This window comes from Podarcis liolepis (genome assembly GCF_965112155.1).
Source record: "Podarcis liolepis genome assembly, chromosome: 17".
Taxonomy (NCBI): Eukaryota; Metazoa; Chordata; class Lepidosauria; order Squamata; family Lacertidae; genus Podarcis; species Podarcis liolepis.
Window position 1 is genome coordinate 36,019,962 of NC_139571.1, and position 143,368 is coordinate 36,163,329.

Sequence of the window (143,368 nt, forward strand, 5' to 3'; positions counted from 1 at the left end):
TTAACAGACATTACTTCCCTCAAAGGATCCTGGGAACTGTAGTTTGTTAGGGTGCTGAGAGTTTTTAGGCAACCCCATTGCAGAGCTACAGTTCTCAGCCTCCTCAACAAACAACAGCTTCCAGAATTCTTTGAAGGAACCTATGATTGTGCTTTTAATGGATTGTGACCAAAGGAAAATATTCTACCTATTTAATAATGCTAATTAGTCAGGTGGCGAGACACCCAGTAAAATGAATGGGCAGTAGGTTGAGCCAATAGGAAGTTCTTTAAACAGGGGATTACCAACTTAGAGAATTAAATGTGGTGACAGACACAAGCTCAGGTGGCTTTTTAAAGAGGATTAGATATGGAAGATAGGTCTTCAATAGCCACTACAGTCAAATGGAGCCTCTGTTTTCAGAAGCAGCTATGCCTCTGAGTATCATACTCTGAGGTAAATGTGAGCAGGCTGCTTCACTTGTGACTGCTGTCTGAAGAAAACCGCTGGGCTTTTTTAACAGAGCAGGTCCACACCATAGATTTAATTTAAAGCACACTCAATGCACATTTAAAGGACAGGCTCCCCTCCAACCCCCCTAAAAAGAATCCTGGCAGCAGGAGTTTGTTGAAGGCGCTGAGAATTAAAGCTTTGTGGTGGGGGAGCTACAGTTCCCAGGGTTCTTTAGGGGATGTCATGTGCCTTAAATGTGCATTGGATGTGCTTTAAATGCTTCTGAGCCAGCAAAGCTCAAGCTTCTGTAGATGACCTGGGTTCCCACCTCTGTCTCATCTCATGATTCATAATATCAAGTCCGTGTCCTGCAGGCAACCTCTTCACAGGCTTCCTGTTTCCCTGCCTCGAAAGATTGGCTGTGCGTTGTGGCAGTGGAGATTGTTGAGGAATTTGTACCTTGCACTTCCTGTTTATGCATCTGTTGTTGTCCCTGGGAACAGGCATACATCAAGTGCAGGGATTCATAGGGAATTCTTTTTGTCACAGTGCAGTGGTGGCAGATTTCTGGCATTAGCACTAAAATCATTTGATCTGAAGCAAGTGGTGGGGGACCTCAAGTTGTGGTCTGAAGCAAGTTGTGTGTAATCTTAGTGTAATAATAATAATAATAATAATAATAATAATAATAATAATAATAATAATAATACAGTCATACCTCATGTTACCTGGCTTGAGAGCAGTACATGTGAAAAGGATCTAGGAGTCTTGGTTGACCACAGACTTGACATGAGCCAACAGTGTGACGCGGCAGCTAAAAAAGCCAATGCAATTCTGGGATGCATCAATAGGAGTATAGCATCTAGATCAAGGGAAGTAATAGTGCCACTGTATTCTGCTCTGGTCAGACCTCACCTGGAGTACTGTGTCCAGTTCTGGGCACCACAATTCAAGAAGGACACTGACAAACTGGAACGTGTCCAGAGGAGGGCAACCAAAATGGTCAAAGGCCTGGAAACGATGCCTTATGAGGAACGGCTAAGGGAGCTGGGCATGTTTAGCCTGGAGAAGAGGAGGTTAAGGGGTGATATGATAGCCATGTTCAAATATATAAAAGGATGTCATATAGAGGAGGGAGAAAGGTTGTTTTCTGCTGCTCCAGAGAAGCGGACACGGAGCAATGGATCCAAACTACAAGAAAGAAGATTCCACCTAAACATTAGGAAGAACTTCCTGACAGTAAGAGCTGTTTGACAGTGGAATTTGCTGCCAAGGAGTGTGGTGGAGTCTCCTCCTTTGGAGGTCTTTAAGCAGAGGCTTGACAACCATATGTCAGGAGTGCTCTGATGGTGTTTCCTGCTTGGCAGGGGGTTGGACTCAATGGCCCTTGTGGTCTCTTCCAACTCTATGATTCTATGATTCTACGTTTGCTTCATGTTACATTCTTTCAGGTTACGTCCTGTGGCGACCCGGAAGTACCGGAAAGGATTACTTCCGGGTTTCACCACTTGCGCATGCACAGAAGCGCAAAATGACGCCACGCGCATGTGCAGAAGCGGTGAATCGCAACCCATGTGTGCACAGACACACCACTGCGGGTTGCGCTCCTTTCATGTTGCGAATGGGCCTCTGGAATAGATCCTGATCGCAACCAGAGGTACCACTGTAATAATAATAATAATAATTTATTATTTATACCTCGCCCATCTGGCTGGGTTTTCCCAGCCACTCTGGGCGGCTCCCAAAAGAATATTAATAATAATGAAGTGATAAAACATCAAACATTAAAAGCTTCCCTAAACAGGGCTGCCTTCAGATATCTTCAAAAAGTCAGATAGTTGTTTATTTCCTTGACATCTGATGGGAGGGCGTTCCACAGGGCAGGTGCCACTACCAAGAAGGCCCTCTGCCTGATTCCCTGTAACTTCACTTCTCACAGTGAGGGAACCGCCAGAAGGCCCTCGGAGCTGGACCTCAGTGTCCAGGCTGAATGATGGGGGTGGAGATGCTCCTTCTGGTATACTGGGCAGAGGCCACTTAGGGCTTTAAAGGTCAGCACCAACACTTTGAACTGTGCTCGGAAACGTACTTTTAATTTAGGATTGTGATCAGCAAATATTTTTACGAGAGAGCCTCTCTAAAGCAGTGGGGCAGGAGGTCTCTATACCCACCCACTGCCTCCTCGCAAAAATAGGATAGTGGCTTGGTGGCCACATTTGGAGAATTCACACTAACTGGGTTCTTTCTTTACCAGCTGATTCATTTGAATTAGCTGTATCTCAACTCTCTTTGAAATGGCCTCCCTGCCTCGTTTCCTATGGTGGGCCCATGAGAGCTTCCTCTAGCTACACTTGCCCTTTGGGGAAGAAAATCCTCAGGAGAGGAGATCTGATCACACACCACCACATCTAGCCGTGCCCTTAATAGGAGAGTAAACAAATATAACTTTCAGGAAGTGGTTATGGATAATCTTCAGCAATGTTTGATAGCAGGAATACCCTCCTGACAGATGTCAAGGAAATAAACAACTACAGTGGTACCTCTGGTTATGAACTTACTGTATTTTACGCTCTATAAGATGCACCTGACCATAAGACGCACCTAGTTTTAGAGGAGGAGAACAAGGGGAAAAAAATTCTCTCCCTCCCTGCGCAGTGCCTCTCCAGCAAAGCGGAAGGAGAAACGGAGCCCCTTCCATTTCTCCTCCCACTTTGCTGAAGGGGCGCTGTGCAGAGAGGGAAAGCTGCGCAGCGCCTCTCCAGCGAAGCAAAGTCAGAACAGCAAGAGGGATCGCTGCGCAGTGAAAGCAGCGATCCCTCTTGCTGTTTTGGCTTCTGGAATAGCCATGCCAAGCCTCTTCAGGGCAGGGGGGAGCATTCCTTCTGTTGCCCTCAAGAGGCTTTGCGTTGCTTTCGCTGAAGCCAGGAGAGCAAGAGGGATCGGTGCGCACCGATCCCTCTTGCTCTCCTGGCTTCAGCGATAGCTGCGCAGCCTGCATTCACTCCATAAGACTCACACACATTTCCCCTTACTTTTTAGGAGGGGGGGAGTGCGTCTTACAGAGCGAAAAATACGGTAATTTGTTCTGGAGGTCCGTTCTTAACCTGAAACTGTTCTTAACCTGAGGTACCACTTTAACTAATGGGGCCTCCCGCTGCCGCTGTGCAATTTCTGTTCTCATCCTGAGGTAAAGTTCTTAACCTGAGGTACTACTTCTGGGTTAGCGGAGTCTGTAACCCGAAGTGTTTGTAACCCGAGGTGTTTGTAACCCGAGGTACCACTGTATCTGACTTTAGAAGACACCTGAAGGCAGCCATGTGTAGGGAAGTTTTTAATGTTTGATGTTTTGCTGTGGTTTTATAATTTGTTGGAAGCTGTCCAGAGCCACCCAGTGAGATGGGCTGGCAACATATTATTATCATCATCATCATCATCATCATCATCATCATCATAGCATGGGAGATGACCACAGGCAGCAATCCTTGAGGTGAGAACAGAGGTGTGTCGGTTTCCCTCTGTGAAACATTGGAAGCTGTGGTTTTTTTCTTCCCGCCATTCCACCAAAGATATGGGGAATTGTTTCCTTGATAAGAAGAGAAATATTCCATCATTGCACATGGAATGCTAAATGCAGCTTTTCTGAGTAGAGCACAGAGTCTACAGGTTCAAAAGTATGTCTAATAAAGGGGGGCGGGGGAATCACGCCCCACAACAGCATTTCTGCAGCATTCGTGCTTTATGGATTTATGGAAATGCATGCTGAGAACTGTGCTGCTCCAAAATACACAGAGGAATTCCTGCTATTTATAATCCTAAAATAAAAAGGAAGTTATTGGGACGGGAGGACGGGAGGTAACAAAACACTGGCATCCAGTTAGGAATGTGAAAGCTTGGGTTTCAGCAATTGTAGGAAGACAAGTTTCATTCATTTTGCCTGACAAGCTGGAAACTGGCCACTTGCTGTGGATCAGGAGCTCATTGATGTCTCTGTGATGCCGAGTCAAAATCACTAGCTCAGAAGCTGAGATGCCCACTTAAACTCGAGAGCCCTGGGATTTAGGTTCCTAGGCAGACACAGACTGAAAACCTAATCCCAGCTGCCCTGAGTGGCTGGAGCAACCCAATCAGATCAGTGGGGTATAAATAATAATAACAAAAAATTATTATTATTAAATAGTAAAGGGACCCCTGACCACTAGGTCTAGTCGCGGCCGACTCTGGGGTTGTGGCGCTCATCTCGCTTTATTGGCCGAGGGAGCCGGCATACAGCTTCTGGGTCATGTGGCCAGCATGACTAAGCCGCTTCTGGCGAACCAGAGCAGCACACGGAAATGCCGTTTACCTTCCCGCCAGCGCGGTACCTATTTATCTACTTGCACTTTGAGGTGCTTTCGAACTGCTAGGTTGGCAGGAGCAGGGACCGAGCAACAGGAGCTCACCCTGTCGTGGGGATTCGAACTGCTGACCTTCTGATTGGCAAGTCCTAGGCTCTGTGGTTTAGCCCACAGCGCCACCCGCGTCCCTGAATTATTAAATAGGACGTCACTATTTTCATTGGATAAATGTTGACAGGTTTGTTACTGTGTCACTTACCAGTTGTCCATTGAGAACCCTAGGTTCTTCTGTGACCTTTGTTTTGAAATCCACCAACCTACACTCAAGTCTCTCCCTTTGTCAAAAAGAATATTTACTTGGTTTCTTTTCTTTTCTTTTTTAAAAATGGTACTACTTTTCAAGGCTCTCTCAAAGCAGTTCACAAAAGAACACCAGTAGACATTTTGCAGACAGGGCACCATGTTATGCCACAGGTTCACATTTGGTAGGGTAGACTGTGGCCCTACGTGTTATAGGGAATCTGGAATTGGAAAGTGTCTCAAACTATAGCCTGGCCTTATAGTGTCATGGTCCAAAAATTAAGAGTAGGAAAATAAGAAACTGAGAGGCAACAACATTGACCAATTTGCCCATTCCTATCATTAGCCACAAAATTAAAAGACACCTGCTTCTTGGGAGAAAAGCAATGACAAACCTAGACAGCATCTTAAAAAGCAGAGACATCACCTTGCCAACAAAGGCCGGTATAGTTAAAGCCATGGTTTTCCCACTAGTGATGTATGGAAGTGAGAGCTGGACCATAAAGAAAGCTGGTTGCCGAAGAATTGATGCTTTTGAATTATGGTGCTGGAGAAGACTTGAGAGTCCCATGGTCTGCAAGAAGATCAAACCTATCCATTCTTAAGGAAATCAGCCCTGAGTGCTCACTGGAAGGACAGATCCTGAAGCTGAGGCTCCAATACTTTGGCCACCTCATGAGAAGAGAAGACTCCCTGGAAAAGACCCTGATGTTGGGAAAGATGGAGGGCACAAGGAGAAGGAGACGACAGAGGATGAGATGGTTGGGCAGTGTTCTCGAAGCTACCAGCATGAGTTTGACCAAACTGCGGGAGGCAGTGGAAGACAGGAGTGCCTGGCGTGCTCTGGTCCATGGGGTCACAAAGAGTCGGACACGACTAAACAACTAAACAACAACAAAGCATTGTGTGACAATGGCACACTCTTCTCACTGCCAGAACTTTTGGAAATGCGACATGAGACCACCATCTCAGTGACAGTTCAGCAACCAACTCTGTACTAAAACTGTCCACACATTAATGGAGCTGTCTGAAAATCAACTCACCTGCCGCTTGAAGTGAATGACCATAGTCTCATATCAACTGAATGAAAAGAAATCAAATGCCGGTTTTTCTAATAGTAGACACATACATGCTGCTTCCTTCCAGGGGTCAATTTTCCAGCATGTCAAGTAAATACCTTATTTTAAAATTATATCCTGCAGGCGGTAATGCGATGCCTAACTATGTTATCCTAATTAAATGGCTCGCAGCACTCCCTGTAAACTTCAAACCAGGGCTGTGCTTCTGTTCTGAAATGAATACCACCACCCGTCGGATTCTTCTGTTCAGACGCCTGTTGCAGATGGCGCAGGCATAATAAAACACTTGTCTCAGCAGTTATGCAAAGTCTACAAAAAGTTTCCCAGACAGAAGTCGCTTTGCAACATGATGTCAAACTCAGAGCTGGCCCTACCATTAGACAGAATGAGGCAACTGCTTCAGACGGCAGATTGCTGGGGGGCAGTGGGGAGGTGCTGGATGGCAGAGCTGCCTTAAGCTATGTGGGCTGCCTTAAGATAACCTGCTCTCTTCAGGTGCAGTGTGAGGTGATGGGCCTTATTTACAGTGTTGAAGTAAGATCTTTGTACGTGGAATGGGGAAAGGTAGCATCTTATAATTCACCTCAGGCAGCAAAATATTATGGGCCGGTCTTGTTCCCACTGCAGGTGCTTGATGCAAGAGTTAGCGTGACACAGTACCCCTGCTCTGCCATCTAGGCCAAACCTTCTGGTCCATTTAAAGGTAAAGGGACCCCTGATCATTAGGTCCAGTCGTGGCCGACTCTGGGGTTGCGGCTCTCATCTTGCTTTATCGGCCAAGGGAGCTGGCGTACAGTTTCTGGGTCATGTGGCCAGCATGACTAAGCCGCTTCTGGCGAACCAGAACAGCGCATGGAAACGCCGTGCTTTCGAATTGCTAGGTTGGCAGGAACAGGGACCGAGCAAAAGGAGCTCACCCCGTTGCGGGGATTCAAATCACCGACCTTCTGATCGGCAAGTCCTAGGCTCTGTGGTTTAACCCACAGCGCCATCCGCGTCCCTTCTGGTCCATTTAGATAGCAGTAATCAGAATGGGCTTCAGCAACGAACCCATCTGTCTCATGGATACTTGGCGCACTCTTGCAAAACATACCGCTTGGTAGCACACTGAGCGGAAGTGTGCAGAGCAAGATTCTTCAGCCCTGCCGCCACATGAAATCTAGTAGCTTAAAGAGGTCCAGAAATTCCTGGTAGGAGATTACCTATTTGCAAAATTAGCTAAGACAGCTATACAATGGCAGAGGATGCACACAGGTGCATTGCTTCATAGAATAATTGCAAAGTTGGAAGCTACCCAGAAGGGTCATCTAGTCATCTAGTTTTAAAAATCTAGCTCAATTAAAAAAAAAATATTTTATTAATATGAACCAACAGAGCAAGAGGCAGCCTTTGCAAGGGCTCCTTCCCACCGAAGACCACTCAGGTATCATTTTATCATTTATCATTTAGCTGATGTTTGAACTGACCCCAATGAAAAGCACTACACCTGAGTTAAATGAGACACTATAGGCCATGGGTAGGCAAACTAAGGCCTGGGGGCCGGATCCGGCCCAATCGCCTTCTAAATGTTTTTACATGAGTAGAATGTGTGCTTTTATTTAAAATGCATCTCTGGGTTATTTGTGGGGCATAGAAATTTGTTCATCTCCCCCCCCCCCATATAGTCCGGCCCCCCACAAGGTCGGAGGGACAGTGGACTGGCCCTCTGCTGAAAAAGTTTGCTGACCCCTGCTATAGGCACTCTACCTGTGACAGCTCATTCACATGTAAATGCCACCACCTGGTACTTTGACTGATAAAGGCACACTAACCTAGTTAGGTAGACACATAGAGGCTGCATTGCAGTATCTAAGTGATAAACATACATCTGTGAAACACTTCATAGCTTAATTAAACAGTTTTTGTCTCAGTGCTCCAATTAGGTTGCACAATGAGCACTGACACAGCCTGCGTTGTTGTTTTTCCTCCTGAGCAGGAGCCCTAATCCATCTCTAGTTGTGTTTTTAAGCATTTCTGTGCTGCAACTAGAATGTAGGTGGAGAGAGATGTTTCGATATGCATTTCAATGCACAGCCTAATGAAAGCAAGATAATGCGGAGAAATGGTATTCACATTCAGAAGCAAGTTCTGAAGTGTGTTCCGCTGTGCCTCTGACTTCTGTTATATTATTTATTACAACATGTATACCCCACGCTTCCTCCTAGGAGGACTGGGATGAGGAGCTTAAAGAGACGCTTCAGAAGTTGTTTGCTGTAATCATTAGCCTAATGAATCCACCCTTAGCATCCAATCTCCCATGTTGACGTAGCCGTTGAGAAAGATGATAAACGAACCTGAGCTTTCCAGTGGCGTGACATGTAAACAGAAGCCATCAGGTCTAGTTAATGCCCTTTCCTAAATGCTATCTTTTGCATGAAATAAGTAATTGAGCCATGAGCAATGCAAGTAGAGGTATCTGGAATGACTTTTTTTTTCCAGAAGACGACACAGAACACCAAGATACTTGGTGAAAGTTCCACCTCTTAACTATCAGGGACTGCTTGGATACAGAAGAGGAATGGTGGGAGGAACCTGCTGGTAAAATATTGGCTGAGACAGCTACTGGTACTAATGTCCCTGGTGAAAAGGGACAGCTGGAGCATATGGAGCACATTTTAGTTGTCACCTTGTCCTCTATTGCTTCTTGCTTTCCTTTGCTTTCCTCTAAGACCCAGGCCTCCTGAAAAATAACAAACAGGAAACCAACCGCATTGTTGGACTATATCGCCTTGCCTGTCTGTTGCCTTCACACGCAAACTTCCTTCCGTTACATAGTGTTCCTTTTGTACATGGTTTTGAATGGGGCGCATTAAGACCCCAAACAAGTGTTATTTATTAGCTGCTTGCCTGGCAGTTCTTCTCACAGAACAGACAGATAAAGCGCCCCCAAGCTGGCTTCCTATAGATAATAAGGTTGCGCTCTGGTATACAGCCAACTCCCTGAGGCTGTTGAATTAAAAGCCAGTCTGGGAATTTAAAAGGCAGGGTCCCTTAATAAAAATAAAAATCACATTTACGGTTTATTCTCCTACTTGCATGCACAATGTCTCTTAACAGCCCCTGAAAGAGTTTTATGTCGTACTACTGTCCTTGATTCCTGAGAAGAGGCAGGGCCAGCTAGAAAGGGCAGAGGGGTCTGTGTCAAACTCCCTCAGTAAAGATGGGAGCAAGGTAATGTGACAGGGTTTGGGGTGCCTTAAAATTTGGACACTCCCTGGACTCAGCTACATTGATAAAGAAACAATGATTTGAATGCACTATAAACATGCAACACCAGAAGGCGCAAGAGAGCAGGAAATTTTAAAAATGTGATTTTCATAGGGATTTTTTTCTTTTGTTACAACGATCTAACTTCTGACCTATTTATTGTGTGTGTGTGTGTGTGTGTGTGTCCCTGCCAGTGTTTAGATCCATCCCCTGTGAGTAGCACTTGAGAAGACTGAGATTCTCCGTATGTGGAAGCATTTATTAATACCCAGCAGCAAGGACTCTTAATAATGTAAGGAAAACCTGTGACCACAGAGAGGAATCAGGCTGTTGAGGAAGCCGGGCTGTCTTCCTTTCCTGTGGCGACCAGCTTCCCTCCTCCTGGTCTCACAGAACCCGAAGAGGTATGAAGAGGGAGGAGCAAAGACAGTCAAGATGAAGGAGCCTCAGATTGATTGAGAAGGAACCATGGGAGGAAGAGCTGGGGGAAGGCGGGGGACCTTCAGTCCTCACAACTGCCTCATAGGGGCAACAGCTACCGGGACTAGCTGTTGTGCCACTTGTGCTGTTTCCGTCTCTGGAGTCACCAGGCTCCACCTCTGAGTTAGATACTCTGCCTGTCATGCCAGCTTCGACTCCAGAGTTGCTGGAGACGGTGCCCAGCTCAGTTCCACAATTGGAGGCTGCTGCTATGTCCATCCCATCGTCTCCAGAGGAGTCGCCAATGCCTCCTCCATCATCCAGGTGGTAGAGACACCAGTGCAGGCCACCCAGTCTCCCATGAGGACAGCCTGTTTGCTTTCCCAGTCTAGGGAACAGTCCTGTTTGCTGTGCTAAGTTGTGTCTGCCTCATTGCCTTATATACAGTCGTTCCTTGGATCCCAAACGCCTTGCGAGTCGAACGTTTTGGCTCCCAAACGCCGCAAACCCGGAAGTGAGTGTTCCAGTTTGTGGACGTTCTTTGGAACCTGAACGTTCGACTCGGCTTCCGATTGGTTGCAGGAGCTTTCTGCAGCCAATCAGAAACTGCCCCTTGGTTTCCAAACGTTTTTGAAGTTGAGCAGACTTCCGGAACAGATTCCATTCGACTTCCGAGGTACCACTGTCATGGCATCCCAGGGTCAAGTCGCTTGTTGGAACAATGAATCCTACTTTGCTTACCAATCTGAGCAGAAAGGAGTTCAAGTTCTTCCAGTGGGAACCAGGACAACTTCTATTAAAAGGCACAACAGCCTTGCCTGCTTTTTCGCCTCGAGTTCAGACTCAGAATAGATAATATTGGGCTGGTGTAACTCAGTATAGGAGCCTTATATAGCCACACTGCCTTTATTTAATGAGGAAGCCGCGGGTTATATTTCTGACTGCTGAATTTTTGAGCTCCAAAAATAAAACGGGTTATACCGATACTAAAAAGGCAGTTGGCATATTTGTCGAGCACATAGAGGCGGGGCATGTAGCAAGTTTGCTGGGGGATTTCTGTCGAAGCTTGCCGCTTCCGATTTGCTGTTCACCGTGCAAAACCACTCATTATTTTGCACCTATCTTGCCACCAGTCCTGCAGGTGCACCTTGCGAAACCTGCTAGTCAGCAGCCACTCAACCAATTCCATTATTTTTATCCCAACAGAGCACTCTGAGTGACTCCACAGCATATAAATAAAGGTGAAATGAGATCCCATATCAATAGCAAAAGATACATTAAAGAGGACAGCTATAAACTAAAAGCAGCCATTTAGGATGTAATTCAGTTCTAAGGTGGCAGTAAAACCTGATATTCAAAGTCTCTTAAAGCAAATTAAGTTTTCACATTTAATAAACCAAAGAGATTGCTTGATGTCCTCTCCTAACTTTCCCCACTTCCTCTCCAATGCTTGTTTATTCATTTATCTGTTGTTACTTTTTGAATTTTTCTAAAGGAGAAAAAAGGCTTAAAACCACTTAAATGTATTAACATACCCTCCAGCGTTTTTTCTATGAAAATAGGGACGTCCTAAGGAAAAGTGGGACATTCTGGGATCAAATCAGAAACCAGGATGGATTCTGTAAATCTGGGATTGACCCTGGAAAATAGTGACACTTGGAGGGTTTGGAATAATAAGGGGAGGGGAGGAAGGATGAGAGGGCCTGATAGATCTGTACCTGGAGAGTATTCCACGGTGGCGGCACCACCACTGAGAAGGCACTGCTTCTGGTTCCTAATGACCCAGGCCAATGAGAGAGATCAAGCCTCGGTCCAGTATGCCTGAAGGAGCGTCTCCCCTTCCATCGTTCTGCCCAGACACTGAGGTCCAGAGCCGAGGGCCTTCTGGTGGTTCCCTTGCTGCGAGAAGCCAAGTTACAGGGAACCAGGCAGAGGGCCTTCTCGGTAGTGGCGCCCGCCCTGTGGAACGCCCTCCCACCAGATGTCAAAGAGAACAACAACTACCAGACTTTTAGAAGACATCTGAAGGCAGCCCTGTTTAGGGAAGCTTTTAATGTTTAATAGGTTATTGTATTTTAGTGTTCTGTTGGAAGCCGCCCAGAGTGGCAGGGGAAACCCAGCCAGATGGGCGGGGTATAAATAATAAATTATTATTATTATTATTATTATTATTATTATTATTATTATTATTATTATTAATTATTATTATTATTATTATTATTATTATTATTATTATTATTATTATTATAGGCCTCCAAGGCTAAGCCTTAAATCTAGGCAGGCCTATATGGGAGTAGATCAGCCTTTGCCATCCTGGTGCTTTCCAGAGGCTCTGGACTACCATTCCCATAGGCTAGGCTAAACGGAGCTGATGGGAGTTGTAGTCCAAAGCAACTGGTGGGCAACAGGTTGGCGAAAACTGGAGTGGATGGTGCTTAAGAAAACCAAAGCTGTGAAAAGAAAATGTTGGTGCCTTCTGCTTTGTCATGTGTGAGCTGTGGTGCAGTCAAGCAGTAAGGTGCAGTCAGTTACAGCATGGGACGTGGGTGGCGCTGTGGTCTAAACCACTGAGCCTCTTGGGCTTGCTGATCAGAAGGTCAGCGGTTCGAATCCCCGTGACTGAACTCCCATTTCTCTGTCCCAGCTCCTGCCAACCTAGCAGTTCGAAAGCACGCCAGTGCAAGTAGATAAATAGGTGCCACTGTGGCGGGAAGGTAAACGGCGTTTCTGTGCACTCCCTAGGCCTGAAAGCAAGATGAGGGCCACAACCCCATAGTCGCCTTTGACTGGACTTAACTATCCAGGGGTCCTTTACCTTTTACCTTTTTACTGTAGGGCTGCCATACGCTCCCAAAATGGTGTCCAGGTGGATTTTTGCAGAATCGGCAAAATGTCCATGAAAAACCAGATGTGTGGCAAGCAGCTCAACAACTCTGTCTGGATTTTCACTTTGGGGAATATGGCAACCCTAGCATACTGGCCAAGGGTTTAGGGATAGTTGGGAAGTCCCAACAGAAGATTTCCCCTGTTGCTCCAGGAAGGTGTGGCAGTAATGTCTCTTTGAGATGCCGGACTCTGAAAGTGCGGATCTCTCGCTGTGGTCCAAGCTGTGGCACTTCCCTGCTTAGAACATCTTACCCCTGTTTGTGAATAGCCTTGCTCTTTGCCAGAGAAAAACCGTTGGGAGGAAATGGCCGAGGAATGTCAAAAGGACAGGATCATAATATATTTGGGGAGTGGGGAGCACTTCAGAGAACATTTGTAGATCTCGTGCCAATTGTTCCGCCTTTTCCTTAGCTACCATTTCTTGTAGTGCTCTCTCATTAAATTTGCCTTCATTTGGATCAGCGGATTATTAGCAGTACATTACTCTGGCATCCCAGTCATGAAGGAGAATGAACCTAAGACCCTCGAAAGCAGCATGATCAAATCACGGGGCAGATTACATGGCCACACCTGATCCAGATCTTAAGCAAATATCACACTGTTCACAGCATGCCTACAGGAATGCGCAGGCCTAGCTCGTTTAGAATGGTAATATAATCGGCAGGCGTCTTTAGCGAGAGAGAATCATCCCCTGTGGCTCAATTAATCCTGCCAGACCCTTAAGATTATATACCATTTCTAGAGTTTGTTCCGATTAATCACGCAGCGCGATCAATGCGCTTGGTGTCTTGCAGGGAAACGGAAGCAGCAAAGGAGGATCTCTGCCCCAAAGCATTTCCAATCTAAGCATCCGACAGCGGGGGGAGACAACATACAGCGTCACGCTGCATTTAATCCAATATTTAATCCAATATTTAATCCAATATTCTGTTTCTCATGGGGGGGGGCCATCTAGAGTCAGGGCATGAAGGCTGAATGTGTACAGTGGAAAAGAGGGAGCGCCCCCAAATCCCTCTTCCCTCAGCCTCTACACATGCTCACTTTGGGGTCTGAATGGAACTTGACAGGTGTACAAACCACATGCAGAATTAACTCTCCAGGACCTGTTCCAGGAAAGGCAGGGTCTCCTGTCGCAGATACAAACAGGGCTCTTTCTCAGGGTTGTGGGTTGGAGCCCCACATTGGGCAAAGGATTCCTGCATTGCCGGGGGGTTGTACTAGATGACTGCTTTGGCCCCTTCCAACTTTGCAATTCTATGAGTCTATGATTGTTTGGCCAGTTGTGATGTATGGAACTGAGAGCTGGACGATAAAGAAGGCTGATCGCTGAAGAATTGATGCTTTTGAATTATGGTGCTGGAGGAGACTCTTGAGAGTCCCATGGACTGCAAGAAGATCAAACCTCTCCATTCTGAAGGAAATCAGCCCTGAGTGCTCACTGGAAGGACAGATCCTGAAGCTGAGGTTCCAAGACTTTGGCCACCTCATGAGAAGAGAAGACTCCCTGGAAAAGACCCTGATGTTGGGAAAGATGGAGGGCACAAGGAGAAGGAGACGACAGAGGACGAGATGGTTGGACAGTGCTCTCGTAGCTATCAACATGAGTTTGACCGAACTGTGGGAGGCAGTGGAAGACAGGAGTGCCTGGCGTGCTCTGGTCCAGGGGGCCACAAAGAGTCAGACATGACTAAACAACTAAACAACAACAACAACATGATTTTTTGGACCATGGGGTGGGGAACTTCCAGCCTGCAGGCCTAATCAGGCCCACTAAGGGCCCTAATTTGGCCCACAAACCCTTGTTCTCAGTTGGAACTCAACTGCCCCACACCAGACACCAAATGATGATAGGTGGGGGGGGCAGGTACTTTGTGACTGCAACGGTGGGTTTTGGGGTGGCCCAGATTGTTCCTCTACAAGCGGAGATTGTGTCCAGTGGCTTTTAAATTTGGCACCACATGCAAGGCAAGCCGGGATTGGTTTGATCCTGAGTGAAGCAACCCTCTGACACAAGTACAGTGGTACCTCTGGTTACGAACCTAATTCGTTCTTGAGGTCCGTTCTTAACCTGAAACTGTTCTTAACCTGAGGTGTGCTTTCGCTAATGGGGCCTCTTGCTGCTGCTGCGCCACCAGCACACAATTTCCATTTCCATCCTGGGACCAAGTTCTCAATTCAAGGTAACTCTTCCAAGTTAGCAGAGTTTGTAACCTGAAGCGTTTGTAACCTGAGGCGTTTGTAACTCGAGGTACAGTCATGCCTCATGTTACGTCCGCTTCATGTTACGTTCTTTCAGGTTACGTCCCGCAGCGACCCGGAAGTACCGGAAAGGGTTACTTCCGGGGTTCGCCGCTCGCTCATGTGCAGAAGCGCAAAATGACATCACGCGCATGCGCAGAAGTGGCAAATTGCAATCCGCGCATGCACAGACGAGCTGCTGCGGGTTGCGCTCTTTTCATGTTGCGAACGGGCCTCCGGAACAGATCCCGTTCGCAACCAGAGATACCACTGTACGACCGTACTTGAATCCCAATTAATTCTGGGCTTTTAACACCGGTATTAACTGGACCCAGAAACGCCTCTCATGTTTCTTTTATATTCCTGGACAGTTTTTCAATGTGAAGGGGACCCAAATACAGTGGTACCTCTGGTTACGTACTTAATTCGTTCCAGAGGTCCGTTCTTAACCTGAAACTGTTCTTAACATGAAGCACCACTTTAGCTAATGGGGCCTCCCGCTGCTGCTGCACCACCGCAGCACGATTTCTGTTCTCATCCTGAAGCAAAGTTCTTAACCCGTGGTACTATTTCTGGGTTAGCGGAGTCTGTAACCTGAAGCGTCTGTAACCTGAAGCGTATGTAACCTGAAGCATATGTAACCCGAGGTACCACTGTATAGAAAGAGCTGCAGTATGAACTAGTTCAGATTCCTACATTTCAAGGGGTTAGACTAGATGACTCTTGGAGTCCCTTCCAGCTGTACAGTTCTATAATTCTAGGGGGAATTTCAGGGGGGGGGGACACAAACAAGCCCTGGCCTTTGTTCTCAGGACTTTCTCTGAGCTATAGGGATGCCAACCGAATTTTCCAGGCTTCGTCCTCTGTATGTGAATTGGTCCCTCTGTAAATGCAATATGTTCCGTGGGCTCAGCAGCACTACACTTGGCTTGCAGGGCAGCTGGGAGCACCGCAAAGTTAAAACAAAGGAGGTTTAGAAAACGGAAGGGGCGGGAGACCCAGGGCCCAGTGCAAAAGGCTTGGGTCTCCAGGGCCATCCCACCGCAACACCCTTGCTGAACACGCCAGGAATGTTCTGGCTGCTGCTTTGATCAGTGGGCTGAAGCTTTCGGTATCTGAAGAAACTGGCTCCTGCCTTATTTAAAGACAAAAGCACAAAAGAGGAAATGCTACTACTGGAGGCTGTAGCCATGGCAGGGGGAGGAATGCAACTGGGTCAGCCGCCCAAGCAGTGACTGTGAACTGGTAATTCAATCACTTTCCGACATCTGATCATTCCTGAGCTAAGTCTGAGAAATGTTTAAGAATGAATATATATATATATATATAGGCAAGAAACAGAGGAGAAATAAAGGGAGCAATGGGGTGAGAGGAGGGAGGAGCGATTTACCTTTCACAGAGGGAGGGAAGCATCTTGTTTTGCGCATGAGGCCATTGGCAAGATCCTTCTGTGCAAGTCCGCAGCCGCACGGTGCAGCCGAGTGACTCTCAGCGCAATCCTATACATGCCTGCTCCATAGGAAGCGACGCCGGGTTCCGCAGGGCTCATTCTCCGCCGGCGGGGGCCAAACTAGATGTGCGCTTAATGCGCGTCTAGCGGCTATGCACCTTCATTTTCCTTAACTAATTGCAGGCGCAGGGGGGAAGCCCAATTCCCGAAGCAAAAGCAGAGCATGAGGAGTGGAGGTTTGTTTCTGCCTTTCCTTACCACCCCACCGCATGTGGCTTGCTGGTGCCAAGATGTCTGTGCTATCATCATCAGCTGTGACGATGGCAGAGATATCAAAAGTGATGCAAAAGGAGCAGGGTGGTGATGTCACCGCATGAAGATTGACAGCTCCCTAACCCAGTATATTTAAACTAAGCAGTGCAATTTGGGGCTGAAGTTGATAATTTTTTCAACAACAACAACAACATACTACCAAAGGTTTCCTGACTTTAAAAAAAAAAATTTTTTTCCAGTTTTAATTTACTTACAAACATACAGATCCAATACTTTCCCAATACACATATATTTTGACTCCCTCCACACCTTTTGCAGTTTCTTATATTTTTAATTCTTAATATTGCATTTCCCCTGTTGTTCCAATTATTAATTACTCCCTTCTTTTTCTTTAATATTACATTTGACTGCTTGGGTTAGGTTAATCCTGCTAATGAATTTATATGTGTACAGAAACTTTTCAGATATTCCACAAATTTCCCCCATCCTTTAATGAAGTGCATTTCTCCTTAGTTTCTTGTGGTTCCAGTAACTTTTGCCATTTCGGCGTAGTCCATCAATTTGATCTGCTACTCCTCCTTGGTTGGGACACAATCTTCTTTCTGCCTCTGAGGGATGAAAGATGGAGGGAGCAGGTGAGAGTTGCAGGAGGAGGGAAAAGGAAGGGAAGGGAAGGAGGAAGGCGGCAGAAGGGAAAGTAGCAAGTGGAAAGAGGCAGGTAGACCTATGAAGGAGGAGGAAGAGGGGAGGCAGAGCAGAGCAGACCTGACCTCAATGGCAGTGGCAGAGTGCAAAGAGGGAACTCTTTTTGAGCTTCTGGTCTGTTATGTATTCAGTGGTCTGTGTTTGCCTGAGCTTGAGTCTGGACTAAGGAGTCTGAGCCCTGTGTTCTGATTCGATGCATGATATCCAATCACAGAACATTTCAGTATTTGGGCCTCTGCCATTGGCCCTTAAACTCTGAGCTATGATTCGCAGATTGGAAGTTTAGACAACCAATCATGTTGGAAGTGGGAGTGGCCCAGTCCTTCAGAAGTGTATATAAGCAGTTGCTTTGCCCCTGTTGTTCAGTTCTGTTAGTTCAATAAAGGTTTTTGCTGTTATCTCTGTCTTGCCTTGTGGAAACCCACCTACACTTCATGGTCCATGGTCTCTTCCGGTTTTGGAGCCGTGGATACAGCTCCTTGCCAAGGGCACAAGGGAGCCTAGCTATGCTTCTGTCTTAGAACTGTAGAGTCGGAAGGGATCGTGAAGTTCATCTAGTAGTCCAACCCCCTGCAATGCAGGGATATCCATACAGTGGTACCTCGGGTTAAGTACTTAATTCATTCCAGAGGTCCGTTCTTAACCTGAAACTGTTCTTTACCTGAAGCACCACTTTAGCTAATGGGGCCTCCTGCTGCTGCCGTGCCGCCGGAGCATGATTTCTGTTCTTAACCTGAAGCAAAGTTCTTAACCTGAAGCACTATTTCTGGGTTAGCGGAGTATGTAACCTAAAGCGTATGTAACCTGAGGTACCACTGTACCTTGGCATTATTTGCAAGGTACTCTTCAGCTCCTCACATGCTATGTCCCCAGGTCACAATTTAGGAGGGACTTCTTTGGAGAAAGTGGCTCGTAATGTTCGGGTGCTTCAGAACTTTGACTTTTCAATTATGCTGCTTTGTAACTCTTGTGACCTCAGTCATTCGAAAGAAACTGCTTAAAAACCATCCCGGTACCAGCAGCAAGCGACCCATAGAGATGTGTGTTACCGTTTTTACAAATAGGCATTTTAAAGGATAAACCACCACTAATCCTCAGACGGGAAAAGTGATATTTCAAAAACTGGTTTGGCAGTAATTGTGAAACCCACACTCTGTTCTGATCATTTCCTAATCCCAATGTTATTGCTGGCATAGGACCTTAAAATGCAGAGACTGCATGACTCAAATCAGCAGAGGAGTGACACTTTGCAATCATTAGCCCTTTCTGTGAGCCCTTTCCCTACACTAGACCCACACATGGCCAGTTCTCCCAGCCTAAACTGAGGCCTGGCAGAAATGGTCATAGTACACCAGGCTCTAGCTTTTCAAACAAGAATGGCATTGGAGTGTTAACCTTGGAAACAGTCTCTAAACCTCTAACCCAAACTTCCTCAACTTGTGTGGTGCCCAAAAACAACCCTTCCCTTCAAAAATAATGTAATAATTTGGGTGATTTCACCTTCTGGGACTTTACACTACAGATTGTGGGGGGGAGGTGGTCTTTTTATTATTATTAACTTTTCCTTTAGTCAATCCCTTCCTACTGGAAAATGAAACCTATCCAAATCCCCTTTTGTATAGTTGAAAAATGAAAGTATCCCTCCGGAATGGCCAGATGACCCTTTGACCTGTGATTCAGACACCAGTTCGGTTTTGAAATAGTTGAAATAGTGACTTGAGAAAAAACAGAAGGGTTATGAATGTGCCCGTTAGAGATGGAACAGAATGATTTATGGAGCTTTTATCAGTCCATTGTACGAGCCAGAATTGCAGTGCTTCGGGGCTGAGAAGTCCCGCTCCTTTCCAGCTACAGCACAAGGTCGCTGCAGTTCCATCCCCTGATATGACCATTGCCCTCTTCCTCTCATAGGCAGACATACTGTGAATGCCTTTTCTCCCACGCTTGTAGGAGAATGCTGGTAGCATTCTCTCTGATTCTAATATTAGAAAGACCACTGGTCCATCTAGCTCAATACTGAGCACCTCCAAGAAGTGTTTTGTTTTGTTTTTCTATAAAAAAAATGTTTAGGGGTACTCTCATTTTGACTCAAGAAAATCACCATTTTATAGTTCAAACCGGGAACAGTAAATGGACAAGAGTACAAAGAACATGCATTACCTCATATTATCACACATCCACATTCCACACTGCTTCACACATTAAACGCTCACTTCTGTCTGAGACTCAGGAAACACCGGGAAAGGAAAGGAAGCCACCATGGGAGGTGGTAACAACAAAACTGACCAATCACCGTGCTCGAGACCAACTCCTACTTCACACATTAAACGCTCGCTTCTGTTTGAGACTCAGGAAACACCGTGACAAGAATTGAGGCCGCCATCGGGGGTAGCAACAGAACTGACGATTCACCATGCTAGAGAATAAACTATTTATTTTAATTTAAAAAAATTAGTTTCTTCTCCAGTTAGATTCACAAAATGTTTAGGAGTATGTGTCCCCCTGCGTCCGTCCCCCCCAGAAAAAAGTACTGCCTCCAGGCATCCTTTTTATTGTGCATCCATGATGTTTGTGTTCATGATAGTATCAGGACAGCTGTACGCAATCCCACTTTCAATACCGTTTGCACCAGCAGGCGTTTCAGGGAGGGCATAATATTTCTTTTCTAATCCGTGTGTGTCACATTGCCTCCTGCTGAAATCTTGTACCACAAATGTTCCAGGGTTGTTGTCGTTTTGGTCCCTCTTTTGTTGCGCTGTCGTGCAAGAGTGCTCCTCCGCAGCAAAAGAACGTGTGGATGCGCCAGGATCCTTCCACCATGGATCCACTAACGTTGGGCCAAGGACATGTTGCTAAATGCAGCTTCAAAAAAACCACAGTCTGGAAGGGCTGGCAGGTACAGCTCTCCAAGGGTTTTGGGGGCGATGTGGGGCTTGAACTCGGGACCTCCTGCATCCAAAATATACACTCTTCCCCTGTAAAAGGTAAAGGGACCCCGGACCATTAGGTCCAGTCGTGGCCAACTCTGGGGTTGCGGCGCTCATCTCGCTTTATTGGCCGAGGGAGCCGGCATACAGCTTCCGGGTCATGTGACCAGCATGAATAAGCCGCTTCTGGCGAACCAGAGCAGTGCACAGAAACACCGTTTACCTTCCCGCCAGAGCGGTACCTATTTATCTACTTGCACTTTGACGTGCTTTCAAACTGCTAGGTTGGCAGGAGCTGGGACCGAGCAACAGGAGCTCACCCCATCGCTGGGATTCGAACCGCCGACCTTCTGATCGGCAAGTCCTAGGCTCTGTGGTTTAACCCACAGTGCCACCCGCGTCCCTATTCTTCCCCTGAGCTACAGCCTATTCCCTAACTCTGAGCAGCTGCAGCAATGGCGGTGGGGCTTAAACCACAAACCCCACAGCCCTTTTGTACTTGATTTCCCTCTCTGTGCAAGCAAAGACTGAAAGGGGCTATTGTGCGGCAGCAGGTCCCCACAATAATAGCCAGTTCTCAACATTTCATCTCTCTATCACACTAAAGCATTGTGATTCATGTAGCCGGAAAGAAGCAACTCGCAGGGACACAGGAGCCATGGTAAAATTCTTTTTTTACTGAACTGAGAGTCAAACAAGAAACCTGAAGCCCAGTTGCAAAGTAGGCTAAGATTAAAGTCTTGCTTTTCCTCATCAGGGACGCGGGTGGCGCTGTGGGTAAAACCACAGTGCCTAGGGATTGCCGATCGCATGGTCAGCAGTTCAAATCCCCGCGGCGGGGTGAGCTCCCGTCTTTCGGTCCCAACTCCTGCCCACCTAGCAGTTCGAAAGCACCCCTAAGTGCAAGTAGATAAATAGGTACCGCTTTATAGCGGGAAGGTAAATGGCGTTTACGTGTGCTGCACTGGTGCTGGCTCGCCAGAGCAGCTTCCTCACGCTGGCCACATGACCCGGAAGTGTCTCCGGACAGCGCTGGCCCCCGGCCTCTTAAGTGAGATGGGCGCACAACCCTAGAGTCGGACACGACTGGCCCGTACAGGCAGGGGTACCTTTACCTTTTACCTTCCTCATCAAGAAACTGAGATCATCTGGCACAGGGAGTTCACGTGATTTTATTTCCACTCTCCAATATAAGTTAAAGTGAATGCTTCTGATGGAATGACATACCATATGTGTCAGGAGTACAGCCTACACTCGAGTAGGACCTTGGCAGGGACACATGCCCAACTGGCATGTTCTCCCCCTTCTGGTCAATCGTTCGGGAGCTTCAAAAGCTTTCTTCAGTCCGAACATCACAGCGACCAATGTCAACCGACACACTTAGGGATCTGCAGAGTTTGCGCATCATGCGCATGACAGACCTCAGCAACTCAGCATTTTGGCTAATCTACTTTATTTACATATAAACACACATGGATCACTGCAAGATGGCTTCCTCTCTCTCTAGCATCAGACAGCAAAGAGAAAAAGAATAAAGGACAATAGTCCCGCTTCACGGAACACAGTAACACAAACATCCTGTCTTTGTCACTTCCCACTCCGTGGAGTCAAAACATATGCCGTCATGTGATAGACAATAACACCATGACTGCAATCATAGAGTAGGAATTCTAACAGTATGTATGTGCACACACTTCAAACCCTCTAAGTGTCCCTGTTTTGCAGGGACAGTCTCAGAATTACGAAAACCATCCTAGCTTCTGGCTTGATCCTGGAATGTCCCTATTTCCCCCACTGGTGCTGCCACTGCTGAGCTCGGGGAGGAAGATGAGCCAGCCCTTTTCTCGAGCAAAAACAGTGGCAGCTGTGAAAGAGCATCCCGTAGCCTCTTCATGGCCGCTGCTGCCAGCCTCCTCCCTTGGGCAGTTTGTAGCGGCTGCTGCAGCCCGAGTGAGGAGGAAAGAGGCTGCCTCTGCCAAGGCCCTGCCCATGTGACGCGCCAGATTTGAGGTGCAGGCAGGGCCACTGCCCTGGGTGAGAAGGAAGGGGGAGTGGAGCAGAACGCGAGGAGTCTTGATTTTTTTGATTTTTTAAAAAGGAAAACACTTTGCGCGTCTGCATCTAATCTTGCCCCTTTCTAAAATCTATTTATTGCTGTGTGTTTCTCTTTTTGTAAATTTACCAAAGAATGAAATGAAATGAAATCGGGATCAAGGGGTTTTCTCAGACGGTGGAGGGAATAATAATAATAATAATAATTATAATTTATTTATACCCCGTCCATCCGGCTGGGCTTCCCCAGCCACTCTAGGCGGCTTCCAACAAAATATTAAAATACAGTAATGCATCAAACATTAAAAGCTTCCCTAAAGAGTGCTGCCTTCAGGTGTCTTCTAAAAGTCTGGCAGTTGTTGTTCTCTTTGACATCTGGTGGGAGGGTGTTCCACAGGGTGGGTGCCACTACTGAGAAGGCCCTCTGCCTGGTTCCCTGTAACTTGGCTTCTCGCAGTGAGGGAACCGCCAGAAGGATCTCTGCGCCGGACCTTCAGTGTCCGAGTAGAACAATGGGGGTTATGTGTGCTTTGTCCCATTGGTGAACTGGTGCTGGCACTCACTGCTCTTCTGAAATGCTCTGCAGCTGGGGGGGGCACAAAAAATGGGGTGTCGAGGAAGGCCAGTTTGGGGGGAGGAGTGACAGAAACGTCCTTATTTTCATCTGAGGAATGTTGGAGGGTATGACATGTGATGTCTATATATACACAGAGCTTGGCTGCTCCCACGAAAGGTTTTAACCATATCCTGGCCCTGTTTCTGCCCCCAACCACTATAATGACAATTTTGTTAGTAACGTCTCTAAACTACTGCAATGTAAGGCTGGCACCCATGAAATAGAGTCGTTTCTGAAAATCCAGCAGATAAAAAAGACATTGATTGTTTCCAAATGAGTGGTCACCCTGATTGATTTTTGCAAAATTGGTGTGGTTTATATGATGTTGGACTTGCCGATCAGAAGGTCAGCAGTTTGAATCCCTGCGATGGGATGAGCTCCCGTTGCTCAGTCCTGGCTCCTGCCAACCTAGCAGTTCGAAAGCACATCAAAGTGCAAGTAGATAAATAGGTACCACTCCGGCGGGAAGGTAAACGGCATTTCCGTGCGCTGCTCTGGTTTGCCAGAAGTGGCTTAGTCCTGCTGGCCACATGACCCGGAAGCTGTATGCCGGCTCCCTCGGCCAATAAAGCGAGATGAGCGCCGCAACCCCAGAGTCGGCCACGACTGGACCTAATGGTCAGGGGTCCCTTTACCTTTATATGATGTTGTTAAGTGGTGGTTCTCTTGCACTTTCCCCTGTAGTTTTCCATTATTTTTTTAGAAGCTGATGTATTGTGCAAGAGTACTACTTAGCTGTTTATCCTAATGTACCCACTTTCTTTGCAGTGGTTCACGAGGGTGCACTCTTATTGCGCAAAGGGCGCATACCAGGCTCTACCTTAATGTGCGAGAGACCTGCGCAGAAGGGCAGCAGTCTGGAAGTGCCAACTGACATCACCTCCATCAAATGTAGGTCAGGCTGTTCAAATACATTCCTTTGTGCTCAGGTTTTTAATGGTGTTCTTTACTGAAAGCACAGCTTTACCTCTTATGACTATGTGTTCTGGCTTCTTGCCTAGTATATATAGTGTCTTTCATACACCCATTTTGGGCTCCACCTTCTACTGATATGTCGCCAGAAGAAGAATTAGCCTGCAGGCCATACAAACAAGAAAGGTTACCTGTCTCCATCGTGCAGAGTCCTTGCTGTTCTTAAAGAAATCCTTTTAAAAACTTTACATTCTAATCCAGTTACATGGTATTATAGATTTGTGGGGAACTCCCCCCCCCAAAAAAAAACACCACACCCTAGAATTTAATAAATGGTAGGATTTTGATTAATTGGGATATGGATGAAAGTACAATCTGCAGTACAGTTCCTGGGTTGGCTACCAGCCTGGCTGGCCTAGCAAAGAGCAAATCTGTTAACACAACAAAAAAGGTTGATGGGCCATCTAGTCCTTTGGCCTGGGGAGACAGATGTTGCCAAGGTGATGGGTGTGTGTGTTTGAGATGACAGGAAAAAGGAGTTGTGATGGCCTGGGATTCCGATTCGGAGGATGAAACAGAGGAATCCCAGCCTGCACAAGAGTCCCCGCCTCCAGGGCCGGCTGAACTGGGGCAAGGCCTAGATGCTGAAGAACCTGCACCTGTGGCAGTGCATCAGGAGCTGGCCCCAGGTGAAACCCTTCTGGCCCCAGAGAGGCTTGACGACTCAGTGGCCACAGGTGAGCCTCCTCCAGGGCCCAGTAACCCTTCGGCCTCTCCTGATCTGCAGAGGCTTAGGGCAGAGAGGCGAAGGGAACTGGTTGCCCCCAGGAGGAGTGCTCGCCTTAAGGCCAGAGGAGGCGGGGCTCCTGGGGGCCGGGACCGCCCCTGGCCTTAGAAGAGGATAAAAGCCCAGTCAGCCCGGCCCCAGGTTGCGGGAGCAACGTCGTTGTTGGCTTCGGACCTTCCTGTGTTCCTGATCCCTGCTCGGCCTCCTGTTCCTGACTATCCGGTACTCCTGTTCCCTGCTCGGCTTCCTGTTCCTGACTATCCGGTACTCCTGTTCCCTGCTCGGCCTCCTGTTCCCGACCATCCGGTGTTCCTGTTCCCTGCACAGCCTCCTGTTCCAGCGTACCTGTTCCCCGCCCGGCTCTCTGCCTCGGACCTTGCCCCTCTTCGTGTGGACTCTGCTACACCCAAGGTACCTTACCCCCGGGACCAGCACAGTTTGCTCCCGCCACACCCGCACTCCCCCTTCGTAGGGGTGCGTTCGGGAAGAGCCAGAGGCCATGGCTGAACAGGCGGCTGCACTGGTGGCTTTGGCCCAGGAGAACCAGGCCTTGACTCACACCGTGCAGCAGCTCAGCGACGCGGTTGTGGCACTTCAGCAACGCTTGGAAGCCCTACCGGCTCCTGGGGCCGACGCCCCGGCTCCGGGCAAGTACCCAGTGGCTTTGCCTGAGAAATTTGATGGAGCCCCGGCCAGCTTTCCCATGTTCCTGGCCCAGGCCAAGCTGTATATTCAGGGGCGAGCCGGGAACTTTCCTGACGACCGCACCAAGGTGCACTTTTTGATTAGTTTGTTAAAGGACCAGGCGGCCAAGTGGGCGTTGCCGCTACTCAGGCAAGACTCCCCCTTGCTGGCAGACTATACGGGGTTTTGCAATCGTTTGGAGGCCGCGTTCGGCAACCCCCAGAAAGAGAGTCAAGCCAACCGGGCGATTCGGCGTTTGAAACAGGGCAAGTCCACGGTGGCCACATATACCACGGAGTTTCGGCTGTTGGCACAGGACTTGACCTGGAATGACTCGGCACTGCGGGACCAGTATCTCGAAGGGCTTTCGGACGAGGTACTGGACCAGTTGGCCACAATGGAACGCCCCACCACGCTGGACACTCTCATTCAACGGAGTCTACAAATAGACGACCGGTTGGAGGATCGTCGTCAGGCCCGGGGTCGCCGACACTCCCAGTTCACGGCACCAGCTTTTTCCGGCAGCCCCACGGTCACAACTGATTCAACGGAGGAGCCTATGCAGCTCGGGGCAGTGCGGCCACGCCTTTCCCCCGCAGAGAAGGCACGGCGTCGGGAGGGAAATCTCTGTCTTTACTGTGGTGGAAGTGGACACTTCGCTCGGTCCTGCCCTGAGAAATGCCAGCCGCAGGGAAACCGCCAACCCCAGTAGCTGATGGCCCTAGCTACCGGGGGTCCCAAACCGTACAGAATGGGCCCACACCAATGGACTTGCAACATCTTATGGTTTCGGTACGTTTATACCCTCCAGGGGGGCCCTGGATCCTCACCCATGCTTTGGTAGATTCAGGGGCAACCCGCTCCTATATGGACGCTGCTTTTGCCACCCATCATCAGGTGCCACTTCGGAACAAGCCAGTACCGATCCAGGTGGAAGCGATTGACGGACGACTTCTGCGTTCAGGTGCTGTTACTCAGGAGACCCAGCCCCTGGTCCTGTGTCTCCAGCAGCACCGGGAGTTGCGAACTTTGGACATTGCTTCTATACCCCGCTTCCCCCTGGTGCTCGGGATGGACTGGCTGGAAGCCCACAACGTTCAGATTGACTGGGTCAAACGGACCGTGCACTTCCCCGACCCATGTTCCCATGCTCAATCCGGAACGCTGGCGGCCGCGCCCTCTGAGGAGGCAGCACCCACGCTCCCAGCCGTGTACCAGGACTACCAGGACGTGTTCGAGGAACGGGGGGCAGACCAGCTGCCGCCGCATCGGCCTTTTGACTGCGGCATAGACCTCCAACCCGGAGCGCCTTTACCAGTGAGTCGCTTATATTCCCTAACAGAGCCAGAGCGCGAGGCTTTGCAGGACTTCTTGCGCAAGAACCTGGAGCGTGGGTTCATTAGGCCTTCCACCTCGCCTACCGCGGCACCAGTGCTTTTCGTTAAGAAGAAATGTGGGGAACTCCGCCCTTGCCATGATTACCGAGCCCTGAACAAAATTACCGTCCCAGACCGGTACCCCTTACCCCTTATCTCGGAGCTGCTGGAGCGGGTGCAAGGGGCACAGGTGTTCACCAAGCTGGACCTCCGAGGGGCCTACAACTTGATTCGGATCCGAGCCGGGGATGAGTGGAAGACAGCGTTTGGGACCCGGTACGGGCAGTTCGAATATTTGGTTATGCCTTTCGGTTTGTGCAACGCGCCTGCTGTGTTCCAACGCTACATCAACCACGTGTTTCAGGACTTGTTAGACAAGTACGTGGTGGTGTATTTGGATGACATACTGATTTACTCCCGTGACCCGGCTCACCATGAGGGACATGTCCGGACCGTGCTGCAGCGCTTGCGTGAGCACCGTTTGTACGCAAAGCTCAGCAAGTGCGAGTTCCATCAGCGGACTGTAGACTTCCTTGGTCACCGGCTCTCTCCAGATGGGGTGCAAATGGACCCGGGGAAGGTGACAGCGGTTCGAGAATGGGCGGCACCCCGGAACCGCAAGGACCTACAGCGTTTCCTGGGGTTCGCCAATTACTACCGGACCTTCATCGCTGATTATGCTCATCGCACCACCCCGTTGACCCGGCTACTGCGCCCAAAGACGCCGTTTTCCTGGGACAAGGAGGCAGAGGAGGCGTTTCAGGGGTTGAAGGCCTGTTTCCAGAGGGCACCAATCTTACAACATCCTGACCCCTCTCGACCTTTTGTGGTGGAGACCGATGCCTCCAGTACGGCTCTCGGTGCCGTCTTGTCTCAACAGATTGGGCCTGAAGCGCCACTCTTACCCTGTGCCTTCTATTCCCGCCAGCTCCTACCAGCGGAGCGTAACTATACTGTGTGGGAGCGGGAACTACTGGCCATCAAGGTAGCCTTTGAGGTCTGGCGCCACCATCTTGAGGGGGCACGACATCCGGTGGAGGTGAGAACCGACCACCGGAACCTGGAGTACCTCCAGACCACCCGCAAGCTGAACCAAAGACAGATCCGGTGGGCGTTGTTCTTTTCCCGGTTCCAGTTCCGGATCCGCTACATCCCTAGCTCTCAGAATCAGAAGGCGGATGCCCTGTCCCGGAAACCTGAAGACAACGCAGACACGGTACAGCAAGCAGAACCCACCACGATCCTACCTCCGGCTGCATTCCTGGCCACCCAGGAGGCGCAGCCACTGCAGGTTCGGGTGCGGGAACAGCAGCGGGTCGACGCTTGGGCCCAGGATCGGCTCCGGGAGCTGGCTGAAGGGTCCAGCCCACAGTATCCGGGACTGGTCCTGCATCAGGGCCTTCTGCTGCATCACGGTCGTCTGTACATCCCGCCAGGGCCACTACGGCTGGAGGTTCTCCGGATGGCCCATGATGCCCCAGCAGCGGGGCACTTTGGACGGTATCGGACCACCCATCTGGTCAGTCGAGAGTTTTGGTGGCCCCGCCTGAAGGCTGACGTGGCTCGCTACGTTGCTGGTTGTGATGTCTGCCGGCGCGCCAAGGGACCTACCGGGCGACCCCCCGGCCTACTTCAGCCATTGCCAGTTCCACCGCGTCCTTGGCACACGGTTTCATTGGACTTTATAGTGGACTTACCCTCGTCTCGTGGCTGTACCTGCCTTCTGGTTTTCTCCGACCATTTCACCAAGATGGTGCACTGCGCTCCCTGTCCATCTGTACCCACAGCCAAGGAAACTGCTCAGCTGTACCTTCAGCATGTCTTCCGCTTGCATGGCCTACCTGAGCGTGTGGTGTCCGACCGGGGCGTTCAGTTCACATCCCGGTTCTGGCGAGCATTACACCAGACCCTCGGGACAGAGGTCTGCCTCTCGTCAGCCTACCACCCACAGACCGATGGCCAGACGGAACGGGCGAACGCGGTGCTGGAGCAGTACCTCCGGTGTTACTGCAGCTACCAGCAGGATGACTGGGTCGACCACCTGGCATTGGCAGAGTTCGCCTATAACAACGCGGTGAATGCGTCCACCCAGCAGACCCCGTTCCAGGCCAGTTATGGTTATCATCCACGGCTGTTTCCAGAGGTGCTGCCGGCGTCCGCGGTCCCGGCGGTGACGGAGTGGCTTCAAGAGCTCCAGTCCCAGCAACAGCTTTTGGTGGAGCAACTGCACCAGGCCAAGGAAGCGTACAAAGCCCAGGCCGACCGCCACCGCCAGGTGGGGCCGGAACTTCGCGTCGGTGACCTGGTTTGGCTCTCCACTCGCCACCTCCACCCCTCTCGACCTTCGCGGAAGTTGGACGCCCGCTTCACCGGCCCGTTCCCTATCGTAGACCAAGTCTCTCCTGTGGCATTTCGTCTCCGGTTACCCGCAACCCTGAAGGTTCACCCGGTCTTCCACAGGTCCCTTTTGAGTCCGGTGGCCCCACCCGATGAGTTCCACCCGAACCGTCCCCGACCGCAGCCAGTGTTGGTTCGGGGAGAGCCTGAGTACGAGGTGGAACGCATCCTGGACTCCCGATACCGCAGGGGAAAGCTGCAGTATCTCATTGACTGGAAGGGGTACGGACCGGAGGACCGTTCCTGGGAACCAGCGGCCAACGTCCACGCACCTGCCTGCCTCCGAGAGTTCCATGCGACGTACCCCGGCAAGCCGGGTCCGGACCCTCGGTTGAGGGGGGGGCCTGGGAGGGGGGATGGTGTGATGGCCTGGGATTCCGATTCGGAGGATGAAACAGAGGAATCCCAGCCTGCACAAGAGTCCCCGCCTCCAGGGCCGGCTGAACTGGGGCAAGGCCTAGATGCTGAAGAACCTGCACCTGTGGCAGTGCATCAGGAGCTGGCCCCAGGTGAAACCCTTCTGGCCCCAGAGAGGCTTGACGACTCAGTGGCCACAGGTGAGCCTCCTCCAGGGCCCAGTAACCCTTCGGCCTCTCCTGATCTGCAGAGGCTTAGGGCAGAGAGGCGAAGGGAACTGGTTGCCCCCAGGAGGAGTGCTCGCCTTAAGGCCAGAGGAGGCGGGGCTCCTGGGGGCCGGGACCGCCCCTGGCCTTAGAAGAGGATAAAAGCCCAGTCAGCCCGGCCCCAGGTTGCGGGAGCAACGTCGTTGTTGGCTTCGGACCTTCCTGTGTTCCTGATCCCTGCTCGGCCTCCTGTTCCTGACTATCCGGTACTCCTGTTCCCTGCTCGGCTTCCTGTTCCTGACTATCCGGTACTCCTGTTCCCTGCTCGGCCTCCTGTTCCCGACCATCCGGTGTTCCTGTTCCCTGCACAGCCTCCTGTTCCAGCGTACCTGTTCCCCGCCCGGCTCTCTGCCTCGGACCTTGCCCCTCTTCGTGTGGACTCTGCTACACCCAAGGTACCTTACCCCCGGGACCAGCACAGGAGTCTTGAGCAAGGATTGCTGGGAAGAAGGTAGAAGAAGGCTAGGATCCATCTTGGGCAGGCTGGCTGAAGGCTGGCTGCACTGCCTTGGGGGAGAAGCCCCTCTTGAAATGACCATGCTAGACTCCCTCCATACAGACTGAAGGTGTAAATAGGTGAACAAACCTTACTTCTTAAAGCTACGACAGTCTCCAATGTGTCTCAATAATCCAAAGGACCACAGACCCTGGGTGAGTGCTTGGAACCCCATAGACTCTTGAGGTGAGGGGAACTTTTGTAACAATATGTTTGGCCAGAATCAAATGCCTCCTTGATAATACAGGGAATACAGGGCAACAGACTTTGCAGAAGGAACTATACAAAAAGAAGGTCACTCAATACATTACAGATGTCTGCCAATCCTTACAGACACATAGTTGAAATGGATGTGAATATTTCCACAGATTCCATGCACAGGCGTGAATGTGAATGTACCCAAGGCATGATCCAGCCAAGTTCTGGGTATGCTAAATCCTGCCCCAATGTATCCCATATTCTGGTACAACAGGGATGGTCAATGTGTGGACCTCCAGTGGTTGTTTTACTCCAGTTCCCATCAACCCCAGACAGCACAGCCAATGGTTATGGAGGATGGGAGTTGTAGTTGTAGAGCCATCACTTTGCTACAGGAAAAGCTACATTCTGCAGCTTGTACCAATTATGAACATTTTATGTGTTATCTTATTTTGCACAATTCATTTGTATACTGTACATAATTCAGTAGGGCTTACAGTAGTACCTTGGGTTAAGAACTTAATTCGTTCTGGAGGTCTGTTCTTAACCTGAAACTGTTCTTAACCTGAAGCAACACTTTAGCTAATGGGGCCTCCCACCGCCGCCGCTGCACCGCCACTGCACAATTTCTGTTCTCATTCTGAAGCAATGTTCTTAACCCAAGGTACTATTTCTGGGTTAGCAGAGTCTGTAACCTGAAGCGTCTGTAACCTGAGGTACCACTGTATTCTCAACTATTACACTTATTTAGTTATTAATTACACTGCCTTTCCTCCAAAGAAGAAGAAGAAGAAGAAGAGGAGGAGGAGGAGGAGGAGGAGGAGGAGTTCGGATTTGATATCCCGCTTTATCACTACCCTAAGGAGTCTCAAAGCGGCTAACATTCTCCTTTCCCTTCCTCCCCCACAACAAACACTCTGTGAGGTGAGTGAGGCTGAGAGACTTCAGAGAAGTGTGACTGGCCCAAGGTCACCCAGCAGCTGCATGTGGAGGAGCGGAGACGCGAACCCGGTTCCCCAGATTACGAGACTACCGCTCTTAACCACTACACCACACTGGCACAAATAACTCAAGGTGGCATATGTAATTCTTCCACCATGCAATTTTTCCTCACAACAAGCCTGTGAGGAAAATTATATTGAGAGATTGGACCAAGATCACTTAGTGGGCTTCATAGCCGAGTGGGATTTGAACCTAGATCTCGTTGCTTCGAGTCCAACGCTTTAACCACAACACCATGATGTGCTGTGCTGAAATTTCATTGGGCAGCAATCTTATAATTGTTTAATGCCGGCTGGATCTTGCCCATTGTGAGAGAGTGGCGTCTGAGGCATGTTAATATCACTGATACTAAGCTGGTCAGGACTTGCCGGTTTACCTCAGTGGCATTACAAGAAAGTCCCACCAAGCTGCAACATGCAGTCAACAAAATTAGCAGCTGAGGCAAATTCTGAAAGAACCATGCCGTTTGATGAAACGAGGAGCAAAGCACATACTTGTAGCAGACTGCCCTGGAGAATTAGATAAGAAAGGCTAGAACAAAACAAGACCTCTGCTAGACAAATCCAGCTTTGAAAAATATTTTATCGTTACCCTCGGTGATTTACAAAGCGATTAGTTGGTATTCAGTTTTGCAAGCATAGCTGTCACCAGCTGGGATTCGAAAAGGTATGCTTCACTTCAGGCAGGAATTAGTCACGATGGCATCGTCTGGTTCACAAGATGTCCTCGAGGGAGTCAGGGAGAGGATCAGGCTCGTACAATTGCAATTTTCTGGTTGCTAGCTTCGTCAGTTCATGCAGGGTGGACTTGGGTCTTTCAGATTTCAGCGGCGCCCCCTGCAAGGCCAAAATCCAGTGTTTCTCACACCTCTTGTCTTGTGTTCAGTATGTGCTCTATGTCATAGTTGCGCTGCCCTAAATTCGCCTCTGATTCGTGCACCAAGGGAATAACTAGAGAAGAAGCTACAGAGGTGGCAAAGGGATAAATTCTTCTGCTAATTCAGGAGGCTGCTGCTTTCATCTACAATGACAAAAGCCCAATTCCACAAATTAATTGGGAGCAGAATCTATGTAACTCCATGCCCCTAGCATCCTATCTCTCTTAAGACCTTAGGACCAAATCCACAGACTCCCTGCACTTTTCTGGAGGACATAGAAGTGAATCCGTGGGACCACCCGAAAATGTTTGCAGGTGCGAACGGTATTGAATGTGGGATCCAGTTGACTTCCCCAATAGCATCAGCAGCACAAATGATCAGGAAGGTGCAAGAAGTCCTTGTTTGGCTTTGCCTGTTTGGGGCTCTAGCGCCACCTACTGTTGGTCTCCAAGTCTTCTGTCCTACAAGTCCTAATAGGCAGAGGCGCTGCTCTGGCACCCAGACTGGCGCATATGTTGTGCACCCAGGGGCAGGGCTAGCCACCTGCACGGCGGGGCTAGCATCCCAGGGGGGTGGTGCTGCACCCGCCATACACCCCTTCCTCCGCCAGTGCTAATAGGCAGCAGGAATCACTGCAATTACAGAAGAAGAAAAAGAGGCAACAGGAAGCAAGTGAGTCACAATATTTCACAGATTCTCTCCTTCCATTCAGGATGCATGTCTATAGTGACTCATGGAGAAATATAACAGATGGGCTCCACTCAGAGAATGACATGGAGTAAACCTTTTGAGTGTAAAAGCTAAGTGTGCTTCCAATTTTATTTCAGAAAAATGTGCTTCTGCTATCCAAAGTATGATGAAAAAATACTACTAGAATACTAAAAAAATGCTAAAGTAGTATGACAAATACTATTTTAATTATTTTGTAGGAGACATTTCAGCTGGTGTGGGGTTTTTTTTTACCCCTGTATATCTAGTCAGATGCGCCTATTGGAAAGTATTAAAAGCTGCATTTATCCTCCTCTGCACCTTACAAATAGCACCACTGACACTTCTACACAACCAGCAATAGGAATGTAACCCTGCAAAGTTCAAGTCAAATACCCTGAGCTGAAGACTGCCTGGCTGAGTCAAGCTTCAGACATTGTTCTGTGATTTATTAAGGTAATTTGGGTTAATGTTTCACAGCAGTGCGTTTATATTAATCTAAATGTTGGGTGTGGGGGAGTGACAGGTTGCAAAAGATCGCTTATCAGCCTTCCAGCTCTAGAGTCTATGAGGATTCTTGTATTTCCAGATGCCTCCTCTTGTCATTTTCAGGGTTCTTCGGCTCCCCTTTGCAAAACGGTCTGCAGAGTCAGAGGGGAGTGGTCAGAGGGAGAAGACCGGCAGGAGGAGGAGTCAGAAGCTGGAGAGGTAACAGGGCTTAGTGAGCGGGGAGACTCTGTGGCAGAGAGCATCCCAGAATCAGGAACTGAAGCAGGAGAAGAATCATAGAAACATAGAGTTGGAAGGAAGCCGAGAGGCAAAGATGGGTCAGGCTTATGAAGAGGCATGAGGGTCTCCCCACCATTCCAGACGTCCGGCCTGAGGATTTACCAATGACTGGTGCCTAGCCTAGCATTGCTTCCCTGAGTTCGGGTTCTGCCATGACAGGCTGCAACCACCGCACACCCAGAGACTGGGTAAGTGGCCATTAGCAGCCAGAGGCATGAAGTGAGAACATTCATAAGATAAATTTTCTGTGTCGCTGGGTGCACATTCCAACAACAGCAATGGAGGGGGCAGGAGAAGCCAATCTGAGGTGCCGTTTTTATCACCTCTCTGTGATATGCGCATTATAAAATACGCAGGCGCATGTACATCCAGCTCGGGGGTGTCTCTTGGCTTTAGGCGTTTTCATACTACCTGTGTGTTGGCTGTGGCTGATGGGAGTTGCAATGCTGGCTGAGGCTGATGGGAGTTGTAGTCCAAAACACCTGAAGGACATCTGGTTAACCAAGGCTGCTGTACACGTTTCCAGGCTTATGTGGGAATGACAGAGGTGATGGCAGCAGCCGTCATGCTTGGTGAGGAAATTCATGAAAGGAATCCCAAGTCTTCCCACTGCATCAACACAGCAAATATAGAATTCCTGCCATGTGGTATTCAGGGTAAAGGTAAAGGTAAAGGGACCCCTGACCATTAGGTCCAGTCGTGACCAACTCTGGGGTTGCGGCGCTCATCTCGCTTTATTGGCCGAGGGAGCCGGCATGACTAAGCCACTTCTGGCGAACCAGAGCAGCACACAGAAACGCCATTTACCTATTTATCTACTTGCACTTTGACGTGCTTTCGAACTGCTAGGTTGGCAGGAGCAGGGACCGAGCAACGGGAGCTCACCCCATCATGGGGATTTGAACCGCCGACCTTCTGATAGGCAAGTCCTAGGCTCTGTGGTTTAACCCACAGCTCCACCCACGTCCCGGTATTGAGGGTATCACCCCTTTAAAGGAGCAATAAGAATTATAAACAATAATTATTAACAGCACACCTGGAGATTATGGTGACATTTTTACACACACAGACCCCAACACTAATTTGAGCAACCAAACAACGGGGATATTTGTTTCTTCTCTATATTGCCTCCAGTGAATAATAACACAGAGAGAATTTCCCCTCATGAGGTCTCACATTATCGTTATTCCCCCCCCCCTTTGTTAGGAAACACGTAGGCTGGAAGTGTTTGCTTTTCCTCTGGCCTTATCGTATTTAATTAAAGCTCTTAAGAATGTTTCTGATAAAGTAGTGAGTAGACTATTCTGTGCCTTACGCAAACAACCATTCTCCCACAGTCGATGCCTTAAGAAAAGCCTTGGTTAGGGGCGAATGCTGCAGTTTGAAAGGGATTAATGGGCAGAATGTGACCTGTCACTTTCTAGCCATTATTATCAATATCCACGAAGGCTATTTCCATCAAGGCTGGCTCCCAGTTAAATTTTTCTCATTCTTGAAGTTCCTGCCCTCATCCCTTTAATCTGCTCTTGCCGGCTTGTAGCAGCTTCAGCCTGTGGTATGTTTGTGTGTGGTAGTCAGACAATGTTTGCAGCCCAATCCTAGGTGTGTTTTCATGCTGAAGGAAGTCCCACCATCTTCACTGGAGCCTACTCCCAAGAAAGGGACTGTTGAAGACTGCAGCCTCTGTTTTGAAATACGAGCCGCCACTTAGGGGTGCTTTCAAACTGCTAGGTGGGCAGGAGCTGGGACTGAACAACGGGAGCTCACCCCGCTGCGGGGATTCGAACCGCTGACCTTATGATCGGCAAGTCCTAGGCACTGAGGTTTTACCCACAGCGCCACCCGCATCCCCACTTTTTCTTAGGACATCCCTATTTCCATCAGGAAGACAGGAGTGCCTGGCGTGCTCTGGTCCATGGGGTCACGAAGAGTCGGACACGACTAAACAACAAAATTTCCATCACAGAAATGTTGGAGGGTATGGAATAGGATGTCCCTGTTTTCATTGGAGAAATGTTGGAGGGTATGCAAAAGGGCTTCCACTTGGGCAGCTGGACTTTCCACCCTCGCCTCCCCCTGTGCACTGACCGAGCCAGCAGTAAATCACACTTAGCAAGCTGCAGTTAACTCTTTACAGTCATACCTTGGGTTAGATGTGCTTCAGGTTGAGCGTTTTCAAGTTATGCTCTGCGGCGACTCGGAAGCAACAGAGCGCGTTACTTCCGGGTTTCGCCGCTCGCACATGCGCAGACACTCAAAAGGACGTCACGCGCATGCGCGGAAGCGACAAAACGCGACCCACACAAGCGCAGATGCGCAGTCGCGTCTTACGTTTTACTCAGGATGCGAACGGGGCTCTGGAACGGATCCCATTCGCATCCAGAGGTACCACTGTATTAGCAAAACTGGATCTTCACAGGAGTGTCAGGCCTTGCCCCCACGAAACAGTTGCTGAGATTAAGATTCCTGCCTGCCCACGGCCGGCTATGTCTCCTCCTGCGGCATTCTTGCCCAAAAGTCTGCTGGGCCCACTGGGTTAGAAGAACCAGAGAGGCAATCTTCTGGGAACAAATGGGATCATTAGTAACAGGAAGAACACGCCTCGTTAAAGTGTGCCTGTTAACGTTCCTAGGGTGTTTGGGTGTGTGGGTGTTGTATTATCAGATATGCTTCTCTCCAGGCCCCACCATTTGCCACTGAAGCCACAGAACCCTGAGGGTCAGCATTCATAAAGTTTACGACACTAACCCTTTATCTGTTTTGGCAATCAGCTGGCTCCTATTCTTTGTTTGCTGTGAAAACAGAAATCTTTTTTCCCCCCAAGCCAGCTTGTAAGCAAATGAAAGAGCCACGATTGTACTCAGGTGTGGTGCTTTCTTCTCAATGTGCTACAGGAAAAGAATGGAGGCAATGCTCCCAGTACGTTTCCGAGCACAATTCAAGTACAAGTCTTATAGAGCAAAAAATACGGTAAGTTAGGCTTCGAGAAGCCCAAGGTTGCATAGTGGGCTTTGTGGAATTTGAACCCGCTGTGTCTTGATCTAAGCTCAACACTCCAGGCACTATATAATTTCCATGCTAGTGTTGCAGGAGGATCCAGTCTTCTCTCTCTTTCTCTCTCAGGTCAGAGCTCTTTCTCCACCTTTGGAGAGGTAGATCTAATGTATCTTTTGGCACCTTTTTCCATTCTGCCTGATGGTGTGTAGTGTGCCACACACACACACACACCACTGCCAGGACTGCCTACGCCTGCTTCCATCCGTTTTCAAATGGACACACTGCAGAATCAACCTCCTCCCACGAGCTTTTATTTCTTGAATGAAATCAGTTTCTCAAGAAGTACTTTTCAGGGCCAAAAATATATATGCGATAGATCTAGATTGTGCAGTGGTACCTCGGGTTACAGACGCTTCAGGTTACAGGTGCTTCAGGTTACAGACTCCGCTAACCCAGAAATAGTACCTTGGGTTAAGAACTTTGCTTCAGGATGAGAACGGAAATTGCGCGGCCGCGGTGGGAGGCCCCATTAGTTAAAGTGGTACCTCAGGTTAAGAACAGTTTCAGGTTAAGAACGGACCTCCAGAACGAATTAAGTTCTTAACCCGAGGAACCACTGTATATGGACTGTGTGGGAAAATACTCGGTCTCCATTGATTCTAAAATAAAATGCTGTGTTTGTAGGCAGCTGAAATCCATGGAGGGCAGTGCAGATTGCTTTAATGTGGAATGCATTTCCAAATTGGACAACTGTGCTGCCCTAAATCACAACACTTCAGCCATCAGATATCTCCCTGCACAGCCTTCAGCCCACAACACTCACAGCAATCAGTGTATTTTGATGTGAGCAGAGGGAACCATCTTATTTCAAACCTAGACAGGCTATGCCAACATTTTTCTCTGGGGGAAGTTGTTATCTGCAATCTTTTACAAAGGAAAAGGGAAGCTAACATTTATTGTGTAGTCTCTGGAGTCTTGGTAAGGACTGTCTCAGTTATATTCTTTATGTCCTGGAACACAGAGATGAGAGAGAGTGTGTATTTTATTTTATTTTATTTATTGCATTGCATTGCATTGCATTGCATTTTATTATGGGTACATAATGCTTCGTACAAGGCTAACCCCCAGTTTGAGAGTGCCATCCATGGGTAGGCAAACTAAGGCCCAGGGGCCAGATCCAGCCCAATCGCCTTCTAAATCCAGCCCCGGGACGGGAATCAGCGTGTTTTTACATCAGTAGAATGTGTGCTTTTATTTAAAATGCATCTCTGGGTTATTTGTGGGGCATAGGAATTCGTTCGTTTCCCCCTCTCAAAATATAGTCTGCCCCCCCCCCAAGTCTGAGGGACAGTGGACCGGCCCCCTGCTGAAAAAGTTTGCTGACCCCTGGATCTGTTCCCCAAACATATTTATCTGGCCCTCCAAGACCCTAATCACTTTGGTAGTGGGGTCAAGAAAGAAAGAAAAATGACACAGTGCTGATACAGTGGTACCTTGGGTTACAGGCGCTTCAGGTTACAGACTCCGCTAACCCAGACATAGTACCTCGGGTTAAGAACTTTGCTTCAGGGTGAGAACAGAAATCGCACGGCAGCAGCGGGAGGCCCCATTAGCTAAAGTGGTACCTCAGGTTAAAAACAGTTTCTGGTTAAGAAAGGACCTCCAGAACAAATTAAGTTCTTAACCCGAGGTACAGTACCACGGTATAGGCAGAGGACAGCACCCTGATGGAGAGAGGCAGATGACTCCTTCATCAGATTGATCACTTAATGAGCAGAGATTGAGAGCGATAACTTCCTTGACTGATTTGCACAGATCAACTAAGGCTGAGGGAGGTTGCCTGCCTCTGCGTGTGTGTGTGTGTGTGTGTGTGTTTGTCTGTCCGTCTGCCTGTGTGTTCTATGTGTGTGTGCATGGGAGTGTATGGAGTGGCCATTTGCTCTCCTACTTTTAAGGCTCGCCAGGTTCTGGGAAATGGGTCTGGAATGCTTTCTAGTGACAACGTGGCAGCCAGCTGCTGCTCCAGCTCTGCCTGCTCCTCCTCTCCCATTATTTCCCAACTTTTCCTCTCATCTGCCTATGAGCTATGACCTCCCACAAACCACTGTTGTAAATCTATACTGTCTTCCTCTTCTTCCTCCCTGGAAGGGTCAGGGTGGGGAGGTGGTCTCCACCACTCCTCCTTGGCTATGCACAAGGTGGCCATGAAGGAGTCACGAGCACCTGATTGGCTAGTACCTGTGACATCTTGAGTTTCCTACAATGCCCTTGTGGAACTTTGTACTGTGAAAAGCTAAAATGACAGCCCCCCAGTGGGGTCTGGGAAATTAAAATAACAGCTCACTCATCAGAGCACTGCTGCAGCCCACCACAGCTACCAAATAAGGCCAGCATGGACTTTGAAGACACTAGAACGCAGGACGAAAACGAGAAACGTGCTAAGAGGAAGGCACGTTTGGCAAGCCATCACCATGATCAACTCCCACCTGGAAACCCATGTCCCCACTGTGGAAGGACGTGTGGATCCAGAATTGACTTCCACAGTCACTTACGGACTCACTGTTAAGACCGTGTTCATGGAAGACAATCTTACTTGGCTACGAGTGATCGCCAAAGAAGAAAACTATCTCAATTATATAAGAACAAACATACTTCTAGGTTCATTTTTTATTCTATTTTTAAAGGAAAAGTCAGTAATGGATACACACATACAGGGTCCTACCCACTCCTACCAGCTTCAAGATATTCCTTAGATATAGGTGAGGTTATTTCAGAAGGCCTGTTCGCTATATGAAAAGCTTGTTTGCTTCTCTCTTTCAAACCAGCTTAGGGTCATGATGTGAATGGTGTGACTAAGAATTTTGATGAAAACAACTGCTTTTGTCCTTCCTGTCAGCTGCCACAATCAGAGAGAGAGAGAATTTGTGTGTGTGTGTTTCTTGCATTTGACTGCCCCACAGCGAAGAGAATCAAGAGGAAATATTCTCTTTGAAGTCTTTGTGCTGTGTGCTTTAAAAAAAAAGTCTTAAGGCAGCAGCGATGTGTTCTTCAAAGAAGACAAGCCAACTGGATATAAAAAGCACCCATGTTCTCCTATACCCACCTGTGCAGCAGACCACATGAATTTTTTACCAGCAAAGTCTAATCAAAAAGCGCTTCTAAGGAGCATCACATGGAATGGAATGTGTGTTGGGGAGGGAAGGAAATGTCTCTTGAACAGAAATTCCAGTGTATAGAAATGCCGGCTGGGTAATCTTGAAGCCGCGTCCTGAATAGCATCTCTGTGCTAATTCCTCTGTCCTCAGAAAGACAAAACAGAGGACTGTAGTCCAAGATCTGGTTAGCTATTTGAAATCAATATGTGAACTTCAGCCTACTACTGCTCCTGGCCATGTGCCACGCTCCTTCCTGCCCGTTCTGCTTCCTCCCTAGCTCTCTTCAGATGCCTATTCCCACCACCACTCCCATCATGGAGAGCCATGTAGAGAGGAACATCTTGGCTCCTTTTCTTGGTGCTTCTTTTGCTCTTAAAGTTGTTAGGAGATCCCCCATTCCCCTCACAGGGCTACAATTCTCAGAGTTCCCCATGCAAAGGGATTGGTGTTAAACTTATCTGGAAATTGAAGCGCTGTAGGGGGAATAGGGGGCCTCCAAACTATACGCAGCACCCTTAAAAAAATACATCTCCCAGAATTCATTGCTGTTTACAGTTGTATCACAGTGCTTTCAATGCATGGTGTGAAAGTGTTCCTTCCCTACCACAAAATTCCATTACAATGTAGTTAGTGGAGAGGAGTAATAATTTTGAATCACTGGTACTTTCTTGGGGATCTGATCAAAAAGAGCTGCTCTGTACACTTTTGAATTTTTTAGCTTTTTCTTTTGCATGTATCACACACTTCTTTGAGCGCATTTATGTGGAAAAGTGGGAGCCAGAATGAAGTAATCCATAACAATTCACTTTGTATCTCTCTTGTAAATGCAGGTTGAGGGTGAAATGATAGATCATGAATAACTTGGATTACCTCAGGTCTGCTCACAGGGGCAAACCTTGGATTGTTGTTGTTTAGTCATTTAGTCGTGTCCAACTCTTCGTGACCCCATGGACCAGAGCACGCCAGGCACTCCTGTCTTCCACTGCCTCCCACAGTTTGGTCAAACTCATACTGGTAGCTTCGAGAACACTATCAAACCATCTTGTCCCCTGTTGTCCCCTTCTCCTTGTGCCCTCCATCTTTCCCAACACCAGGGTCTTTTCCAGGGAGTCTTCTCTTCTCATGAGGTGGCCAAGGTATTGGAGCCTCAGCTTCAGGATCTGTCCTTCCAGTGAGCACTCAGGGCTGATTTCCTTCAGAATGGAGAGGTTTGATCTTCTTGCAGTCCATGGGACTCTCAAGAGTCTCCTCCAGCACCAGAATTCAAAAGCATCAATTCTTTGGCAATCAGCCTTCCTTATGGTCCAGCTCTCACTTCCATACATCACTACTGGGAAAACCATAGCTTTAATTATACAGACCTTAAATCTTGGTTACAGCTCCTTATTTTGGAGCCAGCTGAAGCACGAGCCTGGATCTGGATGACACACTAAACCAAACCATGGTTTCTCACAGCACTGGCGGAGGAACAGGAGTGCAGAGGGAGTGGACCACCCCCGGCACCACTATTCCAGTAGGGTGCCACACCCACAGTCAGTGCACCACGCCCCCAGAACACGTGCCACGCCCTCGGGTGGCGGGCCACGCCCCCAGGTGTGTGTCACGCCCCCGGGGGCGCACACCATGCCCACTGGGGGCACCAGCCACGCCCCCGTCTGCTCTCCGCCCCCGGTAGCGGAGCATGCAGCTTCGCCACTGCAGGTGAGCAAAATGGTCAGAGAGGAGAACAAAGTCGTGACCATCACCACTGAGAGCCAGTGTGGTGTAGTGGTTAAGAGCGGTAGTCACGTAATCTGGGGAACCGGGTTCGTGTCTCCGCTCCTCCACATGCAGCTGCTGGGTGACCTTGGGCCAGTCACACTTCTGTGAAGTCTCTCAGCCCCACTCACCTCACAGAGTGTTTGTTGTGGGGGAGGAAGGGAAAGGAGAATGTTAGCCGCTTTGAGACTCCTTAAAGGGAGTGAAAGGCGGGATATCAAATCCAAACTCTTCTTCTTCTTCTTCTTCTTCTTCTGGAAACCCACATGCTTGTGTGCTCATGATGTGAACCATAGGTGCTAAATAAAATTGTACATGCTCTTTCATGACAGATTGGCCACTGTGGGTGAAGCATACATAATCGTGCCACGGTTACCTCAGACAGTACTCAAATGGTTACTTATTTTTCAGTGGTTACCCCAGTGTTATACCTATGAATTAAGACTTCTCTCACACAACAGGGAAGGGGGTTGCTTTGCTTGTTTATACAAGGGAAAGCCTCTTTGTTGTTGTTACAGCTGAGAGCTACCACCACCTTGTGTTTACGTCTTTGTTTAGCCATTTACAAATCTCTCCTTTTGCTCAAGTAGCTAATGAGCAGCCCTGCTGTGCCGAGTTGCTGAGGTTGTTAGCATATCTTCAGAAGGAATAGTGGTTACATAGCGCTAGCTGCCATTCCTACTGAATGTCAAGCTGGTCCCAGCCTGTGGAATTTCCTAAATACATTTTCTCACCAGGAGGATCCTGTCTGATCATTCCAACCCACTCATTACATTTCCTTCATCCTTTGGTGTTGAGATGATACAGAGGCCACAGGAAGTGAGGAATCTGTATTTTGGATGTGCATATAAAGCAAAAAAAAGGGGGGGAATGGAGGCAGTGAGAGATTTTACTTTCTTGGGCTCCATGATCACTGCAGATGGTGACAGCAGCCACGAAATTAAAAGACGCCTGCTTCTTGGGAGAAAACAATGACAAACCTAGACAGCATCTTAAAAAGTAGAGACATCACCTTGCCAACAAAGGTCCGTATAGTAAAAGCTATGGTTTTCCCAGTAGTGATGTATGGAAGTGAGAGCTGGACCATAAAGAAGGCTGATCGCCGAAGAATGGATGCTTTTGAATTATGGTGCTGGAGGAGACTCTTGAGAGTCCCATGGACTGCAAGAAGATCAAACCTCTCCATTCTTAAGGAAATCAGCCCTGAGTGTTCACTGGAAGGACAGATCCTGAAGCTGAGGCTCCAATACTTTGGCCACCTCATGAGAAGAGAAGACTCCCTGGAAAAGACCCTGATGTTGGGAAAGATGGAGGGCACAAGGAGAAGGGGACGACAGAGGATGAGATGGTCGGACAGTGTTCTCGAAGCTACCAGCATGAGTTTGACCAAAGTGCGGGAGGCAGTGGAAGACAGGAGTGCCTGGCATGCTCTGGTCCATGGGGTCACGAAGAGACGGACACGACTAAATATAACAGTCTCACAAACCTCCCAATACAAAATAGTCATTTTAGAGTTCTCCGAGGCCTAAGTGTAAAATTTAAAACATTGTACTGTGCACTGACATTGTGTGTAGTTGAGGTCTGTACCTTTTGAGTGAAGTTACAGGTCTCCAAAGGACCATCTTCTCTCCAGGATTTGTGTGTGTGTGTGCGTGTGTGTTTTCAAGGTCACGATTCCCAGCTCAGCATATTTCTACCCACTGCAAGTTTCAAATTGCCAGTTGCTTGAGTGATAAATACTGTTTATATAATTGGATTAACAGCTCCTGTTTGTCATTCGCTCATCTTGCAAATGTTCCTTTTGGCAAGTAGTGCTTTACTACCTGGGACTTGATGTAACACGGGGGCGGGGGGGGGCAGAGTATACAAAAATACTTTGATGTGGCCTGTAGCTTCATTTGAAGCAATCAAAACGGATTCAGTTCTTCAAGAGACTGAACAAGTCCTTACCCATTCATTTTCACTTGGGAGAATTAAGATTCTGCCTGTGAATCTCCTTCATCTGTGCAGCTACTTTTCTTTCTCACGCAAGTAAGAAAGAGGTTACATTCCTCGTCTCGTCCGCACCAGTTTTCTTCCCTTCTTTGATGATGTACATTTAAAAATAAATGCAAGAATGCTGAAAATTTCAGCTGCGCAAAAATAGGCGTTAGTGCACAGTGAGGCTCCGCAACTTTCTTGGGAGCAAGTCTCTTTGAACTTAATAAAGCTTGCTTCTGAGGATTGGGCTGTCAGGCCACAAACGTCAAAGGGTGGCAGTAGTTTCAGAGATAACTCACACAGGGCTGGCCCAAAACATTTTGGCACCTGAGGTGAATCTCAAAATGGCACCCCGCTCCCCCAGCAGGGAAGAAGAATAGAGGGGATCTTCTTGATATAACTACATCTCCTATTCTCTACCTTCCTTATGATTCAGGTCAGCATTTGCTGACATAATAATGTCAGTTCCTACGTACTTCTTAAAATACAGAGAATGACAGGTTTAATGGTACAAGTGACTTTCTAGACCTCATGGTAAAAGTGCTAAATCTGAACATGTGTTCAGATCCAATGTGGTTTTCAGTATGGCATGAGAGCAATCATCTGAATTGGACTCTGTCTCAGGCTTCTAGAAGGGTCAATAAAACAAAATAAATATATATACGTATATCAGGAACAAGGGGGGTGGGAATGACTGCAGATATTGAGCGATCAGGCCCTTCTTTGGGTCCCACCACCCACTGAGTTTTTCTTGGTGGAGGTGGTCCCCATGACATGAATAGGATATACTAGAGCTACAAAACCGATTCATTTATATTAGCTGGAAAAACATTTTGTTTATTTTCCCAGGCTACTAGAACAATGCTCTTGCATACAGCCCTTCTGCTTCGCCACGTCTGTTTCTGATTTTGATTGATGCTGATTGCATTACTGTATAGTATTATGTTGTGAGCCACCCACAGGACTCTTTTGTGGAAAGGCAGGATGCAAATCTAAACATAAATGTAAATAAACAGAGCGGTGCCCTTGCGCGAAAGGTCCCAGATGACACAGAAGAAGGATGGAGCAGAGAAAAATAATAGGTTTCCCTTTGAAAAGCTGTGCCTCTGTTTTCAAGGCTCCAGCATCCCTTAATTTATATACTGAGAGATGTGCCTCCTATTTCCAAAGCTCTAATACAGAAGGAAGAAGCCAAGAGCAGTTGATGTCTCCTTAAATTAGGAGCAGCGTGGCATGAGATGACTCAATATTGACATAGTTCCTGCTTCCATACAGCTGCTGCCACAGTATTTTTACCAGCAGTGAGGTCTGTTCATAGTCTCGACATCATCCATATATTAATATTGTTACAAAAGGTGCCTCCCCCTCTCTCTGCTGAGCGGTAACAAGAGCCCATGGGGTTCCAGGCACTCACCCAAGGTCTGTGTTCCTTTGGAGAACTGAGACACAGCGGAGACTGTTGTAGCTTTAAGAAATGTGGTTTATTTACCCATTTACACCTTCAGTCTGCATGGAGGGAGTCCAGATCTTACAGCATGGTAATTTCAAGAGGGGCTTTCTCCCCCACAGCAGTGCAGCCATGGACTCTCCCAGCCTGCCTTCAGCCAGCCTGACCAAGATGGCTCCCAGTCTTTCTTCTTCCTCCCAGAACACCTTGCTCAAAAACTCTCTTTTCCTGTCCACACCCAATTACCCTGGGCAACCTTCCAATTCCCCTGTCTCTGTTCACACCTTGGGGCATGGGGGAAGAATAGTTCTCTTGCATTGCCAATGGCTCACCTTGTCTTGTTTCTTAATGGTCCTAGCTTGGCCAGGTCATTTTACATAGGCTAGTCCAGGAATTCCTCTGCAGCCTGTATTTCTCCCTTCACACCCCAAACAATCAAAATCCTACCATTTATTAATTTGTAGGGTTTAGGAGAGTTTCTCCCCCCCCCAAAAAAAATCAATAACAATATACAAGTAACATACGGCTTTGCCCTGGAAACAGATATACAGTTCTACCTCAGCAACAGTGGTCCTTAAAATGAGTTTGGGGAATCCTGAGGTTCCTTCAAAGCTTAACAGGGAGTTCCCCAAAAAGAAGGAACAGTAAGATAAGCTTACTGGAAAGACAGCTTTCAGTACAAAATCTTCCACTGCGACGTAGAGCCACAGTGGGTATTATCCGGGCTAGGATCTGATCACACAGAGTTCCAACAGGCCTTTTCAGTGCCCTGCATGTTCGCCCCCTAAGGACAAGTCCAGCCACACATGGATGCGATGGCAGATGTGAGGAGGAGATACCACCCTATTTTGTGGAAATATTTACAACATCTAATTAGGAGGCTGCACCGTACGCATTGGTTCATGCAATTCGTAATGAACTTCTGGAATTCATTAGTAAGTTGGTGACGGCTTCTAGTTTAGACGCCGTTTTAAAGGGATTAGACAAATTAATGGGGGATAAATGTATCTGCAGTTATAAGCCTTGAGAGCTGAAGGGAACATCTGTGTTCAGAATACAGATGGAGGAGAATTTTCTTAGGTCCACATTTTAAAGAGACGCAACCTGATATAGCACCTTCCAGATTTATACATGGGCTGGAATGCAATTAGGCTTAGAATTTTGCTCTTCTGCAAATTTTGCAATACAGTTCTCAGCTGAAAGATGTACCAAAATGCACTAAAATGTGCGTTTTAGGATAAAACAGATTTAGAAATGCATACACGGAAACATAAAATAGTATTTAAGTACATATTTTGTGATAAAATACATATTTAAGCATGTAGTTAAATACAATTTTCCATATGGTCCATTAATCTGCCATTTGTTCTTAATGCAAAAATATCACCAAATGGACTTATGTGGCACAGACTGAAAACAGACTGATCTGTACATCCTAAGTTCAAAAGCCCTGTACTTCTAAAAATCACATGGGGCAAGCAGAGGATAACCTTTGCCTTCATATCCTTGTTACAAACTGCCCAAGATATCTGTCAGAGCACGGCTGGAAACTGAAAATGATGGACTAGATGGATTCTTGGTATGATCTTACAAGGATTATCTTGAATTATTATACAGTATTAGTTTTAGATATTGTATGTCCTGGTAGTTTAAAATGTTCTGTTCTGCTTCGCCTTTGGAAACAGTGTGTATTCATCTGACCTTAGGAGGACCAGAGAAATCTGCTACTCTTACAGCATTCTCTTTTGCAGATTTTCACAGAGTTAAGCACCCAGCTATGATCAACAATCTCATCCACTGCTACCGCCCCACAATTTAGGAGTCTTAAATTCTGCTTTTTGAGAGGTCCACAAAATTCTCATGTTGAATATCCGATTTTACATGTAAGTAAGTATTTTTCTAAATGTTCACTGAAAATCCTAAGTTGGCTAGGTGACGGGTAAAGGGACCCCTGACCATTAGGTCTAATCATGGCCAACTCTGGGGTTGCAGCGCTCATCTCGCTTTATTGGCCGAGGGAGCCAGCGTACATCTTCTGGGTCATGTGGCCAGCATGACTAAACTGCTTCTGGCGAAACCAGAGCAGCGCACGGAAACACTGTTTACCTTCCCGCCAGAGCGGTACCTATTTATCTACTTGCACTTTGACGTGCTTTTGAACTGCTAGGTTGGCAGGAGCAGGAACCGAGCAACGGGAGCTCACCCCGTCGCGGGAATTTGAACCGCCAACCTTCTGATCGGCAAGTCCTAGGCTCTGTGGTTTAACCCACAGCGTCACCCACGTCCCTTCTACCGGAGAGTAAATTGTTGTCTAGTACTTTGCCTTTGCAGTGGAAGTAATTAGGATCCAGAATGTGGCACCAATGTCACAAAGAGGCACAGAAGTGCTTATCTGACAAGCCAAACCTCTGTTGCTGACAGGTTATAGTAATCTCGCTCGGATAAAGAGATCTTTGTTGAAATAATCAGCACCACCCAGGTAGGTACACATACTTGTCCCTTGGTCTTGGTGTTGATGGCCAAGAACAAAAAAACCCAAAAAATATTTCTGGTGCATCTGTGGTCATGTGTCCTCAACAAAAGTGCTTGATGGTTCTTTGTTCTGGATAAATGGAAGAATGCTTAATCCGCAAAAGTAAATAAAACCAGCCAATGATGCCAGAATTGGATCCTGTAACTTCAGTTACCTTCATGTACTGACAAAAATATTGTCTGAACTCATACAGCTGCCTATACACTATGCCTTTTGCACGTATTCAAAGCACACCATTTTCCTCAAAGAATTCTGGGCACTATAGTTTGTTAAGGGTTGCCTGGAATTGTAATTCTGTGCGGGGGAAATTGCAGTGGCCAGAATTCTTTGAGGGGGGAAATGTGTTTCTAATGTGCTTTAAAAGTAAACTGTGCACACATCCTAAGTAACCATTTATTCAACAGGCCTACTGTGTAATGATTACTAGTCGAGAAGGTAGGATTCCTCTCTTTGCGAAGCCAGAACACAGGAGGAAATCCAGCAGCCTCTGTAGTAACTTGAATACAGCCCAAGGCCAGCCTTTCCCAACCTAGCTGTGATGGCCTGGGATTCAGACTCAGAGGCTGAACCTGAGGAATCCCAGCCTGCACAGGAGTCCCCACCTCCAGAACCAGCTAAGCCGGGGCTGGGGCCTGAGCCTGAAGGGTCCTCACCTGTGCTGGATCCTCAGGTGCAGGCACCACCTGAAGCTTCTCTGGTCTCTAACGTGATGGAGGACCCATTGCCTGCAGGTGCTCAACTCTCAGCCCCGTCAGAGGAAGCTGAGGTTGCCTCTGGGTCCGGTAACCCTCCAGCCTCTCCTGAGCTGCAGAGGCTCAGGGCAGAGAGGCGGAGGGAACTAAGTTCCCGCAGGAGGAGTGCTCGCCTCCAGGCCAGGAGAGGTGAGTCACCTGTGGACCGGGGCTCCCCTATGCCTCGGGGCAGATAAAAGCCAGCCAGCCCAGTCCCAGGTTGCGGGAGCAATGTTGTTGGTAGCCTGTTCCTGCCTGCACCCTGACCTGCTCTCCTGCCAGAGTTCCTGACATCACCCGACTCCCTGCCTTGGACCCCGCTTCAGCTTTGATGGACAGCCTCCATACCGCACCCTTGACCTCAGACTGGACTCGGACCTCACCACATGGTAAGCCCCCGGGACCAGCACACTAGTGATCTCCAGATATTTTAGACTAAAACTCCTATCGGCCCCACTAAGCACAGCCATGCTACTTGGGGCTGATGAGACGTGTTGTCCAAAACATCTGGTGGCAGAAACTCCAGCTCCTGGGGGCCAAGCCCAATATTTTTGGGGTGGGGGTTGGGTCCCCAATGCCCCAAAAGCTCAGAGGCAAAGCACATAGCCGAACATGGCTCCAGTGGCCAGCTCCTTCTGCTCCTCCTCCAGAGGGAAGGAGGGTCAAAGCAGCCTCCCTCTTGTGGTGAAGCCAGGAGGAGATGGAAGAAGAGCTGCCGGCCATTGAAGCCACGTGGCCTCCATGTTCGGCTCCGTCCCCAGCTCCTCCCAACATCCTGACATCATGCGCGTGATGTCACACACACCCATCGCCCTTGCAAGCTGGCACCTCTGTCTGGTGGGCACCAGGTTGAGTGTGATGGCCTGGGACTTGAGCTCAGACTTGGAACCAGAGGAGTCTCAGTCTGCACTGGATCCTCTGCCTCAGGCAGCATCTGAACCAAGTCTGGGGCCTGATTCTGAAGAGTCCCAGTCTGCACAGGTTCCCCTGCAACATGCACCAGCTGGGCCGAGTCAGGGGCCTGAGCCTGCCCTGGCTCCAGATGCGGGGATTACCTCGTTGCCTTCGGCTGGGCAATCACTTACAGCTGCTCCACTACCAGTTGGGTCAGGAGAAGCTGAGGCGGCCTCTGGGTCTAGTAACCCACTGACGTCTCCTGAGCTGCAGAGGCTAAGGTCTGAGAGAAGGAGAGACCTGAGTACTCGCAGGAGGAGTGCTCGCCTTTGGGTAAGACAGGGAGGTGAGTCACCAGGGGATCAGGACCGGCCATTACCCCGACAGAGATAAAAGGCTGTTGGACCCTGCCCCAGGTTGCGGGAGCCTGCCTGTGACCCTGTGCCTGACCTAGCCTGGTTTCCTGCCTTGTGACCTGCCTTGGCTCTGTCGGATTGACACCTCGCGGAATCCTTGGATTTGGGACCGGACCTGGACCGCGTTGCTCGTGTTTACCCCGAGGCCCAGCACATTGAGGAAAGTTAATCTAGATTGTGAAGCCATGGGGTGCCCCAGACAAGACACTGTAATAAGACAATCTGATGTTTACCTGGAAGGAAGTCCTATTGAACTCAGTGCAGCTTCTTGCCTCCCCTGCAAGAAAAGGTCACAGGACCACAACATTAATTTCTTTAATATGATTAAATATTAAATGGTACATAATGAAATGTTATGCTAAATTCTGTTAGAGGACTCTGGAATCTTGGTTTCTAAACCACGACGATTAAAAAATAGTATCAAACTTGTCCATTGCTCCAAGTCACTAGCAACAAATTTAAAACACACATGTAAGTAAAAACACATTACAACCTAAGCACATTTACACAGAGCATCACACACACCCAATAACGGCAGCAGAAAGCAGCCGGTTGCCATTGTCGCTGAGCACTAGACAAAAGAAGCATTGTCCCCTCATTTTTGAAGATGTATTTTATCCTAGGCACCAGTCCCGTGCCATTCTGTTTGTGGGCTTTTTGCCAGCTGCGATCAGGAATGCTGTCTGAAGCAAATGACAATAATTGGGATTTGCAAAATGGCCAGTTCTTTTCAAAAAGGGAAAACGCGGCACAAAAAGGCTCATCTGTTTATGATTCAGCCCTCCAGCCCTTCCAAGTTAACACATGAAGACAAGAGTTTTTTATATGACACAGCTCTATTTGGGGGAGACTCAGTGACTTAATGGGGGGGGAAACTTTCCCTTTTTACGCTCCTTTGCTCCATCCTTTGGAGACCAGCCTTCTAACAAAGCCCTCCTATTGTGAGAGGCATGATGGCGCAGCTGCAGGTGTCCTGGTAGCGACACAGGACAAAGCCCATTTGTTAATCGGCCGTGTCACAAGGCCCGTGGTCCCCTTCTCCAGGCATCGCCACAGCCTTCAAAAGCAAAATCTACACATTCAGTCAAAAGACCTATTCTCCAAGGATTTCTTAGCAAGTACTGTCCCTGGGGTATGTGTATGTAAAAGCAAGGGTCTGTCTTTGCCCCAGTGCCCAGATCTGGCTCCTGGTCAGCTTGGCGATTCTTTGAAAGAATCTGTGTGGAGACTGTTGAGGCATTGAGAAGAAGGGGGACGGCTTCCTTTTAGCCCCTTTCAAGATAAAGAAACTGAAAACTCTTTGGAAAGTAAAATTGTTGACATTATTCATTCAGTAATACTCAGCAATATTATATATTCAGTAATAGTAACATTATTAAAAGTGTCGTTTTTGTGCATGTCCGCACACACTTAATTGTAGGTTGCTTCAAGACTTTTGGGTAACGTTCAGCTAGCAAGTCAAATACAGTGGTACCTCGGGTTAAGAACTTAATTCATTCCGGAGGTCCGTTCTTAACCTGAAATTGTTCTTAACCTGAGGTACCACTTTAGCTAATGGGGCCTCCCGCTGCCGCCGCGCTGCCAGAGCACGATTTCTGTTCTCATCCTGAAGCAAAGTTCTTAACCCGAGGTACTATTTCTGAGTTAGTGGAGTCTATTTCTGAGTTAGCGAGGTACTATTTCTGAGTTAACCTGAAGCGTCTGTAACCCGAGGTACCACTGTAAATAAAAACAGCGAACAATACCTTGCATTTTCTCTAACAAAATCAATGTGGCATACATGCCCCACTTTTATCTTCAGAATAAAATAGTCTTAGCGCCCACTTGAGAGGTGCCAGAACAGAGTTCCGGCTGGAAAAAAAATCCCTGGTCTTGTGTAATCTCAGGTTTGTTGATTATCTTATTGATATTTGTATTATTGTCGGCACTGGTTAGTCACTTGTCACTGTAACCATTTTGATTTTAGGTATCTATAGCTGTCTGCTCATTTTTTACATTATCTTTCCCTCCGACCTCAATCTTCTCCATTCCCTCAACCACTTGGGTACACACTCCTGACAGTTTAGGACTTCACATCATGTGCCTGATGAAGTGGTCTTTGGTCCATGGAATCTTACATGCCTGTCAGGGAAATGCCATCGCAGTCAGGAGTGGTGGAAGGGCTCCCGAGCGATGCCGGAGAAGGTCCCAGCAGGAAAAGAGAGGACTCAGTGACCGGGGAAGGAAATCAGCATTACACCAGGGAGAATGGCGGGCAGAGGCGGGCTTCGGAGGGATGGCGCCAGGACTCTTCGCCAGAGACCAACGGGGAGAGCATTGGTCCTCCACTGCCCACACCCACCCTGCGCAGAAGACTTCCGCGCAGGGAGACTAGGCGGAGACTATCCGTCAAGGAACTTTTATGTTGGAAGAAGTTCAGGAAACGCCCACTGACGGATTCTGCCAGTGACTGAGACAGACGCAGAATCAGGACTGTCCAGCCAGGGAAAGGTTTATCCAGGCAACCTCACCGAGAGTGGTGGCAACTTACGCACGCGCAACCCCCAATTCCCATTACAATGCCATATTGACATTGTTCGTCATTAAGGTGCCACAATTGTTGTTCTTGAAAAGTAGGCTAGGCTGAGAGACAGAGTTGTTGTGGGTGGATTTGAACCCAGGTTTCCCCCGTCTAAATCTGACACTATAACCACTGCACCACACTAGACAGAAAGCATTTTACTTAAGGTGGTTTACAGCAAAAATCATGAGAACATTGTCATAACAATGCAGTTGAATCATTTAAAACCCAACACAGCAGAGTCAGCAGAAAAGTGGCTTTGAGTCAGTGATTTTAACAGTGCCATGGATTTGGCAAAATAAGAAGGCTTTAACTTCCTCCCTCAACCTAAACCTTAGATAGAGAGAGTTCCATGGCCAGCCCTCCACTGTGGCCAGCCACTTCCCAAATAAATAGCAAATAATCAATGTTGGGGTGAGGATGGAGAAAGAGGTCTGCTTGACCACAGCTGCCTAGATCCATGATCTCAGGAAATGGAAGTGTCTCTAGAAAAGCTCCCCAAAATCCACACTTGGGTAATACCTTTATTAAAGGTAAAGGGACCCCTGACCATTAGGTCCAGTCGTGGCCGACTCTGGGGTTGCAGCACTCATCTCGCTTTATTGGCCGAGGGAGCAGGCATACAGCTTCCGGGTCATGTGGCCAGCATGACTAAGCCGCTTCTGTCGAACCAGAGCAGTGCACGGAAACGCCATTTACCTTCCCGCCAGAGCGGTACCTATTTATCTACTTGCACTTTGACGTGCTTTCAAACTGCTAGGTTGGCAGGAGCAGGGACCGAGCAACGGGAGCTCACCCTGTTGCAGGGATTCAAACCGTCAACCTTCTGATCGGCAAATCCTAGGCTCTGTGGTTTAACCCACAGTGCTACCCACATCCCTTGAATACCTTTATTAGGACCAAGCAAAAAGACTCGATTTGGCAAGCTTCTGAGTTCTCCACAACTTTTCCGTAATGACCTTACACACATTCTGCATAATCCAGGCAGAAGCCACAGTTGCCTTCATATAATCAGGCAGGGGACACCCATAGGCTGAGGCCCGAGGCTGCATGTGGGCTGTAATAACAGGCTATGCTGCTGAGGTGCTTTCAGTCTCTGAAAGTATGGTACAAGATGCATTTTCAGTTATATTACTTTCTGAACGTTTTGAAGGACCCGTTCTTCTGTTGAGAAGCTCAAAACAGCAGCACACAAGGGTGCTTCCAGACAGCAGTTTGGTGTGGAATCAGTGCTGTTCATGTTCTAAAGTGTTTTGAATTGTCTACCTGATATTGCTGCCATCAAGGAAGAAAAGGAAAGGTTGTCCTTTTTCTTCATGTAATCTGGATTTACCCGTTCCATGGAAAGTCGATGAACAAAAGTAACCTGTTAAGCATCCGCAATAATTGCTGGTGTGGAAGTGTGTTAGCACATCCTTTTGGAAGCTTCCTGATACCCAGTCAGATTATTGGTCTATCTACCTAACTCGGTGCCTTTTACATTGATTGACAGCCGCTCTTCAGAGTTTCAGGCAGGAACTCTTTCCTGTGTGGAGAACCTGGGACCTTCGGTTGTTTTTTTCTAAATGGTTTTTTATTAAGTTTTACAATTTTATGATCCTTACAATGGCATTATCTCAAAGAAAAAGGAAAAATACAATTCCCATACTCTCCCCCCATGATTTCCCTCAACTTCCTCTTCTGGTCCTTTACCTATTAACTTCTCCTGCTTATTTTATTAGGGACGCGGGTGGTGCTGTGGGTTAAACCACAGAGCCTAGGACTTGCCGATCAGAAGGTCGGTGGTTCAAATCCCCGCAACGAGGTGAGCTCCCATTGCTCGGTCCCTGCTCCTGCCAACCTAGCAGTTTGAAAGCACATCAAAGTGCAAGTAGATAAATAGGTACCGCTCTGGCAGGAAGGTAAACGGCGTTTCCGTGCGCTCCTCTGGTTCGCCAGAAGCGGCTTAGTCATGCTGGCCACATGACCCGGAAGCTGTACGCTGCCTCCCTCGGCCAATAAAGCGAGATGAGCGCCGCAATCCCAGAGTCGGCCACGACTGGACCTAATGGTCAGGGGTCCCTTTACCTTTATTACATTCTTTAGATTAAATATTGTTCTATTATTCTTTTTATACCATAATTGTTTTCAAATTGCCTCTTATACTTTATTATTTCCCAATGTTTACATCTTAATCTCTATGTTCGTTTTGTTAATTGTGTGTACTCAAACCCTCCTAGTGATTTCACGTCTTTACAATGTTTCTGTAAGTACAACATAAATGGTTCCCAGTTTTTTTTAATTCTCTATTGTCTTTGTCTCTAAGTTTCCTCAGTTAGCTTCACCATTTCCACATAGTCCATCAGTTTTTCTTGCCATTCTTCTTTAGTTGGTATCTTGTCGTCTTTCCATTTTTGGGCTGGTAATATCCTGGGACCTTCTGCATGCAACTCAAATGCTCTGTCACTGAGCTGTGACCTTTCCTCAGTTTTGGCAAGTGGTATGTCATGTACATAGTAGTGTATTATCTTATTCCTCACCACTCAAAGACATCCTAGCTATTTGCTTTCTGCCAGTCCAAACAATACACGTGTGCCCATTTCCAATGACTGTCCCATGCTGAAAGGTGAAGGTAAAGGACCCCTGACAGTTAAGTCCAGTTGCAGACGACTCTGGGGTTGCGGCGCTCATCTTGCTTTACAGGCCGAGGGAGCCGGCGTTTGTCCGCAATTTTTCCGGGTCATGTGGCCAGCATGACTAAGCTACTTCTGCTGCAACGGAACACCGAAACCAGAGCAGCACACGGAAACACTGTTTACCTTCCCACCAGAGCAGTACCTATTTATCTACTTGCACTTTGGGGCGTGCTTTCGAACTGCTAGGTTGGCAGGAGCTGGGACTGAGCAATGGGAGCTCACCCCGTTGTGGGGATTCAAACTGCCGACCCGCGTCCCTGTCTCATGCTGAAGGCCTGCCCAAATTCCAGCAACCCAGAATTCCAACAATCCCTTTTATTGTCACAATAATCCTGTGAGGTACCTGTGAGGCTGACCAAGATCACCTAGTGAACTCCAATGACTGAGTAGCGGCTTGGACTCAAAAACAAGTTCAACACGCTTATTAAACCCCACCGCTTCTGATTGATGGCTTAGTGAACTGAGGGTTAGGCGGAGGACAAGGGATGTTTGTGAAGCTCAGATTTTCCTCAGAATTTGCAATTGTTTAGCAAGCTTTTGGTTCCTATTTATATATAAAAAAATATCTGCAGGTCACTTTGAGACACTTGTTAAAAGCAATGAGTAATATCTTAACAACAACGTACACCTAGAAGGACATAAAATTCATTGGTTATTCATATTAATTGTATAAGTCACGAAAGTACTTCAGCAACAACAACGCTGGGATTCAATCCATACAATTTATTTTGCCCTGACTTGATAAAGGGTTCCATGGAGATGAGCTATTTAATATTCATAAAGCTTTCTGCACACAGATGTTAAAGAAAGGCTCGAGTGATTAATTGATTGGCCACTGTTGAGCTAGCGTGTAACTGGAGAATTACCTTTGTTGGAGTAGAATCAGAAGCCATTGGAAGGTTTTGTCGGGAATCTAGTAAATAAAAGATTCCCATGTCTTAATGACACAGTAGTGTTATTGTACCCAGTGGTTCAACAATTTCTCTGGAGAACTAAAGAAAGGCAAAAATGCAAGATGTGATATTTCTGTTTCAGCATCCTTTTAGGGAGAGAGTTGGGGAAGATTTGCCGTCGTTGTTACACCATCATAGTGGCAGCCACAAAAGCCAAATAATAAAGGGTGGTGTGGGGAGGTGGGCATTAAAGAGACTTCAAATATTGATTCTTGAAGTTAGTGGGGCTTAATTGTCATGGCTTCACCCAGAGTGCCAGGGGAATGGTAGCTTTGTTAAGAGGCAGAGAACTCTGCCAAACGTCCCAGCTCCTACACAACAAATAAACAGGTTGGAACCACTTGACACTCTTGGCTCACTCCCAAAAAATTTCCGGTAATTGTAATTGTGTCATGATGATACATATCCCTAAAACACTGTTTCCCAAAGTTTCGAGAGCTGAGTCACATTCTTTTTCTTTTCCTTGAGTGAAATTGAAGGCACACTTCGTTCCTACCCCCCCCCCAAGGCTTTACATTTTTAGAGTGTGCAAAATAATAACAATAACAATAATTTTATTTGTATCCCGCTCTCCCCGGCCAAAGCTGGGCTCAGAGTGGCTAACAACAAGTGAAAATAGCACAGCATACATAAAATCACACAGTCAATTAATTAAAATACATTCTAAAATCAATTCAGAATCAAATTAATGGCAACCATTGGGTTAGAGTTCTGTGAGGATTGCAGAAGGGGGGGGGGGTCAGACTGTGCCTTGGCCAAAGGCCTGGTGGAACAACTCCATCTTGCAGGCCCTGTGGAAAGGTGTCAAGTCTAGGAGGCCCTAGTCTCTTGTGACAGTGCGTTCCACCAGATTGGGGCCATGGCCAAAAAAGCCCTGGCTCTGGTTGAGGCCAGCCTAACCTCCCTGTGGCCCGGGATCTCCAAGATGTTTTTATTTGAAGACCGTAAGGTCCTCCGTGGGACATACCAGGAAAGGCGGTCCCATAGGTACGAGCGTCCTAGGCCATATAGGGCTTTAAAGGTTAAAACCAGCACCTTAAACCTGATCCTGTACTCCACCGGGAGCCAGTGCAGCTTGTATAGCACTGGGTGAATGTGATCCCGCGGCAAGGACCCCGTAAGGAGTCTCGCCGCGGCATTCTGCACCTGCTGGAGTTTCTGGGTCAGTCTCAAGGGCAGTCCCACGTAGAGTGAGTTACAATAATCAAGCTTGGAGGTGACCATCGCGTGGATCACAGTGGCTAGGTCAGGGCGAGAGACGTAAGGAGCCAACTGCTTAGCTTGGCGGAGATGAAAAAATGCCCCCTTTGTTATAGCTGCAACCTGCACCTCCATAGAAAGGGAGGTGTCAAAGTACACCCAAACTCTTAACGGATGGCGCTGGCACTAATTGCGTCCCCGCGAGATGGGAGTTGGCCCCTCAATCCCATATTGTCCCAACCCAGCCAAAGGACCTCTGTCTTCGAAAGATTTAACTTCAACCGGCTCCCATGTAACCATCCAGCCACAGCTTCCAAAAGTGAGAATTACTCTAGGGCAAGCCCCTGTTTTGTGCAATTCCCCCTAATTAGAAGGAAGGAAGCTCACAGAACTGATTCATGCATCATCTCAAAGGGAAACACCTTGGAGGGCAGGTAATTCTGCTACACCTCTGTATCAGGAATGAGGCAAGCTCAGATCAGTGCATGGAAAGAAACAGGGGGCTGCCTTCTCTAAGGGCAGGTACTGTGAGCTCACAGAGCTTTTAATTACTTCATTAAATTATTTTATTTGTAATGATGCACTAGCAGTTCCTAGAAGTAGGCATGGATGAATCGGTTCATTTTCGGTTTCTCAATTTCCCCGTCTTAAATTCAGTTCTCCATTTTTCTGCAGCACTTTAAAAAAAAAAGTCATGAAAATTCATCAGCAATTTATTGTATGTATTGTATTGTTGTTTGCAGTTTGGGCTCCCATGCAGATTTGTGCAAGCTCTTCTCCCTAATATATTTTTTTCATGTTATTTTAACTAATGCATGCGTTTTAATGCACAATTCCCGCTAAGACATATTTCCCCTGTGTACACATTGGTTGAAGAAGTGCATTGCAACATTCAGAGAAGCGTGAATTTCATAGGAAGTTGTGTTCCGTTCGCGTATTGATTTGATGAGTACAAAATAGGTAGTCTTTAAAATACAAACAAAATCAAAACCCTCCCCCACCTCCACCCAGGAGTACTTGGTTTGTAGCAAAGCCTGTTGAACTGACTCAAAACGGGTTTAAATCTGTAGTCTGAAGAGGCAGCTGGCAGCTACATTCCCATTTACTCCCCCCCCCCTTGTTCTTTCATCTTACTCATTTGCAATTGCTTCCAAAATTTGCCCTTCCAGATAACGAAGTACAAAAACAAGGTATTCTGTTCTCTGATCCCATGGGGTTGTTGCGTCTCCCTGAAAAACGGCATATGAATCAGAAAATTTTATTTTTAGGTTTTGCTAAAACAAGCAAACTCTCTCCTCTTGCTGCTGACGTGCCCCTTTCCTTCCTGCTAAATTTCTAGGGAAATACTGGGTGAGTACATACATACAATGACATAGATTTCTAACTGTGGAAACTACAGTACTGCCTGTTTTTAAGGATAACTAATGAAGGATACTGCTTCAAAGGGAGAAGGTATGGGTTTATACCTAGACAGCATCTTAAAAAGCAGAGACATCACCTTGCCAACAAAGGTCCATATAGTTCAAGCTATGGTTTTCCCAGTAGTGATGTATGGAAGTGAGAGCTGGACCATAAAGAAGGCTGATCACCAAAGAATCGATGCTTTTGAATTATGGTGCTGGAGGAGACTCTTGAGAGTCCCATGGACTGCAAGAAGATCAAACCTCTCCATTCTGAAGGAAATCAGCCCTGAGTGCTCACTGGAAGGACAGATCCTGAAGCTGAGACTCCCAATACTTTGGACACCTCATGAGAAGAGAAGACTCCCTGGAATAGACCCTGATGTTGGGAAAGATGGAGGGCACAAGGAGAAGGGGACGGCAGAGGACGAGATGGTTGGACAGTGTTCTCGAAGCTACCAGCATGAGTTTGACCAAACTGCGGGAGGCAGTGGAAGACAGGAGTGCCTGGCATGCTCTGGTCCATGGCGTCATGAAGAGTCGGACACGACTAAACGACACAACAACAACAACAACATCCTTGAATCAGTGGTGTAAAAAAAAGTGGGGGGGGGACTCTTGAAAGAAATGCTAGGTCCCTCCAGCTGTTGTAGAACTACAACTCCCATCATCCTTAGCTAGCAGGACCAGTGGTCAGGGATGATAGGAGTTGTAGTACAACATCTGGAGACCCAAGTTTGAGAAACACTGTGTGCTATTGCATTGGTGGAGGTGGACAAAGAAGGAGAGTTGACAAAGGGATGCTGAAAAAAAACAACATGCTAGGTTGTCATTCATAACTTGGGATACAAATGGTGTTTGGGTCGGCTGTTTGTGTACTTTTGTATTTTATGATTTGATTTCCCATGGAGAATGGGCTTTGTGTCATATCTTGGATATGCCCGCAGGAACAGTGGGTGTCAAGTGTGAGAGAAGAACAGCATCCATTGTGTGTGGATACTGCCCTGCAGTTCTGCAGTCTTTGCCCCTGAGCAAGACATTTCCAGAGCATTGAATTTTAATGGGGGTGAAATACCTGTTGCTATGGGCTGCCTACAAAGCCAGTGCTCCAGAAATGGCAATGAGAAATTGGCCAGGAGGGCAGAGACAGATTTCATATTACCATCTGCAGGGCAGCCATCCGATGAAGAATGACAGGGCCTGCTGAGGTTAGGAGTCACCAGCTGACGCCTCAGCCCCAGCCTTAGCACTAGGCCTTGCTGGCTCCAGTGGCAGTAGCAGCAGATGGGCAGAGTTGGACCCCTGGGCATGCCTCTGCCCTACAACGCGTACAGTAGAGAGGCAGAACAGAAAATGGCTAAGTGGTCCAATTCTGCTTCTTTGCCAAAGCTGTCTCACCCACCTGCCCTCTGCTCCTGCCCTGTGAGGAATGTTTTTCCTGAGTCGTCACTTTTTCAGGAAGGAACAGGTGTGCTGCTCCCCCCCCCTTTGCCAATTCCCCACTTCCTCCTCCTCATTTCCTGGGATACAAATATGAATAACTATTTTTAAAAAAACAAAGGGCATGTTAAAGATTCCACCCCCGCCTGGAGAAAACCGCTCCCTGTGAGATGACTGGTTTCCAAAAGCCCCTTCAGTCAGAGGGAGAAAGCCAGAAAACCGTAAAGGAGAAATGACAGAAGGAAGCCCTTAGATTTGTGTATCAAGTTAAAGGGACCCCTGACCATTAGGTCCAGTCGTGACCGATTCTGGGGTTGCGGCGCTCATCTCCCTTTATTGGCCGAGGGAGCCGGCGTACAGCTTCCGGGTCATGTGGCCAGCAGGACTAAGCCGCTTCTGGAGAACCAGAGCAGCACACGGAAACGCCATTTACCTTCCTGCCGGAGTGGTACCTATTTATCTACTTGCACTTTGATGTGCTTTCAAACTGCTAGGTGGGCAGGATCAGGGACCGAGCAACGGGAGCGCATCCCGTTGCGGGGATTCAAACCGCCGACCTGATCAGCAAGTCCTAGGCTCTGTGGTTTAACCCACAGTGCCACCCGCGTCCCTCAGATTTGTGTATATAAGTCTGTAAATTGGTATGTGCAGATTTGCACCTTATGAGCCTTTTTACTGGATTTGTAAGTACTTAGCAGTACCAGTGAAGGCAGGTATCTTCCCCATTTCTGCACTGGGAGACAGGATTCAGAAAGGGAAAACCACCTAGCATAGGAGCCAATTCAATGCCCCAATCTGGATTAAGGATGCTACAATTTTCTTGAAATTACAAGAAAGGAGATCCCGACATCAGGAAGAACTGTTGACAACAGTGGAACGGTTTCTCTCAGGTGGTTGTGGCCTCTCCTTTCTTGTCTGTCTGCTTTTGCATTACAGGGGGTTGGACTGGATGACCCTCAGGGTCCCTTTCAACTCTACCCTGTACTGTTTTTAACACTTGATTGGGAGCCGCCCAGAGTGTCTGGGGAGACTCAGCCAGATGGGTGGGGTGTAAATAATAAATTATTATTATTATTACATTTCTATGGTTCTATTATTTTAAAGAAAAGGAGAGGTCTCCTTTCGTCCTGAGACCTCCTCACTGTGCTATTTAAGAGTTGTTGGGAGAATGAAACCCTTGTGTTCTGTTGCTTGCAAACTGAGCAAGGAGGAAAGGGGGGGGGAGCGCTCAAGAGGGGAAAATGGGGAAGGAGGGTGCAGAGGAGGATGAGTTATGGGGTTACAGGGTGCGCTGGGGAAAGGGATCTAAAAAGGGGGTGCAGAGAGAAAAGGGGGCAAGGCAAACGAGGGGCTGCAGAAAGTGTTTGTGGTGGGGGGAATAAATGATAGTAGGGTGTGTTCTACCTTGCTGTGGCGCACCTGCGGGGTGAAACTAAGAAAAAGCGAATTGGGTGTGAAGAGAGGTCGGGAAGCACCTGTGGCGAGGGCGAGGAGGGGATTAACCGAGACCCTGACAGGGGAAAAAAGGAAACGCTCAGATGGCAACAGAAACGCAGCGAGGCGCCTCCGTCCGAGTTCCTGAAATGCAAAGGCGGCCCTCGGCTTGTATATCATTGCATGTAAAAATCTCTCCCTGCTCCGGGCAGCGGGGTGTTTGGGGAGGGGGGAGGGAGGCGGGCTGCGAGAGGAGGGGCGATTTTGCGGCAGGAAGAGGAGCTGCCGCTGCTCCCTGCAGCCGGGAAATCCTCCTTCGCTTGCACAAAATACACACACCCCCGGCTTTGCCCGGGCGGCGATCCTTGCTCAGCCGGTGGAGAAGGGAGGTCCCCCTTTGGCACGCTAGGAAGGCTTGGTTTGATGGCGCTGCAGCCGGGAGTCTGGGAGGTAAGAGTTTCCTTCCTCGCCGCCGCCGCCGCCATCCTCCTCCTCCTCGCCTCTTCCATTCATTGCTGGTTTGCAGCCCCAGCAGTTGCGGGGTCCGGGCTGCCGCGCCGCAAAAGGGGGACACGGAGTTTCCTCCTCGCCGCTGCTCCCCAAAGTGACATTTGCCCATTGATTCGCAAGCAGGTAGGCGCGCGCGCTTCCTTTTGCGCCTTTTGCGCTGCGGGAGAGCTTGCAGCGCGAAGCGCAGGGCAAAACTTTCCCCTGCAGCCTGGTTTGTGTGTTGTGTGTGTGTGTGTGTGATCGGCCTCGGGGGGGCTCCCATCCGAGGCCGAGAGAGCTCATGGGAAGCGGGGACTCGCTTCGCCCAGCAGAAAAGGCCATGCGCCCCTCGTTTCCTTGCGCCTAGACGCGCCGCTTTCCTGGAAGAGTCTCGCAGGACTTCGAGGTTTCCTCTCCGTGCATTTTGCGTGGGTGCTTTGCTCCGCGACGCTTATACACACGTGTTGCGTGTTCCCCACCCCCGCAGCTGTTTCACTCTCTTCCGAGGTTCACGTGTCGAGCGCCGAACAACAGTAAGCAAGGTAGCCTTTTGTTAAAGGCTTCCAGGGGGTTGCATTGAACTGAATGCAGTGCGCTGCGTTTCGTGAAACGTGCCCGGCAGAGCAGATGGTTGGCCGATGGAAGTCGCCGGGCATTTCTTGCCAGTAAGTTCCCTGCAACGTTAGAAGGCTGGCGTGGTTCGGCTGTTCCAGGGGCGAGGTTTTCCTTGGGTGAGCGGGGCAAACGTATTTCCTCCGAAGCACATGGCTTGCTAAAAAGCAAAGGGGGAAAAAGCTCTAGTAGCGCTGCCCAGACGTCTGACTGGACCTTGATCTTTCCAATATCCTGTGCTTTAAAAACCAGATTCCTCATAAGCTGTATAAAAGACGAGAGAGGGTTTTACGGAAAAGCTGTGAAAGCCCAGAATGTAATTAGATACGGTGCAATAACCATATTCCACCTTTCTTTCAACTTGGCAGTTGTTCCTGATCCTTTCCCATCTGCTTGTTGCAGGATTGCAGAATATACAAGTGTTAGTTGGTTTCTTTCCCTTGGTGTTTTTAGACTGCAACCCGACTCGCAGTGCCCTGGAAGGAAGTCCCATTGAACTCAGTGGGTTTTATATCTGGGTGTACATGTTACTGGATCACAGTTCCCTTTTAAAAGTTACCAATTTCCTTGACTCTTCACAAATAGTGCTGCTTGTCAGCCTAAAATTTTACAACTGTGAGTACAAACATTGTTAGGGTTTATTAATTACCAAAGAACCATATTATTGTTTTGTCAGGCCTTTACTAAGTGTGTGCCCCAGAAAGGCAAATAGAGCCCACCATGCGTGGATTTCCTGTAGGGGCATGATACACCTGTTATTGCTACCTGTCTGAGACTGCAATAAGGGGGAGGAGGGTCAAATACTTGACAGGCCTCAGGGCATGCCTAGCGGGCTGCATTTAGGCTGGGGAATCACAAGCCTAATCTGGTGTTACTGATCTTATACAGAGGACTCAGCTATACAGCTGCAAATGAAACGTTTTAAGTGTGTTGTAAAGTGTGTTATACAAATGTGACCCTAGATGGCGCTGGTGAGCTATGAGAAATTCAATCTATTTTTTTTCCAAATCTTTTTTTTAAAAAAAGCATTTTCACAACTTTTTTTATATGTGTGTAGATTCCACCAGAGTGTTTTGAAGTCAGTGCAGTGATCCCAGGGAATATCTCCTCCCCCCCAGCCCGTGATGGTGATCAGTGGGCACGATCCAACTGAGGCTTAAGTACTCTTGGATTCCATTGATTCCGTATCATAGAATCATAGGGTTGGAAGGAACCCTAAGGATCGTCTCGTCCAACCCCCTGCAATGCAGGGAAATGCAGCTGTCCCATATGGGAGTTGAACCGGCAATCTTGGCGTTATCAGCACCATGCTCTTACCAACTGAGCTAAAGATGCCGGAAGATACGGAGAGTTCAGCAGGTTCTTAAATCCCCCATGGATATTTTCTTAAGATGGATTTTACCCCAATGTATTAGGATTCAGATGATACCTGGATAATGGACTGCAGCTTGCTTCTGGACTTCCTCACTGAACACAGGGGGACTTATTTCTGGATAAACCGTACAGAGAACTGTGCTGCTAATTTCCTACATTGTGGAACTGGCCCAAATAAAGTTGGCCCTGCTCCAGCCTCTTTGAAATCGGTGGGTCTTAGTTGATTTCAGTGGGGCATAATTGCAGTTATTACTTGCAGTGATAAATAATAATTTAAATGTTTCTGCAGGCAGAGGGCCTTCTCAGTAGTGGCACCCGCCCTGTGGAACGCCCTCCCACCAGATGTCAAAGAGAAAAACAACTACCAGACTTTTAGAAGACATCTGAAGGCAGCCCTGTTTGGGGAAGCTTTTAATGTTTAATAGACTACTGTATTTTAATATTTTGTTGGAAGCCGCCCAGAGTGGCTGGGGAAACCCAGCCAGATGGGCAGGGTATAAATAAATAAATTAATAATAATAATAATAATTGCTGAAAATATAAAACATGGGATCACTAATTGTAAATTATTTACAGTGACAAAAATGCATCCAACTTGAGTGACATTCCTTGAAGGTGTATTCTGGTAACATACCTGGAAATATAATGTGTTGGCTTGATAATCAGAGGCAGAACTCTTAGGATTTATGTACCGTATTTTTCACCCCATAGGGCGCACCGGCCCATAGGACGCACCTAGTTTTTTTTTGGGGGGGGGGATAAAGAAAAAAATTTATTTCCCCCCCAGGCGCAGGGCTGGCGCGGGGGAAGCCCGAGCTTCCCCTGACCCCAGCCCCCAGAACAGGCAGCTCTCCACAAGCCGTGGGAGACCGGCGCGACTTCCTGCCGGGCTCCCACGGCTTGCGGATATCTGCCTGAAGCCCAAACCAGGTCGGGGAACAGCGGGATGGCGGCGCTCCGCCTCCCCGCTGTCCCCCGAGTTTGTGGGGCTGGCGGCGGGGAGAAGCGTGCTTCTCCCTGCCGCAAGCCCTCAAACCAGGTCTGGGGCAATGCGCCCCAGGCTTCGAGATGCAGGTTGCTATCCGGAAGCCTAGGGAGCCCGACGGGGGCTCCCAAGGCTTGCGGAGAGCTTCCTGAAGCCTGGAGAGCGAGAGGGGTCAGTGCGCACCGACCCCCCTCGCTCTCCAGGCTTCAGCGAAAGCCTGCAATCGCCCCATAAGACTCACACACATTTCCCCTTCTTTTTTGGAGGGGAAAAAGTGCGTCCTATAGGGCGAAAAGTACGGTAGCTGTTGTTGCTTCATACAATGTCTTCCATTGTATGCAGTGGTAGAACCGTGTGACTTTTCTCACCATGGGCGATAAATCTTGAGGAGCATCCTTTAGGAAGTTTTCCTGTACTGGTCCCATTGAAATCTATGGAGTTGCACAAGAGTAACCACGAACATCTGTGCAGCTCTCATTGATTTCAATGGGTCTTGTTCAAAAAAACTTCTGGGGGAATTGTGCTCACACTAATATAGTGCCAAACCTGTGGTATTGACCGATCATTTACTTTGCAAAACTTCATTTGTTTTCATGCCAACTTTTCAAAATTTGAATGATAGCTATTAGTAAATATATGTTTTGTAGGTGGCTTAGAATAGATTCTCAGTTTGGAGGATTTCTGCTGGAGGAAAGCTTTAATGAAACTGAAGAAACAAAAATGTAACTTGCATCTCCCTTGCATATTGCCCATTGTATGAGCCATATTTTAAAGCTCAGCATAAATTTACATTTAAAGCATGGATTTGATTATATCCCCAGCTCCAAAATAGCCTGATTATGCAGATTTGGCACAAAGATGATACCAGTTAAAATGTAAGTCGGCCAGGAAAAGTTACATTAACACTGATAGGGGCAGGGAGCAATCAGTATCTGAGCTGTCAGTATAGAAAATCAGTGTATACTGTATATTTTTACTGGGCCTGCAAGAGTGATTCATCGCTGATGGGATTAGGAATGATACGAAAAGTGAAAATTGTAATGAAATGGCACTTTGAACAGGGTGGCTGCTCCAGAAATGATACAATAGTGAATGTTGCATAGAAGGCTGAAGTGCTGAGTAATTATTTGCCGCCATAGTTAATTGGAACCACCCATGTTAAACCACAGAGCCTAGGACTTGCCGATCAGAAGGTCAGCAGTTCGAATCCCCGCGATGGGGTGAGCTCCCGTTGCTCGGTCCCTGCTCCTGCCAACCTAGCAGTTTGAAAGAACATCAAAGTGCAAGTAGATAAATAGGTACCGCTCCGGCGGGAAGGTAAACAGCGTTTCCATGCGCTGCTCTGGTTCGCCAGAAGCGGCTTGGTCATGCTAGCCACATGACCTGGAAGCTGTATGCCGGCTCCCTCGGCCAGTAAAGCGAGATGAGCGCCGCAACCCAGAGTCGGCCACAACTGGACCTAATGGTCAGGGGTCCCTTTACCTTTATGTAGAAAGGCGCTGTATATCTGAGCTTTATAATTTGAGGATGTTTAGAAGATTCCCTGCTTATGAGTTCCTGGAGCTGGGTTGGATAGCCAGTGGGCAGTGTTAGAAACTCAGATATATAAGCTGGACACCAAATGGCTCCTTAAATATGAATGGTCCATGTCACCATTAAGAAAAAGAGGTAGGTACAGTATAGACCAATATATACGTAGGCTTTCCCTGGATAAACCTTGGGCTTTCCCAAGGTTACAGTCACCAAAATGAAATGTATAGTTGTCATTTTTCGGCAAGACAGCTCCAATGCCTTATTTTTCAAATAATGGACTGGCTGATTGCTTATCCATTAAACATCTGACTTGTTCAGACGACAACCTTGAGCTAGGTTACGAACTTGGAGAACTTAAAGAAGAAAAGTCACTTTATCCAGGGAAAGCCCACATCTATATTGGCCTATACTGTATCTACTTCTTTTTCTTAATGGTGGCATGGACCATTCGTATCATAGGAATATTCTTCACAGCTGTGAGCAGTGCAGTGGGGTGGGGTAAGTGAAGACAAGCTACAACAGTTAACTATAATGTTGTTCACTGCTCCTCCTCAGGCTGCACAGAAAAGGCATTTTGGTTCCTGAAATTCATTGTGATTGTGCAAATAATAATAATAATAATTTATTTATTTATTTATTTATACCCCGCCCTCCCCAGCCAAGACCGGGCTCAGGGCGGCTAACAACCAATAATAAAAACAAGTTGATTAAAATACAATTTAAAAAAGATTAAAATACAACATTAAAACATTAGGATGCAGCCTCTTCACAGGAGGAGAAAGGAAAAAGAAAGAGGGGGAGGGAATCAAACTGATTCTAAGCCAAAGGCCTATATATATATATATATATATATATATATATATATATATATATATCAGAATTCTACAGAAAGGCCTATATATATATATATATATATATATATATATATATATATATATATATCAGAATTCTACAGGAAGGAGTATTCGTGTGTGAAAACGGTCAAGATCCAGTGATTCCCCAAGCATGCACCTCCAGATGTCAGGCGCCATCCTAGTGCCCAGGCATTTTTAACTTGCTCACGAGTTGCCGATAGTCGGGGGCAAAATGCGCCTGGCTCATTTCAAACACTGCCTGTGGCCCTCCAGATGTTGATGGACTACAACTTCCACCATCCCTGACCATTGGTTATGGCCGATGGGTGTTGGAGTCCAACAACATCTGGAGGCCCATGTTTTAGCCACTCCAGCTTAGAAGCATCTGGCTGAGTACTGCTAGAAACCAGATTTCGTATGTTGGGGAGCTCCACAGGTTGGCGTCAAAGTTATTTGTGCTTTAATCCCATGGAAATCGATGAGTCTAGTTGAGGTGTGAGGGATCTGCGTTCTGACTTCAGGTAGCCCTTGGAATAATCTGCATCCTAAATTGGTAATCTGCGGCCTAACTTCATGTAGCCCTTGGACTAATTTCAAGCCGAGGAGCCAGCAGGCTAGTATTACAGTTTGCAGAAGCAGGTTGAAGCATAGCTGTCAACTTACAGATTTGAAAATAAGGGACCAGCAGCCTCGCAAATAAGGGATCAGCAGCCAAAATAAGGGATTTTCCTTAGCTTATCAGTTCCATCGGCCCTTCCCCACCCGAGAGGGAGGGAGAGAGACTCTCACCCACGCCACCCATGAGCCCAGCATGAGGTCGTCGCGGCACCACTGCGGCCACTGAAGTGCCGCCCTTCTGCGTCCCTCCCCATCCCCTCCTCTTCCTCCTCCCTCAGGCCACCGCTGCCGCCTCCGGCTTCCCCTGGCTGCGCAGCGGAAGTCTCGCAAGAGAGGGGCTGCCTGCCTGCCCGTCGCCACCCGTCTTTCACAACGCGCCCCTGAGGGGGGAAAGGGAGAGAAGGAGACGCGGCAGCTCGTGCGTGCACTCTCTCTCACTCTCTTGCAGAGGAGGACCCCGAGCCGCTGCTTCCCTTCCGAGCTGGGCGAGCATGAAACCCGGGGAAATTTAAGGGACATCATCAATCCAGGACAGCAGGGGGACACGGCGCTGTGATAAGGGAGTTTCCCGCCAAATACGGGACAGTTGACAGCTATGGGTTGAAGGCGAGAGTACAGGCCTTTCTTGAGGCTATTCACTTTGTTAATGTCTCAACTTAGTCTCTCGCTTCACTTAGGTGCCACCTTGCTCATTAACTCACTGCTTGGCTTTAGGCAAAGCCACCGTCGTGTATTCCTGTCGCGCAGAGTATAACAGTACGGGCAAGATCCTACAAAGTGGTTATCAATACCAGGGTAATGTATGCAGAGCACGTTGCAAACTTAGCAAAAGCTGCTTCTTAACGCTGTTCTTATTGATTACATTTCTATCTCACTTTTCCTCAAAGGAGTTCACGGTACCCAACCACCTGCTTCATCCTCAACAATGACCCTGTGAGGGATATCGGGCTGAGAGAGTGGCTAATCAAAGAGGTGGCGTTCAGTGTAAGTTTTACTCAGAACACACCTGTTGAAACAAATGAACCCAACTGAGTGACGTTCATTAATTTCAGTGGGTGTGCTCTGAGTAAAACTTAGTTGCCTGCCAGCCAAAGTTTCCCAGTGACCTTCAGTGAGGGTGTGGAGATTCAAACCCACGTTTCCAAAGTCTTAATCCAGTGGTTAAAATAAGAATAATAGAATCATAGAATTGTGGAGATAGAAAGGACCCTGAGGATCATCTCGTCCAACCCCCTGTAATAATAATAATAACAATAATAATAATAATAATAATTATTATTATTATGATTATTATTATCCCGCCCTCCCCAGCCAAAGCCTGGCTCAGAGTGGCTAACAACAACAAAAGTAACACAGTTTACATAAAATCACAATCAATTAATTGAAATATGCAGGAATATGAAGCTGTGCCCTATGGGTATCGAACCTGCAACCTTGGTGTTATCAGCACCACACTCTAACCAACTGAGCTATCCAGGTACTGAAAGTTTTTTCCTCTAGCCCACACTTTCAAAATAAAAAATTTTGCTCTCAGCACACCGGGTTTTTTTTTATTGATAAGAAATACATTCGAAAACAAAAAGAAACAACTTCTGACAAATTGAATACATTTGACTGGCTATACAGCACGCATGGTCCGAGTAGCAATAAATCTGGCTTAGTAACTTGCTATTCAGCTGGTCACCTGTGGTGAGTAACAATTGCCCCCAGGCAAATAGGCAGGGAAGCTTTACAAAAGTTGGTTCCTTTTTCTGTTTGAGGCACAAATGACTAACATGGAGTGGGTGTGAGTGGGCTGGTAACAACTTTCGCTGGCATGTCATTTTGAGGATTTATTTCCAAGGCTGCAGTAAATCCTGTATTAAATGAATTTTTTTAACTGTCGGACATGATAGAGCTAGAGAAATAGGATTAGAAGGGGAATTTTTCCATAAATGGGCGTGTTTCTCGTGGGGTCTTTGCAAAATCAGCTGCCTGTTTCCATTGTTATAGAAGTGGACAATATAGAACTTATGGCAAAGACAGCTGATATTGATAACAATCATTTGTTTACATTCTGTCTTGATCTTCCATTTGTTAACTTTCTGTAATTTCAGATAGGTAAAGGTAAAGGGACCCCTGACCATTAGGTCCAGTCCTGGCCGACTCTGGGGTTGCGGCGCTTATCTCGCTTTATTGGCCGAGGGAGCCGACGTACAGCTTCCGAGTCATGTGGCCAGCATGACTAAGCTGCTTCTGGCGAACCAGAGCAGCTCACGGAAACGCCGTTTACCTTCCCGCCGGAGTGGTACCTATTTATCTACTTGCACTTTGAGGTGCTTTTGAACTGCTAGGTTGGCAGGAGCATGGACCGAGCAACGGGAGCTCACCCCGTCGCAGGGATTCAAACCGCCAACCTTCTGATCAGCAAGTCCTAGACACTGTAATGCAGTGCGTCTGCAATGACTGTAGAGAGGGATGCGGGTGGCGTTATGGGTTAAACCACAGAGTCTCCCCAGCCACTCTAGGCGGCTCCCAATCATGTGTTAAAAACAGTACAGCATTAAATATTAAAAACTTCCCTGAACAGGGCTGCCTTCAGGTGTCTTTTAAAGATAGGATAACTGCTTATTTCCTTCACATCTGAAGGGAGGGTGTTCCACAGGGCGGGCGCCACTACCGAGAAGGCCCTCTGTCTGGTTCCCTGTAGCCTCACTTCTCGCAATGAGGGAACTGCCAGAAGGCCCTCGGCGCTGGATCTCAGTGTCTGGGCTGAACGATGGGGGTGGAGATGCTCCTTCAGTTATACAGGACCAAGGCCGTTTAAGGCTTTAAAGGTCAGCACCAACACTTTGAATTGTGTTCAGAAACATACTGGGAGCCAATGCAGATCTCTCAGGACCAGTGTTATGTGGTCCCGGCGGACACTCCCAGTCACCAGTCTAGCTGCCGCATTCTGGATTAATTGCAGTTTCCGGGTCACCTTCAAAGGCAGCCCCACGTAGAGCGCATTGCAGTAGTCCACGACCTGACTGTCTTGTCTCCAAGCGCTACGATTGTCTGCAAGGGATTCCCATACAGTTGGGTTAATGTAATATTGCCAGCCTTCATGTCACATTTCATGTCCTTGGGGATCCCGCCATCCTCCTTTCTGCGTACATGACCAAGGCAGCATAGATGTTGCTGAGACACAAGTGTCTGGGAATGTGGGCCTGGAAGAGCACATCTTTCTTTGAGATTCGGTTTTCCATGACGTCACAAGTTCCAGCCAATTAGTGCTGTGCACATTGAGCTTTTCCTTTGGTCACATGGAACCAGTTTTTTCTGTGCTCGGTTACCTTGATGAGATTTCGTCCCATGGGCATCTTGTTGGCCATTGTGGTGCTAGACTCGATGAGCCTTTCAACTGATCCAGCGGTACTCATACAGTATGTTATTTTCTTAATATAGAAGGAAATATTGTGTATCCTGTAGGGCAAAGACTTCAGCTCCCTAGTTGGCAACTAATTATGCAGTATTATTAGAAGATGGGCCTACGTTTTAAAACTATTTCCAAATAGATATTGGAGACGTCAAGCTTCAGGCCACTTAACTTCAGAATAATTGTACTAATGAGTGGAACTAATTCCAAATAGATAATTATCTGTCTGCCTGTCTCTCCATCCTTTAGTTGTCTTGTGTCGTTTGATTGCTCAGTTGAAACAGATGTTAATTACCCTTTCTTTTCTTTCTTGCCCCTTCTCTTTCTTTGTGCATTCAGTAACAATACATTTTTCAATTAATCATCATCAGATTTTTTGATTAGCAGTGTGGCTAGTTTTTAAAATGAGGGCAATTAACATTTTCCATTATAATCCTTTTGTCTTCTTCTTTCTGATCCAATTACTAGAATGAAAAGAGAATTTTGATCCTTCTAGGGGTGGCGGCATTCAGGGATCTAAAACAATTAACTGCTGTACCGTGAACTAAGAGCCATAATTTGGGGGAGGGGTTCTGGAAAAAGCAAACATGGAACATTTTTAGAGCTCCTCATAAAATAATCGCAACCAAATGACTGTACCTCCCATTTGCTGGATTGTAAGTTTTTCTTTCTTAGTTGTGACTGAAACACACCCAACATATGGTAAATTGGATAATCAGCTTAAATAAAAACAAGCATTTTCCACACTGTGTACGGGAAATAAAGCAATGATTTCTTGAATTGAGAATGATGGATAGGAAGGAAATAATAAAATGTTTTCATGTCATTTTAAACCATAGTTAAACTAAACTATGGTGTAAATCTTAAAAAGCAGAGACAGCACCTTGCCAACAAAGGTCCATATAGTTAAAGCTATGGTTTTCCCAGTAGTGATGGATGGAAGTGAGAGCTGGACCATAAAGAAGGCTGATCGCCGAAGAATTGATGCTTTTGAATTATGGTGCTGGAGGAGACTCTTGAGAGTCCCATGGACTGCAAGAAGATCAAACCTATCCATTCTGAAGGAAATCAGCCCAGAGTGCTCAGTGGAAGGACAGATCCTGAAGCTGAGGCTCCAATACTTTGGCCACCTCATGAGAAGAGAAGACTCCCTGGAAAAGACCCTGATGTTGGGAAAGATGGAGGGCACAAGGAGAAGGGGATGACAGAGGACGAGATGGTTGGACAGTGTTCTCGAAGCTACCAGCATGAGTTTGACCAAACTGCGGGAGGCAGTGGAAGACAGGAGTGCCTGGCGTGCTGTGGTCCATGGGGTCACGAAGAGTCGGACACGACTAAACGACTCAACAACAACAACAATGGTGTAAATCTGAATGTGCAGCTGATCTTCATTCCTCTTGTGCTGCCAGGACGTAAACCATGGCTTGGCTTTTTATTTGTTACCTCCAGCCAAACCACAAGCCGTAAGCGAAGAATAAATCTTGGTTACAGCACATGACTCATTTAGGTAGAAGGAAACCACAACTCTGATTTCAGAGGTCCCTTCCATCGGCAGCAACAGGGGCGGTGGACACCAGCTTGCATTTACATTTACACCATAGTTTAATTTAACTATGGTTTAAAAGTGACATGTGGACCTGGCCACTGGGCTGCTGTAGCTGTTATCTAGTTTAAGGATTTGTATGGTGAAATGAAATCTTAAAATAATTGTTTCTTATGCTGCCCTCGTATTTATTACTATGTATATCATATCCCACTTTTCCCTCCCTTTGGGGAGACTGGAAGCAGAGTTAAATCAATTTACTGTTTTTGTAATTCATATTATTTCCTGAAGGCTTGTTCCTTAGCATGTTAGATCAATATAAATTCATGCGTACTGAACTTAGGGCTGTAGGCTAGCTTTGTGGTGTGGTCCTTTGCTTGGGCAAAGCACACGGAGCAAGGCCGATAGCGGGCAGAAAGAAAGAAGCAGGAAAAATAGCCATATAACAGACACATCCTTGCTACCTGTCCCCCTTCACAAAAAGAAGAAAGAAACCACTTTTAAAAACCAAATACACCTTTTATATTGATCATCAATGGCAACAGGGAGCTGGACCTTTCCACCGAGTTTTCCATGGATTTTACTATTTGTGTGGGTAGATTCACATAGACTATGAATGACCATAATCTTTTTTGGAGAGGAATGGGCAACTGGGAACACTTTGTGTATCAGTTATTTGCCACACAGGGAACTTTCGCACACTTCCCGCAGTGGTTTGACAAAATAGGTATCCTTTTGGTTTCATCGCTGCTGTTCCTATTACTCCTATTAATCATAATGCCAGAGTCTTTGTGAACCTTATGTAAAGTAGGAAATACATGCACAAAGGTCCAAGTAGGAGCTACGGCAGGGACACAGACATGGCAAAGTGTCGTCCATTTTGATCCAACATGGCTGCTCTACTCAGTGGCGTAGCGTGGGTTGTCAGCACCTGGGGCAAGGCAAGTAATTTGTGCCCCCTAACCCGTGGATTTGCGCACCCTAACCCCCAGATGTTGCGGCCGGCCCCCCCTGCACCCCCCACGCTACGCCACTGGCTCTACTGTCTGCGTAAAACATACCATAACTGCTGGGTGTGATGGAGGTTTTGCAGGCCTAGCAGGGCTCACATACCCTCCAATATTCCTCCGATGAAAATTGGGACATCTTGTTAGGTACTGAAGTTCTCACCCTGGGCCAGCAGGGGGGATACTCTAGATAGTTCTCACTCAGGTCCACATATGCAAATAAGGGATTGAAAGTAACGTTCAGTGATTGGATAGTTACAGAAAATGGTTACTGCTGCATTCTAGTGGAGCTCTATATAAGCAGGCTGGCTGAACCCTTCAGTTCAGTTCAGTTCTGGCCTGTGAATAAACAAGAGCTGTTTGAAGAATCGCTGTGTTGTCTGATATGTTCACCCACAACTGAACACATCCAGTGCTATTTTTGTAGAAAAAGATGCGCAGAAACACACCATGAACACCTCTCTTGTTCTCTTAGAATGGCAACGGTACCCACCTGAGAGGTGCAGGGACTGAGTTCCAGTGAGTTCTGGCTGGAAAAAATGCCCTGGAGATGGCCTATTCCATTACCCTCCAACGTTTCTCCAATGAAAATAGGGACGTCCTAAGGGAAAACGGGACATTCCGGGATCAAATCAGAAACCAGGAAAGCTTCTGCAATCCAGGACTGTTCTTGGAAAATAGGGACACTTGTAGGGCCTGGGTTGAGATTAACACACAGTGTGTCTTTGTGAGCAGTCATAGTGCTCATTAGTGATATATCTGGTTACTGCTCAGTGTTTTTTAAGCCATAGAGAAATTGGCTTCTTTTTGTGGCAGACAGTGATACGTATGTTTGTCAAGTTCCTGTTTGATTCATGCTGAAACTATTTCTTCCGCTGCCCAACCCATTCCTATGTGCTCTTTACTTTTCCACTATATTTGCAAAGGCAGTGTGACCAGGTCATAGAATGAATCTCATACCCCAGATATATGAGACTTATCTCCAGATGGACAATAGGCATTGTATATTTCTAGATACTTATTGTTAAGGTCATAGCTGTGGAATGTGTAAAAAAAACAACAACCAGCCTGAACACCTTGAACACAGTCCAGAAAAAGTCAAGCGCTTGGAGGTCCCAGTGATCTCAGTGGAGAAGCAAAACACCTGTTTTAGTTTTCCTTCTTTTTTGGGAATATTCCCTAAGGGTCTTCCAGCTTGAGATTTGTTGTTGGGAGAGGTAAGAAGCAAAGAAGATGCAACAGGCATGAAAACTGAGGGAATTGCTATTCAGAGCCAGCTCTACTGTTAGGCAGAGTGAGGTGGCCACTTCAGGCAGAAGATGCTGAGTGGCGGAGAACGGACAAAGCTGTAAGTGCCGTGCAGTCTGCCCTGTATCCCCTAAGCTCGCCTGCTGCCCTCAGGTGCACTCTCTGCCCCATCACCAGTGTTGTAGTCAGAGTCACTTGCTAGTCTGGTTGGCTTTTGTACGTAGAACAAGATATGTACTACCTTGCTTTTTGATTCAGGTAGCAACATGTCTTGGGGCAGCCCCGACTATGTGTTACATGAAAAAGGAGCCATATGTTATGTAAATTCTATCCTTAGTATCTATAATTTCTTACCTAGTTACAGCCTGTGATTGGGGGAGGGGGTGGGACACCTCAACAAAATGCTGCCATTTTTAGTGGCAGCCTTATTTATGTTCTCTGTAATGTGTACTTTTTTGGCCTAAGGTTAGGCCAAAGGCTTCATAGGGAAAGTGGATTTCCCATGCATGCAGAGCTCTGGGTGCCGTTCCTGGGTTTTCCTTTGAGAATTTTGAGTAATGGGTTTCCCATTATGAATAAAGGACATACTCCTGTATGGTAGAGTGTGATGGAATGTGGGGAACTGGTTAGACCCATACACATAGTTAGGAATGCCAGTTTAGGTTTAGGTTCCATGCAGCTGATGGACTGTGGTCCACGAAAACTTATGCCAAGGACCTGTTAGTCTTTAAGGTGCCGCCTGACCCTTTGCTGTTTGTGCTTAATGGTTCTCCCACTGAACTCAATAGGACTTAAAAGTGATTAACGTGAATGGATTGTGCCACGTAAAATATATGTTGTGAAAAGGCAATGTAAGCAAACATCCATTCTAGTTAAGGCATAATGCAGTTTTTCATGTCATAGGCTGAGACACCTGTGCAGGTATCTGCATGGGGGACTGTGGGGCAGGGCTTATTACTGGAATTTAGTGAACTATCTGACACTGTATCAAGAGAAGAAACAGTTAAGAGTCCTACAGAATTGTAGATTTGGATGGGACTACGGGGATCATCAAGTCCAACCCCTGCAGTTCAGGAATCTTTCACCCAACATGGGGCTCGAACCCTTGACCCTGAGATTAAGAGTCTCATGCTCTACCAACTGAGCTATCTGTGTGGGAATTCTGCAAGCAGCAGCAAAAAGAAGAAATTGCTCAGTTCCTGTTTTAGGGCCAGAGCAGCCAGGTGAGTCCTGTTGCCAGGCAAGAGAGGGTGTGTGACGATACCCAAGGGGGAAGCATTCATGCTACAGTTATTTTTAATATCTGCACATTGTAAGATGAGCCCGACTGAAACAGACCAAAAGCCCTTATAGTCCAGCTTCCTGTTTTCACAGTGGCCAGCCAGATATACGGACCTGTGTGTAACTGCAGGATGTATGGAAATATCCCCATATCCTCAGGGCAGCCCCACACTTCATCTGTGGGTACTGTCATTTCTTTCAGCAATCCCACATAGTGTTAATGACAGGCGCTCAGGCATCTTTGAACGTTCATGTTGGGGAGGATGCCTGGTATATTCAAATAGGCACTTGCAAACTCTCCTATGTTGCTTACGGGGTTTTCTTTGAGGGGGTTGAGCACCCCAGAAAGTAGAATTTAGTTTGTGAAGGTGGGGAGGGGCAGAAATTCAGAAAGTTTTAGAGGCGTGGCATGGTGTAAAGAGCTTCCTCAAATTTCCATGTATAAAATTAATAGCAGCGATGTTTTTCTTTCTTTCCAGATAGCTCAGTTGCACAACAGGACAAATTGTTAAGAGCCGCTACACGGAGTGCAAAATGAACAGCAAAGCTCAACATACAAGATGCAGAGGGCAGTCGAAGTGAAGCGAGTGGGCTTGAAAATGTCTGCGTGTAGTGATTTTGTGGAACACATCTGGAAGCCGGGCTCCTGCAAAAACTGCTTCTGCCCCAGACACTTCCACCAGCTGCAGGCACCACCCTTGGACCTGGGAGGTAGCTGTGGCCTCTTGCAGGATCTGAATGGAACCAGAGCCAAAGCTGAGCCTACGGCTCTGGAGGATGACGGAGTAGTTTCCTTGCCTTACTCCAAGCCAACAATTGCCGTAAAACCAACGATGATAAACTCGGATGCTGCCGATGTGTGGGCGGATGGAAACCTGAGTGCCGATATCCCACAGGTAATGATTAACAAGGGGCAGGGTGTGTTTTACAAGGTTCTTCTGTTGTAAAAAAAAAATTTGTATTTGATGTAGAACAGTACTGGTATTTGTTATGACACAATTCCTGTAATTTTTCTTCATTTAGCAAAGGAAGGTTCTGTTGTCAATGGCTTGAGATTCTACTGCTTGTCAGTAACACAGGAAACCCTTGCAGAATTTCTGGGTGTGTTCCTAGGTTCTTGGTGGGTAACATCCTCTTGGGTTTCAGAGAAAGCCGGAAAGCTTTGCATGCTTCCTCCAGGGTGAGCTCACCTATGAACCTACAAATATTATTGGTCTACAAATCCCAGTCCCATCTCTAGCCTTGCTGTCTGGGGCTGCTGGGAGTTGGAGTCCTGCAACATCTGAACGGCCACAGGTTAGCCACCCCTGACTTAAGGTAAAGGTAAAGGGCCCCCAGACCATTAGGTCCAGTCATGACCGATTCTGGGGTTGCGGCGCTCATCTCGCTTTACTGGCCGAGGGAGCCAGCGTACAGCTTCCGGGTCATGTGGCCAACATGACTAAGCCGCTTCTGGTGAACCAGAGCAGTGCACGGAAACACCGTTTACCTTCCCGCTGGAGCGGTACCTATTGATCTACTTGCACTTTGACGTGCTTTCGAACTGCTAGGTTGGCAGGAGCAGGGACCAAGCAACGGGAGCTCACCCCGTCACGGGGATTCGAACCGCCGACCTTCTGATCGGCAAGGCCTAGGCTCTGTGGTTTAACCCACAGCGCCACCCGCATCCCTCAATATTCAGATGTAGTTTTTGGCTAAAAAAAGAGTAAAGTATTTTGAAATGTGTATTTTGAGAGAGAGAGAGAAATTAATTAAATGTATTTAGAAGTGGTAACAAGAACTGAAACAGGGCAGATTTCTGAGTGAACACATGCACAAGTGGCATGGGCTGAAAATAGACTCATTTGTACACCGCGAGTTCCTAGGGGATCCCACCTAGGGGATTCTATTAAACTCAGTCCTCTACACGGAGGATGCAGGATATCTCAGCGAACTTGGTCTCCCACAAACAGACATTGAAGTGGAACATGAATCAGTCCTTCCACCTGGGATTTGCCTTGAACTCTTCTGCCTCTTCTCCCTCTGAAGGGAAGGTTGTAAATAATGCTACAGAGTTTACTGTCATTTCTTAAACTACAGTGTGTTGTAAGAAGTATTTCAGGCAGAGATGTGTGAACACAGCCGCTGCCACCACAACGCATCAAGAATTGTCACTGGTATTTTTTTAAAAAAATCCTTTTTTGCTGCCTATTTAATGCCTTGCATCTTTTCCCCAAGCAGACATTTCTGCCTTAGCCTTGATATTTTGCTCTAGGCAAAATTTGCCAGCAACTCTTAACTGTAGATAAGACTTATTAAGCAAAGAAAAGACCAGAAAGGTTGGCAGAATGAGTAATTTATTTCATGCACTAACTTGAAAGTACTGGTGTTTCTAATTGGGCTTGTTTTTTAATGAGCAAAATTTCATCAAAATCAGTTAAAGCAGAGTTCAGCGTTCAGTTACCTACATGTGTCACTGAAAGCCTTTTCAGGCAGGCCGTGAATGATTCATGTCAGTTAGTGTGGAGAGGACAGAAGAAAGGCTTTTGTGCTTAAGGGCTTCTGCTGCTGAGATTCTGGGTATCTTTTTTTATATTCATTTTTAAAAAGCAGTACTCTAGCCCTCTTTGTCCAGGAGAAAATGGAATGTGCCTCAAAGCTGCACATTTGAAAGGGGAAAGAAAAATATATTCCGGAGCCTACATGTATTATGCTTTCAGATCCCATGATTACAAAGTCTATTTGAAGTTTTTGAAGGCGTACTTTGTAATTTTGAACTTCTGGGATGCGTAGTTCAGGCATTCTTTGTCAGAGCATCTGATTGGAAAATTCACCTTTCCAGGAAACAGGGACTCGTCATATTTGATATGAAATTGTTGCCTGTTAATACTTGCCACCCTTTTTCTCTGTTCAAAGCTGTGCACCACCTTTTTCACTGTTAAATTCAGATTAAAAATGAGGCTTCCAGCTTTAATCAGTAGATTAATCAAGTAGCACTTGGAACTGACATATGTGGGGAGAAGAGTTTTAACTATTTCCTCCCCAGAAACGATCCCCATGAATATTCCTCCATGTGGCGATTAGTAAAGGTAAAGGGACCCCTGACCATTAGGTCCAGTCATGACCGACTCTGGGGTTGCGGCGCTTATATCGCTTTATTGGCTGAGGGAGCCGGCGTACAGCTTCCGGGTTGTGTGGCCAGCATGACTAAGCCGCTTCTGGTGAACCAGAGCAGCGCATGGAAACACCGTTTACCTTCCCACCGGAGTGGTACCTATTTATCTACTTGCACTTTGATGTGCTTTCGAACTGCTAGGTTGGCGGGAGCAGGGACCAAGCAACGGGAGCTCACCCTATCGCAGGGATTCGAACCGCCGACCTTCTGATCGGCAAGTCCTAGGCTCTGTGGTTTAACCCACAGCGCCACCTGTGTCCCAGCCATGTGGTGATTACCTGTGGGCAAAAAACTCCCATTGACCCACAACCCTGTTGACAATCCTGTGCATTACACATTTAACTCAATGTGTAGTTAAGCTCTTACTGCAATATTTGCACAGAAAGAAAAAGTCAGGAAAGAAACCCATAACCTTGAAAAGTTGACACTGTGCATGTTTACTCAGAATTAAGTCCTGTTGAGTTAATGGGACTTTCTTTCAGACAAGTGTGCACAGAACTGCAGCCATACCATCATTCTGGATCAGTCTGTAAAAGTGGCTGGGAGTGTTGATGCACAATGGATGTCTCGTTTTTCTACTCAGCGAGATCAGAAGTGACCAGTTAAAATTATTTTCCAGATACAAGCCCTGTTATTTCTGCCGTTCTTGGGAAGAAAGTCTCCACACAGCTCTTTGATGTTCTTCCTAACGCACAGGTTTCCCCTAATGTGGAGGGATCCTCTCACGGCTTTTGAACTGCCGTGACTTTGCTTCTCAATAAACCAGATGCCAGTTCACAGAGGACAACGCCTCCTCCTTTGTAATGCTTATAACAGATATGGGCAGCAAGAAAGCGGCTCCATTTTATAGCATGAAGGGGGAGAGGAAATTATCAGTTGCCCTGAACTGGGGGGGGGGGGATGTCCTTGCCAGAGTGACTTTTGTTTGACCACTAACATTAATGAACATTTCCCTCTCTTCTCCACTCTTATTTTCCCATTTACTTACATGCACTTTAGGCTGAGTTCTCACTGAGATGATAAAACTGCGTGTGGGCTGCACAGTGCAGATTGCAAGTGGGAGGGGTTCACATGAGTCAACTGTCCTGCTTGCTTGCTTGCTTACTAAATAAATAAATACTCTGCGTATTGGAAACTGGCCTTTCAGGGAGAAGGCTAGGCCTCATCTCTTAGAGGGTGTTTTGTTTTGTTTTTGTATAAAGGTAAAGGGATCCCAGACCATTAGGTCCAGTCGTGACCGACTCTGGGGTTGCGGCGCTCATCTTGCTTTATTGGCCGAGGGAGCTTCTGGGTCATGTGACCAGCATGACTAAGCCGCTTCTGGCGAACCAGAGCAGCGCACAGAAACGCCGTTTACCTTCCTGCTGGAGTGGTGCCTATTTATCTACTTGCACTGTGATGTGCTTTCGAACTGCTAGGTTGGCAGGAGCAGGGACCGAGCAACGGGAGCTCACCCCATCGTGGGGATTCGAACTGCTGACCTTCTGATCGGCAAGCCCAAGAGGCTCTGTGGTTTAGACCACAGCGCCACCCGCATCCCTTTTGTTTTGGTATAGAGGAGCATTTAATCAGTTGAAGCAAGGGTTTTCTACCCTAGCAAGAACCAGGCCTTACTAGACTCAGAACAGTTCCACCTGTATTATTCAGAATAAGATTATAGACTGAGAATAGATGAGAGAGGGACATATTTTTGAATGCGCATCCACATTTAAAACAGCAACAGTTCCCAGTGTGTAGTGAACTATCTCACCAGGGAGAAAGATCTCTGACTTGCATGGACAGGGTGTGAGTGTTGTGTTTTTGTTTTACATCAATAATATGTCATCCACACATACAAAGTGATGCAAAACAGAATTGCATTGTCTCTGTCTAACACCTTGGTCAGTGTCATGTGTATTATTATTAAAATTTCTATACAGTGGTGCCCCGCAAGACGAATGCCTCGCAAGACGGAAAACTCGCTAGACGAAAGAGTTTTCCATTTTGGAGGTGCTTCGCAAAACAAATTTCCCATGGGCTTGCTTCTTAAGACGACAATGTCTTGCGAGTTCCTGCTGGTTTTTTTTCCTCCCCCCCCCCTTTTTCTAAGCCTCTAAGCCGCTTATCAGCTGATCCGATCAGCAGATAAGCTGCTAAAAGCCGCTAATAGCGCTAATCCGCTAATCCGTCAATGGGCTTGCTTCGCAAGACGAAAAAACCGCTAGACGAAGAGAATCACAGAACGGATTCTTTTCGTCTTGCGAGGCACCACTGTACTGCCATTTATCTGTAGATCTCAGGGCTCTTTAGGCCTTCTTTGGTTTCATTTCTCCAAATGAATATTTTAGGCCAGGGGTGGGGGGAAGTTTTGAGTCCACCTTCTATGTTGCTCATCCTTTTGGGGGCTGCATGCAGGTGGGGAGTTGGAGCCAGAGGCAAAAGGTGGATAACACCAGAGGCAAAATGCTCTATTCCAGCCACACAGAAGTTAGAGGTTTACAATGCACACAGACACACATATATTTCCACCCAGCCAAACAATATATCCTAGTTCAAGAATACGTTCCAGCTGGGCAAAGGCCGTTGAGAAGTGTGTGGAGCAGGACTAGTGAGAGGTGCAACTTAGGGAGAAGAGCACGGACTTCCAAGTGTCCCATGGGCCAGAGAGGGACCACAATAAGCCCCTGAGCCTGAGGTTTTCTGCCCCTGGATTAGGCCTGCATCAATTTACTTGTACAGTGGTACCTCAGGTTAAGTACTTAATTTGTTCTGGAGGTCCATACTTAACCTGAAACTGTTCTTAACCTGAAGCACCACTTTAGCTAATGGGGCCTGCCGCTGCTACCGCGCCGCCGGAGCACAATTTCTGTTCTCATCCTGAAGCAAAGTTCTTAACCTGAAGCACTATTTCTGGGTTAGCGGAGTCTGTAACCTGAAGCGTATGTAACCTAAAGCGTATGTAACCTGAGGTATCACTGTACCTGCTTGCACAGTAAAGTATGGGAAACCTGTGCATGGCTTGCTTGCTTCAAGATGAGGATAATTTTTTTATTTTAGAATACCTGGACAGAGGGTTTTGGCTTTCTGCTCTTCAGTGTTTAGTATTACAGCAGGACCACCCTAGTCAGTAGATCTGATTTGTTCTGTTAATAATCTAATTTTATAAATCTCAAGTTAGAAATTACAGAGCCAGTGTGGTGTAGTGGTGAAGAGCGGTGGACTCGTAATCTGGGGAACCGGGTTTGCTTCCCCGCTCCTCCAAATGCAGCTGCTGGGTGAGCTTGGGCTAGTCACACTTCTGTGAAGTCTCTCACCCCACAGAGTGTTTGTTGTGGGGGAGGAAGGGAAAGGAGAATGTTAGCCGCTTTGAGACTCCTTTGGGTAGTGATAAAGCGGGATATCAAATCCAAACTCCTCTTCTTCTTCTACAGACATATATATAATATTTTTGTTTATCAATGCAGGTCAACAAGAGAATGCCACCCAGAAATCTTGCCTTGATGAAATCTGGAGAAGAACAAAGAGTGTGTATTGACAAATTCAGCAACAACTTCATAAGGAAGCCTGTCATTCAGAATACTCCAAGTGATCGTACTTTGCGCAGTCCTCCAGGCCCTTCTTTGGCCGGTCCCTCGAGTCTTGAAAGCAGCGCAGAGAGAAATGTTGCCTTCAGTAATGTGGCATTTCTGAATGATATGGGTGCACAGGAGAATGGAAATGAAGTGGTCAGCAAGGAGAAGTTATCCTTGCCATATCTGGGCTTCTGCCACAATTCATCCTTTTTGAGTGACAGATGCATTGGCTCTGCCGTGGACTCCGTGGGATACTCTCCCATCCACCAAAGAGAGGAAGCGTCACTTTCAGAAAGAGCTGGTATGTTCAATTCTTCTGATTTAGAAAGTGAAGGCGGGGAGTATTGCTCCATCACAGACTATTGCAAAGAGGCTCCTGTCCACCAGGGGTTTGACAATACCAAAACCAAAGAGGTGTGGCATGAAAACCCTGTTTCAAAACTTCAGGGGCCGGAGGCTGTGACAAATGCAAGAACTGAGTCCGTAGAGGTGAGTTTCAGTGAAGGGGAAAGCAGAACCTTGAATTCAGACTTTCAAAGGGGGGAGAAGCATCTGCCACACAGTTATGTATACAACCACTTATGTTCCGAAACAGGCACATTAGTATTTCCCTCAGATACTGGCAGTGGCCCCTGTGGTTCACCCAAGGGAAATTATTGCTGTCCTTCGGTTAGAGAATCAGATCAGACCGTAGGCAGGCGTATAGAAAATGCAAGCAATTCCGCAGAGCAACAGCTTTCCTGTGAAGCGGCCTCTCAAAATGAGCCTATCTATGCTGAGAGCACGAAGAGGAAAAAGACGCAGCTAAATAATGCCAACACACATGCAAGGTGTGATGCCTTGGCTTATAGCCCCTGTAAAGATAAACAAGATGGCCTCCGAAGAGGGAAGGCTCTCCACTTGGACTGCGAAAGAGAGTTCCAAGAATCTGTCACGCAGGTACCAGCGACTATTACCATTGTGGCGGCCCACACAGAAGATGACAACCGGACTATTTTCCTTAGCAGTCCAGACTCAGCTGTGGGGGTCCAGTGGCCAAGTCCTAGCCCCACTTCTAATTCAGATGCTAGGAAAACGTCCCCTTTCTTTGAATACAGAGAAATGCCGCAAGCAAGCAGCGAGATGAGCCCGGTGGAAAATGATCAAGGTCTTCAGTCCCAAACGACTAGCAGAAATGGGATAGGTGAGACTCCTGCTATTCCCCCAAAATTGTCCAAAGGGAGCCCGCCTAGAGGAGAGGGGCCTTTCACACAGTCTGTAAGTTCTTTTGTGGCAGAAACTTGTGATAGCGACGGCCATCGGGGTCTTGACATTCCAAAGAACGGCGCAGGTAGCACAATCTTTGAGCCCACATTGTCCATATGCCCTCATACGAACAAAATCTCTCCAGAGGAGTCGAACAAAGGTCCGGCGGCCTTGAGCTCTGAGAGGAGGCAGAAATACTACAATCTCTCCTGGAGCAGGCAGTGCAGGATAGAGGAAGAAGAGGAAGAAGAGCAGGGATTCTTGAAAAGCACACCAGAGACAGAAACGGAGAACGGGGCAAGCAGTCCCTCAAGTATTTCTGATTGCCATCATGGGGGGGAACGCTCTGTCCAGGACAACAAGATTGCAGGAATGAGCAAATCAGCATCTTTTGCCTTCGAGTTCCCTAAAGACAAGAATGGAATGGAGGAATTTGCACCACCACCTCCACCTCCAAAGAAACAATCCAGGTACAGAAAAAAAATGTTTTGTGTGCATGCTTGTTGGTAGCTGTCAGATGGCAAGGGTGGTTGCTCACGAGTAACCAGGCAGGACTCCGACCTGTCTTTTACAGGTTTTATTTCGGTGCAAAACTACTGTATTTTTCGCTCTGTAAGACACACCAGACCATAAGACGCACCTAGTTTTTGGAGGAGGAAAACAAGAAAAAATATATTCTGAATCTCAGAAGCCAGAACAACAAGAGGGATCGCTGCGCAGCGAAAGCAGCGATCCCTCTTGCTGTTCTGGCTTCTGGGATAGCTGCACAGCCTGCATTCGCTCCATAAGACGCACACACATTTCCCCTTACTTTTTAGGAGGGAAAAAGTGAGTCTTATAGAGCAAAAAATATGGTATTTACAGTGCAGAACCCCAAAGTTCATGTCTGCCTCAATCGCTAGCAGAATCTGAGAGTGCTTGTTTCCTGAACCTCCCCCAACATAAAAGTCTCGTTACGCTCATCCTTTTCCTTCCCTCTTTGCGCTTTAGACTTCTGCACAGGGTGGGCAACGGAAGGGGCGTGCTTCCCTCCTGGCCGGCTTGGCCAGAAGCGGTGCTGAGGCTCCCAGCAGCATCCTCTGGTCCTTTCATCTCTTCTCCACTGGAGGTGGGGCTTTCCTCATCACCGGAAAAAGAACTGCTTTGCAAGATTTTCGGAAGGTCCCTGTAACACAACTGCCCCTCTGTTTCCCGCCCCTGTTCTGATGACAGTTCCCTGACAGTAGCCAAAGATCAATAAGGTTGAGATAAGTGAGCTTTGGTATCTCTACAGTTGTATCTTGGTTTTCGAACAGCTTAATTCTCGAATGTTTTAGCTCCTGAACGTCGCAAACCCGGAAGCGACTGTTCCGGTTTGCGAACTCTTTTTGGAAGCCGAACATCCAATGGGGCTTCCGCGGCTTCTGATTGGCTGCAGGAGCTTCCTGCAGCCAATCAGAAGCCGCGCTTTGGTTTCTGAATGTTTTGGAAGATGAACAGACTTCCGGAACAGATTCCATTCAACTTCTAAGGTACGACTGTATGTGCTAAATTATCACTTGGGGGGGGGGGGTAGCAAAGTACTACCACCACAATTACTGATTAACACAGGGCTTATCTATATAACAGGCTTAAATCTGTTGCATTGTCACAGCTTAAGTACCCTGACAATCCCAGTTATGTAAGGGGCTGCCAAAAGAGAATTTCTGCCTGCTCAGTCTCCTGCCTTTTGTGGTGTAACATGTAGAATAGTTCCTTGTGGAAAGTTCAAACGAGCTTCTTACTTCACATGTGCAGAACACTTGCTAAGAAGGCTATACACTGTCTCCTAAAGAGTCTTTAACACAGCAAGAAAACCCAGGAGGTCAGTTTCTGTATTTTAATTTTTATGCAGTTGTAGGGAACAGCCTGAGTGCCCTTTCACGTTAGTGTGAATTCATGTTTGTGTGAAGTTAATTCCCACATGGTGTCGTCTAGCAGTTCCCAAACTACCCCCTGCCCAACTGATCAGTTGAAAATTGTTGAGGGTTTTGGGAGACCACTTAATGATTTTTGCCTTTTAAAAAAGTTTTTATTGAATATTTTCTTGTGTTAGGAAATAAATAAACAAGGGAAAGTACATACTGTATAGAGTCTCCACTTTCGATTCATAGGGTCTTTTCCACAGTTCATTAATGTTCAGTATGGGACACTAATGCCATAGACATCTTACAGCTAGGGGGAGAGAAGGGGAAAAGAAATTGGGGGGGGGAGATATGGGGATATTGTTCTGTCGTTCTATTGCTTAGTGCTAGGGTGGGGATTTGTGTCAGCATCACATGAGTAGGTCCTATATTTATATTTATATTTATTAGCATTGTGAGGGGTTGAAGGATCCAGAATTTGGTTGGTTGTATTCAGTTGGTTGCAATGTGGCTTATTTGTATGGCGTGGGGATGGGGGGGAACATTGTTGGGTCAGGTTAGCCATATTGCTTTTTTTTATTTATTTTTACCTGTTGTAGTTCTCAAAAAGCACTGTGCTGGTGGATGCTGGATTAGTTTAATCATATTTTTATTGCTGCTTTTATTTCTTCTATATTTTGCTTCATTGTATTTCATAGAACTCAAATTGTAATATAAGAAATAAAAGCAATAAAAATACAATTAAATATCAGTATGAATATTTAATGCCATGAATGTGCAGCACCACAGTTTGAGAATCCTGGCGTTGTCCATTTTATCTGAGAGGGGGAAATGGAGGGTAACACCAATAAGCAGAAGAACAAGGACTTCACATGAGCTAGGAAATAGGAGGAAATAAGGAGATGCGGGTGGCGCTGTGGGTTAAACCACAGAGCCTAGGGCTTGCCGATCAGAAGGTCGGCAGTTTGAATCCCCGCAACGGGGTGAGCTCCCGTTGCTCGGTCCCTGCTCCTGCCAGCCTAGCAGTTCAAAAGCACATCAAAGTGCAAGTAGATAAATAGGTACCGCTCCGGCGGGAAGGTAAACGGCGTTTCTGTGCGCTGCTCTGGTTTGCCAGAAGCAGCTTAGTCATGCTGGCCACATGACCTGGAAGCTTTACGCCGGCTCCCTCGGCCAATAAAGCGAGATGAGCGCCGCAACCCCAGAGTCGGCCACGACTGGACCTAATGGACCCTTTACCTTTAAGGAGATGCAGTAGCCCAACATAAAATAAATAGAATCATAAAATAAAACTGTGTTACCCCTGAGGAAGGGTTTCCCATACACACTAGGCCATAACATTTCTTTATAGTAATCTGTCTCCTAGCACCTTTCCAATTTCCTCTGCCAATTTTACCCAGACCATTGCAGCCCTTCTCTTAGGCACCATATGGAAAACTATTAAGAGCTTTTTTCTGTCTTCCGGTCTTCGGTGGCTGATGCTCTGCAAATTTAGCATTTGAGTTAGGCCTCAAAACTGGGCTCTGAAACTTTTTTTAAAAAACTGTTTTGCTGATAGATAAAACGGATGCTTCTAATGATTCAGCAATGAATCAGTAACTTCTCTGGGATTCTTTCCCTCCAACGAAAGCAAAAACGTGGGGAGGGGGTGGGGCAGGGAAAGCAGATGTGTGTCGAAAAAAGCTTCACTTGCTCTGGAAAGATCTTCATTATATTTCTCTACGTGAATCTGTTTTAAACACTTGCCCTGCTGGGTTATTTTATCTCCAGCGGCAAAGAGGAAGTCATAACAAAAGGACTTTGACTAGTTGGAAGGTCAAAGATTGACTGTGGTTAAGGGGTAATGTTCTTAGGAGAGAGAAATGAGAACCGCTGGAAACAATTAATTGGAGAAATAGGGCTCTCTTGCACAGAGATTGTATGGGGCTTGTCCTTTGTTTTCCGTGGGGAATTCCTCTGGGTGTCTGCACCACCCTTTGGTCAGAGGCTCCATTCTCATGAGAGAGAATAATAGTAGAGTTCACATAGTGGAGTTCCCCTGTCCATCGGTACATACACCCAAGACTTTAATGTGTACAGATTTCTATCTGTATTTCAACTTCCCCTTGTGGGTTTGTAGGGATCAAGTATCTGGCCACTGTGACACATGCTGTGGTAAGATCTGGGCTGGGTTACTGTCATGCACTCTGCATGAGTTTGCTTTTGAATAGCATCCAGAAAGTTCATCCAGTCCAGAATTGGGCTTCTAACAACGACTAGGCCTTTGCTCTTACGCCAACAGAACTGCACCGGCTTCCCAGCTCGTTTACATGTTGAATGCTAGTGTTAAACTTTCATACTCTACGCTAGTGGAAGTCAAGAAAGTACAGTGGTACCCCGCAAGACGAATGCCTCGCAAGACGGAAAACCCGAAAGACGAAAGGGTTTTCTGTTTTGGAGGCGCTTCGCAAGACGAATTTCCCTATGGGCTTGCTTCGCAAGACGAAAGCCCATAGGGAAATCTCCGGGGACCTGTTTTAAATTGCTGGCGGTCGGGAGCAAAGACTTTCGCCCACAGCCGGCCTTCAGAAGAGGTCCTGGACCTCTTCTGAAGGCCGGCGGGGGGCAAAAGTCTTTGCTCCCCCCCACCTGCCTTCCTGGGACAGCGGAGACTTCTCCGCTGCCCCGGGCGATCTTAAAATGCTGGCGGGCAGGAGCGAAGCGTTCGCTGCCGACCCCCAGCATTTTAAAATCTCCCCGGGACAGCAAAGAAGTCTCTGCTGTCCCAGGGAGATTTTAAAATGCTGGCGGGCTCCTGCCATAGGCACGCGTCACCTCTCCAGCCAGAAGAGGGTCGCAGGGGGCTGCTTTAGCCCCGGGCGCGCTCTCCCAGCTGGAGAGGTGACGCGCGCCTATGGAGGCTCCTGCCATAGGCGCACGTCACCTCTCCAGCCGGGAGAGGGTCGCAGGGGGCTGCTTTAGCCCCGGGCGCGCTCTCCCAGCTGGAGAGGTGACGCGCGCCTATGGAGGCTCCTGCCATAGGCGCACGTCACCTCTCCAGCCGGGAGAGGGTCGCAGGGGGCTGCTTTAGCCCCGGGCGCGCTCTCCCAGCTGGAGAGGTGACGCGCGCCTATGGAGGCTCCTGCCATAGGCGCACGTCACCTCTCCAGCCGGGAGAGGGTCGCAGGGGGCTGCTTTAGCCCCGGGCGCGCTCTCCCAGCTGGAGAGGTGACGCGCGCCTATGGAGGCTCCTGCCATAGGCGCACGTCACCTCTCCAGCCGGGAGAGGGTCGCAGGGGGCTGCTTTAGCCCCGGGCGCGCTCTCCCAGCTGGAGAGGTGACGCGCGCCTATGGAGGCTCCTGCCATAGGCGCGCGTCACCTCTCCAGCCGGGGGAGGGTCGCAGGGGGCTGCTTTAGCCCCGCGCGCGCTCTCCCAGCTGGAGAGGTGACGCGCGCCTATGGAGGCTCCTCCCATAGGCGCGCGTCACCTCTCCAACCGGGAGAGGGTCGCAGGGGGCTGCTTTAGCCCCGCGCGCGCTCTCCCAGCTGGAGAGGTGACGCGCGCCTATGGAGGCTCCTGCCATAGGCGCACGTCACCTCTCCAGCTGGGAGAGGGTCGCAGGGGGCTGCAGCATTTTAAAATCTCCCCGGGACAGCAGAGACTTCGCTCCCCCCCGCCAGCATTTTAAAATCGCCCCGGGACAGCAGGGGCTTTTAAAATGCTGGCGGTCGGCAGCAAAGCCCTCCTGTCCCCGGAGCTTGCGGGGCGGGAGGTGGGAAGAAGGGCTTTTCTTCCCACCACCAGCCTTCAGAACAGCCTTCTGAAGGCTGGGGGTGGGAAGAAAAGCCCTTGTCCCCCCCCCCCCAGCCTTCAGAAGAGGTCGGGGGACAGACTGTCCCCGGACCTGGTCTGAAGGCGGTTTCCCTAGGAACGCATTAATTGATTTTCAATGCATTCCTATGGGAAACCGTGCTTCGCAAGACAAAAAACTCGCAAGAAGAAAAAACTTGCGGAACGAATTAATTTCATCTTGCGAGGCACCACTGTACCGTCTTTTTCGCTCTATAAGACGCACCAGACCACAAGACGCACCTAGTTTTTGGAGGAGGAAAACAAGAAAAAAAATATTCTGAATCTCAGAAGCCAGAACAGCAAGAGGGATCACAGCGCAGTGAAAGCAGCAATCCCTCTTGCTGTTCTGGCTTCTGGGATAGCTGCGCAGCCTGCGTTCTCTCCATAAGACGCACACACATTTCCCCTTACTTTTTAGGAGGGGAAAAGTGAGTCTTATAGAGCAAAAAATACGGTATTTAACAGTAACAGCAACGAAAAGGCTCTCCTTCCTCCTCTCCACCTGGGTTGCTGGTATGAGGAAAGTTTAGAAGGAAACCAGGAATGGGTTTTGTGTGAGCTCGGCGCAGCCAGCCTTTCAGTAAAGCAGGGTGGAGCAAACTGCTTTGGTGTTAGATCTGGACTTCCCTGGGAGAGGTGGCGGATCCGTCTGCTGCTGCCTCCTCATCCGCTGGCCTCCTCCAGTCCTGCAGATCTCCTTTTGGAGCATTGTACTGTTCAGTGTGATTTTAAAAATGGAGACCCACAAGGAAGGAAGGGCCACAACAGGTGTATGGCACAGTGCGGTGCTGGTGTCATGAGCAGGGAAGCACAAATACTGAAACAAGGGCCTCCCCGATCCATTATTCACAATGGTCTCTTGCCTCTCACGTCATCCATTACTTTTTTACCTTCTGAATTGATTCGGTACAAGCCTTGATGCAAGGAGAGTTAGGAGCGTTGGTTTTTATCTCTAAATGCCCTTCCGTTCCACACCTGGACAAGACTAGTTTCTGTGAGAGGCTTACTCGCAAACCGCCATAATGAAAGATGTATCTATTTTATCAGCCATCTACTCGGTCGCAACCGTTTGAGTCTAACCTGCATCTCAAATTGGGCTGTGATCCTCACACCCCTTAAAAACCTGGCTTTTTTTGGCTTTTTATTGAACCAGCTCAGTTCTCAGTGCTTCTAAGGAGACCAACAGGCCTAAGCCGTGTCTACTCAGGAGTAAGACCACTGATTTCAGTGGAATTTGCACTTTGAAGTTCTAGTATAAAAGGAGCAAAAAAAGAAATCTCACAAGCTTCAAGTTCTGTCCTACAAGGTCTGGATCTAGGACATTTCCCCCCCCATTTTGGTCTTAGGGTAGAGCCTTGCTCCACATGATGATGATAATGGTGTTGTGTCACATAAGGACTTAGGTTTGCAAATGATTCCCATTTCTGCTTTTCTATAGATTGTGGGGGGATGGACAGAAGTGGTTTTCGTGGTGGGGCAGAACCACAGTGCCCAATTGCACTGTGGCAGCCCCATCACTTGTGCACTGACTCACTTCCACAGAAAGAAGAAACTACAGAGGGGTAGCCAATGTGGTACCTTGCAGGTGTTGTTGGACTACAACTCCCATGATGCTAAGTGGGGCTGCTGGGAGTTATAGTCCAACAACATTTGGGGAGCTGCTCCTGTATCCAGTCACAAACCAAAACCCCTGCATGAGAGCTACATTTTTATTTTTTAAGCTCTTAGGTTGCATCTTCTGTCTCCAAACTGAAATCCGTGAACACTTGAATGAATAAATTAAATTTAAATTATGCCCTGTATTGCTAGATATGACCGTTCTGAATTTCTAAACTGTTAGGTTGCGATGGAGGGGGAGAAGGGATGTTGTGAGAGAACCTTTGTCTCGATGAATGGTCCACAAGCCAGTAATCTCCGCAAAAGATAATCACCCATTTTGTGTTAAGCAGTGGAAAGGGAGGGTCGGCCTTTGTGCGTTACCCTGAAATATGCCGCAGGCAACACTTAAAGAAGGAAAAGGTTCGCTGTGAGAGATGGAAAGTAATTGACCACCATTTAGTTATTTTTAGCACTTAAAGCCACGACCCCTTTGGAAAGGGAACTGTAGAACAACAATAAAAAAATAATGATTGGCAATATGTACATCTTCAGCCTTTCCACCTTCCAGATCCAAATTCATACTCAGATTAGGTTTATAACTTAAATTAAGGAATATGGTTATAGTTAAGTGTGCACTTAATTTGGGAGTAAGTCAGTAGGACCTCTAAATATATGTGTGCAGGTATAGGTTTGTTTGGGCTGCATACATTTATTTCCTTGTGTGTTGTAAGTCCTTCGTTTCTTTCAACTTCAAATGGCTTTTTCAGATGTTCTCCCCCCCCCCCCCCAGTTTACCTAGAGAGAAACTATGGGTCAGCCTTTAACTTGTGCTCTTCCCTCTTTAAAGAGGTTTCAGTCTTGCAGATTCAAGGTGATCCCAGCCTTTGTCCAGGTAAACCTGGAATTTTATGGTGAGGGTGAGGCAGAGGAAACACCATATAAGCCCAAGTTCTCTTCCAGTCGGTCTCCTGCTTACAATTTTGAAGAGCAGTAACTCCAGGGTAGCTCCCAAGATTCAGTTCTCCCAAATTCATGGATGGGGAACCTCAGGCCCAGAGGCCAAATGTGGCTGTCCAGGCCTTCCTGTGAGACATCTGGAACTTAGCAGCCCTGCTTTGCACTCTCCTTAGATGACCATGGCTGTAATGTGTCCTTGAACTCTGATAATGCCTCCTGCTTGCCTGAATTGAGGATGAAGAAGTGTGTGAGAGAGTGTGTGTGTATAGAAGCAAGCTGTCAAGGGTGTTTCCCACCCAAAGAAATGCACACGGCACATAGTTAACTCTCTATTGTCAAAGATAACACAGTAGCTTCTTCAGCCCTGGATTCCTGTGCACGCTAATCAAGCATCTAGGCATCTATTCCTGGATCCATGCTCTCTGGAGCAGTTGCAGCAACCAGGCACCTCTCGCCCTCCACCAGTTTATGTACCTTCCCCTGACGGGCTGCACACATGCAGCCGGAGACTATGCCTGCATAGAAACATCCTCTGCTCTTCGCTTTTCAGCCCCCTCCTGGTTCTAGGAGACAGTGGGGCAGGAGAGGGTGGGGAAGCACCTGGCCCTTCACTTGCATGATCTGCCTCTTCCTCTGACCCATCCTGTGCTCCACCCTCCAGCTCTGAAGCTTCCCATGCCTCTTGACTCTTGCCTCCTGGCTGGTACAGTTCCCCGCAGATCACTGACCCCCTCTCCCAAATCAGATTCCAGCCTGCTTTCCCATCCGTGCCCTGTCAGTCCATCACACTAAGCCTACTGTACAAAGGTAAAATTCAGAGTTCCTTCAATAGAGGTGGTAGAATTGTGCACTTACATAACAGCTCCCTGTGTTGGGGGTGTCTTATTACATGTATATGTCTTTCCTTTTTGCTTTGCTATCTGGTTTGCTTTGTTAATATCGAGCAAATTATGTGTAGAAATGAAATTTATAAATTATTCAGTTCTCTTGGGGGAAATCCCACAAGATAAAACCTTAGAAGGAAAGGGGGATCCCCACCCCAATGGAAAATGCCCTGTCATTAGCAACAGAAGTTTAGATTGTTGTTGTTGTTTAGTCGTTTAGTTGTGTCCGACTCTTCGTGACCCGATGGACCAGAGCATGCCAGGCACTCCTGTCTTCCACTGCCTCCCGCAGTTTGGTCAAACTCATGCTGGTAGCTTCGAGAACACTGTCCAACCATCTCGTCCTCTGTCATCCCCTTCTCCTTGTGCCCTCCATCTTTCCCAACATCAGGGTCTTTTCCAGGGAGTCTTCTCTTCTCATGAGGTGGCCAAAGTATTGGAGTCTCAGCATCACAATCTGTCCTTCCAGTGAGCACTCAGGGCTGATTTCCTTCAGAATGGAGAGGTTTGATCTTCTTGCAGTCCATGGGACTCTCAAGAGTCTCCTCCAGCACCAGAATTCAAAAGCATCAATTCTTTGGCAATCAGCCTTCTTTATGGTCCAGCTCTCACTTCCATACATCACTACTGGGAAAACCATAGCTTTAACTATACGGACCTTTGTTGGTAAGGTGATGTCTCTGCTTTTTAAGATGCTGTCTAGGTTTGTCATTGCTTTTCTCCCAAGAAGCAGGTGTCTTTTAATTTCGTGATTGCTGTCACCATCTGCAGTGATCATGGAGCCCAAGAAAGTAAAACCTCTCAGTTTAGAATAGGCCCCCTCAAAAAAAATACGGCTCTATAGTTTTGAAAAAGATCTTTGCTTTATTCACATGTAGAAATCTCTTAGTCTAGAAATGTCCACATTTGTGTTAATTCATTGGCCTTGGTTAGCAGAGAAGAAGCAGTGCCATATATACTTTGGAAAGCACAGGAATATAATTGTGCCAGTTTCCCCACCTAAGTTCTGCAAAAGTGTCAAACCTGGCACCCCATCTCCTCCAAATTTTCCTGCACACCCTGAGGCGCTGTGCATTTGGCATTGTTCGTGACTGTAAACTATAACAGAAGAAGGAAAATTTTAGCACACTTTCCATATTTTCTGGGGAAATGTACTTCTTTCATTTGTTGATACTGAAATGTGGGGAGTGGAGGAGGTTATGAATCCAAATGAGGGCTGCTGACCTACTTGAGAGTAAGCCTAATTGAATTCATTGGGACTTAGGAGTAGGCTGGTATAGAATTGCACCTTTGGAGTGTTTGGTAATGTACGCTTGGCTCACCTCAAAGGTGCGAAGAACTCCACTTGTTTCAAGAACCACACTTGACTGGAACTTTTGTCTCAAGCTGTGCAAACAAAATGCATGTTGCTCCAGTTTTTTTTAATGAGCAAATGGTTTTTGGGATAGTGAAATACAGGAAGGGAAGAAATCAGTTTCTACCTATCTTTTATTTAGGTTTCTGTACTTTAAATATGTTACATACTTGAATTGAATGTGACATCAGAGAACAGGATTTGATCATTTTTGAGGTGAAAGAGATTTTATAGTCAAGTCTATGACCGAGGCTGGAGTGTGCTGTTAGTTTAATTGCATTCTTCTGACTTTACAGGCTTGGTAATACAATATTTATTGGACTGGTTGTTACAAAAGTACAAGCTTTTTCATTTCACAAACCTCTTTTCCAGGTATAGAAAGGGAAATTTTGTCTATAACTGAAAAGGGATGCCAAGTTCTTCGTGTGAATTGGTGTTAAGAGTAGGTTAGAGATGTGCAGCCAATCTTTTGGCTGGTAGATTTCAACCCTGCTCAGTTGGAGGAGGACCACGGAAAACTATTTCTTCACTTTGTCCTTGATGCCTGCTCTCTTGTGCGCATACTTTCTTGGTTCACACATAACAAGAAACCATGGTTTATTAAACCATGACTTACTAGTGATACCCTTCCCAGCACCTTACCACCAACAAACCTCAATCTGAAGACATGGCTTGCTGCCAGCTTACAAGCCTTTGTCAGTTTTAAGTATGGCTTGGTGTTACATGTGAACCCAGCACCCTTAATCATGGTTTGTTTCACCACCGCACCTCCAAAGCTCACCAAACCTCAAAGGCAAGAGACATGAGCAGCTGGAGAACGAATAGCACAAAAAACCAAGCTATGGCTTGTGTCATCATCTGTGCAACAACTCATGGTTTGTTAAGCAAACCATGGCTTAAGGAAACCACGGTTTAGGATGATGACTGAACCAGGCCACTGCGTCCATGTTTGTAGAGCTTGGACAACCATTCAACCCCTGTCCAATCAACTGCTAAACAGCCAAGCTTGTGTCAATTATCTCCCTCAAGAGCACACTCACATCTTTAAAAGGTAACTTGATAAATGGCTTAGTTAGTAATTGTAGTAAGGTGTCAGAAGCACTCTTGATTTGCTGTTTTCCAGAGAGTAGTCCTGCTATTGGAATCACGGTAAGCATTTTGCCACACTGCTAACTCCCTTGTGTTTCTGTAATGCTAACATGCAGGATATAATCTCGCACAAAATTTGAAATTTGTTAGACTGGTTGGCCTTCCCATGCTTGCTGCCACAAATGCCATCTTGATGGCAAACACTAAAGAACCACTTCTGCTTTCACGATTTTGCAAGACTCCTGGAAAGAAGTACAGGTTGTTTAATTGTGTCACAAATGGAAAAGAAAAGGTCAGTTTGAGAACTGTACATTAAAGCAAAACAATACCAGTAAAATTACACCACTTGGTTTCCAGTACAAGAAATGGTGAGTCTTTCAGCAACTCATTTCTTAGACAAGAAAAGGGAAGGGTAACACCCTGGGAAACTGGATAAGAATTCCTGTGATTCTTATTTGGGCAAGACACAGTTGGGAGTTTTGGACTTGGCTGGCAAATCCGCTCTGTTTATTAGCAAAAATCCCCATGAAGTATCATTATGTTTTGCTCGTTTTCAGTTCCAGTATGAAAAAAAAGTATAGATGATCCCTATGTTTTCACCCCCGCTCTGCCCACTTGGGGAACACACTGATCCATCCTCTTACCTCCAGTCTCACCCTTGAACTCCTGTAACCTTCTTTTCTCTGGCTGTCCTTTATCATCTCTCAGTCTTCCCACCTCTGTCCAAAACTCCCCCCCCTCCAAAAAACCCATTGCTTATCATTGCTCTGATCGGGTGATGCACCTCCTTCAGTCCCTGCTTTAGCTTCCCGTCACCTGTATCTGTCATGAATTCTGTTCTCACCTTTTGAGGACACTTTGGGTGGTATTTCCCTGTCCTACCCACTGAGACTCTCGTATTCGAGCAAAAAACGGTACAGGCTCAGCAGAAGTTCAAGAACAGGGCAGGAAGCTCAGAATCCGACAGAAGCAACGAAGATGTCCCAACAAGGTTTCCATGCCCTGCTCGCCAAGCTCTTAAAGACAAGGCATGGTGTGCTCACTTGCAAGTCTTGCTCGCCTTGCAGGATTGTGTGCTCCCCTGGGGTAGGTGGGCCTGTTCCTATGACGGTGGCTTCTGGTTTTAGGTGACAAGACTGCACCCTCCTGTTCAGTCGCTTCTGCCTTCCTCCTTCATCTGCTCAAAGCCCCCCTCAGCCTCCACTGAGGCTCTCTGCTCTGCAGGAAGGTCAGGGACGAGAACCACCATCCCTGCTCCCCTTTCCAAAGCAGCTGAAGTTGGGGCAGATCCCTCTTCCTCTGACCCAGTTCCTCCTCATTCAGTCTAATTCCCCAACCACCTATTCCTTTCTCCTCCTGCTGCATCAGAGACTGCCAGCCCAAACACAGATCCCAACAGCTCTGTGGGGCTCATGGCATGAATCTCAATTGCCACATTTTCTTAAAGTTATCCTCATTTTGTAATTTAGCATTACAGATACTGTACCTCTCTTTCCTCCTCCCCTTCCCGACTTTCATCTCTGCTGTTGAAATTTCAGATGGAAAGCTCTCCTGAGCAGGGATTGCTTTTGTCCTCCCCAATCCTCCAGCCTGTGTGTGTGTGTGTCCTTGAAAAGTGCCATGTATATTTATATGTTAGATCAAAAATAAACAATACTTTACGGAGAGTGCTGGAGGTTATTATCTGGTGTGGCAGTAATAGGCAAGGCCAAGAGCGGCTGTTCCCCAAGCAGCGATGATTTCTGTTTCTGTTTTATCCCCTATTCAGAAAGTGCATTTTGTATAAGGCACCAGGGCAGTGGGAATAAAGAGAGCTCTCCTCGCATATATGACTTCACAACAATCAGGGCTGTACTTTGCAAATGCAGCTAGCTAGCTTCTGAAAAGATCTCCAGTCCCGAAATTGCACCACTGAATGCTTATGTTTCTCTGCCAGTGTTGATGGTAGGATGTCTGACCCTCCTGAACAAAAGTTTGATCTGGTATTGCACCATTTACTGGGATGGTAAGTTAGTCTGATCTGGTTTTAAAGCATTTGCTGGGGTGGTATGTTACCTATGGTTAGCAGGTTCCAACTATTTTTATGGGGTTGTTTTTTTGCTTTCTTAAGTATTTTTTTAAAAATCGGTATCGTGATTTTAAATAATTTTGTTAGTTGCTCTGTAGATCATTAGATTGCAAAGTCACAATGCACATATTTTAATAAATAGATATTAGCATGGATGGATAACATGGATTTTGAAAGAGACAAGTTAGACCTGCTTACCTGGAAGTAAGCCCTATTGAGCTGGTTGGGAGTAGCATCCAAGAAAAAGTTGCATTGGATTGATCCATTAATATATTCGTTTCTGAAAAATCAGGAACTAATAATTTCTTACAGAATTGATAATATGTTGTGTGTAGATTGTGTGTCAGAGACAGGGAGAAAGAGAAGCCCTAAATGAATCTTGGATCTGGAAAGGGTTATTGGATAGGGAAAATGTGTGCCTTGTCATTTATGATTTATTTGGCATTTCTGCATTGCAGAGGGTTAGACTAGATGATTCTTGGGGTACCTTCCAACTCTGAAATTATCTGTTTCTATGATTCTAATCCTAACCCTTAAATGAAGCTTAAGATGTGCTTGATAATGAGGCCAATTTAGAGGAAAATAGGAAATTGTATTAAGGATCATTGCTTATAATATGAGGTGCAACTATAAAAGGAGGCTTCTGTAATGTTAATTCCTGCGGGGTCTTTTTGTATATTTTTCTTAAGCTCCGACTATGTTGGAGATAAGAATTAAAAATATGAAAGTTTAAATTATCTGTCTCTTGCCTGTTATATCAACATGAAGGGGCTGTTTCATTATAGAATATAAAAAAGTGGCAAAATTTCTCTGTGTTTGTCTATTAGACATTTTTTTCCCTGTTGTCTGCTTTAAACAAAAAATGATTTGCTTAAATATGGGTCCCTGACTAACCAACAGCCAAGATAGCTAACAAAATCCAATATAAACAAATATAAAACCACAACAAGCTTGCTAAAAATATAAAAAAGCAAACAGCCAAGCAGAAAGAAAGCATCAGCAAAACACAACAGTCTACGTAGTACTGAAGTCACTTGCATTATCCTTCAAATGCCATCCAGAATAGCCAACTTGCTCAAAGACCAGTAATGATAGGTCAGTAGAGGGTGTTCCACAGTTGTGGTGCCATGACCCAGAAGGCTCTGTATAATCCACTCATCAGACATCGTAAGATGGAGGGACGTGGAGAAGGATCTCTGAAGTATCCTGAGTAGTCTGGCTCACCTTAACACCATTAGAACTGGGGTGACCCTCCAGATGTTTCTAGCTTCCACCCCCCATCATGCCTGATCATTGACCACACTGGCGGGGGGCTGATGGAAGTTGGATTCCTAACACCTGGAGGGACAAAGGTTCTCCATCTCTGCATTAGAATGAAATCTTCACGTTTCTGCCATTCCAAAAAAAAACACACAAAAAACCCAGCAATCCACAAAACATGATTGGACATATGTATATACGTATGCATGTGTATATATTGCGTGAGGGTTTTTTTCAAAGGAAACAAATTGGGTCGGATAGAAACGAAATGTAAAAATTATACAGTCAGTTTAGTAATATATATTATTATAGGGATATCAGACAAGTTTAAGGCTGCATATCGGCTTGGAAGTTAAGTTTAACTGAAATGACAGGGAATTACAAAATTGTGCTTGGGGATTGGGGGCTAAGCTGTTTTATAAAGAACATTAAATAACTGAAAAGAGATAATGCAGAAAAATAACATTGTATTGTTGGCGTAATGGGGAAATGAAATTGTAAATCGTGGTAAGAAAATAAGCCTTGTGAGCTTCTGCTGTGATCTTTAGCTACAGATAAAGACGTGTTGGGTCGGTAGGCATTTGTTTGTTCCTTTTTAATCAAAAAGACATTGTACCTTGGAAAGGAGCTTTCAACGCAGTGCTTCGCTTGCTTTCTTGCAGATATACTGTGTGTAGAAAACAAAAGCAAATCTATTGTTTTGCCTTCTGCATGCATGTAGAAACCCCCTGAGCTAGAAATGGAGGAATCCTTTGCAGATGGAAGATTAGCTCTGTAGATCAATTTGAGTCCTTTGGGGGAAAGGGCAGGATATAAAAATGGAATAAAATTAATAAAGGTTGCCTGTATAGAAACATGCTACTGCGGCAATACAGTGCCGATAGTCAGGGATGCAAAGGTGAATGCCTGGTAATGCTGGACAGACGTCACTAAGAACAGTGTCCCCAGCCATTGAGGCAGCCTGTTGAGCTTGCATTTGAGTCCTGTAGTTGCCTTTGAAGTGACAGCTTTTATTGACTTGTGGAAAGACTTATTTAGAAGGTAGAGCACCAGCGTGTCACCAGAAATTGTATCTTGATATGCCTGCTCAGAAATAAACCGTTTTACTTCTCCCAAGCCATCACATACCAAGGTGTTGACCAAGCAGTGTGCTGAGACCATTCTCTTATTTGCTTGGCCTTCTCTCTCTCTTACATCGTGTTGTTCATGCATGCAGGTGCGGCTGAAGCGGGGTAGGTGGGTAGGTTGGCATGCTCCTGGCCTCCCAACAGCAACATCTCCACCAATAACTGGTAGCAGCAAGCAGTGTTAGAAATTAACCAGGTGTGTTTTGCTGCTGGCCTGGGTCCAGTTATGACTACATGGAGATTTCTGGGCGCAGGTTTGGCAACCACAGTTTAATAACCTCTGCCTTAGTTCATAGTAAGTACCATTTCCATTTCCACTGTGTGTTTCTCCTTCTTGCATATTGGGACAAGTGAATCATAGAGTTGTAGGGTCATCTGACCCATGTAGTGGTTAAGAGCGGTGGACTCGTAATCTGGTGAACCGGGTTCGCGTCTCTGCTCCTCCACATGCAGCTGCTGGGTGACCTTGGGCCAGTCACACTTCTTTGAAGTCTCTCAGCCTCACTCACCTCACAGAGTGTTTGTTGTGGGGGAGGAAGGGAAAGGAGAATGTTAGCCGCTTTGAGACTCCTTCGGGTAGTGATAAAGCGGGATATCAAATCCCAATCCAAACCCCCTGGTGAATAGACATTCTGTTTCAGCGATCGTAACCTAGGTTTAAGGTGACATTTGGCACCTAGCTTCTATATCTGGGTTTCTAACACTGGTGGTGAGGTGGCTGGAGGGTCTGCACTGTGTGAGCAAACCGGGGAGCCGATCCAGTACTCCTGCCTGTGTCCACACAGCACTGATCTCTCTACCACCTCTCCCAGTAAGGAGTAGCAATGCCGCTGCTGGAAAGCCAAGTGTGTGCTGCTGCCCCTCCCCACTAGCTGCCCCTGAATGTGTGCAAAAAGCAAACAAAAGCAAACAAAAAACCCTCAAAACAATATTAGGACAAAAGAAATAAGAGAGGAACAAATCAAAACAGGATCACAGGTGTTATTGTGTAGACATAGCCACATTCTTCAAAATCTGATCTGACTCTTGTATAAATTGCTGTTTTCTCATTATGTATTTCCCATGTTTAATCTCTAGGCATTTTCTAAAAATGAACAGAAGCAATTCTGAGTTGGAGAAGCTCAGCAGTGATTCTACAGAAAACCTCAGTCCTGCTTTCCAGGGAATCCACGTCACTTTCACCGCTGGCTCCACGGACAGTTTGAATTTGGACACAAATGCATTCGGCAATGGAGGTAGCTAAAAGTTGTGTGTTAGTGTGGGGCTGTGGGGTTAATGTACGAAACACGTTCTGTAAATTGTGACATATTGACCCAGTTTGCACGTCACAGTAAACCATAGTTAATGGCCTACTGTGAATATGGAGGTGGCTCCTGCCTTGCTGGCCCCTAATTGGAGCAACAAGCCATAATCCCTGTCTTTGTGTTATATCTGACTGAGAGATTATGCTTTATTTCACTCAAACAAACCATGATTAAAAATATAAGTGAGTTTGCAGCAAGCCATTAACTATGGTTTACTGTGTTGTGTGAATGTAGGCAATAAACAGGCCCTGTAAAGCTGCGTTTAGAATTTCACTTCCCCAAGGAAGCTTTACATGGTCTCTTCCTTTCACCCTTCAGGTGGGTATAAGCTGTCTTTGGTATCCATGATACGTTGCTGTTTTGAATGCCCATTTATTCAGCTTTGTTGCTAATGTGCCAAACTATCCCAAAACCAAATGGAACCTTTGAATGAATGACAGGACAGCACAAGTCATTACTACAAAAGCAGTCGTAGAACTTGAAAATATGTGGTCTGAATGTAGCTTAAATTCAAGGTGTCTGGCATTTCTTATGATGAAGTATCAGAGTAGTTGGAGGACCATGCTTCCTGTGATGTCACCAAAATTAGGAGCAGGACTTGTGCCCTCTACAGGCAACGAGCTGCGCTGCAAGGGCTAGCCATGGTGGCCAGCTATCAATCATAGGATCAACAGGGAAGCCAGTAGCCATCCCTTGCGCTATCTTTTTGTCTAAGTGCTGCATAGTAGTGAAGAAGACTATGTCCGTGTTGGGAAAGGGATAATAATAATAATAATAATAATAATAATAATAATAATAATAATAATGTACTGCATGTGAATTGTCTTAACTTTTCAAATATCTTGGGCTTGTCCTACAATAAGGTACTACAGAGTAAAGAAAAAAATAGAAAGTAAAAAAATTCTCTGAGTCCTCACATAGCTTGCCATGCTGCTTAAATATTTACCCTGTTCTTTGGCAGCCAGTGCCCAGTTCTGTGACAGAGAGCCAGGTTGTCTTCAGAAACGCTATGCAATGTTAACTCCACCTTCCAATAACATTCCTTTACTCAGTTGGATAGATTCATTCACTGCGGGGATATACAGGTTGCATTGTGCTTAGCTTGCAGAGCTTAGGTAATTGTAATAAAAGTCACTTTGGACTTCCCACTTCAGTGCTAAGGTTGCCAGTACCAGAACTTGATGGGTTTTAAAATGAGGAATTAGGGATGCACAAACATCCCACTCTTCGACCCAAACATGAATTGCCTCCCCCTTTCCATTCAAACCACAAAACCCCTCAAGCGATTCAGGGTGGGTTTGATGATCGTAAAAACACCCAGGGAAGCCTGGTTCCCAACATGCTAGCAGAGAAAGGACTTCTCTTCTACAGCATTTATTTGCTGGCTGAAGAAGAGGGGGCTTCCCTTTCTCCATGGTGTCAGGAGCCAGAGTCAGGAGTAGGCTAGAAATAAAACACCCAGTGTCAGCAAAGTTAACTCTTCATTCCAAGAAACCAAAACAGCGCAGGCCTAGTGATCATAGCAACTCTTCTCAGTAGGTCTTGCCCCAGTGAGGATTGAAGGTTCTCACGATCTCTCCGCTCCCTAAGACTCCTCCTCTGCCAGGTCCTTCCCAAGCAAACGCGGGCTCCATCTAGTCCATCTAGTCTCTCCTTGCTCCACCCTCTTCCTTCCTCTACATGTTCTGGGAGACCATGTAAACCCTTGTTACGGCTATCGGTGTGGTTGCTCGAGAGCGATCAGGCAAGATCCCTCACTGGTCTTTTCAAAGGCTTTATTATTGGTGCAAAAACCTTTACAATGCAGAACGCCTCTATTCCATGTCTTGCTCACTTACTAGCAGAATCTGAGAGTGGGCAGTCCTTAAACTTTTCCCCAGCAGAGCAGTCTCTTGACCCCCAGCCGACGCCTCCCCTCTCTGCGCGAAAGCCCACTGCACAAGGAAGGCTTGGGTAAAGGGGGACCTCTCTCCTCCCCGCTCTGCTCAGGCGAGGTGTCCTGGCGCTGCCTTGCATCCTCCGAGCCCTGCAACTCTTCCCCACTAGAGGTGTGGCTTCCTTCCTCCGCTGAGGAAGTCCTGCTCCCCAAGATTTTTGGAGGCTCTCTGTAATCCATCTGCCCTTCCCACTCTCGCCTCTGAGCCAATGGCAGTTCCCTGACAACCCTGTTACCTCTTCAGCTTCCGACACCTCCTCCTCCCAGTCTGCTCTCTCTTCTCCCTCTGACCACTCCTTGACATCCCACCACCAACCCCCTGGCTCTGAGCCTTCTTCCCCATGGGGGTTTCCTTGGGGGTTCCCCAGCAGGTGCCTCCCTCCATTCTTCTGCACCCAGCCAGCCCATGACATTGGTTAGCATTGAGACACAGTGTGTTCTGTGGGTGGGGAAGAAATTGGATTCAGTTCACATTTCATGGCAAATCTCCCAAACTTGCACTGCAGCCAAGCCGTCCTTCAAAACCCACACTTCTCTGAATTTCCTGATGAAATTCTCCAACTAGATAATGTATAGGAAAAACATACAGTGGTGCCTCGCAAGATGAAATTAATTTGTTCCGCGAGTTTTTTCGTCTTGCGATTTTTTCGTCTTGCGAAGCACGGTTTCAGAAAAGTTTTGGAAAAGCTTCAAAAATCACCAAAGTCTTCAAAAACCTCAAAAAAGGCTACCACACTGCGTGCTATGAGTTGCTATGAGAGCCCGTGTGGTGTAGTGGTTAAAAGCGGTAGTCACGTAATCTGGGTAACCGGGTTCGCTTCTCCGCTCCTCCACATGCAGCTGCTGAGTGACCTTGGGCCAGTCACACTTCTTTGAAGTCTCTCAGCCCCACTCACCTCACAGAGTGTTTGTTGTGGGGGAGGAAGGGAAAGGAGAATGTTAGCCGCTTTGAGACTCCTGAAGGGGAGTGAAAGGCGGGATATCAAATCCAAACTCTTCTTCTTCTTCTTGCTCCTCGAAGTCAAGTCGCAACTGTATTAACGATTTTAAGAAAAAGGAAACAAACTTGCAAGAAGTTTCCGTCTTGCGAGGCAAGCCCATAGGGAAATTCGTCTTGCGAAGCAACTCAAAAAACGAAAAACCCTTTCGTCTTGCGAGTTTTCCGTCTTGCGAGGCATACGTCTTGCGAGGTACCACTGTATTACATTAGGAGAAATTGAGGTGTATTAGGCAAAATTGCACACTAAAATGCTGGCAAATTCTCGTGAGCACTTAAAAAGAAAATTGGCAAAGAGGTGCTGAAATGTGGAGAGCTAAACTTAAGATTGGAAAAGTAAGAAATGGACAGATTTGCCCATCCCTACCCTGCAGAAGCGGGTTGGGGGGGTGGAAACAAGATAGCTTTGCCAGGAACCAACATGGTTAGCAACAGTGCTTCTTGGGCAAAGTGCCTTGCTTTCCCCTGCACGGCCTGGAAGACTCTGCTCCATGCAGAGCAGGAGAAATAAAGGCACTTTGCCCAGAAAAGGAAGAAAGCTCTCGTTAGGCAGGGCATCTTGTTCCACCCTGTTCTACAAAGAAGGGGAGGCTTGAGAGGAACTGCGCTTCCTGCCCCGATTTTGCTTGTAGAAATCAGATAGGGTTGTTTGCCTGTTCATCCCTAGTATATTTGGGAATATGTCTGGCAGGATTTGTGGGCAAGATGATAAGACTCACCATTTTGGGAGAGCTTGAGAACAAACCTCGTCATGCCTGGCATAAGCAAAGGCTTGTCAGGAACTGCTCTCCTGGTCACTTCTGCTTTTCAAAAGTCACTTATTTTAGTTTACAGGTGGCTAATGTAGGCATAAGGGACGCGGGTGGCGCTGTGGGTTAAACCACAGAGCCTAGGGCTTGCCGATCAGAAGGTCGGCTGTTCGAATCCCCGCGATGGGGTGAGCTCCCGTTGCTCGGTCCCTGCTCCTGCCCACCTAGCAGTTCAAAAGCAGGTCAAAGTGCAAGTAGATAAGTAGGTACCACTCTGCCGGGAAGGTAAACGGTGTTTCCGTGCGCTGCTCTGGTTCGCCAGAAGCAGTTTAGTCATGCTGGCCATATGACCCAGAAGCTGTCTGCGGAGAAATGCCGACTCCGCCTACAGATATGCGAGATGAGCACGCAACCCCAGAGTTGTCCACAACTGGACCCAATGGTCAGGGGTACCTGTAAGGTAAAGGTAAAGGGACCCTTGACCATTAGGTCCAGTCGTGGCCGACTTTGGGGTTGCGGCGCTCATCTCGCTTTATTGGCCGAGGGAGCTGGCGTACAGCTTCCAGGTCATGTGGCCAGCATGACTAAGCCGCTTCTGGCGAACCAGAGCCGCGCACGAAAACGCTGTTTACTTTCCCACCGGAGCGGTACCTATTTATCTACTTGTACTTTGATGTGCTTTCAAACTGCTAAGTTGGCAGGAGCAGGGACCGAGCAACAGAAGCACACCCCATCACGGGGATTCAAACCGCCAACCTTCTGATCGGCAAGTCCTAGGTTCTGTGGTTTAACCCACAGCGCCACCCGCATCCCAGGGGTACCTTTACCTTTAATGTAGGCATATGCAACCAGATCACCTATTTTAAACATGTTGTGGCTTAATACCAGAGCCATGTGTGGTGCAGTGGATGGAGACTTGAAATGGGGAGACCTGGGACTCAGCTCAGAAACTTGCTGAATGACCTCCAGTGTCAGTCACTTTCCCTGAAGATAAACTAGACATGGTGATGATGGCAGGACTTAATCCAGCTCTAGCCTATTCCCTATAAAGGCAAGGAGGAGCAGAACCCCAACTCATCTTTTTCCACTCAAAATCTCTTTGTCTCCTGGCAGGAGTCACATCCAGACATGGACTTCCACAGAGGAGAAAAACAGCTTTTAAAAAGTGGTTTGGGGGTGAGGAGCAGGCAGGCAGGTGGGAGGGAGCCATTCAGTAAATTAGGCTTATAAGAAAGGATCTAATATTACTTGAGTATCAAAACCAGATAGTATAGCCCTGTTTGACAATAACTAAATGTGAATTTACATGGCACTGATAGATAAAAAGCAGAAAATACAGAAAATGATGAAATGAAGTTTCAGGGAAGTTTTTAATATTTAACGCTGTATTGTTTTTAACACTTGATTGGGAGCCGCCCAGAGTGGCTGGGGAAACTCAGCCAGATGGGCAGGGTATAAATAATAATTTATTATTATTATTAAGCGAGAGAGGTTTAGACATGCTAGGAGTAAACCCACTGAAATCAATGTGACTTAATTTAATCAACTAATTTAGTCCTCTTGATTTCCACAAGTCTACACTCGGCCTGGGTACACCCATATATTATAAACACTTAACTCCCTATGGCTTTTTTCTTAATACTTAAGATTAAAGCCTGTGCTTTTAAATTGGCTTTTAATTTTTCTTGCATGCACCTAACCCCTTTCCTGGCAATAAATGCCACCTTTCTCAGAATTCTCTCTACGAACCATCATTTTTATTCATTGTGCCCTTTTGGGGACCTAATCGCTTTGCGTTGCTAATGAAGGCAAAAGCTCGAACAGTCAGCCGGATAATTTCATGCTGATTTCTGTATCGCCAGTCATGCACACTACAGCAGCCCCCCATCCCCCCCTGGGTCCTGGGCTGCCATGGGGAGGGAGATTCATCCACACAGGCTCCTACTCCCTCCTCATCACAGCACAAGACCCGGGGGGCTGAGATGCCGCCATACAGACACACATATCATGTCTCATAATTTTATCATGCTCTAGCGTGACTTTGACCCCATGTACAACGGCCATTCTTGTTTTGGCTGCTACAGACGATCCTAGGCTAATCTGGGTGCAAAGTTTCATTACCCTTTGCTGGCATGCTTACCTTTTTAGATGGAACTTGATCTAGGCCTCGCATTGTAAAACATCTTTTTTTATCCGTGCTGGTAGGAGTCCCCGGCTTATAATTGCTTTATTGTCTGCATGTGTTTCAGGACAATCGTGCAAAACGAGCCTTCGTTCACCCACCCGTACCGGGAAGCCGACCTTTCCTTCAACTCATTTCCCCGCATGTCCCAGCAAAGACAGGCCGCACTGCAAACCTTTACAGCCGCCTCCTCTGCCGCAAAAGAAAACCGTCAGCAGAGCTGTTTCTTCGCCAGATGGTTTTTACTGGGGCCCGGCTTCCCCAGCTAGAGCTTCAGGTCCCGCGAGCCCCAAACTGAACTTCAGTCAGTCGGAAAGTAACGTCTGCATCCGCGAGGAGCCTCCGTTTAGCTCCACCTTGGGAATCAACCGCCAGACATTTTCTTCTTCTGAGTCACTGGAGAAAGCCTTCAGAGGATCCCATTCCCCATATCCCTGTTCTGCTAAGAATGGCGGCGCCTGCTGTAGCCAGAGCAAAAACTTGCCGCCTCGTTCCTCCTCCCAGCACGGCATGTCCACCACGGTTTCCTCAGGTTCTAGCTTTCAGCTCCACAACCTCCTCAGCAATATTGACAACAAAGAGGGGGTGTACGCCAAGCTAGGCGGGCTGTATGCGGAATCCTTGCGCCGCCTCGTTTCTAAGTGCGAGGACTGTTTCATGCGCGACCAGAAGAGCGAGCTGCATTTCAGCGAGAACAACTGGTCCCTCTTCAAGCTGACGTGCAACAAGCCTTGCTGTGATTCAGGGGACGCCATATATTATTGTGCCACCTGCTCCAAGGATCCATCAAGCACCTATGCGGTGAAGGTATGTCGTTGCAAAATGCTTATTTTGTCAGGACTTGCTCTGTGCTTTTGGCCTTTTCTGGCGGTTCCCTCACTACGAGAAGCCAAGTTACAGGGAACCAGGCAGAGGGCCTTCTCAGTAGTGCACCTGCCCTGTGGAACGCCCTCCCACCAGATGTCAAAGAGAAAAATAACTACCAAACTTTTAGAAGACGTCTGAAGGCAGCCCTGTTTAGGGAAGCTTTTAATGTTTAATAGGTTATTGTATTTTAGTGTTTTGTTGGAAACTGCCCAGAGTGGCTGGGGAAACCCAGCCAGATGAGCGGGGTATAAATAAATTACTACTACTACTACTATTATTATTATCATTATCATAATTTTCACTGGTCTCTGGCTGCCATGAACTTGAATGATCTGATGACCTTCACAAGGATGGGGGGACACACACACCCTATCTATTCAGTGGTACCTCAGGTTGCCGATCAGAAAGTTGGCAGTTCGAATCCCCGCGACTGGGTGAGCTGCCGTTGCTTGATCCCTGCTCCTGCCAACCTAGCAGTTCAAAAGCACATCAAAGTTCAAGTAGATAAATAGGTACCGCTCCAGCAGGAAGATAAACAGCGTTTCTGTGCGTTGCTCTGGTTCGCCAGAAGCAGCTTAGTCATGCTGGCCACATGACCCGGAAGCTGTACGTCGGCTCCCCCGGCCAATAATGCAAGATGAGCGTTGCAACCCCAGAGTCGTCTGCGACTGGACCTTATGGTCAGGGGTCCCTTTACATTTATCTCGGGTTACAAATACTTTGGGTTACAAACACTTCGGGTTACAAACTCCGCTAACCCAGAAGTAGTACCTTGGATGGAGAACTTTGCCCCAGGATGAGAACGGAAATTTTGCAGCGGCGGGAGGCCCCATTAGTGAAAGTGCGCCTCAGGTTAAGTACAGTTTCAGGTTAAGAATGGACCTACAGAACGAATTAAGTTCGTAACCCAAGGTACCACTGGGTTCTTTCAGAATTTATCAGGTGTGTTGCCTGATAAGGAACCTTGAAATATGCTTGAATTTTGCTTTAGAGGGAAATCTGCTGTCAAACTGGTTCTATTTAGGAACACACATACCAAGGATTTTGCTGGTCTGCTTAAAAATATATATATTGCAGGGATGATCCAATGGAGTCCTTCCAACTCTATAGTTCTGTGATCCTGTGATCTTATTATTCTATTCTGCTGGAATTCATAGGATCTTTTGTCTAAGAAGGAACCGCCAGGAAATTTCTTTCACGCAAAAATTCAGTGGCAAATAGCACCTAGCAAAACCCCAGGTACAGGGCAGGTGAATTGCCTAAAAATACCAGAGATCAAAGAATAGAGTCCAAAGTTTCTGGTCAGAACAAGCAAACACTCGAGAGTCGAGCTCTAAGAGTTGCCCAATGAGAACCAGAGAGGAGTACAGAGTCTACACACAATCCGTTGATCAGCCTGCCAGCAGCAATTCTCCTTTTTCGCAAGCAGGGCTGATGAGAGGCTGCAATAAAGCCAGTAGGGCACAGCTGGGCCTGGTTGCCGTGGCAACCCTCACAGCGCAGGTATAACAGAGCAGGGCTGGGAGCAAGTCTTCATACCTAAATTTCCAATTGATGTACTGCCAAGAGCGGGCAAGTCATATATCCCTGTGATCCAAGGGGTTCTAAATTGCTTAATGTTGCTTGCGGAAAAAAAGAGGCACAGGTCATGATTCCCAGGATGGTTTTTTCTCTCTCTTGCATGAAACCCCGGCAGAATGAACAGGCACTGCCACCTTTTCCCTGGCCTTCTCTTCTGTGAGTGGGGACGGAAGGATCTGCCAATATCAGTTCCCTCGGTTTCTCATTTTCCCCAATCTTAAATTAAGTTATTCATGTTTCTGCAGCAATCTGCAGTTTTGTTTGTTTGTTTTTAAATCTTCCTGAAAATACGTTAGCTGGCATTTTAGTGGAAATTTCTCCTAATTTTTAATTTGCTGTTCCGACTAGTATACAGTTTTGCAAGTCATTTTTTTTCATAATGTAGTGGGTTCTTCTTCTTTTTTAATAAAATCTTTAAATTAGTTTCCCAATATACCCCAATAAAAGCCAAATTATAACAATAACAATTACATCCCAAATTATACAATTATCAAAATGCCAATCAACTTCCAATGAATACATTTTAGTTAAATTGGCTCCCTGCATGATAGTTTGGGTGCACTTCCAATCTTACGTCACTGCGTTCTGTAATCTTAATTAATGTCACTTGCATTTCAGTTATAATAATAATCCCTTAGTCAACAGCTACATAATTAATAATTTCCGTTCGTGATGTTACAATATATAAATTCATAAAGCTTCAAGTGAGGAACTCAAACTATTTTTCTGCCCTGCGTGTGAAAAGGAAAGCAGGAAAAAAATTTGGTACCAACTTGGCCTCAGGTTTTGTTAGAATGAGGCATACGAGGCGCCATCCAACTGTCTTAGGGACTGCATTCTGGATTTGTGTAGGTATTACTTCTTAACACGCAAAAAGCACTTTCTAAAAGCAATAAAATATTTCTACAAAGCTCTAAAATGATAAAACTATATATTATAAAGTCTAGAAAACCATAGAACCCCATTTACAAATTGTTGTTGTTTAGTCGTGTCCGACTCTTCGTGACCCCCTGGACCAGAGCACGCCAGGCACTCCTGTCTTCCACTGCCTCCCGCAGTTTGGTCAAACTCATGCTGGCAGCTTCGAGAACACAGTCCAACCATCTTGTCCTCTGTCATCCCCTTCTCCTTGTGCTCTCAAACTTTCCCAACATCGGGGTCTTTTCCAGGGAGTCTTCTCTTCTCATGAGGTGGCCAAAGTATTGGAGCCTCAGCTTCACGATCTGTCCTTCCAGTGAGCACTCAGGGCTGATTTCCTTAAGAATGAATAGGTTTGATCTTCTTCCATGGGACTCTCAAGAGTCTCCTCCAGCACCAGAATTCAAAATGCATCAATTCTTTGGCGATCAGCCTTCTTTATGGTCCAGCTCTCATTTCCATACATCACTACTGGGAAAACCATAGCTTTAACTATACAGGCCTTTGTTGGCAAGGTGTTGTCTCTGCTTTTTAAGATGCTGTCTAGGTTTGTCATTGCTTTTCTCCCAAGAAGCAGGTATTTTTTAATTTCGTGGCTGCTGTCACCATCTGCAGTGATCATGGAGCCCAAGGAAGTAAAATCTCTCACTGCCTCCATTTCTTCCCCTTCTATTTGCCAGGAGGTGATGGGCCCAGTGGCCATGATCTTCGTTAAATTCCATTAGCAACACACACACACACACACACACACACACACACACTGTGTGGTAAAGCCTTCTTGAATAAAATTGTCTTTATTGTGTGACTAAGCATCATGACTTTCTGTGCCTGTCTAATTTGGCTTAGACCTATTCTTAGAGGCTCAGACCTTAGAGGGCCTGAAACTGCATAATTTCTAGTCCCAACATCTTTTTCTCCACCCTGTGTGAATTGCGGGGCTCATTTTCAATGCATCACACGCAGGGGCGTCTGCGTTGATGCCCATTTCACAAAGGGGGAAAAAGGCCTGCCTTTCTGCCACTCGGCTTACTTCCCTCGGTTTGGGCTCCCAGTGGATGCACGCTACAGAGGGAGCGTGATGGCGAGGGAAGGAGACAAACCTTGTTTTGTGTTCGTCGCAGACCACACGTGTGTGTCCCCGCATTACAAAATGCGCCTTTATTGTCTGACTCTGGCAGACAGTAGCATGCTAAAGCTGAGCCAAAGAACTGAGATACAAGCTCCGCCGCTGTGTGTGCGAGTTCTAAGTGGGGAAATGTAGCTAGGCAACTTTTTGGAATGCTTTCATTTTCGTCGCTGGAATATTTCTGACAGACAGTGGTTTCAGGGCTTTCGTGCCTTTCCTTTTTCTTTCCCTGTGAATGTGATATTGTTGCACTGACTGCAGACATGAAAGAAGCTACAGATCTGATTGTTGCCTCAAGTCAGGCTTCAACAGGCCTGTTTCAAAGTTTGAGCTTAGATGAGTTTCCTGTCATGCCTTAGAACCCTGGACCCTGCTAGTGCTTCGACTCATATGCATGAATTGTGGGGAAATGGAGCCAAAATATTCTCTCTTCCAAAAAAAAAAAAATCTTCCTTTTATCTTCGACAAAAGACCAGGGACTTGAGAATATGGCTCTCTCTACCAAAGATGCTTAACCCTTCTCCCACCCACTAGTAAAGGTAAAGGGACCCCTGACCATTAGGTTCAGTCGTGGCCGATTCTGGGGTTGCGGCGCTCATCTCGCTTTACTGGCAGAGGGAGCCGGCGTACAGCTTCTGGGTCATGTGGCCAGCATGACTAAGCCGCTTCTGGCAAACTAGAGCAGCGCACGGAAACGCCGTTTACCTTACCACTGGAGCGGTACCTATTTATCTACTTGCACTTTGATGTGCTTTTGAACTGCTAGGTTGGCAGGAGCAGGGACTGAGCAACGGGAGCTCACCCCGTCGCGGGGATTCGAACCGCCGACCTTCTGATCGGCAAGTCCTAGGCTCTGTGGTTTAACCCACAGCGCCACCCGCGTCCCTTCCTCTCCCACCCACTACTTCTGCCTTTTTCCTTTCCCAGCCAGGGTCTACAGACATGTGTGCTGTATTTGGGGGTAGATGAGGGTGGGAAGGCCTGGAAGAGAAAACAAAGGGGGAGAAATAGATGGCAGCACTTGTTACGTTTCCTCTGCATATTTCACCCTCCTTTCCCTCTGCTCACCCCACCCAAAGCATTTATAGATGCTCCGCAGAGACTCAGGTTTCCAAATCCCATTCTTCTGCCAAACGTCTAGTTTGGCACTCAAAATATATTCCTCTGTGGTGGCCCTATGAACACGCTTGTAATTCAGTCACGTGATCAGACTCTTCAGTTTGTTTGTTACTTGATTATTACTTCTGCACAGTGCATTTGGCAAGGTAGGAAAGCGAGGCTGCTGTCCCTGCGCTCCTTTGGGCTCCTTCCATCCTATTACCGCCAACCGGATTCTACACAGTCTGATTGTACACAGCGGCGCAGCTCTGGAGAACAATAGCAGCAGGAAAATGTCTCCATAGCCTAAAGGAGCCCATCAGTGTCTCAGAGCAGGCAAGAGCATCTCACAACCAATAATGAATAATATTACCATGTGGAATACACTTAAAATGAATTTGCTGTCCAGAGATTTCATTAGACTCATTCCCAGCCACTGATGCTATTAGGATGCAAGAGAAACAACTCGGTCCCCAAACAGAAGGCGCTTTAAATCAATTGCTGTTATTATTTGGGGATCCTTCTGTACCTCTTCTGGACTCGATACCTTGTTTTATTTAAACAAATATTATTTTCTAAACGTACTTAACCGAACAAATCTAAACAAATATTATTACTTATCTAAACAAATGATATTTTCATGGAGGGTTCAACATGAATCATAGAATTGAAGGGACCAGGAATCTTTTTGCCCAGTGCGGGGCTTGAACCCACAAACCTGAGAGATTGAGTCTCATGCTCTACTGACGGAGCTATCCTGGCCCATCTGTGCTTCCAACAGTGGCTTCTCCTTTAAATTCCTGGGAGTCCCTCTTAGTGAAGATCTAACTTGGAAGGTCAATACAGCCCAGGTGGTTAGGAAGGCCCAACAGACTTCATTTCCTTAGGGTCTTGTGAAAGAACAATGTTAGACAGCAACTGATTATTTCCTTCTATCGGTCCACAATAGAAAGTGTTCTCTCATACTGTATTACGATGTGGTACGCTGGTTTGACAGCCATGGACAGAAAGTCCCTACAGAGGGTGGTGAAGACAGCACAGGATATCATGGGCTGAGTCCGCTAGATGTTATCGCAGGAGACCGTTGCCTCAGAAGAGCAAGGAACATTCTCAGGGATGACTCACGCCCTGGCCAGCACCTTTTTAATCTCCTGCCCAGGAGATATAGAAGCATGATAAGCTGCACCAACAGGTTAAAAACCAGTTTCTACCCATGGGCTGTGAGGCTGCTGAATGGAAGACAGCAACATTGCAGCTGATCTTCGGGGTTGGTGGTCGTATGACAGCACACAGAGTGTAACAAGGACTGAGAGATTGTGGGAGGGGAGGGGGCCCCCGTTTAATCTCACTGTAAACCAGTGGTACAGTGACAATAAAGTACCGTATTTTTTGCTTTATAAGACTTACTTTTTCCCTCCTAAAAAGTAAGGGGAAATGTGTGTGCGTCTTATGGAGCGAATGCAGGCTGCGCAGCTATCCCAGAAGCCAGAACAGGAAAAGGGATCGCTGTTTTCGCTGCACAGCAATCCTTCTTCCTGTTCTGGCTTCTGAGATTCGGAATATTTTTTTTCTTGTTTTCCTCGTCCAAAAACTAGGTGCGTTTTATGGTCTGGTGTGTCTTATGGAGCGAAAAATACGGTATTTCTATTTAGACTGCCTCTGCTGGATACTTCCAAGTGAGAAGTAAGAAGGCCCCTCAATAATGTCTGGACTTGCTGCAGTGTGCCAGGCATGTTGCTGTGTGCCCATCACGACACAGATCCAGCTCAGGAGCATGCCAGCGGTATGTTGAATAGGCTCCACCTGGAGATTCTCCAACCCTGTGCTTTGATGCTTTCGTTTTATTATTGGGTTGCAAATCGTACCAGTTTCGCTGGCGACTTTTTTGCAACCTGCCCTTGACCCATTTGGAGTGAAGGGCACAAAATAAATAAATTGAATAAATAAAGTTTTGGGAGGTTTTGGACCATGATGCTTCATTTTATTAAAACTTAAGAAAATAGGGGCAACGAAAAGTGGACCTGGATTCTGATTCATATATGGCATAATAAATTGGTTGGTTTTAAAAGTGGCCCAGGATTTGATGCAAGACATTTGACTTTACCCCTCGGAAGGGGTGGGGTAGAGTAATTTTAGAAGAATTAAGGAAACTGTATCAGCCAGCTTTTATTTTGGGTTTGGCTGTTTTCCATTGAGTTACAAGGGTCATCGTTCCCCATCTTTGTTGTGCCTTAAAAGGTAAAGGTACCCCTGCCCGTAGGGGCCAGTCGTGACCGACTGTAGGGTTGCGCGCTCATCTCGCTCAAGAGGCTGGGAGCCGGCGCCGTCCGAAGACACTTCCGGGTCACGTGGCCAGCGTGACGAAGCTGCAACTGGCGAGCCAGCACCAGTGCCGCACACGGAAACGCCGTTTACCTTCCCGCTATAAAGCGGTACCTATTTATCTACTTGCATTTAGAGGTGCTTTCAAACTGCTAGGTGGGCAGGAGCTGGGACTGAATGACGGGAGCTCACCCCACCACGGGGATTCGAACTGCTGACCTTACGATCAGCAAGTCCTAGGCACTGAGGTTTTACCCACAGCGCCACCCGCGTCCCTTGGTGTGCCTTAGCCATCCCCCATTACTAAGCTTTTAGCTACAGCCCCATGAAGGCAAAATTGAAATGACAGCAGTGCAACGGTCTACACGTGTAGATGCACCCTCAGTTTCTCTGTTCACTTTTAGGTCTGATTACTCAATTGTAGACAGCAAGATAAAGACTTCCTTTGGGGAGTTTCCATAGTTGTTAAAGTTGGTTTTACCTTTATTATAGATCTGTGTGTTTTTGAACTTTTAAACTCACAGGTTTCCAGAACCCCCATTGCTTCTTACTCTGCTGCTACTAATCGTCTTCATATGTTTTTTGTGCGCGTGTATGTTCTGATTTACACGCAGAAGGTCCTGGGTTCAAGCCCCAGTGGAACCACTAAGTTGCTTAGGGGACGCGGGTGGCTTTGTGGGTTAAACCACAGAGCCTAGGGCTTGATGATAAGAAAGTCGGCGATTCGAATCCCGCGACAGGGTGAGCTCCCATTGCTCGGTCCCAGCTCCTGCCAACCTAGCAGTTCGAAAGCACGTCAAAGTGCAAGTAGATAAATAGGTACCGCTCCAGTGGGAAGGTAAACGGTGTTTCCGTGCGCTGCTCTGGTTCGCCAGAAGCGGTTTAGTCATGCTGGCCACATGACCCGGAAGCTGTACGCCGGCTCCCTCGGCCAATAAAGCGAGATGAGTGCCGCAACCCCAGAGTCGGCCACGACTGGACCTAATGGTGAGGGGTCCCTTTACCTTTACCTTTTATGTTTTATTTTTCATTTTTATCCAAGTTTTGGCAGAGATAATTTTTTGATAAAATTATATCAGTGGTGGTGAAGCGAAACTTCGGTAAGACTTTAGGATGGGGTAGCCAACATGGTGCTTTCTAGATGTTGTGGTTTATTTTTAAATGTTTGCATTTTGTTGTTGCAGTTGTTTGCTACCCTGATCTCCTTTAGGGAGGAACGAAAGGATAATATTGATATTATTAGGTTGTACCCAATAGTCGTCAAACTCAGAGTGGACAAATGGAAATTTCTGTCAGTGGCCCACATTGAACTGCCTGCTTCCATTAGCTGAAGTCAGTGCAAGGACTTGTACCTAGTGCAACACAACACAACTTTTCCCCATCTCCTCTCCAGATTTGCCTGTTGCGCCTCTTCCAGGTCCATTTTGGAGGGTTAGGAGAACCCCACAATCTTCTTAACGCCACAATGAATTCCACCCATGCGCTGAGGAAACCTTAGTTGGATGTGAACCAATAATAATTGGCCATGAACAGAATTATTATTACAGTGGTACCTCAGGTTAAGTACTTAATTCATTCCAGAGGTCCATTCTTAACCTGAAACTGTTCTTAACCTGAAGCACCACTTTAGCTAATGGGGCCTCCTGCTGCTGCCACGCCGCCGGAGCACGATTTCTGTTCTTATCCTGAAGCAAAGTTCTTAACCCGAGGTACTATTTCTGGGTTAGCGAAGTCTGTAACCTGAAGCATATGTAACCTGAAGCGTATGTAACCCGAGGTACCACTGTAGTAGTATTATTAGTATTATTATTATTATCATCATCATCATCCTCACCATCAGAATAACAATAGTGGCCTGATCAGTACCTACTTACATTCAGACCCTGATGCTTTTGTGGGTTCACATTTCCCTGAATCAAGTTTTTCATTCCCTTACCTCCTTCCCTATCCCAAACGGAACTGACCTTAGACCTCACTTCTGTCCCTTTCCTGCTTTCCATTCACAGATATGTAAAACGCAAGACACGAAAGCCGCAACATCCTGCTGCAGCCCTTCCGTCCCGGTCCACTTCAACATCCAGCAGGACTGTGGGCATTTTGTTGCCACGGTGCCCTCCAGCATGCTGAAAAACCCTTCCGCAGACGGCCAGGGCCCCTCCCGCGCCGCCACCGAGCAAGACTGCGTGGTCGTCATCACCCGCGAGGTCCCGCACCAGACTGCCGCCGACTTCGTGAGGGGTTCCGGCCCTTTCCACAAGGCGAAGCCGGAGCTGTACGAGCGGCGGGTGTGTTTCCTGCTCCTGCAACTCTGCAACGGGCTGGAGCACCTCAAGGAGTACAGCGTCATCCACAGAGACCTTTGCCTCGAGAACTTGCTGCTGGTCCACTGCAGACCTCCCCCCAGCTGCAGCAAAAGCAGAGAGGACAAACCTCTGCCGCGGCTCATCATCAGCAACTTTTTGAAAGCCAAGCAGAAGCCGGGCGCCGCCGAGTCCAAAGCGAAAAAGAACCAGGCTCGCTTGGCCCCGGAGATCGTCTCCGCCTCCCAGTACAAAAAATTCGACGAGTTCCAAACCGGCATCCTCATCTACGAGCTTCTGCACCAGCCCAACCCCTTCGAAGTGAAAGCCCACCTCCGGGAGCAGGAGTACAGCCAGGAAGACCTTCCCCCGTTGCCGCACCTCTCCATTTATTCTCGGGGGCTCCAGCAGCTGGCTCACTTGTTGCTGGAAGCAGACCCCATCAAACGCATCCACATCGTGGAGGCCAAGCAGATCTTGCAGTGCCTGCTGTGGGGTCCCCGGAAAGACTTGACGGATCAGGCCCTTAACCACGAGGAAGCGCTTCACAACTGGATCGACATGAAGCGGGCGTTGCTCATGATGAAGTTTGCCGAGAGGGCGGTGGACGCTGAGCGGAGCGTCGAGCTGGAGGACTGGCTGTGCTGCCAGTATTTAGCCGCCGCAGATCCACCTTCTCTCTGCAAGTCGCTGAAACATCTTCAGCTCCTTTGATTCTCCATAGTGTGTGAAAAGGGCATCGTTCGTTCTAAGGGCAGTGGACTAAGCGCTTCCTTAAACAGAAAATGTCACACACCTCCCGTCCCCTCTGTGGAATGATAATTGCGTGAAACAGACCGTATTTCATACACAAACACAATGCAAAGATCAAAACCTATGTACATTTCAGGATAAATACCATTATGAGTGTTGTAAACAGACTGCTGGATTCCACCACCAAGTGTGTTGCTTCCTGGGTTACTCTTGGAGGTAAATTAAAAAAAGAAAAAGAAGAAGGTATGTGTATTTCCTAAATGGGAGGAGGGTTTCATTCTTGTGAGATTTTGTTGTTGTTTTGGTTTCCTAGTGAATGTGCTCAATCTTGGAGCAGAGGCTTATTCGCTGTGAAATATCCTAATATATTTTCTATTAAAAAAAACCCAGCAACATTCTGCGTGATTCCGGATGGCGGCTTAATTTTATACACAGGTTGTTCAGATACTGCAAAGAAGCCATTGGCGACAGAGAAAAGGAGTAGGGCATTTTGATGGCAGCAGTGCAGTGTGGATGCACACATGAGGAGCACCTATCCCATAATATTTGACTGCCTGGATGTATTGTATGTCTCACCAAACCCATCCAGCTTTGCCCACTCAAGCCTTCCTGGCAGCCCTGCTCCAACTTTACCCTGCCCAGAGGGATCACCAACCTCATAGATATAGAAACAGGGAAGGAAGGTAACTTGAAGAAGAGAAATAAATTGAGCAAAAAGGAAGAGATTCTGGAGTCTGAAGTGTGCTCTCATTTTCAGGGAAGTGAGCATTTCCTGCATCTCTTCCTGCACCAATTAAAAACAAAAACAAAACCTTTCCTCTTCAACCCTCTCTGAGCTCATCCATACTGCCATATAATGTGGAGAGGGGTGGGTTTACTTGTACCTTGGTTAGTTCTTAGTTGTCCATACGACTTTCCTCTTCAAATCACTGCCTTCCCACATTTTCCCCTCCCTCAATCGGGATTTTCTCATAAAATATATACAGTGGTACCTCAGGTTAAGTACTTAATTCGTTCCGGAGGTCTGTTCTTAATCTGAAACTGTTCTTAACCTGAAGCACCACTTTAGCTAATGGGGCCTCCCGCTGCTGCTGCACCGCCAGAGCCGGCGCTCATCTCGCTTTATTGGCCGAGGGAGCCGGCATACAGCTTCCAGGTCATGTGGCCAGCATGACTAAGCCACTTCTGGCAAACCAGAGCAGCGCATGGAAACACTGTTTACCTTCCCGCCGGAGTGGTACCTATTTATCTACTTACACTTTGATGTGCTTTCAAACTGCTAGGTTGGCAGGAGCTTGGACCAAACAATGGGAGCTCACCCCATTGCGGGGATTTGAACCTATGACCTTCTGATCGGCAAGTCCTAGGCTCTGTGGTTTAACCCACAGTGCCACCCACATCCCTTACGGTACCCTACCATTATGTAAAAATAATAATAATCACTGAGAAGTCCAGATCACAATCCTAGAATGTAAAAGAATTTTGATACCTTTGCAATGATCAGCATCATACTCACACAGTGAAATGGCTATCAGGAAAAGTGGGGGAGAAGCTGATAAGCTTTGGTGGTGTATAGGTTCCCCCGCAAGGTTTAGTGGCTCCAGCAGCTGTCCTGCTCCAGATGCACTACTCTCGTGTAATATTTACAGGAGACTCATAAGCAGGCATAGGCAAACTCCAGCTCTCCAGAAGTTTGGGACTACAATTCCCATCATCCCTGACCACTGGTCCTGTTAGCTAGGGGTGATGGGAATTGTAGTCCCAAACATCTGGAGGGCCGGAGTTTGCCTATGCCTGCTCATAAGTGCTGCTTCATTAGGCAACTTGTCCTCTCATGGGGATTATTTTCCATTTTGGAAACTGCGTGTATCTGATCATGGGCAAAAGGCCAGGCGAGTATGTGTTTTCCCCACTGTGAGGATTGTGAACAGTGTGGCAGGTTTGACTTTCTAGGGTAAAGGCCTGCGATCTGGTAAACATCCGTCCCTTCAAGAAACCTGCATTGAGGCAATCAAGGAAGCATTAAAACCCTACCAGCCAAATGGTCTACAGAGGAAGGAGAGGAACAATTGAGAGTTTACATTGCAGGCTTTGTGCCATGCATAAAAACAACAACATCTGGTTTATTAGTCATATCAGGACTAGTTTGGACACCTTCCCAATTTCCCATAGAATATGGATCCGGCAGCAAAAGCAAGATGGTTTTTGGAGGGACTTAGCACTGGGATCAGGCAAGATAAGCAGACTGGAAGGGTTTGCAGAGGAGACTTTTTACCCCTGGCTGATCACTAGCCTTACTATTGGATTACATCCTGATATTCCCTTTCCCAGCAGGCTTGCTATGAGGTCCCATCACCATAATACTACTTATCTGTAACTTTTCTCCCTAGAGGGTTGACGTTGAGAAGCCCAGATAGTACTTCAGAGGCTAGATTTGGGTCATGGGCAACCATAGCTGATCCCAGGTTATATTATAAATTATACCATGACCGTAACCATTTGGCAATCCATCTTTCTATTTGATTAAATTAACACAGATGAATCAAGAGGTGCAGTGAGCTGGGAGAACTGAGAACCTGAAATAAACAATACCTCTCAATAGAAATTCCTTACTGTTTTTCTAGTCTTGCTTCTGAATGCTTAACAGCAGCTTGGCACTCAGAAATTAAACAGGTGCAGCTTTTATTGATGTAGAAATCAGGTGTTTGGGGGAGAGTTTCAGCTCCAGAATTTCTTCATGTACAGTGGTACCTGGGGTTACAGACGCTTCAGGTTACAGACTCTGCTAACCCAGAAATAGTACCTCAGGTTAAGAACTTTGCTTCAGGATGAGAACAGAAATCGTGCGGCGGCAGGAGGCCCCATTAGCTAAAGTGGTACCTCAGATTAAGAACAGTTTCAGGTTAAGAATGGACCTCCAGAACGAATTAAGTTCTTAACCCGAGGTACCACTGTATCTACAGTGCATTCAACAATGATTCGTGTTGGAGGAGGCAGCATGAAATTCATACTCAAGGTATGGTTTTTTTACCAACCAGTTTGGAGTAGGTTGGAGGGGTGATCAGTGGCTCTATGCAAGTCAGTTTGACAGTTACTTCTGACCCAGATCCTGTGCTTTTATGCTAGTGGTGCTGTGGGTTAAACCACAGAGCCTAGGACTTGCCGATCAGGAGGTCGGTGGTTCGAATCCCCACGACGGGGTGAGCTCCCGTTGCTCGGTCCCTGCTCCTTCCAACCTAGCAGTTCGAAAGCACGTCAAAGTGCAAGTAGATAAATAGCTACCGCTCCGGCGGGAAGGCAAACGGTGTTTCCGTGCTTCCAGTAGTAGATAGGTAGCCGTGTTGGTCTGCCATAGTCAAAATAAAAAAAAATTCTTCCAGTAGCACCTTAAAGACCAACTACGTTAGTTCTTGGTATGAGCTTTCGTGTGCATGCACACTTCTTCAGATACACGTGCGCTGCTCTGGTTCACCAGAAGTGGCTTGGTCGTGCTGGCCACATGACCCAGAAGCTGTATGCCGGCTCCCTCGGCCAATAAAGCGAGATGAGCACCGTAACCCCAGAGTCGGCCACGACTGGACCTAACGGTCAGGGGTCCCTTTACCTTTTTAAGCCTAATGTACTAAGCAGGCAACGGTTTGTTCTGACATAGCACCAGAAATAGTGATGGGAAAAACTTCATCACACCTTTATTAATGTTGGGCTGCTGTTAAACGCCGTAAGAACAAGTTTGTTTTACCCTCCCGAGCCAGGATCCTGCCCACAAAGGACCTGCAGAGCAATCAGGCCACATGCAACCAAGAGAGAGCTGAAAGGCTTCCTGTTTGGCCACCAGCAACATATGGTGAGAACGGGTGAGCATGAATATGTAATAGACCCCTGTTAAGAAATCAATGGGGTTACAGTTTACTGAGCCTGTTGACAGCTGGGAGCCTGGCAGCCAAGCCGTGTTTGCTCTTGTAACTTTGGACAAGAGGGAATTAGCAACAGGTGGGTCATATTGTTCTCAAAGGAAAATAGTTGGATCCAACACAAAAAGACGGAAATTGTGCTCGCCCAGACCAGTTGGGCAAAGTTTGTGCAGTTGCACAACATCCTCCCTCAAGACCTTTGCCCTGTAGGCTAAAAGGTGAACTGAAATGGACCAAATTGCCTGACTGCAGAAATGAGATTTGTGTGGTGGCAGCACTTGCTAGAGGCAAACCATGCCAATTATGAACTTTAAGGAACAGGTCCCACGACAGCTGATAGTTCGGATGTGCCCTGACCACAGCTCGCCTGCTTTCCCCACTCCTCCTTCATCTACCCGTGAAGGGATGGGCGGATGGATGGTAGGAAAGAACCCTTTCTGGGAGTTCGTCATCCATCCATTGTAGAGACCCTGGCTGGCTAGTAAGTACATTTTCTGGCGGGTGACTTTGGGCCTGTCCCACAAATTGCACAGCCGCAAATGCAGATCGGCCAACAAGTGTACACTGCTCCCTGACATGTGCTTGCTTGTATGATACATGTGTATACAACAATCACCTTTTGTCGCATCTGTGCTTTGCATTTTTAGTTAAGACACCTAAAATGTGAAATGTGTGAAGAGGGCCTAGGGGGGAGGGAGGAAGGGTAGTGTTCTGAGGCCCTCCCTCCCTCACCCACCACCGGCTGCCTCCAAATCCTGTTGCCGCCTCCTCAATACACCTTCACTGGAGGCTTTGGAGCAGAGGTTGGATGGTCATCTGTGGTGGATGTTTATTTGGGATTCCTGCCTTGCAGGGAGTTCGACTAGATGACTCTTGGGGTCCCTTCCAACTCTACGGTTCTGTTACCTCTCTGCACAGAATGACAATTCCATAGAGAGCCGGATTTGACCCTCTGACCTGTAGTTGCTAAGTCCAAATTTGGGCACCCTGGTGCTCCTGAATATCTCCCACTCAACTCAGCAGGCCATTACCTGGTTCACCTGTTGACTTGAGTCTGCAGAACAGCCATCCACAACTTGGTGTCCTCTAGATGTTCTTGGGACTATTAACTCCCATCAATCCCAGGCAGCATGGCTAAGAGTGATGGGAGTCATGATTCAAAACTATGCGGAGTTGGGGAAGGCTGCTCTTAGAACCTCTATGAGAATGCTCTGCTATCCAGTCCCAGCCAATCCACACATGGACCAGAGCTACGCCAGCATTCTGATTGGCTTCAGAGAACCAGGACACTACCTGTGCCTTGGGCCGAACCAGGTACAGTGGACGCTCGGGTTGCGAACTTGATCCGTGCAGGATGCACGTTAAACCCGCAGCGTTCGCAACCCGCGCCTGCACACGCATGGGTTGCAATTCGGCACTTCTGCGCATGCACAGAGCATGATTTAGCTGCTGCGCATGCGCGGCCGCCGAAACCCGGAAGTAAGCTGTTCCGGTACTTCCGGGTTTCGGCGGTCCGCAACCCGAAAAGACGTAACCTGCAGCAGCTGTAACCAGAGGATTGACTGTAGTCTTAGATTTGACAATGTACCCATTGGTGAAAGATAGCCCCAGCATAACCAATAATAGGACCTTCTCTGAATGCGCCCCTCTGGCCAGTTGCTTGTTGAGATTAAGGGTCCATCTATGCTGGAATTCTTTTTCAGCAGTGGCTAGTCAGATGCCTCTGGAAGCTCACAAACAAGGCATGAAGAAACACACAACTAAACAAACACACCATCCCATTGTTTGCTCCCTGCAACTGGTACTCAAAGGTAAACTTCTCTGAATGTGAAATCTCTGTTTTGCTATCATGGCTAATCAGAGCTGTCCTGCTTTATCAGATCAAGAGTCCCATCTAGGCTATAAGCACATTAGTGGCTTAAACTTTCCCTCTGCTGCATTTCACCCAATGCACGTGATGTGATTTGTTCTCCCACCCCTCCTATTCAATGAAACTCACTGAGCATGTGGCTGCCTGAACTCTACACATCTCAGCTTAACTGCGGCTTATGTTTTCAAATCGTATGGAAGCTGCTCTGACGGGAAATGCATCAAACAGGAATATTCCTCAAGAAACTGCAGGATACATTAAAAAAAATTGTGGCTAACTGGCTTCAAACACCAGTGCGGGGAGAGCATTGGAGCTGGAATAAACTGCAATGTACCCACAGCCATAGATTGAGTTGGTAAAGTATTCTTTTACAAAGCAATCTGCTGTCATGTATAGACAGTGGGGGAGGTAGGGGGAACCCTACATAAATTGTAGATTTCTTGCTGCCTCCCATGCATGGTACTTGCTACATTGCCACTTGCTCGGAGAGAAGGAACTCTCAAGCATAACATTGGGTTCTGCTGCCACCTGGTGACATTCTTAGAAGGTACAGCCAGCCTGGTTTCAAAGGAAGAATTCTTTGGCAGCTAGCCTGTGCCGCAGCCCGGAGAGTTTGGGGCATATCTAGGGAGCAGCAAGAGGACTGATGGGCTTTAACAATGGCATAGAGGCATGCTTGTTCTTCTGCTCAATGTCAATGTCTGCTCAAAAGACCAGAGGCAAAACTGCACCAAGGTACTGGGGACTGCCAAAAAGATGGGCTAGTACTGGAATAGGATGCCAAGCACAGTTACAGCACAAGGCAGTGTCTCTGTATACTGCATTCATTTTGTAAGATCCAAAGCATGTGCTTTGTTGCAGAACCGCCACGCTGAGTCCAATTATGAAGCAACCACAGGACTTGGGAGAGGAAGCAACAGCTGCTGTATCTCCAGCGATATTGGGGGATTTAAAGGCATGTTCCCTGCAGCAGGTGCAATCCCTAAAACAGACAAAAGCACATACCCCCCCCCCAAAAAAAGGGCAATTGGAGACAAGGCTTGGTTGGTAGAGCATGAGATTCTTAATCTCAGGGTTGTGGGTTCAAGCCCCACGATGGGCAAAATATTCCTGCACTGCACTGGGATGGACTAGATGACTCTTGTGGTCCCTTCCAGCTCTACAAATCATCTGTCCTTAGGTAGGCATGCTCAGGGGGAAGACAGATACAAGATTTTAAAACTGGCCAAGAGTGCTTGACTGCACTGTTGCTGCTTTGTAAACAGAAATACTTTATTTTCAGGGAACCAGGCAGAAGGCCTTCTTGGTAGTGGCACCCACCTTGTGGAAAGCCTTCCCACCAGATGTCAAAGAGAAAAACAACTACCAGACTTTTAGAAGACACCTGAAGGCAGCTGTGTTTAGGGAAGCTTTTAATGTTTAATAGACTATTGTATTTTAATATTCTGTTGGAAGCTGCCCAGAGTGGTTGGGGAAACCCAGCCAGATGCGCAGGGTATAAATAAATTATCATCATCATCATCATCATCATCATCTACGTTTTCTGAGTGGTTTTAACTGTTTTTGAAAAAGCATTGTGTGTTGTTGCTCTTTTTTTGCAGGGAAGAGAAAAAGATTGACGTGGGGGGGGGGGCGAATAAAAACAAGTGCAGGCTTTATTAAAAGGGGAGGGGAAAGACAACCATGATGGGAGGAGCAAGATGAAAGACAAAAGACTTCACCTAGTTTGTATGTACTGTATGTTAACGATGCAAGTTACCTTACAAGGTGGCCTTGAACCTTGGATGAAAAAGCTGCTGCAACTGTTTTTAAAATCCTGCTTCTGTCTACACACCTCCATCCGAGGATGCGAAATGAGCCAGTGAGGACCAGTGGGGCTGCTCACTCATTTCTTTACTAACAGGAGGAGCACAGTGACAGAGACTAATGGAAAGAAGCTATTGTACGAAGACAACAGCCGCCAAAGCATGGAGACACTCCTCATCTCAACAGCAATCATAATGTACGCCACCACCAGTTGTGTATGACACCAGGTCACAGTTTGGTACAGCAGCCTCTGAAGCCGGGATTTTGCCACTGAACCAAAAAAGCGATGGAAGCGGTAGTCTGCTTCCACCATAACGGCCCAGCACAGAAACCCAAAGACCTGGCCAGGGCGGAGGCCATGCCACCAGGCTGAGAAGGCAAAGGTGGCCAGGAGAGGATGTGAACTGCTCTGCTGGAATATGAGCCGCCTCAGCCACTGGGCTGTGCTCTTGTTCCATGTTCGGGTGAAGCCAGCAATTGTGTTGGCTGTTTCCAAGGTCCAAATGTCTGTGTCCATGATGACTCTGTCAGCAGCTGCTGAATATTGGTGGTGGCCAAGATCCAGCCCCAAACCGGCAGCAAGGAAGAGGGACTCGTCAAGCAGCCAGTGAGAATAATAAGTGAGCCTGAAGGACAGGGCTGAGGTCCACACGACGTAAACACAGTCAAAGTGGGTGCAGTCGATTAGGTCGTCCAGAGCGGAAATGTATCCCCTCACGATATTTTTCAACAGGCCCAGAGTCAGAGCCCCCAGGCCTTTTTGAGTGGCAGCCCAGAGGAGACCTGAAGAAAACGGAGCCTTGGAATACCTTACCCATGCCTGAAATCTGCGGAAAGAGCACAGAGGGCCTCCCAGCAGGGTTGGGAAACACAGCAGATAAGAACACAATGGCAGTGCCTGGAGCAGGTGCCAGCAAAAGGATCTCCTCTCTTCAGATGGCAAGCCCACCCTCACTTTGTTTTCATGGATATCCAAAGCCAGTGAGGTGACTTTCTGGGTCATCAGCATGAGGGCAGAAAGGGCAATGGGCAACCTGAAACAGAGCAAAAGGTTAGCTCAGTGACAGGTAAAAGGTAAAGGGACGCCTGACCATTAGGTCCAGTCGTGGCCGACTCTGGGTTGTGGCACTCATCTTGCTTTATTGGCCGAGGGAGCCAGTGTACAGCTTCTGGGTCATGTGGCCAGCATGACTAAGCCGCTTCTGGCAAACCAGAGCAGTGCACGGAAACGCCGTTTACCTTCTCGCCAGAGCGGTACCTATTTATCTACTCGCACTTTGAAGTGCTTTTGAACTGCTAGGTTGGCAGGAGCAGGGACCGAGCAACAGGAGCTCACACCATCGTGGGGATTCAAACCGCCAACCTTCTGATCGGCAAGTTCTAGGCTCTGTGGTTTAACCCACAGCGCCACCCTAATAAAATACCTTTATTAGGACAAACTAAACTATCACTAATCAGTGAGCTTCTTTTTGAGGAGGGATAGCCAACCTTTTCATTTTCATGAGCACATTTGGACTTTTGAGTAAGTGATGTGTTGCCACTTCCCGGATCAGGTTCTCCTGCAAAAAGAGACCCAAGGTGAGCAAGAATACACATACAAATTTTGCTCTTAAAAGGATCTGCGTAAAAGTCAGATCCTGAGCCATGAAAAGTACATAAGACTTAAAAGACAAGCAGCTCTATTTACTTTTGAAGCGGGGAAATATAAACCAGACAGACTGGTTTATTAGCCATTTCCTGTTGCCCATGGGATCCAGGGAATTTTAGTTCTGTGAGGCGGTTTGAGATATCTAACAAAAAATGTTCAGCACCCTTACCAAAACTACAATTCCTGGCATTCTTTCGGATGCTTAAAATGGGATGTGACATAGGCTCTCTAACAGAATTGCCGAGACCTAAAACTTGGTGGCTCTTAAATGCAAATTGTGTGCTCTTCTGTCACTGAGCTGGGCTACGTGGCTGGCGCTGTAGGTTAAACCAGAGAGCCTAGGGCTTGCCGATCAGAAGGTCGGCGGTTCGAATCCCCATGACGGGGTGAGCTCCCGTTGCTCGGTCCCTGCTCCTGCCAACCTAGCAGTTCGAAAGCATGCCAGCTCCCTCAGCCAATAAAGCGAGATGAGCGCCGCAACCCCAGAGTTGGTCACAACTGGACCTAATGGTCAGTTGTCCCTTTACCTTTACCTTTAATAAAGGTATTACACTACTGCTCCTGTTTATACTGGGTATAATTCCCATAAAGTTCAATGACAATAAAATTAGTAAGAAAAACAGTTATACCACCCAGGAAAGGACACTTTGAATCCAATTGGTCTGTCTACTGTTTCTATGTGTACTGAAATAATGCAAAGTAAACTGCTCCGAGACTAACTCGGCCAACCAACCGATACACTAGACTAGAGCGAGCACATCTTTACCTGATACATGCAGCTTCTTGTAGGTAATATTCTTTGTAATGCAGCCCAAGATGGCACAGTGTTTGCCAGGTCATCTGAACGAAGAATGCCCGTGTGTGGACCTGCTGTGGGCCAGCGGAATGGATTACGGCAAGAGAGGAGAAGGCGGATATAAGCAGCAGCAGGGCATAGCAGCCCATAGCAGCCCAGGCCAGGAGGAAACCACCCGCCAGGAGGAAAGTGTACCTAAAAATAAACAGACGTGTTTTCAAAGTCATGGTGGCAATTTTCAGGGTAAGAAGTTTCCCGCCTGGCAGGAAAGTGAACAGACGGGGAGGCGGGAATGCCACGTAGAAGTGTGGCAAGGCAGTGTTGGGGAGATCTGGGAATCTGTGCTCCCTGTGTAACATCTAGTTCCCAACCAGCCACTTTGGTAACAAACAAAAAATCAGCCAGGTCATCACACTAGTTCAACCTGCATCGATACCTAAAGATGCCATTTGGTTCACTGTTAGAAATAAACATAAATTATTAGCACACATCCAATTCACATAGGACTGCCTCTTGTTGTTGTTTAGTCATTTAGTCGTGTCCGACTCTTCGTGACCCCATGGACCAGAGCACGCCAGGCACTCCTGTCTTCCACTGCCTCCCGCAGTTTGGTCAGACTCATGTTTGTAGCTTCGAGAACACTGTCCAACCATCTCGTCCTCTGCCGTCCCCTTCTCCTTGTGCCCTCCATCTTTCCCAACATCAGGGTCTTTTCCAGGGAGTCTTCTCACGAGGTGGCCAAATATTGGAGCCTCAGCTTCAGGATCTGTCCTTCCAGTGAGCACTCAGGGCTGATTTCCTTAAGAATGGAGAGGTTTGATCTTCTTGCAGTCCATGGGACTCTCAAGAGTCTCCTCCAGCACTATAATTCAAAAGCATCAATTCTTCGGTGATCAGCCTTCTTTATGGTCCAGCTCTCACTTCCATACATCACTACTGGGGACTGCCTCTTAAGACAGTACAAAAGCTTCAACTGGTGGAGAATTCTGTGGCATGCTATTGGAAGAAAGATGGCGGGGAGCTCCAGTCGTAACTGATTTTCTTCCCAGCTAGTTGTTGCTTTTAAAGTGCTAAACATTCCTATACAGGGCTTTTTTTTCAGCCGGAACTTGCCGGAACTCAGTTCTAGCACCTCTCAGGTGGGTGCCATTGCCATTATAAGAGAAAAAAGGAAGGCTTTCATGGTGAGTTCCTGCACCTCTTTTTCTAGAAAAATAACACTGTTCCTATAAGAAAGATAGGAAAGTTGTGGTCCTTCAGATGTTGCTGGACTACAGCTCCCAACATCCCTGACCTTTGGCCATGCTAATTGTGACTGATGGGAGTTGGAGTCCAACAACACCTGGAAGGCCACAGGTTCCCCATCCTCTGGTATATACAATAGCCTCCTGTCCACACAGATAAGGCCTCTTTTGTACGTTCCTTTTTCCTAAGGACAGAACCGTTCAGGCATGGAGACTATATCTTCCCATTTTGGTACCCAGAGGTGGTTGCAAGGTACTTAAAAGACCTGGGAGACCAACAGATGACACAAATGTCTATAAAATTAGCATGTGATACTTTACAGGTATAGATGTTCCTGGGAAATTACAGTGGCAAATGGTTGGAGCTCACCTACGCTGTTTTGCTATGTCCCCAGCTTCCTCAGAATTTTCCCCCCAGAAAATTGTTTTATTTTTATTTCTTTAAGGGGAAAGGGGCAGGAAATCTAGGGCACGCTACAAATGACATGAGACTCAGCCCCCCATAAACACCATGGCTGGTGGCACTTTCTTTTGCATCTCACTTTCTGGAAAACAATTGGATTGGCCCTTTCCTTTTCAAATCTCCTCCTTATCCACAGGTGAAAACTTTTTCTTTCTCAAGTGTTTCCTAGTTCCTGATACATTGAGCTTATTATTTTCTAGAAGCTGCTGTTTTTTGATTGGCTTTCTTTTAAAGTATATTTTATATTTTAAAAAAAAGATTTCTTAGTTACTGTTTCTATTGTAGGCTTTTAAATTCTCATTTTAGACCTTCCTTTGTTTGCTGCTTATTAGTCAAGAAAAATATAACATTTTTTTAAAAAAAAGTAATAATAGTAAAAAAAAAATAGATAATGATACCTACCTTGCATTTATAGAAAGATTCCCAGAGGCACAGAGATAATGGAACAAAATAGCAAATGGAAAAGCAGCTAACTGGTATAAAGCTGTGACTTGAAAGAAAAACAGGGTTTCCCAGTTCATAAAGACCCTCATTCTTAAAATGCTATTTTGCTGGTTGTCTTCCAGTCTTTTCTCACCTAAATGAAGTGTCTCAACAGACATTGTTGTCTTTTCCCTATACAGTATTGGATTAGGCTAATAATGGAAATCACCCAGATGATGAAGGTCAGCGTATCAGAGTTTATAACTATGGAGACAGGACATTCTGCCTAAAATATACCATTGAGGTATATTATTTGTTCAAATGCCATTTTCACTGAGCTGCTGTGCCACAAATGTCGGATTGTCACCCTATGAGGCCCTTTTGAATACTGATTATGAGGTGGAAGCAAAGATAAGAGCCTCATACCAAACTGATAACATCTCCATGACACACAAAATTGCCATATTTTCAAAGAATCAGAGACACATAAATGGTTGTTCTTATCCTTCCCTTATAATATCCATCATAAACATTACCAGAAGAATACACAGTAAGTCAATATAAAAACTGGCAACTGTGGTAGGCATGAATGGAAAATTGTTTTGATACATTGGATTGTAGTGGGTATAAGGGTCAGTACAATAGTTTGGTTTCCAAGCGCCCATATTTCTCACAGATGGTCCATGGCTAAAAGAAGGCATGCAGTGAGTTTCACTAGAAATGAAAAAGTAGAAGGAAAATTGAACATCCCTTCCCTGTGTGTCGCAGTCCTGGTAAATATCACTCCCATCCATCCCCAGCCCACCCATAAGGCAGGCTGAGGCAGCCACTTTGGGTGGCAGAAGCCCAAGAGGCAGCGCCCCCACAAGTGCCCTTGGTCACCCTACCACCACTGGTGGAGAAGTAGCAAGATGGCACCAACATCTTAAGAGATCTTGTGTACTCCACAAAATCTGACCTTTAAAGCCCTAGACAGCCTCTGCCCAGTATATCTGAAGGAGCATCTCCACCCCTATTGTTCATCCCGGACACTGAGGTCCAGCTCCGAGGGCCTTCTGGCAGTTCCCTCACTGCGAGAAGTGAGGTTGCAGGGAACCAGGCAGAGGGCCTTCTCAGTGGTGGCTCCCGCCCTGTGGAACACCCTCCCATCAGATGCCGAGGAAATAAACAACTATCTGACTTTTAGAAGACATCTGAAAGCAGCCCTATTTAGGGAAGTTTTTATGTTTATGTTTATTGTGCTTTTAATATTCTGTTGGGAGCTGCCCAGAGCAGCTGGGGAGGCCCAGCCAGATGGGCAGGTAATAAGTACTATAAGTGAAATATACTCGGAGTCGAGAGTGGATTTCATGCTCTTTATTCAGCTCATAGCGGTGAGGAGGAATGGAAGTTCCCCCACAATATTTGCTTTATATACATTATTTACACAATGGGCTGCATGTGATTGGCTAATTCCGGGATTCTCCTGTAGGCCAATCAGGTTGTGGATTCACTTCCACCTGGAGCTGGATTGGGTGGCTCCTGCAGACCAATCAGACTGCTGCATTGTTCTAGGACGAATCAGACTGCTGCATTTTGGATCCTATTGTTCTAGGACGAATCAGACTGCTGCATTTTGGATCCTATTCAACTCAGTACATAACAATAAGTAATATAAGTAATAAATTAAAATATAAGTAAGTAAAATAAGTAATATAAGTAATAAATTGTTGTTGTTGTTGTTGTTTCATGAACCATTGTGGGAGAAGCAAGCACACCACTTGAGCATGATATAAATGTACTGCACTAACACAAATGCTGGCTCCCATGTTTGTATGTTTACACGAAAAAAATTCAAGACACATAACATTGTGTGGCGGGTATTAAGAGGTTAATACGCCGTCGCACGCTATTAAGCGCATCAATGGAGACCCAGAAGGAGGGGAGGAGTTACACGCTCCAGGGCCGGGTTCTCATTGGCTACGTCGCTTCCATTCGGCCCGAGCGGAAGGCGCGGTGAATCGATTCCCGAGGGCCACGATCGCCACTCCTTTCCTTCTCGTTGGTATCAGCGGGCTGCGTCGCCGCCGGCCGAGCAATGGATGAGAGGGCGGACAAGATGGCGGAGAAGGCGCAGAAGAGGTGAGCAGAATCGAGCTGGTCGGGTCTCTTTGGTGGTGGGCTTAGCGGCGGCCTGGTGGATGGCAGGTCTGCAGTTTGGCTAAGAAGGTGGGCGGGAGCCCCGGTCTTCTTCCCAGTTCTCTTTTGCCCGGTGCAGAATTAAATTTAGCATTATTCTCGCCATTTGCCACGGCTGCCCGCTTATTATTCTCTTTTTACCTTGTATGCATTTCGGCTCTGCGTAGAAATGTCTCGCAGCCGCTGCTGCCCGATCTGTTTCATGGCCTTTTGGCGCCACTAGATCCATTTTTCTCTCCACCGGATCCCGTACCAGTGAAGTGAGGATAAGACTCCATGCATCTGATATGAAAGATCAATAAAAAAGGGGGTCTTAGCCTGATAATTTTCCAGCTTGGAACTTCTTTCTCCGTAGTTTTTATTCATTTGCTTTAACGCTTATTCCGGCTGCTGCTTTTTTATAGCAGGGGGAGAGAATCTTTTTAATAAAAACAAAAACAGCCCCACTCTCCTGTTGCTTTGCCTTGCAGAGAAAAGAAAATAGGACATGAAAGTTACACACGCGCTGCTGTCCTGTGCCCTTGCCTTAGAAGTCAGCCCCACTGAGCTCAACTGGGCGTATTTTTAGTAGACATGTATAAGAATTCCATTGTTTAAAAATGCTTTCCTCCTTTGGGGGGTGGAGCAGTCTCATTGTCTGTGTCCCAGACTTCAGTCTTGTGAAACATTTTGTTTTTTTACTAGAACCCTGGTTAGGTTTCTTAATTTTTGTAGCCCCCTCTCTGAGGGACACGATGGAACCCTGAGATGAACTGTCAAGCCTAAATTCTCTTAGCACCCCTTTCTTGAACTGCCCATCAAGGAAAATTTGGAGCCACTGTAACTGACCCTGTTACATCTGGGTAACAGCACCCAGCTCGCCTAATCTGGAATTAAAAGCCTCTGAGTGGGTCTCAGCTTGCTTGAAATATTCTGGATATATTTTCATATACATGTGCTTTCAAGGGAGATGCAAAACCTTGTTGTTGTTTTTTGTTGATGTTCTCTTTTCCAGTGTAAAGATTGCTCCTGGAGCTGTTGTCTGTGTCGAGAGTGAAATCAAGGGTGATGTGACAATTGGTAAGAGAAAGTAATTTGTGTGGTTACTGTAGTTGTCAGAATCTCCAGAGTTAATTTGAATTATTGTCAGATTAAAGATACCAGTCTACAAATAGTCTCTTAATTCTCACATATTGCTTAATGTTGTGAAGCAGCATTGCCTTCAGTACGAGACAATCCCTTGACTGTGCAGGGGAAGATAATACAAACAAGATCAATGTTTGTTTACAGTGTGGGTGGGGACCCTGCTGTGGAAATTGTTGGACTCCCAACTACTATTAGCCCCAACCCAGATTTGAGGGATGCTGGGAGTTGTAGTCAAATAATATGTGGAGGGCCACAGGTTTTCCACTCATAGTTTGCAACGATGAATGGTGAGTACAACTAGTGAGCCGATCAGAAGTACAGGTGCTCATGAGGGCAAATAGTTTATGATCTGAAATACCCCTTCCATATTTATGTGGTGTTCTTGCTGAGAATGTAAAAAGCTTGTGGGTGTGATGGCCTGGGATTCGGATTCGGATGCTGAACCTGAGGAATCCCAGCCTGCACAGGATTCCCCGCCTCCAGAACCAGCTGAGCCGGGGCTGGGGCTTGAGCCTGAAGGGTCCTCACCTGTGCTGGATCCTCAGGTGCAGGCACCAGCTGAGTCTGCTCCAGCTCCTGAGGGGGTGGAGGACCCATTGCCTGCAGGTGCTCCACTCTCAGCCCCATCAGGGGAAGCTGAGGTTGCCTCTGGGTCCGGTAACCCTCCAGCTTCTCCTGAGCTGCAGGGGCTCAGGGCAGAGAGGCGGAGGGAACTAAGTTCCCACAGGAGGAGTGCTTGCCTCCAGGCCAGGAGAGGCGAGTCACCTGAGGATCGGGGCCGCCCTGTGCCTCGGGGCAGATAAAAGCCAGCCAGCCTCAGTCCCAAGTTGCAGGAGCAACTTCGTTGGTTGTCAGTTCCTGCCTGAACCCTGTCCTGCTATCCTGCCAAAGCTCCTGACCTCACCCGACTCCCTGCCCTGCATCCAGCTTCAACTTTTACGGACTGCCTCCATACCGCACCTTCGACCTCAGACTGGACTCGGACCTCACCTCTCGGTTAGCCCACGGGACCAGCACAGTGGTGTTCCAATAGTCCCTTCCACTGTTTGAGAATATAGTTGGTGGTTGAGATTTCTTATTGGTTCCATGTACATCCATGGTAACCATGTATTGAGACAAATTGATACTGCTGCCCCATACTCTCTGTTTTCTCATGAAGTAGTTGGAGAAATATCTAACCGCTATACTCAGGAGTAAACTTTTGAGTATTTCCTACAGGGCCTAGGACCGTGATTCACCCCAAAGCACGGATCATTGCAGAAGCTGGACCAATAGTAATCGGGGAAGGTAACCTCATAGAAGAGCAGGCAATTATCATAAATGGGTATGTATGATATGTTGAACTTTTCTTGGGCCAAAATGGTGTACCGTGGGAAGGCCTTAGCGAATGCAGCCAAAAGCCAGCTTAATTTTTAAAATGTAAATGCAAGCATAATATTATGCAGTCTACCCTACACTACTACTACTAATTATTATTATTATTATTATTATTATTATTATTATTATTATTATTATTTTATTTATATGCTGCTCACCTGGCTGGGTTTTCCCAGCCGCTCTGGGCAGCTTACGAAGCATACATATCATAGCTTTCTGTCCCCTGCAGCTTCTTTCAGTGCTGGACCACATGTTATGTGTGCAGAAGATCCTACCCTTATCACCTTGGTTATGCCAGTGATAAAGGTCTTGGCAACTCCTTGCTTGAGTTCTTGGAAAGCTGCTGTCAGACTGAGCAGATAGTACTGAGCTAAATGGACCATTGGTCTTATTCAACATAGGAAGCTGCCTGGTACTACCGAAAGCCACTAAAACTTAAATCTCCCAGGCCACCTTCCTTGCTCTTCTTTTCTTGGCCTCTTCCTAAGCCGCCTCTTCTCATTGGCTCAGTTTTGCAGGGACAGTGTAAGGTCAGTGTTAAAATGGGAAGAAATGCAAAGCTGTTTCATGAATGCAGTGTTGCAGACAGGTAGTGAATCTCCATGTTGAATCCTTGTGCTTTATTTTATGTTCCACTGTGGAGGGGATATGCCACTAAAGAAAGCATGTGTAAGAAATCTAAGATAAAGAACAAAGTTTCCTATAATCCTTGCATGCCTTCAGTAGTTCACTGTTGTACACATTTAATTTGATCACACAGTATTTTTAAATTCCCCTTACCCCACTACTTTGATATGCATTTTGTGGTGTTCTCTTAGTGCAGAGAAATTAAATGGGAAATAGTTTGATCTCCTGAATTCTCCAGTTGCACAGCACTACTGGTGCCTTCTTTAGCCCGACAGAGCATATTGCTCTACTGTGCCAACAGTCATCTGTCCTCATTGGCTCTGCAGTCTGAACAATCAGCTTTCTAACTCCTAGAAAAAGGTGAATCCAAGGAACTTTCTATACTGAAGGACTTTTCCTCATCTGCATCCATTTTTCAAAGCTAAATGTTTTGGGAAGCTGCCCATAATTTAGTTTATCCACCAGATATATTTAAGTTGCTATGTAGATGCAAAGGTGGCTGTTTCGCCCAGCAACCTCCTTTCAAATTCACACCTGTTCTGGTATTCCAGAAGAAACAGACTTGCCTTTGGGGCATAGGGTAGAGTGTGGAATCAAAAGCAGCAGCCCATTGCCATTGCCAAAGTTTTAACTGTCCAAACCTTATAGCTACCAAAGATAAAGGCAGTTCTCAATCTTTCAACAAAGACATGGTTTTTTTGTGATGTAGAAATGTTAATGCATGTTTCAATCCTTTTACAGCTATCCTGAAAACATTACCCCTGATACAGAGGAGGTGGGAGCCAAACCAATGATCATTGGCACCAACAACGTCTTTGAAGTTGGCTGTTGTATCCTTCAAAAGAGCAGTGTTTTTTAAAGTGAGAAAGTGTATGTTTGCACAGGACAGTGCTACTTTAGCAATGAAAACACCAGTTCTGTGATGGAGTGATTTATTACTTACACACACACACACACACACACACCCTTTTCACAAGGCAGAATTGTCTGAGTTTAATGACCTATCTCAGATTCCACAGGTGTTGTTAGTCACTTATATCTCTTTTGTTCCCAGTAACTTCCACCCATGGGCATTTTGTTCATGTTCAGGGCAAGAGCTTCCTGATAATGATGGGGTGTGGGTGTGTTTGTAGTAAACCTCAATGATATTTTAATACAAGAACTGCATGCATTTATTTCACTACACAAATGTGCTGCATGGGCTCGCTGTGCCTTTCATTTCACAGGGAACGTGTGGCAAAATAGATGTGTCTGCTCAACACGTTGCAGCATTCACAACAAACATGGTAAACACATGCTAGTTTCCCTAATGTGAAAAAAGCAACTCTGCATTGTGAGCAGTGACCTCTCTCTTGGGACAAAAGGCCTCAAAGTTCTGCTTTGTTTTGTCTAAAGGGATCAACCATTGCAGTTGGTGTTCCAAACTCAAATGAGCAATCTTAAATAAATGCAATCCAAAGGACCAGGTAACGAAAGTAACCCTCCTACAAGGCAAGCAAAGCAATTCAAAACATCACATTTAATATCATTACAATTTCCCTTGTTCTTTCCTTACCTGTAATATTCTCCATGTTGGCTGTGTTTTAAACCTAGTTGACAGCCTTCTAATACAACAAGCTGTGAGTTTTGTTTAATCTCCTGTCTATCTTCGCCTTCCTTTTCTGCCTAATTTTAACACAGCTTATAACTATTGAAGCCACAGAACAGTGGTAGGAGCACCTTTGCTGTAACAAGAGGGTCGTTCACAATCATAACAGCTAATTGGTTGCTCACAAAGAACTTCCCACTGATCTTTTGCTTGTTCAGCAGAGAGAATTCCACTCACTGTGCATTCCTTCTCTGGCAGTTTGTAAGAGCCTAGCAGAAGAACCTAGGACCACAGAGCTGGCTGCTCTGAGTATTGAGGAAAGCCTTTGAGCACACACTCAAAGGTCCATAGGCAGCTTTTGATTCAACTAAAGGCCACTGGTCCAGGAGCTTGCAAACCACACTTTACTGAAGCAGGCCACTTGTCCTGAACGCCTTTTCAAAACATGGGGATTCTTCAAAGAGGACTGTATTAGGAGGAATCTAGGATAAGGGAGCGTGCAAACTAAATATCTAAGTACTCTTCTTAACTGTGAACTTAGATTCCCAGGCAATGAAAATAGGAGACAACAATGTAATTGAGTCCAAAGGTATGTATGTTGATTAAGTGGGAAATCAATAACTGGGGTGGGGGTGGGTTATTTTTTTGTTTCCAGTTTTTGCGTTGTATTACTTTATTCTCTATGCTTCTGAGGACCACTCTGACATCTGAAAATACTGGAACGGTTTATGTGAAAAACCAATTTTGATAAATATATTGCAAGTCCATAGTAACGTGCTTAAAATTGCAGGCTTGCTTTTTTAAAAAAAAGTTTGATTAGACAGTAGTTTGGGAAACAGCACACAAACACACACACCATCCATTTGCAAACTTTCTTAATTTTGAGTTTCCCCATGTTCTCCTAGAGCAGTCATGGGTAACCAAAGGCCCTCTAGATGTTGCTGGATTAAAACTCCCATGAGCCCTAGCCAGCTTGGTCAGGGATGATGGGATATGTAGTCCAGCATCATCCGCAAGATCACTGGCTCCTCATCCCTATGCTTGATGGTACAGACTGCGGCAATTGAAGACCAGAGTGTAGTTGCACACCCCTGGGTTGTGTACACTTGGAAATAAGCAGTGGACCTGGTGGTACTCAGAAGTGAGACTGCACATGATTGCAGCCAAAATCTGATATCAGCTGATATCTCAAACAAGTTGAGTTCTAGAAACAAGACAAAAAATTTGGGATGTTGCGGAGGAGTAGCAGAGAGTAGGCTTATGTTGATGATATCCTCTGTTTCTAGAGGTGAGATGCTGGGCCAAAGAACAGACCATTGATTAGACTTCATGACGTTGCTCATTCCAGGTGGGTTGTTTGCCGTTTCATAATGTGAGATTTATTGTCTCTGCAGCATTTGTGGGTAGGAACGTGATCTTGACGAGCGGCTGCATCATTGGAGCCTGCTGCAATGTCAACACCTACGAAGTCATCCCTGAAAACACGGTCATCTATGGAGCTGACTGTCTTCGGCGAGTGCAGACTGAGAGGCCCCAGGTAGGTGCATGACAGGAGGTCAACCTTTGCTAATGTGTCGCCAGTTGTTCCTCCTTTCCCAACAGCATGACTTTTCCAACCCAGTCTGGTCTATCAGGACAGAGAGCCACTTGCTTCCTTTTCTTTCCCATCAACTCAGCACTCCCGTGTCTATGGTGCAAAGGCCAGTGGCGGTGGAGCAACTGATTTGTCAATGAGAATGTCATACGAAACCAGGCACAAACCCAAACACACTTTTTAATCCTCTCTGAGTGGGCCACTTGTAAGAGTCTATGATGCCTGGCCCTTGATAAGCCACAGTTTCCAATCAGTTTCTAATTCTGGTTTTCTAGCTGATTGCAAACTGGCTTATCAAGGTCCAGGCATTATGGACTCTTACAGGTGACCCACTCAGAGAGGATTAAAAAGCCTGTTGTCTTTCTCAGCTTGGCTGGGGGGTAGGAGAGACTCCCAGGATGGGGGCGGATAGGAAATAGAAATGAAGTTTCTGGTTAATTGATCATTTGCTTTCCCCTATGTTGTCTTTAAGGATGCTTTGGTTCTTTATCCCATGAATTATTTTCCCTGGTAGAGCAGAACATAAGCAGATGAATTCAGACTGTCAGTATTATCACCTGTCTGGTGCTACCCCCCCCCCCTAATTTTTTCACACTGCTGTTTTTTTAGCCACAAACATTGCAGCTGGACTTCCTAATGAAAATCCTGCCAAATTATCACCATCTTAAAAAAGCCATGAAACCAACTTCTACACCTGTGAAGAGCTGAAGACACCCTTCTCCCAGCATGCTCACCAGAACTGCAGTGCTTTCAGGACTCTTGTGTCCGCAAGAGCTAACTCACTTAACTTAACATGCTCGTTCATTCCATTGTGCAACATAATGTTATTTATTAAAATGTTGAAAAATGAAATGTGTGTGATGTATTCCCCTCAGTGGGTTGTCTTCTTCTTAGCTGATAAAAACTTGTGTTTCAGTGGAGGAGTGAAATGTTTTAGCATTACAGGAGGTATAATTTTCAGTGGAATTGGGGCACGTTAAATGCCATAGACACAATTCAGGCAAAGCGATGCACTTTTTTAAAGCCCCACCTCAGTCAGTGCTCACACTGAAACTTACAAATTCATAACTACCTGCTCAGAGGTGGGGAACCTGTGGCCACTCTTCAGATGTTGCTGGATTTGAACTCCCAACATCCCTAACTATTGGCCAATCTGTGGCTGAAGTTCAACAATGTCTGGAGGGAAGCCAGAGGTTCCTCACTCCTGGCCTGGATTGCACCTCAAGTGTATTAGAGCTCCTCATCATTTCTCTTAGATGTCTCTCTCTTCAGACAAAAATGGTGCAAGAGTGAGTCCCTAAGTGCTGTGCTGGCAGGAACTAATGGGAGTTGGGAATCCAGAACATCTGAAGGACACCGGATTGGCAAAGGCTGCCCTGAGTAATCCAGCTGTGACTGGTTATCGCCTCCCTTTGGCTTTATAATGCACTCTCACACTCCATCCACAGAGCCATTTGTGTGCACTCTAGACAGTGTGAGAGAGTATCTGTACCTTACCGAGCAATCCTACACCTAAGTGTGAAATTCTAAACACCCTTAGGAGTAAGGCTCCTTGAAAAGAGTGGGATTTTCTTATGACTAACCTGTTCAGGTGTGCTCTGTGACCCTAATCAGCTTAAGTCATAGCCCCCATTAAATCTGTTATCTTTTCCCCCAGTTGCTCAAAACGTGCAATCCAGGGAAAGTTAAGCATCCTTAAAACCTGTAAAGGAACTTGTAAAGGAATTAAGCCCTTAATTGTGTGGACAAGGCCCTCTGATTTCAACTGTACTTAAGTATTCTTACATTTATCTGGGATTGTACCTTCCCTTTGGTTTTTTCCCTAGGGTGAGAGTTGTCTAATACAGCAATACCTAATTTCTGTATTCACTGGAGGTTTTTAAACAGATGTTGGATGGCCCCCTGTCAGGGATTATTTAGCTGTGATTCCTGCACTGGAGGGAGTTGGACTAGATTACCCTCTGGGATCCCTTCCAACTTTACAATTCTCTGGGGCTATTCTATTAGTCCAGAGGCCATCAGCGTAACACAAACTAATAATCCCAGAAGTTGCCAGGGTCTGCCATAATTAGGGTGCCAGGAAGCAAGATGGGTTTTCCGATTATGGAAAACTTTCTCACAGGCATATATGAGGCCTGGCAAAACAACAAAAACCCTGCGATATTCCTGAGCTGTTTCTCTCTCTGGAATGGAAGCTCCTCATGGAGAACCATTTGCTGAAGATCTCAGTGAGTAGATAGACTCTCAGATTGAAAATGCTTTGTAAACAAAAATATTCTGCGACTGATGGTAACTTCATTAGCATCCTCTAAACATAGCTGTCTCAATCTGTGCAAAGGCCTGCTTCCAGTGGTGGGTGCGAGTGCTTGTTCCGGCTCCGTGGAATTCCCTAGATGTCAGTGTGGTGTAGTGGTGAAGAGCAGTAGATTCGTAATCTGGGGAACTGGGTTCACCTCTCCGCTCCTCCAAGTGCAGCTGCTGGGTGACTTTGGGCTAGTCACACTTCTTTGAAGTCTCTCAGCTCACTCACCTCACAGTGTTTGTTGTGGTGGAGGAAGGGAAAGGAGAATGTTAGCCGCTTTGGGACTCCTTCGGGTAGTGATAAAGCGGGATATCAAATCCAAACTCCTCTTCTGTGATACGATACACGACTACATCTAGGGCTGCTAGCAGTCGCATGCACAGAGAGCTGAACTGGGAACCAAGATCTCAGGAACACCTCAAGTGTGTGAACTTCTGCCATCCTCATGCTGCCCCTAAGGCTCATTAAATAGAGTTGCAAATTGAGAACATGCTTCTCTGTATACACAAGGGGCTGAAGCCTTGACTTCCCTTACTATTTTCTAATCCAAATCTCTCTTGCCCCTGTGATTAATTCTCCCTTAGAAACAACCTTGACATGCCTCCACAAATGTTAGGACTTTTTAAACATACAAAATATGCACTCTGCCCTTGGGGAGTTCCAAAAGTATATATTATTCTTACGCAAGGGTGATTGCTGGAGAGTGTGACCTAGTGGGTAGACTTGATGGATTTGGGATGAAGAGTTCCGTAACACACACTGGGTGACATTGAGCAAGTTTCTGTCTCGGCCTAGTGTTGCTGTGAGGATAACCGGGAGAACTGAAGGAGATGACCTTCAGTGAAGATGTGATCAATCATGCCATGTGTGCTGTAAGCTGAGTTCCATGAACAGAAAGCAATGTTTCAGGATAAACGTCTGCCATGGAGCTGGTGGAAGAGGACATCATTTTGGTTCCCCAAAGAAACTATCCAGCGATCCAGCATAAAAAAGCAGCATATTGTACTAGCTCATGCTTCCTTTGACTTAAAGCTTATAGTGCTTCCCAGATAGCTCAGTTCGTTAAAGCCTGGTGCTGATAATGCCAAGGTTGCAGGTTCAATCCTTGGTGGGATCAGCTGCCCTTATGATCTCTGCTCAAAGCAGGGCTTGCTGCCCCTAGGCCAGGGGTCTGCAACCCACGGCTCCGGAGCCACATGTGGCTCTTTTATACCTTTGCTGCGGCTCCGGGGCAGATACTAGTGAGGGGAGGAGGCGCATTGTGCGCCCCGACACTCCCCACTGTGGCAGGCGCTGTACTGGCTGTGACGTCGCATGGGGGCGGTGCATGCGTTAGTCACGCACCGTCCCGACGTCACCTTCCCGCCCGCTGTCAGATTGCGGCTCCGGAGATATATTTGTTTTAAATGTCGCAATGGTTTTGCAGCTCCCAGTTTTTTTCCTTTGGAAACGGGTCCAAGTGGCTCTTTTTGTCTTAAAGGTTGCAGACCCCTGCCCTAGGCAATGGTCTGAATGTGATTCAGCAGTCCTCTTCTGTGATGCAGAAGGCTGTTGGTGGAGCACTACAATCTGAAACACACATGCCCATTGTGTGCTTGTATGTACAGAACAAGTTGTGTGGTTCTTTGTGTCCTCGTCACTTTCTTTGAGGACATAGCCAAATATATCTACCAAAACAGCAATAGCCAGCCATTCCCTCCTCCGTGTTGTTTCCATATCTTTCTCATAACACACACGCCTGCTAATCGTGAGGATTTCTTAAGGAGATGTTAAAGCTCGATGCTTCAAAGATATCAGATGAATGCAGAGCAACATCTCCCTCCCCACATTCCAATGGTGAAAAGTCATTAGAGGAAAGGCTAATGAGTTAACATTGCTGTGATAAGGAAGCTGGAATAGCTTGACCTCCAAGAGGCCCCAGAGTTGAGGAAAAAATGGGTAAATACTCTAAACAA

The 143,368-nt window shown here is 46.9% G+C and overlaps 3 protein-coding genes across 9 annotated transcripts; 2 read left to right on the top strand and 1 right to left on the bottom strand.

Moving 5' to 3' along the window:
- The first annotated feature begins 33,050 nt into the window (after window positions 1-33,050).
- PRAG1 (PEAK1 related, kinase-activating pseudokinase 1) lies at window positions 33,051-118,856 on the top strand. 7 transcript variants are annotated; one of them, XM_083481662.1, is made up of 7 exons: window positions 33,051-33,474; window positions 33,631-33,726; window positions 76,804-77,220; window positions 82,922-84,744; window positions 101,406-101,563; window positions 107,564-108,303; window positions 117,415-118,856. In XM_083481662.1, exons 3-7 carry the CDS (start codon window positions 76,885-76,887, stop codon window positions 118,420-118,422), a joined length of 4,065 nt encoding a protein of 1,354 aa, XP_083337788.1. In that variant the 5' UTR covers window positions 33,051-33,474; window positions 33,631-33,726; window positions 76,804-76,884; the 3' UTR covers window positions 118,423-118,856. The 7 variants fall into 7 exon arrangements, with proteins under 7 accessions (XP_083337788.1, XP_083337787.1, XP_083337786.1 ...); XM_083481661.1 differs by lacking the exons at window positions 33,051-33,474; window positions 33,631-33,726 and adding an exon at window positions 33,743-33,995; XM_083481660.1 differs by lacking the exons at window positions 33,051-33,474; window positions 33,631-33,726 and adding an exon at window positions 61,567-61,830.
- Window positions 118,857-125,982: 7,126 nt separating this feature from the next.
- On the bottom strand, window positions 125,983-128,874 carry MBOAT4 (membrane bound ghrelin O-acyltransferase MBOAT4). Its single transcript, XM_083481336.1, has 2 exons — window positions 128,463-128,874; window positions 125,983-127,082 (listed from the first exon to the last, which is right to left on the bottom strand). Exons 1-2 carry the CDS (start codon window positions 128,849-128,851, stop codon window positions 126,128-126,130), a joined length of 1,344 nt encoding a protein of 447 aa, XP_083337462.1. The 5' UTR covers window positions 128,852-128,874; the 3' UTR covers window positions 125,983-126,127.
- Window positions 128,875-132,465: 3,591 nt separating this feature from the next.
- Window positions 132,466-139,963, top strand: DCTN6 (dynactin subunit 6). Its single transcript, XM_083482041.1, has 7 exons — window positions 132,466-132,743; window positions 133,795-133,859; window positions 135,144-135,249; window positions 136,671-136,759; window positions 138,059-138,106; window positions 138,912-139,054; window positions 139,721-139,963. The coding sequence occupies exons 1-7, from the start codon at window positions 132,700-132,702 to the stop codon at window positions 139,817-139,819; spliced, it is 594 nt and encodes a 197-aa protein (XP_083338167.1). The 5' UTR covers window positions 132,466-132,699; the 3' UTR covers window positions 139,820-139,963.
- Window positions 139,964-143,368: the final 3,405 nt, after the last annotated feature.

Coding starts and splice junctions, on each gene's coding strand:
- MBOAT4 (XM_083481336.1), bottom strand. CDS start 128,851: ATGTTACACAGGGAGCACAGATTCCCAGATCTCCCCAACACTGCCTTG. Junction 127,083..128,462: donor CAAGAAGCTGCATGTATCAG/GTAAAGATGTGC, acceptor GCTCTGTTTCAG/GTTGCCCATTGCCCTTTCTG.
- DCTN6 (XM_083482041.1), top strand. CDS start 132,700: ATGGATGAGAGGGCGGACAAGATGGCGGAGAAGGCGCAGAAGAG. Junction 135,250..136,670: donor CAGGCAATTATCATAAATGG/GTATGTATGATA, acceptor ATCCTTTTACAG/CTATCCTGAAAACATTACCC. Junction 138,107..138,911: donor CAATGTAATTGAGTCCAAAG/GTATGTATGTTG, acceptor TTGTCTCTGCAG/CATTTGTGGGTAGGAACGTG.
- PRAG1 (XM_083481662.1), top strand. CDS start 76,885: ATGCAGAGGGCAGTCGAAGTGAAGCGAGTGGGCTTGAAAATGTCTGCG. Junction 84,745..101,405: donor CCTCCAAAGAAACAATCCAG/GTACAGAAAAAA, acceptor TTTAATCTCTAG/GCATTTTCTAAAAATGAACA. Junction 108,304..117,414: donor CAAGCACCTATGCGGTGAAG/GTATGTCGTTGC, acceptor TTCCATTCACAG/ATATGTAAAACGCAAGACAC.